General features: G+C 41.5%; 3 protein-coding genes and 1 non-coding gene across 4 annotated transcripts in view; 1 reads left to right on the forward strand and 3 right to left on the reverse strand.

Annotated features, from left to right (window-relative positions):
• The window catches only part of La (La autoantigen-like), a 20,451-nt gene extending 20,421 nt beyond the window's left edge, over positions 1–30 (reverse strand). The window contains exon 1 of the mRNA XM_069337127.1: positions 1–30. This exon is cut by the window's left edge and continues 110 nt beyond it. The gene's annotated coding sequence lies outside the window, so the exon portion shown is untranslated.
• An 8,104-nt stretch (positions 31–8,134) lies between these two features.
• On the reverse strand, positions 8,135–63,084 carry LOC123771834 (uncharacterized). Its single transcript, XR_011230674.1, has 9 exons — positions 63,004–63,084; positions 61,788–61,852; positions 57,205–57,408; positions 50,996–51,170; positions 48,613–48,696; positions 41,094–41,238; positions 28,017–38,751; positions 20,648–20,805; positions 8,135–13,954 (listed from the first exon to the last, which is right to left on the reverse strand). It is a non-coding gene; the product is annotated as an uncharacterized protein (transcript).
• Positions 63,085–64,987: 1,903 nt separating this feature from the next.
• Positions 64,988–115,962, reverse strand: LOC123772069 (uncharacterized). Its single transcript, XM_045765009.2, is given in 28 exon segments — positions 64,988–65,413; positions 67,204–67,311; positions 69,721–69,817; positions 70,665–70,772; positions 70,774–70,827; positions 72,002–72,092; positions 73,094–73,239; positions 73,464–73,592; positions 76,729–76,893; positions 77,893–78,119; positions 79,002–79,197; positions 82,679–82,862; positions 84,248–84,437; positions 85,226–85,451; positions 86,877–86,966; positions 87,883–87,998; positions 89,701–89,866; positions 92,750–92,917; positions 96,645–96,788; positions 96,999–97,217; positions 97,498–97,721; positions 100,095–100,167; positions 101,433–101,594; positions 105,832–105,991; positions 108,383–108,543; positions 110,909–111,081; positions 113,321–113,454; positions 115,828–115,962. Coding segments are annotated over 27 exon segments (4,023 nt in total). The 5' UTR covers positions 113,409–113,454; positions 115,828–115,962; the 3' UTR covers positions 64,988–65,255.
• A 19,290-nt stretch (positions 115,963–135,252) lies between these two features.
• LOC138363065 (oviduct-specific glycoprotein-like) lies at positions 135,253–135,708 on the forward strand. Its single transcript, XM_069321939.1, has one exon. It carries the CDS (start codon positions 135,253–135,255, stop codon positions 135,706–135,708), a length of 456 nt encoding a protein of 151 aa, XP_069178040.1.
• The last annotated feature ends 8,471 nt before the right edge of the window (positions 135,709–144,179 follow it).

Genomic DNA, 144,179 nt, shown 5'->3' on the forward strand with positions numbered 1-144,179 from the left:
GCGGCGAGTAGGTGGAAGTGCGTGGATTTGCTTGTGAAGCGGGCGGCGACTGGAGGTGAACAGAGGTCGTGACCTCCCCGCACGCGTTTAAGTATCCCCCACTTGCTGCGCGCGCGGCCGCGGCGCATGCCGCAAAGCGTTGTTCGTATGTAACCCCTACCCCCCAGAAACTCCACCGTTTTTAATCAAGCAGCGTCCATATCTCAATCATAGCATTTCTTGAGCATCCTAAGATAATTTTCATGGCTTCATTTTGTACCTTCTCCAACTTGACCATCCTATCTTTACCAAAACAAGAAATGACAGGTAATAAGGGATTACCTGGCAGCATAATGTTAGGGATTTTACAGTACTCAAGTACTTATAAAAGCTTTTCGTAGCACAGGGACTACCACTCCCTTTCCACGGCATGCCAAGGCCTTCAGAGGTTGTAATCTCTTCCGACATTGATCCAACAGTTTGTTCATCTCAGCTTCCAAACTCTCATGGGTATATCAGACATTATAAATATTTATATATATTAACTCTCTCTATATTCTTACCGTTTATTTTCAATATAATGGGCCTCCGAATTCTACATTCAAACTTAGTTTTGTCTTCATTAACCACCAGTCCCATATGGTGACACAGATTTCCGAAATTATCCAACACCGTTTCAATCTTTGCCCTGAAACAAAATATCATCGGCATATATGATCGGAGTTACCCCATTTGAGTATCTCTCAGATGCTATCTTATTCATTAGTATATTAAACAGGATGGGACTCAACACTCCTCTCAGAGGTGTCCCGAGTTCAAAAGATCTCACACCTGACATACAACCTTGATACCACACCCGAGCCTTCCTTTCGTGAAGATAATCTATCCAGCTCAATAATCTTCCTTTAACACTAAGACCAGCTAGTTCATATAATATAACTTCTTTGTTAGCTTTATCAAAAGCTCCTTGTAAATCAATAAAGTAAAGTAAAGTAAATTTTATTCAGGAAGGTACATACATAGTTGATTTACAAACATAATGTTGGATTTATAGATAGAGCTAGTACATACAATACCTAAAGCTACTAGTACGCATAGCGTTTCGGGAAAGGTGATGATTGATTGATGAAGATTAAGCCACCCAAGAGGTGGCACGGGCATGAATAGCCCGTAACGGGAAAGGTGAGGTGGGGAAAAAACACTTAGACTAAAACTTAATAGTAATTGAGCTTAAAGTATAAATTGCGTTGAAAAAAAAGATAAAAAAGGGGGGAACGTGGTAGAAAATAGCCAATATACAAGTTGGTCAACAAACAGCATTGTTTAAAAATAGTAAGACATGGGTTGACATTTAGGGGTAAGGTAGATTACATGGAGTTAATTAGGTAGTACTTGGTTTTCATCTTAAACTGGTTGAGAGAGGTACAGCCTTTGACATGATTGGGAAGGTCATTCCACATTCTGGGTCCCTTGATTTGTAGACCATTTCTAGTTTGATTAAGTCGTGCTCTTGGAATATCAAATAGGTATTTGTTTCTGGTGTGGTGCCCATGGGTTCTGTTACAACCTTCCATGAAGCTTTTAAGGTCAGGATTGACATTACAGTTCAGTGTTTTAAATATATAGAGTACACATGAGAGGATGTGCAGTGACTTAATATCTAACATATTCAGAGATTTGAGTAAGGGTACCGAGTGCTATCTGGGGCCAGAGTTAGATATTGTTCTAATAGCAGCTTTGTGTTGGGTAATTAGAGGACGTAAATGATTTTGTGTAGTAGAACCCCAAGCACAAATACTATAGTTGAAAAAATAAAAATAAAATAATCTAAATAAAACATAAAAAATCTATAGTGATCATTATTATTAGTTAGACCTTTAATAATACAGTCAGAGGTACTTTTGCCTCTGAGGAACCCGAACAAATTACTAGACAGCTGATCACCTATTATATATAAAAGTCTGTTTAAAATTATCCTCTCCGTCATTTTACAAAAACACGAGGTCTGTGTTTAAGGTCTGTACTCTCCATTGGTTTTAGGGATAGGGATGATAATAGCTTTTTTTCCATTTACTAGGAATACTGCCCTCTTTATAACTAATATTAAAGAGGTCTACCAGTGGACTTTTCTTCATAATGGCAATTTCATTAAGTATTTCATAAGTTACTCCATTCTCCCCAGGGGCGATAGATTTCTCAACTTTAATCGCCGTTATTAGTTCATCTTTGGTAATGCCTGTGCAAGTGACATCACCACTGTTACCTGCTGTAAGTATAAAATCCTTTCTTAGATCTTTCCAAGAAACTAATGACTCTCTCTTTATAGCGGGTAATGAACTAAGTTTGGCAGCTTCCGCCCATTTATCTACAAGACTTTGCATTTCCTTGCGGGTCAGGATGTGCAACAAAATTATGCTTTTTACCCCTTACTTTATTTACGTCTTGCCAGATTTCCTTCAAGTTTCTGTTACTCCCAACTTTCTCTGCAAACTCCTGCCAATACTTGCTCCTAATTTCGTTTCTCATCTCCCCCACACAGCCTAGCAACTGCCAGTAAAGCATTCTTCCCTTCCTCAGTCCTTCCATTCCTATTCCAATCCCTGTGAGCTCTCCTCATTGTTAATGTCCACCCCTTAAGCATCTTGTCCTGTGTATAATTTTTCTTTTCTGGGGGGGGGGGGATTTTTTTTATAATAATAATATTTACAATAATAATAATAATAATAATAATATTTTATTCAGGAAAAGTACATACTTAGATGCAGAGTTACAAACGTTCTGTCGGATTAATAGATAGAGCTAGTACATACAAACCCTAAAGCCACTAATACGCATAGCGTTTCGGGCAAGGTGTCGGGGGAAAAACACTTAGACTAAAACTTAATAGTAATTGGGAGTAAATTATAAATTGTGTTGAAGAAAAGGAATAAATACAAAAAAGGGGAGGGAACATGGCAAAAATCAGCAATTGTACAAGTTGGTCAACAAACAGCATTGTTTAGAATAGCAAGACATGGGTTGACATTTAGGGGGTAAGGTGAGGTGAAGGTGTATTGAGCTTTTTCAGAGAAAGGTAGACCAAACAGCTCATATATGTGTTAGGTATTCCTGATTCCACCTGGGGAAACATTCTACGACCTCCGTTGGAGGGGAAAAGAATTTCTCCAGGCCTAAGAGTGTCTCAGGCATGAGGTAGGGCTGTGGATCGGTTCTCACTACGTGGAGAGTCATGGGGAAGTCAAAGAGAAAGAGGCAATGGAGGTAGCGTTCAGACGAGGAGGGACAGCTGTGGGGCTAGGTGCAGCAGGCACCGAAGAAAACTGCTATCGAGGCTTCACCACGCGCTTCTACCAGCAAGACAGCAGACGTAATGGACCTAGCGAGGGCAGCATCAGTCTCACACCAGCCAGGGTCAGACAATGCTTCTCTGTCCACAACCCAGCCACAAGACGATAGTATGAGACAGGAGAGGACACCACCAGTCACACACCAGCCAGTGTCAGACAATGTAAAACGCCCAAAACGTTTCGGGCGTTTTTTGCCCGAAACGCTACGCGTACTAGTGGCTGTACAAGAATGTAACAACTCTTGTATATATCTCAAAAAAAAAAAATGTACCTCTCTCCACAGCCCAGCCACAGGACAACAGTATGAGACAGGAGAGGACACCACCAGTCTCACACCAGACATCGCCAGACTCTGCACATGTTCCAAAATTCAAGATAATGCAGACAGACCACTTTCCTACAGCATATGGAGTAGTAACGGCAATGGAAAAGGAACAACCAGAGTTCATAATTTCCATCACAGTCAACCTGAAAGAGGAAATACTAATGACACCACGAGACCAACAAACTTCAAATTACTTAGAAAAAGTAAGAGTCCTGCAAGGGAAACCTGTATGCTTGGAAAAGCTGGACCCTTCAGAAAGACGCACACGAGTCGTGCTTTTGTGATACCCAATCGACTTTCCCCTGGATCCAGTACTAGAACACAAGATCCAGTAGTGCCTATTAATCTTGTTTAAATTACCAATCAAGCTGTCAATGTAATCAATCAGAGCTTTAATATACCAATGTGCCTTAATATACTTACTAATCTCTCTCATCTCATCTTTTTCTTGCAATGTATCTGTTATCATTTTATTAATTCTGCTAGAATTTACCTACGTAAAATTATCTGTTAAATTAAGGACCTGCCCGAAACGCTGCGCGTACTAGTGGCTTTACAAGATTGTAAATACTATGCTATGTATTCTCACAATCCCAATGTACCTACTTGTATATAAATAAATAAATAAATAAATAAATAAATAAATAAATAAATAAATAAGTAAACCCTGAATGCGGAACGATTCCGCATAAAAGTAGACAAGGCAGCGACACGTCAGGTTCTGGTGACCGTCATGGGACATGTGCCAGAAACATTCAGCCTTGGAAATTGGGGAACATACCGACAGAGACCATACGTCCGGGAACCCCTGCGCTGCTTCAGGTGTCAGAAATATGGCCACCATCAATCACGCTGCACCGGACAGGGAAGATGCGGAGTGTGCAGCCTGAGACATCCAACCAAAGACTATAGAGCCAAGCACATGGCAAACTAGACCACAACAGCCAAATGTCCAAATTGTGGAGGCAAACATCATGCCTGGAGCACAACCTGCTCTGCACGGAAGAAAAGGGGCAGACAGCTCAGGCCAGGATAAACACACAGATCGTTATTAGCTACATACACCAACACCAACGTCTGGAACACTCGTGCACAGCCACATCAGAGACCCACTCACAGAATAAAATTTCCCAAATCTATCAACTCCAAATCAGAAAATACACAAAAATGCTGCAGAAATATACCAGAAAAAAAATTACTTTCGGAAACAACGCAACAAATTTACAGTTTTACCGAGGTCCAGCTGAAAAACATTGTGAAGATCATGGCAGAGACGTCAAGGCCTTCGGGTACTTATCAACTGGGTGCCAAGTCATGTGGGAATAATAGAAATTGACATTGCAGACAAAGCTGCAAAACTTGCAACTAAGAGAAGAAATGTAGATATTTACATACCACAGAGTCTATCACAAATTAAGAAAGTACTGTAATTAGAAACAACAATGCAAAAGATGTACAGTGACCACAACACAGCAGTTGCAACATCAGGATCAGCGGGTTGGTACAAGACAACCAACTACGAACCACTTAGTTTGATGAAAGGGAGCAGTAGAACAACAGAAATACACTTACATCGCATCAGGCTTGGATACCCATGTGCATGGAAAATAGGCTTACAGGTTCCGGAAGATGAGAGGAAATGTCAGCACTGTGGAGAAATACCCGATAGACCACTGGAACATTATCTAACACAGTGCACTGTTACAAACCCATTAAGATTTCAACTTAAGATTCAACAGAGCAGAAGACGTTGTTAAAAACATGGGGCATAAACTAACTGAAGCGACCATACGAGTCATAAATACTCATACTCCGCCCAAGTAAAACAGAAACAATCAACACTTAGTGGGCCAGCCAGAGGCTTAGGGCCCGCACAGGAATATCCAGGCAAAAAAAAAAAAAAAAAAAAGTTAAAGGCGATTTGGGTAGGATCATTGATGCATATTTGTCTCACTAATACCGTGCTAATATCAACTATCTTATATAGAACTGATGAGTTGGCCAAGACTTTTGCTCGTAAAGAGGGAATTGATTACCAACTTAGAGTGCCTTTGAGCAGCCTGAGGGCAGTAATATTCCGGGAACATTAACTAAATTTCGGAGACTTGAGGCAAAGTGAAATTCACACCAGTTACTCCATCTATCATCATTCTATTATGCAGTAAGTACCGCACGTCTATGGGTCATCCAATAAGGTTAGCAGACTTCTATATGTTACCACTGTTAGGCTTAGGCTCGGCTACAAGTACCTCTGGGAATTTGTAACATCTGCTGATGTAGATTTGACTAAATGTAAACCCTGTCAGCAGAACTATTCGCATACTTTGCGTCATTATATAATGGAATGTGAAAAAATACCGGAATTTAAAGATAACACCATCAATACTGTCCAAGAAATGTGTAAGTACTTCATTCATAATGATGTGCTGCCCGAAATCTTAGCGAAGTATCCAAAATTTGCTTACAGTAAGTAATGCATGCACATGACAGTAAAGCAGCCGCCCAGTTGGGTGGGTGTGCAGCGAAACTAGTAACTGTCCACTCATCATAGATGTAAAGTGCCTTGTATAGTGACTGTTGTGAGCCTCTTGTTGAATCACTTGTGACACAAAAGATTATTGATGTGTATTTGTGTGGGTGATTAAATATGTACAGTATGTGTATGTATATATGTATATGTACATGTATGCATGAGTATGTGTACATGTATATATAACATTAATAATTTTGTAACTAGCGTCAAAAAGATTGTAATTTGCTTAGCTAAACGAACTAGAGGGTTCAGTTCCTGAACCGATTATGTGCCTCTGTAATCCTTTACACCACCGCCCACGGGATGGGTATGGGGTGAAAATAAAGAAAGAAATTGAAAAATTATGTTATGAATATCAACGTATGGGCCTATTGGCCCTTATTAAGATGAAACTCCTATTTATATCACCCAATCCCATTCATATATTTATCATTGTACCTCACTTCACATCTCTCCTGCCTATATATATCCAAATCTACATACTTGTAACTCACCCTTCTGAAGATGTATTATAAAATACTTAAGTACTTAAGGAACTTAAGGAAATTCCTGTTTCAGTTCTTCCTTTGTTGTTTGACACTGCCATATTATATTATATTATATATATATATATATATATATATATATATATATATATATATATATATATATATATATATATATATATATATATATATATATATATATATATTTATTATATATATATATATATATATAGTATATATATCTATCTCTACCATGACGCATAGTGATGAGTTTCATAAGGTCTCACCTCACATTCTCAAAGACAAATTCTGTTGTTGTTGTTTTAGATTTAGCTACTCAGAACTAAATGTCCATATAGCACGGGCTATAGCAAGCCTGTAATTGAGTTTGATTATTCACGATAACCTTGTTACTGTGATATTTGGGACAAAGTTTAAAATGGAGGGGGGTTTCCTCCTTTTACATTGTTTTTGTTTTTTGCTTCTGTTTTAATGCACTGGTTTTAGTCTTGTTTTAATAACATTATCTTGGTGGCGGATATAGATGCACAGTGTTCACTAGTGTGTCCCATTCTTCAACTGCTTTTCTAATCATTTTTAGTCGCTGGGGAATTTACATCTAAAGCAGCTGCTGGCGTTGGATTAATGTTGAGTTTGATGTGTAGCTTCAGTTGCTTCACATTCCAGTAAGTAATGCAATAGTGGCGCCTCTGCATCTGTTCCACATATATGACACTCTGTAACTATTGGGTTTATTACCGCCCAGCAGCACTTGTAGCCAAGTCTGAATCTGTACTCACCTAGTTGTGCTTGTGGGGGTTGAGCTTTGTCTCTGGTCCCACCTCTCAACCGTCAATCAACTGGTGTACAGATTCCTGAGCCTACTGGGCTCTATTATACCTACATTTGAAACTGTGTATAGAGTCTGCCTCCGCTACATCACTTCCTAGTGCATTCCACTTGTTAACTACTCTGACACTGAAAAAAATCTTTCTAATGTCTCTGTGGCTTATTTGGTTACTAAGTTTCCACCTGTGTCCCCTTGTTCGTGTTCCACCCGTGCTGAAGAGTTTGTTTTTGTCAACCCTGTCAATTCCCCTGAGATTTTTGTAGGTGATTATCATGTCAACCCTTGCTCTTCTGTTTTCCAGGGACATGAGGTTCAGCTCATTCAGCCTTTCCTTGTAGCTCATACCTCTCAGTTCCGGGACAAATCTGTTGGCATACCACTGAATCTTTTCTACCTTTGTCTTGTGTTTAACTAGGTATGGACCTGCATATTCCAGGATTGGTCTGACATAAGTGGTATATAGGGTCATAAATATATAATAAAGTGTTTTATATTTTCTGATGTGCCTCAGGATTTAAAGTATCAATGACAGCAAGTTCTTGAGTGAACCATTAAATTAGGTCATCTGTAGAATAAGTTAAAGTTATAAAGGAAAAGGTAAATCAAAACATCAACAAAGCTTCACAGGTCAATTTAATATACAACCAACAACCTGCAATTCAGGTGACATACCTAAATACAGTTCCAGACCTCAGGCGCATACAGCCTGTCTCACACACACAGCTTAGAAAAAAACAATTTACAGTATTGCACAGATTAGAATAAATGTTGCATAAATTGCCTATCCTTGTAATATTTATAATACTGACCATTTGCACATTATTCACATGCCCATCTTTAAATTCAAGTTTAACATGGAACAATGTGGTGACACCAAGAATAAACAGCTCCAGTTACTTCACTATTATATTTAATAAAGATATTGTATTATATTTAGTAAAGGTACAACCGTTTGCACCAAATGTGTTTTATTTACCTGCATCTTCTCAGTATGAGATATACGAAAGTACTCTACAGTACTCTACTGTCATCTCCAGTATAGTACTTTACTGTATAGTATGGTACAGTGTTTTACAGTACTTAGCCTCATCTACATGTTGCATCTATGCAGCTACATGATTGATTTTTGTATTTTGAGTGATTGTCAATGATCTTTTAGAAAATTACATAATAAATATGACCAAAATGTCTGGGAAGAATACTAATAGAATTAAAAAGAAATAAATTCTAACAAACTTCATATAATAAAAATTAGGCATTCCAAACATCGAAACAGAATAACTATTCCGACAAAATATTTTGAAATACCAATCTAAATTAAAGATTATCTGATAAATTACAGATTGATCTTATGACAGTTTTAGAAAAAGAATTGCATTTATTTAATCATTCATCACCTCACACTGATTGCTATATACAGTGGTTGTATTAGTATAATAATGGTGTCACCTTCCACTATATACAAAAATCACACACCAGGCTGCTGAAACCCAAATGCTGCCTTGCAAGGACCAGAATCTGTCTCATTATGAGGCAATGGGAGCAGGGGATCAGATATCAACCTCTCAACTGGGGAAACTCCACCAGAAAGCACAGGTGCAACAAAACAAGTGACTGCTTGAAGGAAATTAGGCCCTAGTAAGTAAACAATGCAAGCAATTGTTGCCATGGGATAAATTCCAAGAATGAGACAAACCTGACTGCCACCAGATGGCAGTACAGGTCACCCAAGTCACAGTCAGTCTGCCTTCTGACTCTTCCAATCAAACCTTGAACTTAGAAAGAAAGAGAATGTGCCAAATGACACCATGGAAGCCAGCCTATCACATATGCTGGCTCCATACAGTCATAATGGTTTATTGCTTTCTTCGAATAACTCCCTTACTTTACCCTGGGATGGGAAGAGATGGCAGAAACCATCCAGGAAGTCCAGGACTTTGTGATCCAAAAGGTACCCAAGTAACTCCCCACTATGCTGACAGGGAAGTAACATGAAGGGGCTGGTTTCTAGACTGGGTAGGGTGAGTACTGAAAATGATCACATGGTGTTGCTGCCTGGCTGAGAACCTACAGTACCTCAACCAGGAGTGAGAGAAATGTACTAGAACCAGCCCAAAAGTAATAATTGTAGCCATGAATCATAGCCAAAACATCTGGCAAAGTAGCTAAAGAAAACCCACCACTGCCAGAGCCCACAAAAAAAAAAAAAAAAACACCCTCTACAAAAGGCTGAGGCTGCAAACAATGAGAGCATCCAAGTAGACTTCTGCAGAGAAACTAAAATGGCTGGCATGAAAAGCAACAAAGAAGCTGGTGACTTGCAGGAAAGGCACAACCAACTTGGGAATATCAACCAAGTCACAACAACAGACATGGTAAAAAATGTGGAAACCCAGAAAGAGAGATTTAGGCTTGAGTGTAACTAGTGGTATGGCAGAAATGGTGCACTTCATGCAAACTGCACCTACTATCAAGAAGAAGAGTGTAACTACTTGAAGAAAACTCCTTGCACTGCACAAGAACAGAGAATCTCTGCCAAGTGGGTGCAAGACCTCTAATCCAGCACCCTTCAAGCTGAAGGCAAAGGAGGCATTAAAGGAATTTTGTGAGGCAAATGAAATTGAAGCTGACAAGCCTCACCATGCTGGGGCAGAGCGGGAGCAAACAGGGCACTCAAGAAAGACCTGAATAACTGGGTAGCCTCAATTCAGGCCGGAAAGCAGAAGAGGGGAGATGAACTTAGGCTATGAGCCAATAACCAGAAATGCACACACTGCAGAGTGAAGGAGGAATCCAGCTTGTACTGGGACAGGGAATAAAAAAGATTTGAACAGAACAAGAAACTTTCAGGACCAGGAACAATACTTGTTCAGGGCCTCAACAGAGGATACATACAGGGGTGTCATCCAGGTAAATTGAAACCTTAGGCATTTCCCAAAAGAAAAATTAAAATGTCAGGGAGGGTAGTCCCCTAGCCTATGTCACATCTCCAGAGGTAACAGACCCCAATACCACCTTAGAAAGCCTAGCAGCTGTCAGAGTCAGTAATCCAACCTTAGACCAGCCATCCTCAATGGCATATGCACAAATTACACATGTAGGGTCTCCTAGTATGTACAGCTGACTTTGTTCTCGACTTACAATTAGGGATGCCAGGTTCTATTCTTGGGTGGAACAGAAGTGGTTGGGCACCTTTCCTTTCACTTAATGCCTCTGTTCACCTAGTAGTACTGTAAATAGGTACTGTACCTGGGAATTTGGCAACCGATGAGGTTGCACCATGGGGAAGATCAGTAGTCTGACAACAGGGGAATTTTGATACAAGCCTAAATTATATATCTATGTACACAAGCTTCCTGTCCCTGGTGAAATGAATTAATTGTAGAGTAATTTCAATTATTAATAATTAAAGTGCATCTGGCATTTAGTAAAGATACATCAGTACTTGGAGGTAGCAGAGATATTGATGGATGTGCAATGGAAACACACAGTCATGAATTGCATGAAAGCAGTTCCAGTGTATAAAGAGTTTTACAGCAGATGTCTGAATGACCAATAATTACAAAAATTACCACATGGAAAGGGTGACACCAGTAGGCCTGCAGCTTGAAACAGATGAGCCTGAACCAACAAAGGAAAAGGAAATGATGAGCAAATTGAAACCTGCTTAACTAGTCAAAGGCAGAAGTGGTAGAGGAAGCTTACTTATATGAGGAACAAATATCGAAGACCAGACTCTTATGAATTCCCCCAGAAAAAAACAGTGAGAGGTTGGGATCAATGCTGCATGTTGAAGACAGACTAGGAAAATCAACTCTAAATCCTGGCCCACTGTGGCCATAGCCCAAGAGGGAGCTGCCAGTGTAAGAAGCCTGGCCAAACCTGATGTACAGCACCAACCAACAGCACCCATACGTGGATGATGAGAACCCTGGATAAAGCAGGCAGCATGATGGAAACATTACAAATGGCCCCCAGGGTTCAAGAATCATAAGGCACATTAAAGAAAACTGTAACCAGCAGCATAAGGTAATGAATTAGTTGGTGAGGCCATAACGACCCAACAGAAAAGACAAACTAGGCATACCCCATAAGGACAATAAAGGACTGTAGAGACACAAGCCATCACAGACAGGTAGGCAGACTGGCCACAAGAAAAGTGTCTGGGCAAAGCAAATACTGAAACCCAAACTTGAGCAATTAGCTTGGGAAGTTGTGAGTAGCAATGGATAATAGGTTCATGTATGTGGTCCCAAGCGAACCCTTGGCTAAAGTGCAAATCCCATAAGACACACAGGAACAGGTCTAACAAATATGTAGGTTATTAATATGAACACGCATACATTCTGAAAAGGAGAATAATTATTTTACACTGCCCAGAAGTGAGGCGACTCGAGAAGAATTAGCTCGGAGAGGAATTGGCCCACAACGCTTCAGAGCAGGTATCTCTGGTAGGGAAAAGGAAAAGGCAAACAAAACACCAAGGAAGGCAACCCTGGCCATAGTCAGAACAAAATGGAATGCTAAAGGCACACACAGAGTGGGTGGCATAAATACAGTTATGAAGTATACATAAAAAGAAGCAACGAAATAGCCCCTGGTGGAAGCAAAGTTTCAGAGAAAGCCAGCACCACTTAGCTGAAAGCAAGATGCTGGTGATGAGCTTCTGCCAGTGACATCAGGGAGAAGAGAAGGCATGCTGGCTACTACTTCAAGTGACATGAGCCATTTGAGTGACATTTGAGTGACATTTGTGAGTGACATTTGGTAGGCAGTTAGGCACATCAAAGTCAGGATATTTACACTATGGTAATGATTGTGTCTTGTTTAACCTAGGGTTGCTTAATCTTCAAGCAATTACTCGCTTTGTAATACCAATGTTTTCTGGAGGATTTTCTCCAGCTGTGATTAATCTCATATTCCCTACTTCCCTCACCACATTGTGTGAACCAGATTTTGGTTATGTCTCCTGATGACAGATTGGTCTCTTGAGTTCAGGTGTGTTGGTCCAAGGTGGGACCAGTTAAGTGCTGAGAGCCACTCTGGAGTACCTCTCAGAAATTAAACTAAATCTTGAGAAATTATTTAAAATTTGTTTCTAACTTTGGTAAAAGGTACATAAACAAAACAATATTTCTGATAAAAATAGATGCTTGTTTTCATCATGATAATAAAAATACAATTATGCTATGTCAATATCAAAGATATGTGCACACTTAATTTATCCACTATACAGTTAAGAAAAACTTAATTTTGTCAAAAAACCAGCGTGAATATAATGAAATGCCATTTTCTTGGTGAGCCCCTGGAGGCTTCCTGAAGCTATCTGAACTGATATGTGCTATATTAGTTTGGGGTCATCAGTCACAGGAGTTCTTATGCCTACTGGGAACCACGAGCCAGAACCTGGTTCCCTGAGAGAGGCACAGGAAACAATGGCCTATGAGCACTTTAAATTTAAAGTACTGTATGTCATAATTGCCATCAACCGGGGAAAGACCCAGAAAGGTAGGCGAATCAAAACAGACCACTGTCTGCTTAAACTGTGCAATCTACATCCCAAAAGATCAAATAACTTCTCGTACTTCCAATACAATTCCAATTGGATTGACTTATCGTAATAGCTGTACCTGTGCATCGCCTAGGTAACTATATTTAGGAATGATGGTAGAGGCCGTTTAATCTCCTCATGAAAAAAATAGTAGGAGAAGGAAGGGAGTCTTTTAATCTCCCTTTGGACAAAATATACATTACGGAAGGGAGCAGTCGACAAGTCGATATTATTAGGAGAATACGGATTACATACTGTACTCCAAGTGTTCGAAAAAATGTGGACTACGACTGTGTGTCGACAAGGTTGATGGAAATAAAAAATGCGGATTACGACCGTGCATCGCCGAGGTTGACAAAAAAAAAAAAAAGCAAACGGAACCCATGCATCAAGAAAAGCATAACGTATGGTCGTTGTCCTGGTTTATACCAGTGTGTACTTATAAATTATACTATGGTCCTTAAACCATGGACCGGGGAAAGAAATACAGTACCTGTACAGTACAGGAACCCCCCCCCCCTCGACCAGTCATACCAAAAATTATCTACCTCATATCTATATCTATTTATCTATATCTACCTCTACCTATATTCTCTAGCTTCAGTCAGAGAATGGCGCCACGTCCAATGGGAGACGCCGAGACCATGCTGAGAAGTCCACCTCTGGGCGCCCGTACGTCAGGCTAAACCAAAGGAAGGAGGAGAATTACACTTAGGTAATTACACTAGGCCCAGCCAAACCCGAACCCAGGTCTTCCGTAAAGTTACCAGGAACCCGAATCTGGCAACCTGGGAAAGAACCAGAACCCAGGCAAGCAGACAAGCGGATCAGCAGGGAGCCCACACCAAACAGTCGTCGAGGCAGACTGCCAGCCAGGAAGATACCTGAAATATAACTGATATCAACACGAGCATACTAGACTTTGAAAGAGAAATTGAAAACATGCCCATGCACTCGGTTCCGGGACCAGATTCATAGAATTCAATATTTATAAAGAAATGCAAAGTGCACTCAGCACAGGCACTCAGTATAGTGTGGAGGAAGAGCTTGGACACTGTGGAGATACCAGATGCACTTAAAGTAGCAGACATAGCCCCTCTACACAAGGGAGGAAGCAAAGCATTGGCAAAGAATTATAGACCAGTTGCACTAACGTCCCACATAATAAAAGTATTTGAGAGAGTGATTAGGAGTCAGGTCACCAATTTCATGGAGACCAATGACCTTCACAACCCAGGCCAACATGGATTTCGAGTGGGAAGATCGTGCCTCTCACAGCTACTTGATCACTACGACAAAGTCACCGAGGCATTAGAAGAAAAACAGAATGCTGATGTGGTATACACGGACTTCGCAAAGGCTTTCGATAAATGTGACAATGGAGTGATAGCACACAAAATGAGGTCAATGGGAATAACCGGTAAAGTAGGACACTGGATACTCAGTTTTCTGTGAAACAAGACTCAACAAGTAACAGTCAATTATATAAAATCGAGTCCAAGCGCAGTTAAAAGCTCTGTACCTCAGGGTACAGTCCTTGCACCACTGCTTTTCCTTATTCTTATATCAGATATAGACAAAAATACAAGTCACAGCTTTGTATTATCCTTTACAGATGATACAAAAATCAGCATGAAAATTACCTCGGCTGAAGACATTGAAAAACTTCAAGCAGATATTAATAGTTTTCAACTGGGCAACAGAAAATATCATGATGTTTAACAGCGATAAATTCCAGGTACTCAGGTACAGGTATGGGAAAAATGAAGACCTTAAACATAATACAGGGTACAAAACACAATCAAATGTGCCCATAGTAGGAAAACAGCATGTAAAGGATTTGGGAATAATGATGTCTGACGACCTAATGTTTAGGGAGCATAACCAAGCAAATATTGTGTCAGCCAGAAAAATGATCGGATGGATTACGAGAACTTTCAAATCCAGGGATCCCATCACAATGGTTGTACTCTTCAAGACACATGTGTTGTCCCATTTCGAGTACTGCTCAGTGCTCACTTCCCCCTTCAGAGCAGGAGAGATTGCTGAAATAGAGGGAATACAGAGAACATATACGGCACGCATAGACGCGATAAAGCACCTAAATTATTGGGATTGTCTCAAAGCCCTCCAAATATACTCACTAGAACGAAGACGAGAGATATTAAATAATATACACATGGAAGATACTGGAGGGCCAAGTACCAAATCTACACAGTAAAATAACAACGTACTGGAGTGAACGGCATGGAAGAAAATGCAGAATAGAACCAGTGAAGAGCAGGGGTGCCATAGGCACAATCAGAGAACACTGTATAAACATCAGAGGTCCGCGGTTGTTCAACACCCTCCCAGTGAGCTTAAGAAATATTGCCAGAACAACTGTGGATATCTTCAAGAGAAAACTAGATTCTTTCCTCCAAGGAGTGCCGGACCAACTGGGCTGTGGTGGATATGTGGGCCTGCGGGCCGCTCCAAGCAACACCCTAGTGGACCAAACTCTCACAAGTCAAGCCTGTCCTCGGGCCGGGCTTGGGGAGTAGAAGAACTCCCAGAATCCCATCAACCAGGTATCAACCAGGTAACCTTGAAATGCACCCGATCAGTGTAAGAAGAACCAAACTCAAATAAAACCCTTATCCAACACAGAGGTGTTAACCAGGTCTCACAAGAGGTGTGCACCAAGAGCCTCCCAAACCTCTGCAAGGGGAAGCTGAGAGAAAAAAAAACTCTGAAAAGACGAATCTGAGAAATCCTAGGGCACCCGGAAACGAACTTGTGGGAGCTCCATCTACCACATTTGCCGGCGGATAAGACGCACAATGTTAATGATTTTTTTTTTTGGATTAAAAAATGAGCCCCATGGCTAAAACAGCTGTAATATAGACAGGCTATTGAGGGCTGCAGGCTTGGGAGCTGGACGAGCATACAAGGCAAGGTCGCCAGGCACAAAATCGGTGCCCATAATAAAATAAAGAAAACAAGCCAATGACCACAGTCTGTAAACACAAGACTCAGGTAATAATATACAGAAGTACCACAGTCATGTACACAGGACAAGACTGCCCGGGAACACATGACCAGGAGATATGACCACCACCCACAATTTCCCAGGATTGAACAGTGTAGGAAAAATGGATGAAACAATATGATTAGTACACCCATAATGGAACAGAGGAGGTAACCGAGTACCCAAAGGAGCCACAGAGGCATGAAAAGCACAAGGCAAAAGCGGGTTCGAAAGAAGTAGCCATTGTACAACCGAGCCCACGGGTTTTCCAGTGCCCATAGGGTGAATTAGTCCTACGGGAAGCCCAGGCACTGGGGCTAGCCAGTAGAGCCATGTCAGGTAGCAGGCAAACTAACCACCCGTTGCAGCTATGAAACCTTGGGGGAAACAGAGGACTACCAACACAACCTAGGCTTACATAATAAAAAGCTAAGCAAACTTCCTCCGTCTAAACAAGGCAAGAACGCCAGTGAACGAAAAGAAAATTAAAACAAAACCCCTTGAAGACACACAACAAACAAACTGACAGTCAGTTTGCTGAAATGCCATTGCTCCCTGAGCCTCTCTGAGGGGACCCAGGTTCTGGCTTGTGGTTCCTGGTAGACATAAGGACTCCTGACTGATGACCCTAAACTAATATAGCACATATCAATTCGGATGGCTTCAGGGAGCCGACGGGCCTCCCAGCAGTAAGTGTTTCAGTAACATAATTATGTATATTTTACCTGATGCATCAACAACGATTTTTGTTCTTTAGGTTACAATTTTTACTACATAATAACTCGACATAAAAGTGGCCACAAGAGGCGTATAATAATAAGCTTCTTGTCCAGGAGAATGTGGGCCTAATTTAGTTGTACTGTAGAAAACAGGTAGACAGTAATGTAAAAAGCAAATGAACCACAATCTCCTGAATCACAAATAGCTTCTTACACATGCAAAAAACCTCAATAAGCCATTTTCATAAGAGATTATTATAATAAATATAAAGGTCAGACTAATCAGTGATTTGAACTGTTTGAACTGCAACACAAATTACTAACTTGTATTCCTAACTTGACTCCTCTCTCTTGTGTGTTACTGTTTCTAGCCAATCAAACACACTTATGCAAATTTTATAAATCACATTTGTACACAGTAAACTATCTATGTTCTGGGTCCTAAATGACAATGGCCAATACCGCCTGAAGAACAAACTTGGGATGGTGTAGTGAACATATCATGGACATCTAATCCTCTCTCAACAATGCTCCAAGGAAAAATCCTCACCTAACTAATTTTCTATTTATTAAACCAACCAGCCAGATAACTTTGTGAGTTATGTATGACTAAGATTTACAATATTGTACTTTTAAAAACAAATCACAGGACAGCAGCCCGACTGGCCAAGCTCAATCTCGTTGTCAGTCTCATTTATGATTTACAGCACAAAATTTTAAGAAAACACTTTTGATTGAAGTGTGCATTCTACAAGTCTTTTTTTAGTTCAAGGAAAATCTATTTCTAAATTTGTCATAAATATGTAAAATACCTAAACTATGGTGGATACACTTGTAATTCTCTATGCACATTAAAAATATACATTACCCATATTACTCTTTTAAACAAATTTAAAAAAGATTAAAAAGTTACCTCGTATTGTATTCTTAAGCAAATTATGGATAAGGGATAGGTACTAAAGAGCACAAAGTGCTAATAAGAATGTTGAAAAACTATCAATAGGTAGACTTTCCACGTAGATAACATTATACCTGCTAGGGCTTTATTAAATTTAACAGATATATACAGTGCCAGTGTTTATAGAGACCAAACAGGGCATGGGTAAGGTCAGGCAGGTTTATGTCAATGAGGTGAAGATGAGACATGTGGGATAATGTATAATTTATGAAGTGTTAACTTAGCAAGAGTGGCAGCCAGCTATGTTGTAGTGTTTGATATGCTGCAAACTTCTATATACTGCTCGAGGAGCTTTAACTCTAGCACCTAGGCTCTGCTTCTATACCATTGACTAAAATGTTACATTTACATTTGGGTTCATGTACAGTGTTACTGTCACCACTTTGTCTCCCAGGGTGTGTTTCACTCACTACTCTCGTGCTTAAGGTATGCTTTTATGTATATTGGGCTCATCTGAATATTCACCTTTGTCAATTTACTTCCATTCCTTTCAAATAGACTATCTTTATCCACCCTTTGATTTCTTTAATCTTGTATGCTGTAACTTATGTACATTTGGGTATGTGTAATTACCCAAATATAGTTACAGGATGAGAGCTATGCTCATGCTGTAGTCTCTTTCCTATAACATACATCATATAACATTTTATTTGTGTGTGTGTGTGTGTGTGTGTGTAATTACCTAAGTGTAATTACCTAAGTGTAGTTACAGGATGAGAGCTACGCTCGTGGTGTCCCGTCTTCCCAGCACCAACACACTAACACACTAACAGCACAGTGTGTGTGTGTATGTATGTCTATATGCATGTATATGTATATATGAACATATGTGTGTGTATTGTATGCATATAATGTACGTGTACTTATGTATTGGTGTATATTGGCAGCAAATTTTCATTTAGACACATTTCATTGAATATGGCTGCATAGTGTTGATTATTTTCTTGTTTAGGGTTTCTATCCCTCTAACTAGTGCTTTTGCATCTTGGTTTAATTGGAAGAGAATTTCTCTGAATGTCATATTTGTTCAAGGTTGACGAAAAGAGCAAAAACTAGCTGTATATTATAATTACTAGCTGTACCCGGCCACGCGTTGCTGTGGCTCAGCAACGCATGTGCGTTGCTGAGCCACAGCAACCTTTCCCCCGTCTCCCAGTCCTCCCCACCATTCCCCCCCTCCTCCGTCACCTCGTCCTCCCAGCCATTCCTCACACCTGCATCCCCTCGTCCTGCAAACCATTCCCCACTCCACCGTCCCCTCGTCCTCCCCACTATCTCCCACTCCCCCCTCCCCTTGTCCTCCTCACCATTCTCCATTCCCCTGTCCCGTCGTCCCCACCATCCCAAACTCCCCTGTCATCTCATCCCTCCCACCATTACCCCCTCCCCTGGTCAGTCGTCTGATGATCAAATGATCTGATGTTCCCATCAGAAAACTGGGAACATCAAATAATCTTTGGCTACATTCACAAAGAAGTTACACAAACACTCACGAACCTGAATATCTTTTCTCAATCTTTGGCGGCTTTGTTTACAATTATTAAACACTTAATGAGCTCCGAAGCACCAGGAGGCTGTTTATAACAATAACAACAGTTGATTGGCAAGTTTTCATGCCTGTAAACTGTTTAATACTGTAAATGTAATGAAAGCCTTCAAAGATTGAGGAAAGATGTACACGTTTGTAAGTTCTTGCATAACTGCTTCGTGAATCTGGCAACAGATTTTCCCACCACTGAAATATAAGAAAAAAAGTTCAAAAAACGAAATGAAAAAAATATATACTCACGAAATGAATGGTATGGTAAATGACACAGCTCAATTCCAATGCAATGACACAAAATAGTTCAATCAAAATGAAAACAGATCGAAATCTGTGAAAATTCAATTTATCAATGAAATCAGAAACATTGAAATGGAATCGTAACTTAATTAGTATAGCGTGTGTTGGTCTTATGTGAAACAGATGGTGCTGTTTTTCAAAAACATGTTTTTACCTGTCATGGAATATGTAGTTATATTTAATTAAATGTATTATGTACAGTGTGTATGTGTATATATATATATATATATATATATATATATATATATATATATATATATATATATATACACACACACACACACACACACACACACAGTATGTATGTACTTACCTATTTGTGCTTGCGGGGTTGAGCTCTGGCTCTTTGGTCCCGCCTCTCAACTGTCAATCAACTGGTGTACAGGTTCCTGAGCCTATTGGGCTCTATCATATCTACACTTGAAACTGTGTATGGAGTCAGCCTCCACCACATCACTGCCTAATGCATTCCATTTGTCAACCACTCTGACACTAAAAAAATTCTTTCTAATATCTCTGGCTCATTTGGGCACTCAATTTCCACCTGTGTCCCCTAGTGTGTGTGCCCCTTGTGTTAAATAGCCTGTCTTCATCTACCCTGTCAATTCCTCTGAGAATCTTGTATGTGGTGATCATGTCCCCCCCTAAATCTTCTGTCTTCCAGCAACATGAGGTTTAATTCCCATAGTCTCTCCTCGTAGGTCATACCTCGCAGCCCGGGTACTAATGTACCCAGGTATGTATGTATTATGTAGATTTGCATGCGTGTGTGTAAACCCCATACCAGTACATAAATTAAAAATATATATATAAATACAGTACTCTATAGGACGTGGAAATTTGTATACACTACAGACTAAACATTGGGCACATACTGTCCAGGCATCTGAACAAGTCATATAAATAACTTTTTCACTATATTACATAAACAAAACCTATAAGTGGCTAAACAAATTAATGAGTTTCTATTCATGACAAAAAATTCTTATTAATGCATATTATTAAAAAATATATATAATTTAATGCAAAACATTGGCATTTATTTACCACTTAAATACGAACAACACCATGCAGCATCACAATGCACTGTACGTGATATTTATGCATCAGGCCAATTGGTTTGTTCCAGTTACCCAGAAGGAGGCTGCATTCACAATCTGTGCCGAGCATCTAATCTCCATGGAGCTCATCAGTCTCTATTAGACCTAACAATGAGAAAAATAGTGCAATTAAAGTAATCACAAAGTTTTCATGTGTGACAATTTCAGGATATTAATTGTCAAATGGCATTATTGTGCATGAAAATAGTGAAGATAGCAATAACAATGAAAGGCAAAAAGAAAGTGCTCAAGTGCATAAATAGTAAAATAAGAGAAATTACTGTATTATTAATTTAAAAAAAAAAAAAAAAAAAAAAAAAAAAAAAAAAAAAAAGACATTACAGTACACCTCTATCTTGTAAGTTATATATACCAGCTAATCATGCAACTCAAAACCAAAACAACACAACATTATTACTTTGTTGTCTAGAAACTTAGTATACAGATCAAACATGATAAATGTACAGTATGTGATAAGGAATAGAAAAACTATTGGCAAAATATAAACTGAAAACTGCAAATAATACCTTCACACATCTCTCATGCCAAGAATCCCCTTACAATAGCTGCTAAAAATCTCCATAATGTGTTAAATAATTCAGCAAAGGTGAAAAAAAAAAGGAGATGCAAGCCATAGGTCATCAGACATTTATCATCGTCAGTAATTGTCATAGGAGTGGGTTTCATGCTGCAAAAACATAACAAATCAAAAAGCACCTTGCAGTTATATATCTTATGCATCAATACATTATTTGGACATACAAAGATTTTTCAGGTGGCCAGTAAGTAAGTGAACGTAAAGTGCAAAGAAAGCCATGCTATGAGTTGCTCTACAGCTGTCAGGAGATTCAGGAAGCATTAGTTGTAAAGTTACTCGCCATCATTACCTGAACTCAATTACAGTAATGTCACAATCCATTATAATCTCTGTCACCTTCAAAATAAATACAGTACAATTACAACCTATTAGTGAGTTTAATAATGTTTATTAATCAACTTGAATATTTTAGGAATTGTGCAATCTGTAAACCGCTAGAGGACTATTGAAACCATACTGGAATATTTAACAGTGTACTATAGTTCTGTCTAAGTTATAAAATTGAAAAGCATTCACTTTACAGATGCTCCTACCATTAAAGCACTGGTTAATATTTTTTACAAAATCATTGCAAATATTAAAAAATAAATAAAAAAAAAATGAAATCTGCCATGATTTGTCATTTATGAAATACAGTAGATATAAACTCTATTGTTTAATAAATCGACTTTTTTTTTTTTTTGCTCTTGCATGGAAAATTGTGCTTAAATTTTCCGTCATACTGCTTCAATGTAAATGACAATGACATTTGATGTCAAAATTACATAGAAGAAAGATCCAGTTGTTGCCAACAAGAATGGTGCTCCAATAACACTAATTGACTTTGCAAAATAATAATCATAATAATCTATTATGTTGGAGGACAGGCAGCCAGAGTGTATTCATACACGTTAGGCTTGTGTCAAGGTCCCCCCCCCCCCGCAAGTCATATTATTGATCCCGTCCAGGATACAACCCCACAACAAGCCGACTAGCTCCCGAGTAACTACTTACTGCTTGGTAAACGGGCATTATGGCGATATGAAATGAGCCCAACCATTGCTGTCCTGCCCGTGATTCGAAATGCTCAATTGTGAGTCGAGAATGAATCCAACTGTATTATTGGGACCCTCTGTAGGCTAAAGTGACCATTTGTAGGCAAAGAGTTACAAACTTAACTTGAATTACTGTATAATTAAACTGTACTAACCACACTATGGCTTTAGTAACTATTAATATACAGTACTACTTCAAAGAGCAAAATATAAGTTTAATTTTGATACCCAATGAAATATTGAAATTGAAGTTACATGTATTTTAGAGTTACATGTTTGTAGAGCACATGGGGGTAGGTGTAAATTGTTTGTAGAGCACATGGGGAGGGGTGTAGCATGTTTGTAGAGCACATGGGGGGGGGGGTAGGTGTAGCATGCTTGTAGAGCACACAGGGGTAGGTGTGGCATGTTTGTAGAGCACACAGGGGTAGGTGTAGCATGTTTGTAGAGCACACAGGGGTAGGTGTGACATGTTTGTAGAGCACACAGGGGTAGGTGTATCATGTTTTAAAGCACACTGGGGTAGGTGTAGTATGGTCGTAGGAGCAGATGCCGAAGAAATATAAGAAATCACTTTCGCAAACAGAATGGTAGACGGTTGGAACAAGTTGAGGGGGAGAAGGTGGTAGAGGCCAAAACCATCAGTCATTTCAAAGTGTTATATGACAAAGAGTGCTGGGAAGACAGGACACTATGAGCATAGCTCTCATCCTGTAACTACACTTAGGTAATTACTACTTTTCTCACATAGTGACATTCAAACCTTCCTCACATAGTGACATTCAAACCTTCCTCACATAGTGACATTCAAACCTTCCTCACATAGTGACATTCAAACCTTCCATACTGACGTACCTTACACACACTCAAAATATAAATTTAAATCCTTAAATACACACGAAAATCTTTAGATTTAAAGCAATGCACACGATAAATGCCCTTCTTGTTTCTTCCACGCATCCCTTACAAACAATGATCAGTCAAAATATACAGGGGGATCTTTGGCGCTGACAAATATTTAAACAAGTACAAATAACTGATATATACAGTTTATAGTACTATAGAAATATTATTATTTTGCAATATCTAAAGCTATACAAGGAAAGGAAAACATTATAGAAAAATAACTGCTGTTTTATAGTAGTCACTGCTTATTTTACAATAATTATTAAATTTTAAATATTTTTGTTTAAATTAATACATATCCTAAAATTCATTCTTCTACAAAATAATAAGTATTCACGACACAATATACAGTATTTGAATATAAATCAAGCATTGAATGTAATAAAATGTCCTCTGATTGGTCCCAATTGGTCTCCTTAGCTCAGCTAAGGTAACGCCAAGCCTTAGCGCAGCATGTCACGCCTCGCAGTGCAAGCCAGAAACTGCTGAAGCATAGGGTAACAATCAAACCCCAATTCAATGTAACCCTGATCATGGTTGGAGCAAAATGCAATGCTGTATGTGCAATGTGGGTGGCATAAACATAATCATGAGGAGAAAATGAAAAGACACACACATTAGTTCCACCACACTTGGTGGAACTAATGTTCAAGGTAAAACTGGCAACAACTAGCTGGAACTAAGATGCCAGTGAAGAGCTCTTTAGTGGCTAATAAGTGTTGAGCTGGTGACCTGGGCTGCAATTTTGTAGGCAGTCTAGCATGTCACAATGAGGGTCTTTACCATGCTACAATGATCATTTGCATTGTTTACCTAGTTGTGTCTAATTGCCTTCAAAATCACTAATTTTATTGCATCTATTCTTCATTGTGGGTTTCCCAAGTTTTGTGGTTTGGTCTCTGATCCCCCATTTCCCTCACCTCATAGTGAGCCAGATTTTGTTCCTGGCTCCCTTTTAAGGAATAGATGGGCTTTGGAGTCCTGGTGTGTTGGGGTAAGGCTTGGTGGTACCAGCTAAGCTCAAGGAGCCACTAAGGAAGACTACTAAAAGCAAATTACTAGCTTAGAAGTCATGTTAAAATGGAACTTATAAGCTTTTGGACACAAAGCTCAAGACCTACCTAAATATAAAGTGTCTCTAAACCCTACATGAAGAGATACACCATATAATACTGATGACTTTTACATAGACTTTTATAGAAATTCCCACCTGATACAGACGAATGGATGTACTTTTACCAAGCTAATAGTTCCCAGGGTTAGATAAAAACAAAGTAATGGAATAATATGCAATTTGCAATTCTAATCACACTGTTTTGAACTTCAATTCCCTGATATTTTCTGTCACTGAACAGTATTGACAAATTATCTGTTCCTTCATATATAATATTAACATAGGAACTTGAAAAGATTCTTCACTGTAGGGTACTTCATTCTCCACAATCCAGTATCTGAATAGAATGGGATGACAGTATCTCATTTCTACACAGATACATGAAATGCCTTTATATTTTCAAAACAAAATAAGAGATATTAAAATGCATTTTTAACTACTAAAATACATACTATATAACACACTCTTGTTAGGATAACATGGTACTAACAGGACTGTAACATCATAGGATTTTCTGGGAACCAAATGACAATAATCTAAGATCAATTGAAATGTGTTTCATGTCAAGTAGTTCAGGATGTTTCTCCCTAATATGTAGAATTATAGACTTTTTGCATGCTACACTAGTACAGCTTATTCTCTTAAGTACAAGTGAATCACATGTACAGTATTCTTTTATCTACCAACTGATTCACTGACTTTTGTTCCAACTTCTCCCAGTATGTATGTATGTAATGTATATGTGTGTATGTATGTATGTGTAAATGTGTGTATGTATGTATGTGTAAATGTGTGTATGTATGTATGTATGTGTGTGTGTGTATGTATGTATGTGTGTGTATATATATACACATGTTGTTAAATATGACCAAAAAAGTAAGATTAATAATTCTAACACGAATATTCTCAATATTTCTTATGTTTCTTTTTACTGTCGATGGTAATTGAAAAATCAATTCTCCAAAATTCATTTTTTTTTCTAGTCTGACACGATGCCTGAACGCGTTTCGTAATTACCTATTACATTTTCAAAGACTTTAGTTTACACACACAACTGTAACCTGTAAACACGCCATTTGCTTCCATATTTATATTCGCATTTAGGTGAGGTGATATGGCACAACAGTTTTGGATGAGGTGAACAAACTTTTGACAAACACAAGACAGAGCACGGAACAATGGGCATTAATTGGATATGAGAGCATAAGAATGGAAGTAACTGCATAGGACCTATTGGCCCATACTTCCTCTTGATGCTTCTATATTGGTACGGAGTCTTGAAGTGGGTAGAATATCAAGACTCCGTACCAATACAGAAGCATCAAGAGGAACTGTAAGAAGAACTGTAAACTTTTGCTGAAACGACTCGCCCAAATCAAGCTGCAGTAGGCCGTTGCCTTAACCTTTTCAATGACACTGTGATGCATCACTACAGACAAATGTTAAAATGAAGGGAAACCAAGTATTGCTAGACAAACTAGCAGTGAACCACAACCAGGTCCTAGTACTGTAGTATGCAGGCAAAACATAGGAGAGAGTGTACCCCACAGAAATCATCACTACCTGATGTTATAATGGAAGGAGACTCCCCTTCCAAACAGTAACACCTTTTCTCCTCCTCCCCTCTTCACCATCTTCCATATGCAACAGGAGTCATCAGGAAAGGTAAGTAATAACTTGTACATACTTTTGTTGTGAAGATTTGGGTGAATTAGGTATAAAATTTACTTTGAAGTTATTTTTTTGCGGGAGTCAGGAACAGATTAATTCCTTTCCCTATATTTATTATGGGAAAAATCGTTTCGACCTACAATATTGCGACGTATGATACATCTCTGGGAACGGATTACCATCGTAAATCGAGGCCCCACTGTGTATATATGTGTGTGTGTGTGTGTGTGTGTGTGTGTGTGTGTGTGTATATATATATATAAAAGAGCTGGAAGAACCCCTAATAAAAACTACTGTACTTAAATTATTGTTCAATGTACTGTTGCAGCCAGACCAGGCGGTCGAGTACATAAGGAAATTTGAAATTTAAACTGGGAACTAATTCTAGTTATGAATAACAAGAGCCATCAAGCCTATAACCACCTTCATTCCTAGGTAATAAGAAATACACTTGAATGACAATCTTGAAGGCCACCAAAAGCAAGCACTGTGATAAAGCTGCTGCGTATTTACTGACAAACTACACTAATCTCAAAATACTGTACAACCATTAAATGAGCAAAACTGTGAGCATGATGCAAAACCTCAAGAAATATTAGCACCACATGGTGCACTGCATTCATATATACACAGTATATTTACATGTTGCTATTGCTAGTGCCACATCTGCAATCCAGCATGGATAGAAAAAAAAAAAAAAAAAAAGAGTACCAGTATAACAAACTTGATTTGTGTTGTCTGACATCATTGAGGCTTGAATAGCTTTCATCAAAGGGCCTTGAAATAACTATTAAATAGCTATGTAACTAACTTATGGGTATGTTAAATATGAATTCATGATCTAGCTGTTGGGAGACTGCCTCAAAGCTAATGTACCTCATATCATCATTAATCATCCTGTGTGTCAAAATAAATTTTTAATTAATTAATTTATTTATATATGTACAGTATGTACTGTACATTATATATATTATATATATACAGGTTCTGTATAATCATTTTGTAATCATGTAATCTTGTACAATAAATTTCTCTATATATATATAAATATATAAGGGGGTGGTAGGATGAAGACTATATGCCAGTGCACGAGAGAGCCCAACAAGGCTCTCCTGGGTGCTGCATATGAACCTTTAAAAGAACTGGAAGTCGGGTGGCTATTCCACGACCCATTCCCGACACTAGCTAATGGTGACAGATCAGAGATATGTTCTCTTTAACTCATTGTACAAGTGTATTGGTTAGTGTACTGGCTTGCCACTTGGTTAGCCTGAGTTCAATTTCCTCATAGGGAAAGAGTTTGCGTGTTAAATATTCCTTGCGTGTTTCTGCACATTTGTGGTACAGTATATATGGGCTCAAGTTTTCCCTAGTAAATATGATCGAGTTGGGAGAACATATCTCTGATCTGTCACCATTAGTTAGTGTCGTTGGGAACCGGGGTCGTGGAATACCCGCCCGACTTCCAGTTCTTTTAACGATCCGCGTTATGCATTAGTTAGTGTACTGGCTTACCACTTGGTTAGCCCGAGTTCAAGTCTCTCATAGGGGAAGAGTTTGCGTGTTATAGAGAAGAAAGAGAGGTACTAAACTAGTTCCAAACCTCTGAACTTCATAAGGTCTGAGTTCCATGCTGGAATTGTATATTCAAGTATTTAATGGCCAAATGGGGTGTTAGTGCTATTGTTACGACTATCTTGTAGGTAAATAATGTACTTACTATCTAACGTCATTTAACGTCAGGATTAACATCCTGTAAACTGTGACTTTGAAATGATGTTAAGTTGAAATAAAAAAAAACTTGTACACCTAGTGTTATAAATAAGGGGTTATGTTCCTAGGGTATGGGGAGAGTTGATTTTTGGTAATTTTTCTCACCTAAACATTCTGGTATTCAAGAAATAATTAAATGAATCTAAGGCAAGATTAAATGGTAAAGTTTAATTATAATATGTTACATAAGAGACGCAGTACAGAACTTGACACAAATTACCGTTTCTCTGCCGAGTGGTGAAGCCATTGTAGAATTATTCATCCAATTCAATTGTGACCATCATCATCCTTTTCTTTATGTTCATCTTCCTTGCCTTTTTTGTCTTTATGATCCTCATCATCGCTGATGTCTTTCTTCTTCTTCTTCCTTCATCTCTCATTAACATTTTTCTTCTTCTGATGAAGCTGAAGTATGTTGAACTGATGCTTTTCTCTTCAGTTTAAAAATTGCTCTGTAACGGTTAACACTAGAATACAAATTCTTGCATTTGGTACAGCTATGTTCTGTCATGATCATAATCAGTTAAGGTAGCTGTGAGTTTGTAAAGTGCCTGGAAATCTTGATAAAAATTGTTGTTAACATTCATATTGGCTCAGGTTGAATGTCTTCCTCTTCTACCATTCATATTTCATCCAGCAGAAACAGCTCTTCATTGGAGGCTGTGTATTCATTTTTATACTAAATACAGTATTTGTACAAAAAATTTAAACTAGCCCTCATAAGTAATAATCAAAAGAAGGCACCAAGCCGGGAAGACTATGTAGCACCATCTAGCCCTCATAAACTGTACTTCATTTTATACAAGTACCACAGGCTTCCACATCGTTTTCTCTATCCTTCAATGGGGAACTTTAAAAAATATAGGACTGTTAGTTTGACGTGAAAATTTACATACTTACTGTATTTACTTACATTCCTAACAATGTAAAAACTAAACGATGTTAATTGGGCTAATGTTAAATGAGATTCCCCTGTAATTTTATTTAAACTAAGTTATACAGTAATGTAGACATTTATGAATGAAGTTTCTTAATTTGAATTGAGTGTTATGATGCAGCAACATCGTGATTTTGAGCGAGGAGCCATTTTCTCTTGTGGTAAGAACAACGTTCAGCACAATTATTACTCTTGGTGTTAAGTGTTCGACCTTCAAGGATCTAAGGAGAATTATTCTCATATAAAGTATGAGAAAAGTCCCCTCACTTATAAATTATTTTAATTTTATCTTTTGATGACTTCATAATTTATGATTGAAATTATTAAGATTACTAGCAGTTAGTATAACTAAAGTATTAAATGTAAGCTGTTGTCCAGTGATGAGAGGGGATCTCTCTGTTGATATGCAGGTGATGGCGTGGTCATGTGGTCATCTAGGTACTGGGTAGCGAGAGTATTTGGAAGTGAAGTGCCTTGTACTGTATAGTAGAGGTATGATTCTTTGCAAAGTTCTTATGCTCATGGTGCGATGATGAAGGTACATACTGGGGTACATTAGTTTATCTTAATTTAATTGATATACCGACAATTTATTATGCTTTTGGTTTTTCTATCTGTTATGAAGCTCAACAGCTCTGCCACTGAGTGACTCATCTTCCCAACAAAGATGAGTACAGGTATAGTGTAAGAGCTTGGTAATCCGAATTCCAGAAACCCAAATGAATTTGTGTTTATAGTTTGAGTATATAGAGAGGTAAGCTGGTAAATTATTGGAATATATGGTGAAAATGGTAGGAGTAACTGGTTTAAAAAACTGCTATAAATGCAATGAAATTCATCTTTTTAATTGGGCCTCAGTGGTTCCGCAAAGATAGTTCACTGGGATAGCTCCACACATGTCATATAAGTCCTAGGCTAGGAGTATTGCTTATTGAAGATCAGAGCCTGAACCTGTATCGATGCTGAATGCCAACAAAAGCAGCTACACCAGGGCTGAATGATAAGATCAAACAACCAGGACAAGAAAGACAAAACCAAAAGAACAGAAACAGATGAAAATAGCAGAGAAATAAAGAAAAAAGGAATGTCAAGAAACTTCATCCTGTCACTGCAACATAAGATGTGGGTGGGATAACAAGAACTCAGCCACCTGTATACCATACATATGGTGACAGACCTACATCAAAATGTCCAGCCGCAAACATTGGAGGAAAAAGTCAAATCAGTACATCTTTGGACTGATCTGCCGAAAGAGGCAGAGCCTTGAAAAAATGCCCAGGTTTGGACTATGGGTGAAAAGAGCCAGATATCAAGGCCAAGACAGCCACAAAGGAACCAGAAAGATCACCCTGCCTGTGTAAGTCTCCAATCTGGAAAACATCTGGAGGAAGAGCTGGATTGCACAGAAGAGATGAAGGAAATCCCACCTCAACCAGTCTGGCCAAAAGGCAAACACTGCAAAACCCTCAAGGTTGGCAATGGAGCCATATAAGAGGGAAGTCCCCTGTTTCACACTAACAAAATGGTCCACCTAAGGCCAACAATGTCCGGAGTGCCACCAAAAGGATGTGTTGCCAATGGTTCATGTTATGGAAATGGAATGAAAATGAGAGAGACTATCCATCAGAATATTTCACACACCCTGTATGTGATATGCATGGGAAAATCAAACCTTAAGAATCCAGAGCTACTAGCAGAGTACAGATCCAAATTGAGAATGACCAAAGTGACCCACTCTATGATTCAGAAAATAAATCACCGAAGAGCGGTCAGAATGGAGTCAGAGAACAGAGCTAGGACAAAGACTGACCCTCCAAAGGGCTTGCCTCACTGCAGCAAGCTCGCACACCATACTGTGTACCTGACAGAGAGAATCCACTCATGACCCCTGAGTCGTCTGGGTAGCACTCGTCACAAAACCCCAACCTAGGACCAAGGCATCCATAAACAAACTTTGAAAGTTTGGGGAGGGGATGGGGGAAGGCACCGTAGAACTGAATCCCAAAAAGCTTGAAAAAGAAACCAGCTTTGTTACAATTCAACCACTTCAGAGTTCAACTTAGTTGCAATGATCGCATGGAACTGAGGGAAGGACTCCTGACCCAAGACCCCAGAAGCTAAAACGTAGGAGCAGGCAAACTCCACCATAGAACCTGGGAAACTACCTGGAAGATCTACGAATTGTGGGACCAGAAATTGACAAACCAGGTCAGACTCCCACCCCCATTAGTACCATCAATGGGGTTGTGAGAGTATGGTCTCTCAAGATTCTCCCACTGCTGACTTGAATGACTCGCTACAGTGCACCTAACCGTGCACAAGGCCCTAACTCTGTTAACCCTGGATGGAAACTGTCATGTCGGGTGTCCCCAGGATGCCCACATATTCAGGAATACTTGTATCATGCAGAGGCCATCGTATGCCCAAGGGAAAATTAAATAAAGAGGAATTAAGCATTCATGTCATAGAATCAGGAAGTACACAGCTTGAAGATACCAAGGTGTGAGAGACGGGATGCCAGCAAGGCGAGAGATAAGCTCTGACCTCTGGAGTCACTCTCAACTGTTTAGTTCTAAAATTTTAGACTTTTCTTTTTCTTCCTATTATCAATTATGATTAAAGGTTCCAGAAAAAATTAAATTAAAGCACAATATGTCCAAAACTTATGAAATGAAAAGGGTGGCTTACAGTACTAATACAATACACTTGGACTTACTAGAGACAGCAGTGGAGTGTGTGCTGAAGCTTGGAGAAGGGTGAATGTTACAGGAAGAGTTACTTAAGACAAATATGCAGAACTGGTCATGTTGATCTTCTCTGATAATGTATGTTCTTGTTGACATTTGTTTCAAGTTTAAGCCCAATTCATCAACACTGTAAACTAGTTTGGGAGTGTAACCACCTCCTTCAATGGTTTATTTTGATATTAGAGGATATTGTTTGGCTGCTTCATTCTCTGCACTTGCCACCTCACCAACCATCTTTATGTGCAGGCTGCAATGGTGGTTAAAGCACTCAAAACCACCCACTGCTTACTTCAAAATTTAATGCTATTTAACTCTCACCATGTTCTTCCTATAAGTCCTCAAACAATGATAGTACTTTCTGATTTATCAAGATGTTCATGGGTCACTTAATTTCTCAAATCAAACAGATTTGACACTTGCATTTTCACCTCTAAACTGTTGATTTTCAAGACTCTCACTGGTCTGAGACGCCACTACTACTGTACTTAAAGGACGCTGTCCACTTATATTTGCATGGGTTGCTTAAGGTCTAAAGCTGTAAATGTACAATAAATTTGCATGATATAAGTAGGTATATCAACATTGGTTACATGTTTTGTAGGTCCCAATGTTATGAAAAAAAAAAAAAAGCATTGAATGTAATGAAACGCCATTTTTTGGGCGAGCCCTGGAGCTATCGTACTGATATGTGATATCTTAGTCTAGGGCATTAGTCAATGGAGTTCTGCCTACCGGGGACCACGAGCCAGAATCTGGCTCCCCTCAGAGAGGCACAGGGAGTAATGGTCTCTGGAAAAACCCTGTGGTTGAAGGTATTCCTTGTCTGCCATCGACCAGGGTTAGGCACTCAGAAGGGTAGGCATAAAAAAAGTTCTCAATATCCGGCCAAAATGGGGATGGAAGCTGGATAAAAGCTGGTTTAGCCAGATAAAATATCGGAGCAGGTTAACTTGCTGCCGATGTTACACTATCTGGACAGTCAGCTGGATAATCATTGAATTGTCCGGATATGAAAGCCATGGGGCGGGCCGTACCGTATTAATCGCGTCTGCCTGTGGCTCGAGGTGGAGGAGGGGGTGGGGTGGGTGGGTGGGTGGTGGGAGGGACCACCTGGGGGAATAAGGGAGATGTGGAGCGGCCTATACACTACAGTACAGGAATTACCATTAATTTTAGAACAATTCATCATAGCCAAAATCAAAAGAAATACTAGTAATTATGTAATAAAAAATACCATACAAGTTTCCTAAAAACAATTTGCACAGGCTGAAGTTTCCTTAAAAAATATTATTTTTTTTCTGCTAGTGGCCTACGTAACGTGCCTCCGTGCCCAGACTGGACCCGTCTATGCCTGGTCAAGCCATGTGCTCTCAACCCTCATGTTATACCACAGTGCCGTGCCATTAGCGAAATATTTTTTTAAATAACTTATTTATTTTCATAGTAACCTTGAACATTTTTGGCCAAGACTATGTCTGGTAGCAGCATCAATCGTTCTGGAGGAGTTAAGAGGAAGAAGTTAAGGTTGTCCTAACAATTAAGGTCAAGTTACGTGTTATACAACTTTGCGAAAATGGCCTGTCGACTTCAAGTGGCCAGTCGACTTCACCACCAGTCTCCGTGGCATAGTGGTAAGACACTCGCCTGGCGTTCTGCGAGCACTTTGTCATGGGTTCGTATCCTGGCCGGGGAGGATTTACTGGGCGCAAATTCTTAATTGTAGCCTCTGTTTAACTCAACAGTAAAATGAGTACTTGGTTGTACAAGCGATTCTTCGCGGCGGGAATCATATTCCAGGAACCTGCCCGAAACGTTACGCGTACTAGTGGCTGTACAAGGATGTAACAACTCTTGTATATATCTCAAAAAAATAAAGTGTTGCCAAGGAATTTAATATAGGCACTAGTACTGTTTCTGATATAAGGAAACAAAAAAGAGGAAATTCTGAAATACACTTCAACCTGTGAAAGTGCAAGCACTAGCAGAGGGAGTGGTAGAAAGACTATGAAAACTTCGACGCACATGTAGTTGGATGAGGCTGTGTACAAGTGGTTTGCTCAGCACCGCACAGCTGGCGTGACAATTCGCGGCCCAGAAATATAAAATGCTGTAAGCAGGTTTGCAGCAAGCCTTGGAATAAAGGATTTCAAAGCCAGTGAAGGGTGGGTTGCAAGGTTCAAAGGTAGGCACAATATTGTGAAGAGGAAAATTGTCGATGAAAAACTGAATGCAGATGAAAGCAGTGTAGAACCATTTAAACAGAAATTAAAAGCATACGTTTTGTCAAATAATTTATATTCTTAACAAATTTATAATGCTAATGAAACTGGGCTGTATTGGAGGAGTTTACCAGAAAAAACTCTAGCAATGAGGAGTGAGGGTTGTGCCAGGCCGTAAGGTCAACAAGGACAGGCTGTCGGCCATGATGTGCGCGAATGCCGACAGCACAGACAGAATCACATGTGCAATTGTTGGCAAATCAAAGAAACCAAGAGCCTTGCTACATTGCATGGACAGACTGCCAATCAAATATTATAACTCACAAAATGCATGGCTTACACAGATCTTTCTTTCCTGGTTTCATGATGTGTTCTGCAGGGAAGTTCGTGCCTATCAAGTTAAGAAACTCAAAGTAAGACCATGCGAAGTTCGGGCTTTGCTGCTGCTGCGCCTGCCCACTCCAAAATTGACACGTTAACCTCACATGATGGCAAGATAACGTGTATGGCACTTCCTCCTAACACAACCTCTCTCATCCAGCCTATGGATCAGGGAGCTATCTGTGCCACGAAGAGGTTGTACACCAAAAAGATGCTGAACGAAGTTTTGGTGGGTTTGCCTCTTCCGGAAGATATTGAACTTTGTGTGGATAACAGGGCTAAAAAAAAAACTTGAGAATTTGAACTGTACAATCAAGGAAGCCATCTATAACTGGACCAAGGTGTGAAGTAAAGGAATCGACTGAAAAATTCCTGGAAAAAACTCCTCACGTCTACGGTCAGAAAGGAGGAGGATGAAGAAATTTATTTTGAAGGATTTACAGATGAAACCCATGGAATGTTCAGAAATGCCGGCAAAAACTTAGAAAGACAGGATGTGGTCGATTGGCTTGAAAAAGATGCCAATGAGCCAGGATATGGTGTGACGAGTAAAGACGAGATTCTCCAGTCTATTACTGTGAGGTTGACGTAGAGATGGAGGATGAAGAAGGCAGTGAAGAACCAACACCAATGACCACAAAATACAGTGTACTCATGACCTATGTTGACGGATTAATAAATTTTTCATCCAACTGTGCTCATCCAGAAGTTGGAAACATGTATCAGTACCTGAGGCGAACAAAAGAGCTGATCATACAACTGGCCAGTGAACACAGAAGGCAAGCTACACTTGATTCTTGTATGGTACGAAAGTCAAGCCAAGCGCGTTCAACAAGTGAGGCGTCACAGCTGGCAGTCAAAACTAACTTTGCCTAATGAACTGTACAGTAATTTTAAGTTTTAATTTTAGTGTTGTGTTAGTATAGGTTATGTAAATTGTCAAGAATTTTTAACTTCAAGATGTGTGGCATCAATCAAGAAGACGAACACCAACAAGGTAAGGTGAGGTTTCTAGTTTAATATTTAATAATTATATGTGGCAAGGCAATTCAAATTATGTTTGTAGTATAAAAAAAAAAGAAGTTGGAAATGGTTAGTTCTGGACTCGTAGGTGAAAAAGTACCATTATCTGGAACACGTGATTATCCGGCTGGGGGTCCTTCCCATATAGTCCGGATAATCGAGTGGAGACAGTATATGAAATATTTAATATTACAGAACAGAATATTGTACAGTGTTCTTAACAAAAAGGCTTCTAGCAAAAGCTCTTAAAATGACAGATGTTGTCCTGTCTCAATTTAATCAGTTTCTTATTATTGAGAACTTTTTAAATTAAACACAAGAAGTCATAGATTTAAACTAACTAAACAAAGTTGCCAAAGAAATACAAGAAAATTCACTTTCGCAAACAGAGTGGTAGACGGTTGGAACAAGTTTGGTGAGAAGGTGATGGAGGCCAAAACAGTCAGTAATTTCAAAGTGTTATATGACAAGAGTGCTGGGAAGACGGGACACCACGAGCATAGCTCTCATCCTGTAACTACACTTAGGTACTGTATTATAAAATTCATTGTTATTACCGGTATACTGATTAAAAAAAACTGAAAAAAAGCCTATATACATATAAAACTAAATAAAGTATAACGAAGACAGAAAAATCTAACTAAAAATTACTAAAGCTCACTAGTGTATACAGATGAAGATGATAAATCACAACAACATGACTAAACAGTGTACATTAATAATATATGCTTCAAAAAAGAAATCTAGTACACAAAAAAAACACCAGCAATTTTTTGTCATTTTCCCATTATTGTTACATTATGTATTTCATTACATGTGCACACATTTTTGTCCAGCACACATACGCGCGCGCGCACACACATACGAATAGAAACCTTCATTTTCTATTATGAAATGAATATTTATTTATTCAGTTCCAATTATTGTATTGACTGGTAAACTTTTTATTTTCAATGCAATTCTTTTACCATTTTCTAGGGTCACCCACATTTTTATTTCTTCAGATATGTTTAAACATTTCTGGCTCCCAAGATGCTACTTCCGAAAAGCCTACAGTTTACCTTAAAGGCAGACCAAATACAGTATACATAAACACACGTTCCAAGGTTCAGAATCCACCAGCTAAATTATTTGTTAAGATTGATAGCCATTATAAGATTGCATATATTGTACTAGCTGTCATATATAGTATCCGAGGAATTCAGGTTTTTATTAACCAAAGTATCACAGTATATATACAATATTAACTAATGTACATAATTTTAGTGTTGGATAAAGGGAAATATTTTGGTGTATAATTTAGAAATAAGACCACAGTCTTTAACTATTTTATGCTCCTTAAACCACGCAATAATATTTTGACTAATTAGGAAAAGGAACCTAACCAACAATGTTGGACACAAAGCACCAAATTACATTATTTACATTAAAAATTAACACACTGAGGCACAAACTATTGGTCAGAAATAGTCGCCTAAAAAAGTCAACATTAGTGTTCATATGGTTCATCAATGATAAGAGCAATCTGTCTGTGGAATAAACAGCAAATAAGCCATTTGCAGCGAAGTCACTTTCGATATATTTCTAAACTAGTGCTAACTTTTTACCAAAACATTGCTGCAAGATACTATATTCTAAGTTGGCTAACATGACAGTGAATTAGAGACTTCTGCTTACATAGTAAGAAATGAAGCCACTAATATGTGAACAAATATTGAGGATACCTCAACTGGATGGAGTTGTCTACTGAAGGAAGGTGAAGAGGATAAAGGAACAAAAGGAAAAATAACAATATAAAATTATTTAAAAGTTGCATTCAGTTTCAAGATGTTTGATATAAATCATTAACCAAGACTGACACATCAATGTTGTAGTTAAAGAATATGAACCATGGACGAGCACAGACAAGACATAAAAATGCCAATTCCAATTTAACAAGTGTGTGTGTTTTCCTCACTCAGGTAGTGCAGCAATGGTAACTAAAGCCACTGCCAGGTTTTCAAGGTGCACTGACTATTAATAATGTTACCTTCCACCTTCCCCATGGGCCCTACCTGAAAAAACTAATGATTCAAGGAAATATATGGGGCACTAGTATTTTACATGACATACATTAGTTATGATTTGAATACTGCCACTGTCAGTCTATTCTGAAAATGCAAAACAGTACAGTATCTACTTTGTATTTTCTGGATGTTATTTAATAACTTTTAATAATATTTACCTGATTGACCATTATATACACATATATATACATATATATACATACATACACACATATACATATATACATACATATATATATACTGTATATTATATTATATTAAGATTCATGAATATTGATAATTTCCTAATTGAACCAAGTGATATACTTGCATTGCCAAGCCACGTCACACATCTTCACTAAAATATGCTAAGTGGTTAGATACTTAAGACATCTACTAATTCACAAGGTTGTTTCAGTACTAGAGGCTGTGGTAGTGCTGGAAGCTACAATATCTGTGGCTGAATCTCTCCTACCCCTTGACACTCTCTGAGGAGGGGACCGGTGAATCGATGGAGTGAACACTTCTTGGTGTGGAGATCGTGTATTAAATGACATTTTTTGAGTAGCCACAGAAGTAGGAGAAAAATAGTGGTTTGTTCGGTCATACACTTTGCTTGAGGTAGCAGGAACAGGAGACGAGTGATTAATGTGACGTCGTGATAAATGACTCTGAGGAGGAAAACTACTGGGCGTTACTGATGGTATGTGGCTAGAAGAATTGGCAGTGGAAGTGTGTTGAGATGAGTATCCTATGATGTTGTAATCAGTAGTGTGGCATGGTGATGCTGGCACACTCACCTCTCCCGTTTGCCTCGATGTTTGTGAACTATTATTCACATTTCCATCCGGGTTGTCTGTGTTACTGCTTTTTGTTGGTTTAGTTATTAAAGATCTTGGTGGAATTTGGGATAATCTACCAGGTGAATCTTGTGGTGATGTCACATTACTTGTTTCACTCTCATAGCTTAAGGAAGCACTAATTAGAGATGAAGGAGTGGAAGGGGTCCCTGAATCATGCCCTTCAGCTGCCCAGTCCCAAGCACTTCCTGAGTGGGTGCCAAAGATGAAGCTCTTTACTGTTGGACTCTTCAACACACTGTCAGGAGATATTGGATCACTAGTTTTTATTACAGAATGATTTTCATCCATCTGCAATGATACTTGATTTATTGGCTGACTTTTGGATCTCGAGTGATGAGATAGATTCATTGCCTTACTAGAAACCGGTTCAAGTGAAGTGAATTTTTCAGAGGACGTATTTTTACAAGACTGACAATAAATGCAGGTGGACTGTACCTTGCCTGTTTCACCAATATATGAAGGTAGCACCTGTGTTCCAACATCCACTATATTTACCTTGAACATTGGATTAATATTCCTACTGAATTCCTCCTCTTGATGAAATACATAGTTACTTGGACTATTTCCATTGAGCTCTCTGTCTTCTGTTTGAAGAACATCATTCTCAGTGTCAGTTCTTGGCGAACCACAGGAACATGTAGAACAATGACGCTTGGCTCTCTCACGCTGCCTTTCCTCTAAAACAGCAGCCATAATGGCTGCAGATACAGCATCAACTGGCTCTTCCTTCTCATTTTCCTCTGAAAAAGAAAAAAAAGCAATAAGGTAAATTGCAGGTACTACATACAGTCCATCTATAATTACAGTACTAGCACCAGTCTATGGATACAAATTTCCTCACTAACACTATAGCTTTAATATTTTCCTATACATAACATAAAACTGATTTAGAACAATATATATGCAGTTACAGTACTGTACTTAACTATTTCCTACTTTCAAATGCAACATTGATACTAAAGTATAAATCGAACACTAGAGAAGTGATACAGTCTATAATCCAATTACGGTACCTCACAGCATTATTCTGTAAAACCTGATTTTATAGTCATATTCTGCACAATCTGATTTTGCATAGTAAAAGCATTGATAGCACATAGTATTGTATTCAATTTTACAGTTACTGTATTTGATTCCACACAGTTGTGAAGATAATCAGAAATTACAAAAAACCAGTGTTGTCCAGTGTACTGTAATAAAATGTCTCTCTAGTGGGTCTCCTTAAACCAAGCTGAACTACTCATTCATACCACTCGCTCACAAACAGACGGCAGCCCGAGCTACTCAGGGACTCGAGAGACAAATCACACACCATCCCCATGCATGACCCCAGGCACATAATGATGGACAGCCAGAAATGGATACAACAAAGATGCACTCCCAGCCGAACAAACCGAGAATCAATAACCAACAGATCCCACAAGAAGCCTTTACCTTTTACTATTTAATAATACAGTACCTTTAATATGACTATTTGCATAACTAAATATGTAATAACCTAAAATATGGAAACACTGTAAATGCTTGTACCTGGATGGGGTTCTGGGATTTCTTATATTTGCCAAGCCTGGCCTTGACTTGTGAGAGCTTTTTCCAACAGGCTGTTGCTTGGAGCAGCCCTCAGGCCCACATATCCACCACAGTCCGGTTGGTCTAGTACTTTTGGAAGAAAACTATCCAGTTTTCAATTGAAGACTCCACGTTTGTTCCGGCAATATTTCTTATGCTCTCTGGAAGTGTATTGAACAACTGTGGACCTCTGGTGTTTACAGTGTTCTCTGATTATGCCTATGGCACCTCTGCTCTTCACTGGTTCTATTCTACATTTCCTTGTATGTGTATGAACCTTCACTTGTAAGAATAGGTCCAATACTGACAGTGGCTTTTGCATTTAATTTTACAAATGTGAAGAAATATTTTGGGATTATACAAGAAATAAAACAAGAAATATTCTTGTAATAAGATGAATATTACTATGTCATAACATATCATAGGTTTGTTAATGTTGTTCATGTGTTGTGCAAAAAATTAAATTGAGCTCGGCTCAGAAAATAAAAATTCTGAGCTGCTTGGATACTCTGCAAAAAGGGTTCCTGATCCAATCAAACTCTTCTGATGACAAAGAAGGGAAGTACTTAGCAAGCTTTTCACCCAGATTTCATATGGATGGAAATTACAAAGAAAGGGCAGGAAGTTGTACTTTTTTCTATATGCTTTTACAAATTCTTGCAGAATGCCAGACATGGGCTCATAGAACCCCAGTGTTCCACAACCCTCGGAGAGAATCGTTGCTCTTAATAGTGAACCAGGTTATCTTCCCGTCCCCTGGTAGGATATCATGACTCATAAAAAGCCTGGTGGGGCATGATAGTTCTAAAGCTATTCAACTCCAGGGAGCCACTGAGGGGTCAGACCAGAAATATTTGTGAAACCATGTTCTAATGGTTTAGCAGAAACAAAATAATGCATGATATAAAAAAGTGCCCTCCCTCCAGGTCATCAGGGAATTTGCATCTTTGTTGAACCGAGGGTGGAGCAGCTGGCTGACCCTTGCCTGTCTTCCTCCTCCCACAAACAAGAAAAAAAGGCATGGCAAGCAAACCAGTGCTAGTTTCATGAAATTTTGATCGTTTGTCTACATTGTTGGAGGCGGGGGGGAGGTTCTATAACTTTCTGGAGGATGAAGTCTTGTTTAAAGTCAGCAGTAAGTCATTTTGTTTTGTTGACTTCCTGGGTACCTTCCTCGGTGATGGCATAAATGAATAACTTATTGTATAAATGCCACTGCTCCCTTTACCTCTAAGGGGGGTCGTTCAGATTCTAGCTCTTAGTTCCTAGTAGGCCACAGAACTTCGTGACTGATGAGACCTAGTAGTATGACACACTATCAGAGATAGTAGCTTCAGGGAGCCACAAGGGGTTCCACACAGAAAATTGTAAATTTAAGATGTAGCAGGAGGGAGTTTGCTACAAATCTATTCATTCATGTAAGAATACACTACCATATACAGTACGTACACTTTCACATCTAAAATATTACAAAATATACGTTAAATATCTCATATTAATCTCATCAACATACCTGAATATTTATTAACTGAATAAACCATTGCAGTTGGTGGGAAAGTTGGGATTGGAACTTTGATCACTTTAATTTCTGGCTTAGGGTTGTCCCGAGGTTCCCTTGCAAGACGAAATTTGGCCTTCTTTTGGACATCTGATGGAAGCTAAAATGAAAGAAAGGCAATGTTTATTCCTAAGATTACATTCATCAGCACAATAAAAACCAGCACTGAATATAATGAAACCCCTCCTGGGGGATCTTTGGTATCTCCCTGTTAGCAACCTGCAAGGGCTGCATACTGCACCCAATTCAAACCACAGATCGTTCTTGTAAGTCTTTGTAAGCCTACAAAGAACCAGAGATCAAAACCTGGCCCCCCTCTATACAGGTGCAGAAAGCCGAGGATAAGAAATCCCTCGGACCAACAAAAGGCCACCAGAAAGGTAGAGCAAAACAAAATGCACAACAGCAAAGTAAACACAACACAAAATGAGACCCTGAAGTGATCCACGCAGTCATGAGGCAGTTCACCTCTATTACTGACTATGCACCATCAGGTGGCCACAAATGCAGATACTAGATCCACCCAAGCATCTTGCCAGTCACTGAGCCCGGAAGACTAAAAATGAAGCCCCCCCTGAAAAGGGAAGGGAAGGTCCAGGGAGCTTCAAGCGACCCACCAGAAAGAGGCATTTCATTACATTCAATGCTGGTTTTCTAGGACAACTCCATTATGGCACCCTGTTGCTATGTCACCATGGAGAACAAAACACAAGAAGGAACTCACCAGGGGTGGAGGAGCCACACAAGCTCGGCACGGACCAAGACATCCAAAAGGTGCTAGTACTTTGTTGGACCACCAAAACCCATGAGCATAAACATCAGCCTAAGACATATTAAACAACACTGCAGACAGAGCTGCAAACTTGCGAACATCACAGGCCTGAGGGTACATCACAGGCTGGTGGGTAAACTTGATGACACTGCAAATGACCTGAAACAATCAAGTGCTGGAACAAGGAACTGGGCAGTCTACAAACAAAGCATCCCCCCCTACACACCACTAGCGGTGCTACCAGATACCACAAATGATGCACTTCCAGCCAAACCAACATCAAAGGATTCCTAAAAAAAACAGTGAAATCATTCTTAGTAGGAAAGGGGGGGGGGGGGATGGAAGGGCCTTCAAACAAAGAAAATGACCAAGAGGACCAAAGCAGCAAATTATTTATTATTAGCATCTTTATTGACAAAATTAATTACCATTTTGCCTAATCTGAGGATTTCAATTAAGCCTTATTAAAGTGAGGATAGTGCTAGTATTCAGTCACGCAGAACAGAGGGTCATACACAAGACAATAGGTCTAAACTGTAGGCTGAAGCACATGTATATCATGGTTACAATCAATGTTTTAATGTATGAATATGTGAAAACAACTTTCTATTATGCACTGCCACACAAGGGCAGGGATGGGTTCATAAGTGATGCAGCTTAGAAGTAATATAAATAAAATTGAAAGAAGCAAAACCCAACTTTCAGCGAACATGAAGCTCGTGAACCTTACAACTGGAAGCGAGTGCCAACAAAATCAGTCCGTGACCAAAGGAGCAACAGAGAACTGAGAAAGGAAAAGGCTAGCATTGAATGTAATGAAATGCCTCTTTCTGGAAGAGCCTGGTGGCTCCCTTAAGTTATCTAGCTGAGATTTCTCCATACTAAGGAGTCCCATCAGTCATGGAAATTCTGCTTTGCCTACCAAGGACCAGAGCCGGAATCTGTCAGAAGCACAGGGAGCGAGTTACAATCTGGCACCTCACAAAAAAATAAAAAATAAAATGCTTGAGGGTTTACAGTTTCAGGTTTCACCCTCTTTCTTTGATCTTATAGTTTCGGCATGTTTAACGCCTCCAGTCTCTCCTCATAACTACAGTATTTGTTTTTCCGTTCTGGAAGCCATTTTGTAGCATGCCATTGCACCTCTTCCAGTTTATTTATATGCTTCTTGAGATTTGGGTACCATACAACTGCTGCATATTCCAGTTTTGGTCTCACAAAAGTCATGAACAGTTTCTTTAGTATTTCACCATCCATATAAAGTAATTAAAAGCAAGTCTGAAGTGGGAAAGCAACGCATACTCTTACAATGTTCTTTGTGTGTTCCTCTGGCGACAGCTTACTATCAAAACCACCACTAGGTCTCGTTATTTATTAGATTTCTGTAATTCCTTTCCACATCATTTGTAAATTGTGTGTGGTCTATTTTCATTGATTCCACCATTCCATGACATTACATTTATTCACAATGAATTTTGCCAGATGTTGCACCAAGCACATATTTTATCTAGATCAATTTGAAGGGCACTACAATCATTCATGTCTCCTATCTTCTCCAGTATCTTAGCATCATCTGCAAACATGTTCACATAATTCTCAATTCCCTCTGGTAGATCGTTTATGTAGATGATGAACAATACTGGTGCAAGAACTGAACCCTGTGGTACTCTGCTAGTAACACTCCTCCTGTCAGATACATTGTCTCTGATTACTGCCCTCATCTGCTTGTCAGTTAGAAAAATGTTCACCCATGTCATAAGTTTCCCTGTCACCCCTTCAGCATGTTCTAATTTCCAGAACAGCTTCTTGTGTGGGACTCTGTCAAAAACCTTTTTTGGGTTCAGATAGACCCAGTCAACCAACCATCTTTTTCCTATAGTATCTCTGTGGCTCTATCATAAAAGCTAAGTACTGTAGATTTGTTACATGGGCTCTTTCTGTTCGAAAACCATACTGTCTGTCCGTTATTATGTCATTACTCTCTAGGTGTTCAAACCATTTGGCTTTAACTATTATTCTAGTGTCTTGACTACCACACTCGTTAATGACACTGGTCTATAATTTAGAGGTTCCTCTTGACTACCATTTTTACAAATTGGTACTATGTTTGCCTTTTTCCATATATCTGCTAAGATTCCTGTGCACAAAGATGTCTGGAATATTAATTGGAGTGGAATGCACTGCTCAGTTGCACATTCTCGCAGCACCCAAGGTGAAACTCCATCAGATCCAACAACTTTATTTCTTCCTAGCCCCACGAGTAATTTTTCCGCTTTGTCTTGAGATAAAGACAATTATGTATTCTATGGTATGTTCTGGAATTGGTGTTTGGTCCAGCTCTCTGAAATTCTCATTTTGTACAAACACACTTTGGGACTGTTCATTTAGCATTTTATACATTTCTTTTTCTTTCTCGGTAGTCATGATCCCCATTCTCAATCTCAGTATTTCATCTTTTACATGCAGCCTGCTTTCAATGAATTTAAAGAAAAGGCCTGGATCTGTTTTACATTTGTCCACTATACCTTTCTCAAAGTTCCTTTCTGCTTCTCTTCTCACTGCTGTGTAACTGTTTCTTGCTGGTTTGTAATGTTGGTATGTTTGTGGGCTAGGCCCCTTCCTATATTGAACCCATTTTCTTATCTTTTTCTCTCTGGCCCTCTCAATTTCTGTTGAACCAATCCTGTTTTCTGGTCCTGCATCTGTTTGGTAAGAATGTTTGTGTGCCTTCAACATATATTTTGCAAAATTTGGCATACACTCTCTTTTACTTCCTTGCCTAGCAACAAGTCTGTCCAATTAAACTCATTAAAGAATTTTCTAAGTGCCCCATAGTGTCTCTCTCTCTTGAAATTGAGTTTATCAACTGTTTCAATGCCCCCATTCTCTTCTAGATCATACTACAAAGCATATTTCATTTCCAACAGGACATAATCACTCTTTCCCAAGGGAGAAAGGTACTGGATGTCAAATCTCTCTCTTTCTTTCCTGGTGAATATTAGATCCTGGAGAATATTAGTGTACTCACCTAATTGTGCTTGTGGGGGTTGACTTCAGGCTTTTTGGTCTCGCCTTTCAACTGTCAATCAACTGATGTACAGATTCCTGCACCTACTGGGCTCTATCATATCTACATTTGAAACTGTGTATGGAGTCTGCCTCCACCACATCACTGCCTACTGCATTCCATCTGTTAACTACTCTGACACTGAAAAAGTTCTTTCTAACATCCGTGTGGCTCATTTGGATACTCGGTTTCCACCTGTGTCCCTTTGTTCGAGTACATCTTATCTTTCAGCGACGTTAGGTGGAAGAATGTAAGGCTGCATTTCATGCAGCCTTTCCCCGTAACTCATGCCTCTTAGTTCTGGGACTAGCCTAGTGGCATACCTTTGCACTTTTTCTAGCCTAGTCCTGTGCTTGACAAAGTACGGGCTCCATGCTGGGGTTGCATACTCCAGGATTGATCTTACATATGTGGTATATAAGGTTCTGAAAGATTTCTTACATAGGTTCTTGAAGGCAGTCCTGATGTTAGCCAGCCTCGCATATGCCGCCAATGTTATTATTTTTATGTGGGCTTCATGAGTCAGGTTTGGTGTGATATCAACTCCTAGATCTTTCTCTCTGTCCGTTTCATGGAGGATTTCATCTCCCATTCAGTATTCTGTTTCTGGCCTCCTGTTTCCACTGCCTAGTTACATTACCTTACATTTGCTTGGGTTGAACTGGAGTAGCCACTTGTTGGATCATTCATTCAGTTTGTCTACATCATTTTGTAACCTCATACTATCTTCCTCTGACTTAATCCTCCTCATAATTTTTACATCACCAGCAAACATTGAGAGGAACGAGTCTATTTATTAAATTTAAATTTATCATTTATTTAAATTTATATAAATAGATTATGTGTGTGTGTACTCACCTAGTAATATGTCTCTATGTCTGTGGAATTGTTGTCGTATGTTATTGTGCTATCTTTTCCCAGGAGTTGATATATTATTGCTGTGTACCTTGATCTTTTACAATTCTGTGTTAAGATATTATCATCACTAGTGCAAAGTGCCTGCATTTTTTACTGACAAGTGTTATCAGTGTGCCATTGTACACCAGTCGATTACCCCAGTATTTGCTAGTGCTAAAAAGTTATATCACGAGTAATGTATTCAGGTAGAATCCTTCTGTAGCCTTTACAAGTGGCAAGAGATAAGTTTTCTGTTTGTTTAGCTGTGTGGCTGCAAGAGACTGGTAATATAATGAACCCATGTGTATTAGTGTTAATTTCCTTTAATAAAGTGTTAAGCTACATACACTTTTAATTAAACCCTTTTCCCCATACTATACATAAGACTGCTGTATGTCTCCCTTATTCACTTGGATAATTATTCTTGGCACATCTCAAGGGTAAGGCTAATTCACAGCCTTTTATCTTTTTATAAATTTTGATGTATTGAATCCCTAGCGTCTTATGCCTTCTAGCAAACTTTGCTTGGGCAAGAGGATATGGCATGTCGATATCTTGTGGTTGGCTCTTTGGGTACTCAAATTGGGCTACTGCAATTGCAGCAGCAGCTGCTGCAGGTCCTCTATGAGAGCTCAGGTATTACAATGCACCTTCACCTAAATCAGTCCAGTTAAAATACATCCAACGCAAAAGCCTCGCAACCGGGGAAACGGAGCCATATAGGACGGAAGGAGCCAGTTTCAGGCAGATGCAAAGAGGTCCACTTCAGGGCAACCATGTCTTGCAAAACCAACTCAAGGATGGGGTGTCATCCACGTCCACTCCGTGGAAATGGGACAGAGGTGAGATAACCCGTCTGCGAGAATGTTGGGCACACCCAACATGTGAACCATGTAGAGAACCAATCCTCAAAAACCCAGAAGATTTTTGGGGATCAACTCAAAAGACAAAGTGACAGAAAGAGAGGGGAGGGAAAATTGGAAGTGAGAGGAGGAGAGTGGAACAGAGAGGGGTAAGATCTGTGCACCACCAGGTACCCCCATCTAGTTCCTTACATAAAAGAAAAGACCACAGATTACTGTAAGAGGATGGGTGATCTAATATGAGCCTTTAACCACCACCATCTATATGTCCATCTTTTATCTAATGCCTCCCCCTCCCTGTGACAGTGGGTTGCAGTAATAATGACTATTATAAGGGTTCGTTCTCGATTCACAATTTGGTATTTAAATATAATTTTTTTTTTTTAAATATATTCAAGAGTTTTTACATTCTTGTACAGCCACTAGCATGTGTAGCGTTTCGGGCAAGTCCTTAATCCTATTTTCCCCGGAATACGACCCGCCAAATTGTTTAACAACCAAGTACCCATTTAAAATGTTGGGTAAACAGAGGCTACAGTTAAGGATTGATGCCTAGTAAATCCTACCCGGCCAGGATATGAACCCAGGAGAAAGCGCTCGCGAAATGCCAGGCGAGTGTCTGACCACTTTACCTGTTAAAAATGGTTAAATGCATTTCCCATCACCTAATGCACCTGTTCACCTAGCAGTAAATAGGTACCCAAGAGTTAGTCAGCTCGTTGTGGGGTTTCATCCTGGAAGGGTCAGTAATTCAATCTTTGGGGGGAGGGGGGACCACAATATAAGCCTAACATGTATATGTACACTGGCTGCTTGTTCCCTGACACTGACTATTATTATTTATTAAATCACCATTCACAATAAATTTCAAGGCCTCACACTGTTTGTTTAATAAAACATGAAAATTAACACTGCTCAGGTGACTTGGTCTCGAGTCACTCATTACAATATTTGTTAAAAATTAAAATTTTATCCGATCATGTGAGTGGTTTCAAAATGGGCGCCTTTAGATTGCATACAATTTGATACCAAAATGAAAGATGTAACACAAAAATTGGTGTCAAAACACTGGAAATATATAAATAATTTTGTGGTGATGAGCCTCCAAAACTTAAAATATTTGTTAAAATTCCATTTATTGTTCTATTATTATGGGACTAGTTTTAAAATATGCGCATTTATTTTGTGAACAATTTAATGCCAAAATTAAACACCCAACACAAAAATTTATGCCATCAAACTGAACGAGTATATACATTACTCTGCAGGTGTGCCAATTGGTGCTCGTTCACGGGTAACTTGGCCGACTTTAGGCTTTGCTGTGGGGAGTCACGCCGGTTTTTTAGACCTTGTATGCATATACCCCCTGTAGAGAATTCTATTGTGAACACAATGATACCAAAGCGAACGACATAACACGAAAAATAAGGTAAGAAAACTGAAACGAGTATACACATTTTACTGATTTTGCGCGCTCACAGGAAGCTTTGCCGACTTTAGGCTTCGCTGTGGGGAGTCACGGTGAGCTTTTGGACCTTATATACATATACCCCTATAGGGAATTCTATTGCGAACACACTGATACCAAAACGAACGACGTAGCACGAGAATTAAGGTGGGAAAACTGAAACGAGCATACACATTTCGGTGTCGCCACACGCTCGCCCGCACCGTCAGGAGCATGACGTCCAAGTCTGCGGCGCGCCTGCACCACGTGTGATAGTATTAAGATCAGTAACAGGAATGAATAACATCTATGACTTGGACCAGTTAAAAAATACATGAAACAGGTGATAAGGCACAGGATTTTCTTAACTGTTAATTAAGGCAGAGGTTATTACATGGAGAACATTGATCCTTAAGAATTGTACTTACAGAATCCAGTTTGTGAGAAGCATACTTTGATGGATTACACTGAAGTAACTGGATAGCCAGATTAAGATCATTTTTGTACCGGTCCTGAAATTTAAAATAAAATGCAGAATTAGCAGCTTCACCCACATAACAGGCAGAGCTTACAATAATATCATACCTCTCACATCATCTCTCTAAAAAATTTTCAAAGAGTACTGTACTTCAATTTTACTTTGTATTGGCCACAAGTTGTAGTAAAAATTTGGCCTACTTTGATTTCTAAAACAATTTACAAGGCCACAAAGGCTAGCAACAGCATCAAGCATTCTAATAGGAACATACATTGTTTTTTGTAAATAAAAGTACAAACACTGAATGTAATGAAATGCCAATTTCTCGTTGAGCCCCAGTGGCTCCCTGAAGTTATCATTCCCGATGTATCTGCCATCCAGTAGGTGTCATCAGATGCAGAGAACCTGGTCCCCTCACAGAGGTGCAGGGAGCCGAGGTAGTAAGTTATTCATATATGCCACCACTGAGGAAGGCACCCAGAAAGTCAGCGAGTCAAAACAGACCACAGCTGGCTGCCTCCAAGACCTGCAGACTCAAAAACAGCCATACAACTCCCCAAACAATGTAAACAAATGATTGACAATGCTATAAATCTAGCGCCCACTCGTTCGCCTCATGGCCATGGGGCGAACGAGTGGGCTCAGGCCATGGCTCACAGGCTCTTACCAGGGAGAAGGGAGCACAGTAGGTATAACAAAAACAGCTGAGAAAGCCGACCCAAGGCCACACAGGGGTGTTAACCTCTGAGAGAGAAAGGTGTACTCTCATCTAGTCTTGTACCCCCCCCATGGCTGCTGTGCTGAGCAATGCCGTGCAGTCCTGTGCCTGCTGTACACTGAGCATTGGTATTCACCTATATCCAAGGGCACAAGTTCCTTGTGTCAAGTGTCCATGGATCGGAAACTGTATCAGCAGTTCAGAAATCATGTGTATGATGACATACGATGCCTGGTTACACTAGTGGAGAGCAGTTTTTATAATGAGCCTGTATAATCATAGATGGGGGTCTTACCCCAAAGTTAGCTGTAGTGTGTCAGGTATCCCTGACCTGACCTGACCTGACCTGACCCAGCCATCAGTTCTAATCACCCCATTCCTACTGCTCCCATCCTCATCAGCAGAGACAAGAGTTCAGCCAGTCAGATGCATGTATGGTTGAAATGGCATTCTGACGGGTGCTCTGTCAGAAGCCTTTAATGTAAGTGATGTGAGGAGCTCGGTTGATCTGCCCTTGGCTCCCTCCTCCTCATTCTCGTGGAAGCTGTCAAATGGAAAAGACGAGTGCTCCCTTGAGCTGCAGAGCACTGTCACCCTAGACAGCTACCTGTACTCATTCCAATCACACTCTGGTTGAGACATCTCCCCATTCAACACTGGCTACAGAACAAGAGTGCTCGTATGTGAAGTGAGTGAAGAGCGAGTAAAATGTATTTATCTTGTGTACACAATTGACTTGCATTTTATGTGCTTAAATGAGACCCAGCGAGTTTAGTGGACGAGTTTGACCCGGTTTGGTGTGCCCATTCACAGCGAAACATCCTATGGATTGCTGGTCTTGACAGTGCACGTGTTTATGATTGTATTCCAAACACATGTTAGTCTTTTATTGTGCATGCAATTTAATTTCCCGAGTATCATTTTGAGCTCCAATTTGTCGTTTGATGTATGGCAGTGGTGTTAGGTAGCCGTTATTGTTAAGGTGGTCAGTATTACCAGTGTTAAGGTTAGGTTGCATTATGTCACCCGAGTATCATCACCAGGAGTATGTACTGTGCGTACAGTTTGCCTATGACACCTTATAAAGACAATTATGCCATTTCCATGTGTAAATACATCTTTGTTTTGTATTCTAATTTTAGTGAATAAATTCGTATGTTAAGCCCATGGTATTTCAGAAAATCCTCTCTCTCTCTCCCTCATATTGCAGACTTTTGCTGATTTGGTCCCATAAACAGATCCTCCACCTATACTAGCCCAATAAAAAACATACTTTTTGATATATGAATTAAGTACAGTACTCTGATTTCCCCGCACCAGCAGGTAGAGATTAGACATGATCTACATCTGGCAGGATCTCCTCAGGATCTTTTGCTACTGATAATTACTGAGAGTGGCTTGCACACAGGTCCTAGCTTAGCTGAACACAGTTGTGGTCCAACATTAATCTGGGACAACCTCTCATATGTTAACAAAAATATATAAATCTGTAAACAGTACAGTATACAAACATTAAAATGGTTAAGTGGTACTCAAAGAATTTTATGACAAAACAAAAAATAGAACAATGTCTTTGTGAGAAAATGTCTGTCTGAACTCCTATCACTGAACTTACATTTTCCTGTTTAAGTCTGTTAATAGCCTGTGCAGCTGTGGTGAGGGCTGTGGTGAGGCTGGCAGTGTCAGCAGCCAAACTAGACTTCTCACTCTCGGTGCGGTCCACCAAACGCAATAGCTTATCTTCAAGACCTTGGTTCACCTTCTGTAGTCGTTTGTGAGCCTCAAGAAGCCTGTGAATTAAGGAAGGTAAGACAGTAATACAAGTATATTTGCTCTACAAAAACCTCATGATCTAAATACAGTACATCTTGGTGAGCTCAAGCAATTGCAAAAGTTCACTCTGATATCTCTATCATATCTACACATTAGATTTATAATAAAACTAATTCTGAAATTCAAATATCATATCTAATAAAAAAAAAAAAAAACATTAACCATGCAACATGTAGTTGCCATGCCTGTGTGTGCATTTAGTAATTAAAGATTCTAACTAAATGCAAGTCCACGTAATACTGATCTTCTCTGATACTTGTACCAACATCCATCACTGATAAAAATATGTTTTCAAAAGTTTTGTCAGTTGTTTTAAATTAATAACCGATTGAGGGAAAAAATACAAACTGCTGGTTTGTTATTGGTAGTTGGAAAGTGTGTTGTAGAGATTATCAATGAAGCCATCAAGGCATGAGAATATACTGGAACGTGATGACCAGACTGCGTGTACTAGATAAAGAGATGACGCAGTAAAGATATAAAATAGCAAAGGAATTGACAATAGACAAGGAATGAGTATGTAGTTTGATGACACAATGAATATGAGAAGGGCTTCTTAGGAGAGGTAAGGTATGTAGCAAGTGAGTAGGTGGACAAGTATGTACTTGCTTATGAAGCTAACCAATACTAGGGTAGCTCAATGCTGTATTGGAGTACATGGGAGGGAAGTATGTAAGTATGGAGGAATCTGCCACATACAAAAACTAACTTGTAAATTACATTTGCCAAAGTTTATCCTACATTTTTGCTCTGGGGAAATTGCTTCTTCAGATAAAAATAAAAGTAGGAAAAATATTTGTCAAGACCAGGGCTTTAGCTAGTATACAAAAATCTAAGGCACATTTGGCCTCCAATTTGAAAAAAGGTAAGGGTCAGAGAAAAATTTTGTCTACTTAATATCTATCAAAATCCTAATTGAGAAAAATGGGAAAAAATACAAGCCTTAAACTTAAATAAGAGAAAGTAGGTAATATAAAACCTTACCTTTAAAGTCCTGTTAACCTGGTGACATAATCATTATTTATTAATTTGAAATCTATGAATATGTGGTTGAAGAACAAGATTACTTTTGCAAAGACATTTTTATTATTATTATTAATTAAACATCCACAAACACCAATTATTTTTGCAGGGCCAAGGCTGATATTAGTATAACCGAGACCTGGAAACTTGTGTCAAGCCCTGGTCATGACTGGCTACATATAAGCTTTGAACATAAATGCTAAAGATCCTGCCCCCCAATGGAACACCTAGTCTCATCAAGAGTTAAGCCACACTTAGAAGGAGAAAAGATTTGTTTTTCTTTAAAAAAAATCCAAAGCAATCCAAAGTTGCTCAAGTGTCAATTAACATCAACTGTGATTATATCGTTAAATAAATCGGTAAGAAAATATCATCCTAAGCTACAGTAATTGAAAGTAATTTTGTTTGGTATAACATAGCAATTTTAACCAGCATTGAAAAGGATATAAAGGACAAAGATTTTACTTACTAATAATTTTACTATATAGTACTATCAAAATACTATACTGGTAAACGTTGATTAAACAAATTCCTTACAATCACAGCAAGTTGGTTATGCAAAAACTATCACTTTTCAATCATCAATAAATCAAGGTCTGCTAATACTAAAAAAAATGTAAATGAATCCAATAGACCAAAAGGAAAAGTACTTTAAGTTATATATCATGTCACCCGATATTTAAAGTACCGTACAACAAATGAAACAGCATCATGACAAAAGTTAATCTCAACAAATGATATGTTGACAATGAAGATAAGTTACATTTAAATCCAACTATTGTATTTGCCGGCATACACGACACTTTTTATTTTTAAATGTATCAATAAAGTGCGCTGCATCTAATGTGGCCGTATTATGGATGGGAGACTAAGAGGCATAGGCTAGGGATCCGGATGAGCATACTGGGTAAATTCGCTAAGCACAAAAGTATGTTGCTAATAATAAAATATTGAAAGCAAGCCGAGTTATCACAGTCTGTAATCACAAACTTACGATAGGTCGGCAGTTATGAAGGAAACTCGCATCATCTTAACCAGTACACATAACCCACACCTGATATGTCATACATTATTATGACTGTTACCTTCAACACACGTTTAATCATTATCTAAATGAAAAATTATCCTAGAAATTTGAAAGGAATGTTCAACTTTCATCCGCCTGTCAGCCCATTTGCAATGCATGAATGACAACACCAGAGCGCTGTGATGGGGCGCCACCACCGTCGGGTGCGCTGTGATGGGGCACCACCACCACCAGGGTGCGCTGTGATGGTGCACCACCACCGCCGAATGCACCTGCCCTAGTGGCCTGATGCAACAACAAAACATCACATGCAGAAATACAAGTTTCACATCCTGTATAGCAATTCTCTTGCCCAAAATATAAACAACTACACCACAGCTGATCTTGAAGGATGGTAAGAGCTGTGGTACAAAATCAACTTTTTTTTTTCCACAAAATATCCTTGTAAAATAGGAGTGTGTCTTTTATGCCAGGCAAATACGGAATATCATAATTCCCATCAACCAGTAAAGGACCCAGAAAGGTAGGCGAATCAAAACAGATCACTCTCTGCTTACACAATTTCTCCCCATCCTTTATGAGATCTCCTTTCTCTCGGGTACCTCCTGCAGCAGCTCGGGAGGTTCTTCTTGCATACATCCATCTAGACCCGGAATTTTGCTTCACTGATGGACCTTCCTGTTTTGAGTTGGGTCTTCTTCTTATTGGGTGCATTATGGGGTTCTCGAGTCTTCCTGGCTGGCAGACAATCCCTAGTTATTATTTGGTGATTGGCACAGTTTTTGTCTTATCTGCATGCTGAATTGGCGTGAGGTGTGATAACTGTACTGCAAGTGTTTCTGAGGGACCTGTCATTTGTGCCTCTCAATGACTGCCTGTGTGCTCCTGCTCTTTCTCAAGACTGTGGGTCCCGTGCATCTCCATGGCCAGGTTCCCCTGTTATCGGCAGTACTTATGGTGGATGATCCTTCATGTTAGCCTGTATTTGGGTTCCAATTTGTGGGTATCCTGGCCCTCCTCAGGGCCAGGACCTTCCCGCCAAAGGCAAGGGAGATCATGGCCTTCGTTGTTGTTGCGCCAGCTGCATTTCCTAAGCTGTATTCTCCCAGTGCTCTGGAAGGCGATGACCATGTTCTCTGCTGCCTGACTCTTGTGTTGGCAAGCTGTCTTGGCCCATTCTTTGAATTCATCATCAGCCCTTGCTCTTCTTCTCTCCCTTTTCTCCTCTCCTCTTTGTCCAAGATGTTATTGAGTAGTTCCTCTTTTCAGCATTTGTAGCTTGTCAATCTGTTTTTTGGATTTTGTTCTTGTTCAAGGCAGTTGGGAAGAGCTGGGGCATCACATGCTGTTGGTCGAAGAATGGCCATCTGTGCAGTCAGGTGCCAGGACTTGTGTGGTTCCCTTGGCCAGTCTTTCTCCATCCATGCTCTCTGGTTTTGGAAGCTGGTTTCTCATGGTTTGACTGGCTCTTTCACGGTTCAGCGCAAGAATTGGCACAATCCCTTTCTGCTGGCCCTCTCCGTTTTTTCCTTTTCCCTTTCCGAGCTATTTTCTCCAATATGGTGCTGGGGGGGGGGTGGAGTGGGGGAGGCACCCAGGTTTGCCAACTCCTGATCCCACGATTCATGGTCTTTTTAAATCATTTCCTCACTGTCGAGTTTGTCAGTTCCTCCCTATCCCATGGATTTAAGTCTTTCCGGACAGGCTCTCTCTACTCTGCAACAATATTCAACGAGATTTTGTGGCTCTCCTTTTACCACTTCCTTTCCTTTCATCATTGCTCTTCCGCTTCTATCTACGTTGTACTCGCCTTTCTTTCTTGGCTTTTTCTCGATCAGTATCCCATGCTGAATATCGTTGCCTCGTATTGTGTAGTGCTGGCAGAGCTGTTGCTGCATTACATTCGGGGTTAATACTATCTCTGCTCCATTTCCCAAGCTGTAAGACATTACAACCTTGTTTTACCTCTGGCCTGCTCATGCATCACCTGAGCCTGCTTGGTGTCTGGACTGTGTTCTAGCATTTCTTTCTTGCTCTCAGTTGACGGTGTCCCTTTCTGTCCGTGATGGTTTCTTTAACCACTGTATTGCACACACACTGATATCATGGAGAAATGGGGTGCACCCACCAACATATAATGTTTGTTAGTATATCATAAGATTCAAAACTTGCAAGCAGTAGGTTGGGTACCAGACGGAGGCCCTGAGATCTCCAGTGAGCGTCCGCTAGTTTTGTAAAAAAACTCCCAGGATACCCCACGGCCGCAGGTAGGCTCAGTATCAACTGAGACAACCATGGCCGACGCACATGCTTTGAGCTCCAATTTGTCACCCCCGAGTCGCGTGGTTGAAAAATCACTATTTGAAGATGAAATTCAGGACATACTCTTTGAAGAGAAACATGACTGATGTTGATGAACCAAAGCGTGATAAAGACCTTACACAAAGTATCGGATACAGGTGATACCGACACCGAAGATGAGGATTCAGAGAACATGTACTGAATACGACTCTCACCAGCCCTGTCCCTGTCATGCTGTCTGAGGTCAACACCACTGACATTTTTATCACCTGTACTATCTGCCACTCCTGAACAATGTGATAATGTAGGAGATAAGTCATTTCCTGGGTTCAATGACATTGTTTCTGATATAAGTAGCATAGATGAACCAAGTGTCAGTGGCTCTTGTGGTGGTATTACTAGGCAAAGATTTGCCGTCTCAACAGCACAACCTGCCAAGTGCCATGTCACCAGCCATGTGGATACTAACAACAGTGAGGCTTCCACTTCAGCTTTTCGTGGTTGACCTATTGTAGTGTAGAAGCGCATTCATCTCCTGGCCAACGGAGCTTTATTACAAGAAAACAGTGCAATGGTGTTGATGCTTGTGCTGGTGGCAGCGATGTGGTGACTCATGTGTAGGTGACAGAGCAAGCAGCGGTGTTACACCCGCTTTCCCATATACTGGTGACAATATGAGTGAAAGCAAATATTTTATGGCTTATTTTGATGAGCCATACATGAACCATTTTGTTGATGAAGTCAACAGAAACAGTACAACTCACTGCATGTGGCTTATTTGCAGCTTCACCTATGATACAATGGAAAGAGACAACTGTGGCTGAAGTGTGTGTGTGTTTCTTGCATTGTGTAAGATGATGATACATGCTGTGAAACAAAACATATTATTGCAACAAAGACTACACTGTTCCAACCTCAGTTTTCAACAAGTACATGTCACAAGATAGGTTCTTGCTACTTCTAAAGTGCTTACACTTTGAAAACAATGATAATATGGATTGAAATTATAAGACTTTGGTAAGTGAAAAAAGTGCTCAGTGATATGAGAGGATTACTTTTTACCAGACCAGAATGTAATGATTGATGAATCGCTAGTTCTCTTTCAAGGAATGTCAAAGGATTGGACTGTAGAGGATGAGTATGTTGGGCTAAGGCATGGTGGATCCAGAATTAGGTTCAAGGAGCTATGGACGGTCAATTGCAGGAACAAACATACTGTATACAGTAATGTATAACACCAAAATTCACATAAATCACCATATATTAAGTCCAGTATCTGTCCTACAATCATCAAATCCTTCTCATTCATATTAATGTCTAGATTTTATGAGTAGAGACCTCATAAAATCCCTAAATTGTAAACTTTTTCCAAGAATATACCATCAGCACAGAAAATATTAAAATTATTCTTAATCTAAAAATATATGAAGCCTATACCTGTACTTAGGCTCTTAATTCTCTGTCTTCTTAATGAAACCTTTATTGTTATAGTTTAGTGTTGACAATAACATCCCAATGAACTAGCTGTAAATTCACATTGCAGCACTGAGAAATGCAAATTAACACAAGACAAAAAATCATAGCTCTTGCTTCCATTTACGGGTTTTCCCTTCAATTTATCAAGCAAGGGTTATTCTCACCTGTCATATTTATCCTGCCAGTGATCACACTGTGCTCTCAGGACAGCCACCTGACCTTGTGGGTAGTGATCAGGCCTGTCCTGTGCCATCTGTGCTTCCAGCTGTACTATGGCCTACGTCACGATCCAGCAGGCGTCGCTTCAACACTTCCAATTCACTACGTAGGGCAGATGTGCTAACTCCACAGTTTACACAATCACCCCCCTGCAAAATAAAGAAAAGTATCCAAATTATTTCACGTAATATAGTCTAATCTCCTGCATCTGGTCAGTCATTGGTACCAAAACACCAGCGTTCGTTAAATACAATGAAACTATTTGTTCTGGCAGATCCTCGGTGGCTCCCTGTTGCTAGCCAACTAGGTAGATCTTACACATTATGTCACACCAAACCCTTATTATTCTCCAAAAAGGAAAATTAAACAACTTTGAAAATGAGGCACAATATAGCTGGGACTTTCACCTGCAAATAACAGCTTACAACTGCCAGGTGGCAGCATTGGTAACTACTGGACCACTAAGTGCTATCCTTCAGTCATGAGTAAATCAGAGGCAAAACCACCAATACACACACACCTAAAAAAGGAAAGGAAGGGTCCAGAAAGTGTCAAGTGAACCACCAGAAAGAGACATTTCATTAAATTCAAAACCGATGCTCTGGGAGGACTCCATGATAGTGCCCTGTTATCATCTCACTACGGAGAACAAAAAGGGAAACTTGCCAGAGGCAGGAGAACAGAAGCCAAAAACTCCTGAAAAAGAGGTAATCAATGCTGGGTAACCTTATCCTGATGCCACAAACCTGATGTGACCCCAACACACAAACAAGATATTGTGCTGCCAAATGCCCTGAGCCCGAAGAATTAAACAAAACAATACACACATCAGCAAACTTTTGCACAAAATGAACTCGAGGGAAAACTGTAGGCTGGCTAAATGACACTGCAGATGACCTAAAACATGGGTCTTAAAATTGGGCCTAGGACACCAGGTCAAGAAACATGTCACCTAGCGCACAAAAATAATGAAGGACCACTGCAACCGGACACAAATTTAATGAACCCTTGGCCGAACGAACCAAGAATCAACAATCACAGGACCTCTTCAAAAGCCGGCGATCTATTTCTGAGCCAGAAAAGGAGTAGGTTGCAGATGAAGAAAATGCCTACCTCCTACCAGCATCAAATGAACATAACCGTCCTTTCTTCTAAAGATGATACAAAGTTCCCTTTCCTGGCAACCAGAATGAAAGCCAACAAGAACAGGCTGGTAGACCAGGCCGTGGGGCCTTTGATTCCTGGAACCTCCACAAGGTATATACAAGATAGGTATATAGGGGTTTGTATATAGCAAAGTTATAGGGGGAAGGGCCTGTGGCCGAGTGGAGAGCGCTTGGGACTCATAATCCTAGGGTCCAGGTTTGATCCCCGGCGATGGCAGAAAACAAATGGGCAGTTTCTTTCACCCTGATGCACCTGTTACTTAGCAGTAAATAAGAGTCTGGGAGTAAGACAGCTGTTATGGCCTGCTTTTTGTGGGCATGTGTGTGGCAGGGGGGGAAATTGATTTATTGACAGTCAAGAGACTTGCAAAATGCTGCCAACATTGTATAAAAAACAAATGCCAACAAAAAAAAAGCTCCACCTGTTCTAAATTATATGGAAAATGGTACTGGATGCTGAACAACAAACGACTAGGACAAAAAGAATAGGCCTACAGGAACTGAAATTGAAGACAAACAATGAAGAGACAGGAAAAAAAAAGTAGCACTAGACTTCACATTCAGAAAAACATGAAGGTTCAGACAATGGGCCAGAAGGGCTGGAAATCATGGCTGAGCCAGCCACCAAGGAGCCAGAAGGACCACCCTACCAGCAAACATCTCTAGATTGGAAAGCACCAGAAGCAGCAGCAACTCCAGTTCAGCTGAAAAGTACCCACTGCCAGAGCCTCTCGATCAAGTAATGCATCTGATGGTCCATGGTAAATAAGATGAAATTTTGGGAAACTGGTATAAAGACTAGAGCCAAACTTTGCCCAGGACATAAAGCATGTAGGCAAAGTTAAGACTCTCACACAGTCACTCGATTATTGACCAAGTAACTCTGCATCTCCCCAACACCATCCGGAGCCGTGCACTCAAGTGTAGCAGGGCCGGATGTGAAAGATAGGGAAGCTGACCAAGAATCCCAGACCAGGCCCAACAAAGTCCAAACCTGTGATGGAACCAACTGCGATTTCCACCATTTGGCCAGGAACACAAACCTAGCCAGCTGGGAGCCCAAACCAACCATTTGTTGAGGTAAACTTTGATGTGGACCCCAGCAAATGAAGATGAGAAACCACAACCCAGGTCAATTTGGTGAAAGTCTGCGGATCTAGATTCAAGCCAAACGGGATAATGCAAATTGATGATGATAATGCCTCACCATGAACCTTAAGCAATCTCTGAACCTGGGATGAAATGAAATGTGTTAATAGGCATCCTTCAGGTCCATGAACACCAAGCAGACCTGACAACGGGATTAAGTAAAAGTTATTAAAATCCGAAAGATCAAGAATGTCTAGTAGGTCCAGCAAGTCTTATTTGGGGATTGAGAACAGATAAAACACCCACTGCAAGGCAAGGAATAACTTAGCCACTTCAGAGTGAAACACCTCTGCAGAGACCAAAAGAAGCTTTAGGGTAGATGACTAGCCCAGAAACTCCCCCCGTGACACCAAATGATGGGTTGACAGCCACCCTCCACTGTAGGACCTGAGGCACACCATGAAGGCCCAGCATCACAAGCCCAAAAGCTGGCAAAACAAGGCAGACATTCTTTCATAGCAGTATCAAAGGGGCAAGCCACAAAAGTGCTTGCACAAAACACTAGGAGTTGATGGCCGCTTTTACAACATCTGAGAATGGTAATGACCACAGGAAGCAAAATCTGGAGGAGGTACCAAGGCCTGGAACTTCAGGATGCCTAATTAAACTATCAGTAGGTAGGTCTGAAGCTAGGAAAACTGCCTTCAAGAAGCAGGGACTGAACTCTGGTTTAACTAAACCTAACTGGAAGGCTGGAAAGCAATGGCATTAGTCAACATGATGGAATAGACAGCTGCCTAATGGAATAGAAGAAGATAGAAAGAGGAGGTGGAGGATAGGGAAAAGATTCAAGCAGAATCTAAAATGGCTTGGAGAGAAGTGAGCAGCTTGGGGAAAGCCTTGGGGAGTAGCTGCTAAGTGGGCAAACTAACAATTTGCAGGAAAATACTGTGGTTTCTCTTGGAGGCGAGGCTGAAGGTCATTTCAGGCTGGATAGAGAGAAATCTCCAGTCTTCCTTCAATGCCAAATAGCAGGGGCATTTGGAAAGATCCTTGGTGTGCTGTGGAGTAATTGTCAACTTTGCTATGCTGTTTAGTCATATACAGGGGTACCTCGGTTTAAGAATTTAATCTGTTCCTGAAGACAGCTCGTAACCCGAAAACTCGTAAACCGAAGCTAATTTCCCCATAAGAAATAATGGGAAATGAATCTGTTCCTGACTACCCATAAACCTCACTTCAAACTAAATTTTATACCTAATTCATCCAAATCTACACTACAAAAGTATGTTCAAGTTATTACTGTACTTACCCTTGCTGATGACTCCTGTTGGCATATGGAAGATGGTGAGGAGGGGGGGAGGAGGAGAGGTGTTACTGTTTGGAAGGGGAGTCCCCTTTCATTATAACATCAGGCAGTGAAGATTTTTCTGGAGTGCACTCTCTGGCACGTTTTGCCTGCATACTACTAGGTCCTGGTTGTGGCTCACTTCTTTATTTTCTCACTTTTCTCTTGAGGAAATGTTCCATTGTAGATTGTTTTTCCCTTCTTTACAACATTTGTCTGTAGTAAGGCATCACATTGTCATTAAAAAGATCAATGCAACGGCCTACTACAGCTTTATCTGGGCGATTCTTTTCAGCAAAACTTTGCAGTCCTTCCCATACTGCACACATTTTCTTAATTAATGAGAAAGGAACATTCTCTACTGCCTCCTCTTCCTCCCCCGAAGATTTGTTGTACTGCCTAGCTAGTTCAACAACACGCATATCATTTTCATGCTTTCAAATAATCTCTTGTTTTTCCTCTATTGTCATCCTCACATGCAATTTCTTGCCTTGATCCTTACCACTGGCTTTCTTGGGACCCATAGCAAGATATATAATAACTTTTATGCTCAAATGGCCAAATATCTGACAAAAAACTGTAAATCCTTGTGAAGAATTTGGGTGGGATAGTCACTGGGCGCGAGGCACTGGTAAACTGAGGCGCGATCGCCGTGCCACCACACGTTAGGTTGGCCCGTACGCTTATCAACAAACTCATTATCCGATGCAATGCTCGTATCCCAATGCAAATTTTCCGAACAAATCGGGCTCGTAACCCGAAAAACTCGTAAACAGGGACGGTCGTAACCCGGGGTTCTACTGTACTTGGGAGAGCAGGATATTGCCTAAAGAAACAAACTGGTGGTATAAAAATAAATAAAATGAAAGTAAATACAAAAAGTACCCAACTACAGATTTTATACGTTGAATATCATAAAACTCACCTGCTGGCCATAACTTTTGTTCATCTCTCTGGGTGTCCCTTGTACACCCTGATCTCTGACAGCATCTGCAAAAATGAAAAAAATCTCAACCCCTTTGCATTTGTAACATCTTACAGTTACACAAAGAAATCACACCAGCATGATATAACTCAGAGTGAATGGGAGTTACATGCAAAACTTGGACTGGCTTCAGTAGAGGCCTCTAGACTTCCTGTGGATTTAGTTGAATCATAGGTTTTATAACTTATACCATGTTGTGGTACAGGGGTAAGGTGCGTGCCTGGCAGTACCTAGATTGCTGCTTTGAGTCACCTCCTTGCTCAAATTTATTTTCTCATAACTTATACAGTAGTGTTAAAAATGTTAACAATTCACCAAAACTCATGAAATATTAATGAGTCACATCTTCATTCCTGGCTTGTGTGCCCCAAGATTGCCTTACTGTGGAACCCTGCAATGTTCAATATCATTGCAACACTCGACCTCTGACCTTGCAGACGATGAATCACAATAACGTGGCTGAAAATATTATGTCCAAACCACACATCAGAAAATGAAGATACATTATTTTTGCCCATACTGGGCCATTGTCATGACTTGATAATGTCCAGGATGGACCAAAGCATCGTAATTGCTAAATTTTTTGACGAGTGGTTTGGACATCTCTTGACCTCCTTATCCCTGACAGTTACAGGCACAATACACTCAAGCTATATTTCAAGTCACATACTTATAATATAATAATATATTATAGTTCCTGTGGGACCACTGTGCTGGACCCCCACAGCAGGACCACTGTGCTGGACCCCCACAGCAGGACCACTGTGCTGGACCCCCACAGCAGGACCACTGTGCTGGACCCCCACAGCAGGACCATTGTGCTGGACCCCCACAGCAGGACCACTGTGCTGGACCCCCACAGCAGGACCACTGTGCTGGACCCCCACAGCAGGACCACTGTGCTGGACCCCCACAGCAGGACCACTGTGCTGGACCCCACAGCAGGGGCCCTCTTGGGCAGAGCTGGACCCCCTAATGAGCCCCACTGAAACTCCACATAGGATTCCTAGCGACACTACACTTCACATCCGTTGGGCTAAATGCTGAACCCACTGAAGGGTATATTGGACACCCAATGGGTCCCTCATGACCCTACATTGGGCACACATTGGACCCAACGCTGGGCCCCCCTGTTCATCCCACACTGGAAACCCACTTGGCCCCTTTGGTGAACCTGTTGTCCTTGCCCACACTAGTAGCCCCTTAGACCCCATGCTGGACTTCCCCCTGCAACTCACTCTTGGAACCCACTGAACTGCTCGACACGTAAACACTCCAGTCGTCACCCTTGACCCACAAACTCCCACGTCATTTCCTATTTGAGTGGCTGGCGGTGGCCTGGCTGAGGCCCAGGGTTACCAGGATGTGGAGGTGTGGGGTTTACTCACCAGTGTGGAGGATGGGGGAAGGCGTCGAGGGTGAATACGGTGGAGTGGGAGTGAGGGAGGTGAGTAAGGTTGACAACACAGCTGGCGGCGCCGCCTCGCGCCACCAGTAGGGTCCAAGACCTGGGTAAATTTTTCACCCTACCCACGTCATCGCTGCTCTCTAAGTAAACCTAACTCAACCCGACCCAGTCTAGTCTAGTTTATCCTATTCTAACCTAACCTAACCCAAATATGAGATAAACTGTTGTTTCATATATGGTATACACACACACACACGGGTGCGTGACGTCACTTTGACGTCATAATTTTATCCCGGCTCAGGTTTTAGGTTCATGAAGAGTTACTCGCGCCTCTACAACTACACCATCCCCCCTACCCCCACAAGAACCACAAGAACCATCCCCCCACCAGGACCTCGCCCCCTCTATCCCTCCCAATCACCAAGACTTCCCTCATTTGCATTTCCCACACTTGCTCCTCCCGCTCCCCAACCATAATTTCCCACCACCACCAGCCTCCCATCCTGCAACAACTTCCCCACACAATCTTTCCCCATCACCACCGCGTCCCCACTAGCAACTACCCAAACCATTGACATATTCCCATTAATCTTTAATATCCATCTTGAATTTTTTTTATCAGGAATCAACACAAATGGGGGGACCTTTTACTTTTTTTTATTAAGCTTAAGTACGCAAAGCAGTGTGCTGCTACCCTATTATATGTGAAAGATTACATAGTGTAGATAAAAAACTAGCTATAAGTTCATCTTATAACTTATAGGATGGTTAGTCATACATGAAATTAGGAGAGAACATGAAATGTAAGGCTGATCTATGAGCCTCCACTAGCGTGCTGGGTGCAGCACATTATTCCTGAGTGTATGAAGTAATTACAGAGCTAAAAGTACCTCAAACCATTTGGTCTGGTCCCCTCAGGATTATTACTTTTTTATTTTTTATTTATACATGAGTTCTTACATTCGTGTAAAGCCACTAGCACGCATAGCGCTTCGGGCAGGTCCTTAATCCTATTTAACTCTAGAGTATGACCCGCTATATCGTTTAATAACCAGGTACCCATTCGCTGCTGGGTGAACAGAGGCTACACTTAAGGATTGGCACCTGGTCAATCCTCCACGGCCAGAAGGATACGAACCTTGGCGAAAGCGCTTGCGTCGAAGCGCCGGGTAAGTGTCTTTAATTACCACTGCGCCACGGGGGACATAAATATCCAGGCATGGAGATCTCATCTTCAGAAAGACATAGCTGCTTTGGAGAAGGTGCAACACCGGGCAACAAAAATCATTCCACAACTGTCACCTCTCGTATCAGGATGGGTTTAGGGCCACAGGGCTAACAACACTGCAAACCAGGTATGACAGGGCGGATCTCATTGAGACTTGAAATACTAAATAATTTAGATGATGTTGATCCGGACAATTTTTTCATAAGGTCAGATGTAACACAAACAAGGAGCAATGAATTTGAGCTCAACAAGCCACAATGTAGGACTGAGAACAGATGCTTTTCACCCAAAGGGATATAAACTAAGGGAACCGTTTACCCGCTGAAGCTGTAAAAGCCAAAACTCTGTTGGGTTTTAAAATACAACTGAAAAAGATCATCAGGGCAAATGGAGGGACCTTTGACAAGCCGCCGGCTTCCTGTACTTTAGGCCACTAGTATTAGTGGCCCTCAGGTAAAAAAAATTCAGGTGATAGTGTACTACCAACAAGAAGAAAAATTCCAATTTATTTTTATTATTTATTTGATTAAGCTTAATTTCAGGCATAAAGTTACATATTATTATAAGCTTCATGCTGTAAAGATTAATCTTAAAATCTTATAAAATAATTACATTAAATGATTTTGTAATACTACATTAGTTTACAATCCCAATGAGACATTAATATTAGCTGTATGTATGTATATACAATACTGACGCATCGCGTTACATGTCGATAATTCATTATCACTATTTGATATTAAGACAGTTTAACTTCAGCTTTTCTCTACTCTTAATTAATAGGGCAGAAGGTGGCAGCTTCTGTTGGAAGTTGGTCCTTGGTGACAAGACAGAAGTCATCGAAGGACTCGTGCAGGGAGCTGACGAGTGTGAACTGCTCTGGTCTCACTCCACACAGTTGGTGCACCTTCTCCACGGTTATTGGCGTGTCTAGGATTAAACACAAAAATGCAAAATGAATATATCTCTGATATTGAAGATCTAAATATATATAAGAAATTTAAGGAGGGTTTACTACGGTAAATGTAACTTAAAGAAATTATCGGTTTAGATTCGGTTACAAGTATCTCTAGGAATTCTCATTATCTGCTGATGTAGACCTGACCAAATGTAAACTGTGTCAACAAAATTATTCGCACACCCTCCGTCACTATGTGATGGAGTGCGAAAAAGATACGTGAATTCAGAGACAATTCTATAACAAATGTTTCAAACATGTGTAAATATTTCATTCAAAATGATCTGCTACCAGAAACTTTAGCCAAATATCCTCAGTTTGCTAATTGTAGGTAGTAACTAAGTGATTGTAACCTATGCACCGCTGCCCACTGGATGGGGGAGGGGGGGGGGGCGGTGTGCAGGACAAACATATCAATTGTGACACTAGCTCTCCACATATGTCAATTGCTAAATTTAGAAACTGTACTTGTGGTCGATCTCGAACCCATTGATGACGTGACGACTTATACTGAATTTTGTAACTAGCTCATCAAGATTGTAACTTGCTTAGCTAAATGAATTGTGGGGTTCAGTCCCTGAGCCCATTATGTGCCTCTGTAACCCTTTCCACTACCGCCCACAAGATGGTTATGGGGTGCATAATAAATGAACTAAACTAAACTATTGATTATAACAGTTCTATTACGTTTTTACATTCACATATTTTCTAAGATACTGTACTTACTTTTCTGTACACTAAACCAGGGTACATGATTTTGTCTACAACAAAAACTTCTTTAATTCATATTTTACCAACACACACACACACACCTAAGTGGCTCCCAGAACCAACTTTATATAGGTATAGGTTAAGTAATAATTGTAATTACGAAGCAATAAGATGCTTATCTTAACATACTAAGAAAGTTAGGTAAGGTCGGTGTTTTCTATGAAGCTTTTCAAGGTAAATTAAAATATTCACAATAAATTAGTATGTCACATATGCACTTATTTAATAAGTCAATATTGACTAAGAAAGTGCGAGAACGGGTTGCCCAGAACTGAAGGGCAAGAGCTATGAGGAGAGGTTAGAAGCATTAAATATGCCAAAACTAGAAGACAAGAAAAAGAGGTGATATGATCACTACATACAAAATAGTAACATGAATTGATAAAATCGATAGAGAAGATTTCCCGAGACCTGGAACTTTAAGAACAAGAGGTCATAGATTCAAACTAGATAAACACAGATGCCGAAGAAATATAAGAAAATTCACTTTCGCAAACAGAGTGGTAGACGGTTGGAACAAGCTAGGTGAGAAGGTGGTGGAGGCCAAGACCGTCAGTAGTTTCAAAGCGTTATATGACAAAGTGCTGGGAAGACGGGGCACCACGAGCGTAGCTCTCATCCTGTAACTACACTTAGGTAATTACACACACACACACACACACACACACACACACACACACACACACACACACACACACACACACACACACACACACACACACACACACACACACACAGGTGACACAGGTGGAAACACAGGTGGGACACACACTTAGGTAATTACACACACAATGCACGCAACACACCCAAACCCCAATAAAACACGAAACAATTACTACAAACTGGATAAGCATATATTCACAAAAGATCTGGGTAGATGTTGATTTGGAAACAGGGTTCTTCAGTTATAGGACTGATTACCGGGTAACATAATAGACTTGGAATAATTAGGGGTCAGTATGTGTTACCCTTGCATTAATCTGACACTCACCCATGTTAAACCAGTCATCGTCTCCATTTGCAGCTCTGAATGCAGTTATGGCGGCGCGGAGAGCCGTGACTGTAGCGTAGGAGAGGCACAGCGCCGGCTCCCCAGTTGCTGAGTGGACACACAAATAATAATAATAATAATAATAATAATAATAATAATAATAAAGAAAATTTTATTTACAAAAAGGTACAATGGGTTTGTGAGATTATATATGATTGGTATTTTTACATTCTTGCGAAGCCACTTCATACTGTATGTCAGGGTATACATCATCTCTTGCTCATTAACTGCATAGATTTTGTGAGATACTTGTCACCGTCAACAATATTGCACATGAACGTAAATTTAAACAAAAGTGTTTTGTTTAAAAGCGCTTTTTACAATTTATATCATATGGTTCATCCTGAAATGTATAAAAGCAAGATTTTTTCCTGGAATGCTGCATAATTGATTGTAATATGAATTTAGATGATACGCTGAAATTCCAGCTCCTTGTCTTCATAGCTTTTCCAAATGCTATAGTCAACCTGGGTTTGCGCTTTATCCTGATCTTTACTTCAGGCCAGACTGGTGAATGATCTCTGAATCATTACCTGACATTTGACCAATTAATTATTAAGATGATCCCTTTCTTTCAAGTGTGTTGTGATTCCTCTAGATATTCCTTCGGCTCGTGCTGGAATTGAAAGCAATGAACAGGCTAATGAGCATGTGGATCTTATGGTGTTCATTGCGTGATAATACGGAGGTTATTGAATTAATATCTCTTATTATTTATTGCTCAGGCCCTATTCTCCGAAATGTGTTACCGTAACCTGCATAAATGCGGACTCAAGAGGGCACCTTTAGAAGGGTTCAGACAGCCTCAACCCGTCTAAAAGGCCTCCCTTTATATACCGTTCACAGGCGTTATTGGCTGTTATTAGGCTATTTACAGTTTCTGTGATGTAAAGAAAGCTTCTAATCCTATGAAAATTGTCACACAAATACAAGTCCATAAATCTGGTTGCAGTGATCGATCGAGGGTTTCATAATATTCCGAATCCTTATATATGAGTGCTGCCGCCAGAGACGGTTATTTTATTGTGCACCCCATACTCATCCTGTGAGCGGCAGTTTGTGCACCCTATACTCATCCCGTGAGCGGTAGTTTGTACACCTCATACTCATCCTGTGAGCGGCAGTTTGTGCACCCCAAACTCATCCTATGAGCGGCAGTTTGTACACCCCATACTCATCCTGAGAGCAGCAGTTTGTGCATCCCATACTCTTTTTAATATTCTACCATTTATTCGGTGTGCTTGTAATTTGCCAGTCTTTCATGTGGTACCTCATCAAAAGCTTTAGCGACCGCGAGCTCCGTCATCGCCCACCCGTTCTCTTAAAAATAACGTAGCTTTCCGCTCGTATAAAAAATGGCCAAAAATGAACGTAATTTGAAATGAAATCGGCACACAAAAGTGATGTCCTGTCCCGTTTTCTGTTGTAAGTCCTCCAGCTTAATCGGTTAGGTTAGGAGAGGAAACTTTCAATTAACGTTTTTCATTACGCTTTGAACCTTTAGGAGAATTTCCTGCCACCCTAACCTACCAGAGGACCCTTAACTTGCTGTTTTGGAAAAAAAAAAATCCAAAATATATTTTCAATTTTTTTTCATTTTCATATTACGCCCATTTTCGGCCATACGGGCAAACGGCCAAATTTAGACATAATTTGTAAGAGGACAGGTAACTTAGGCAGAGAGGGAGCCCCGATGGACCAAATCACCATACTTGCAACCACTCAAAACCGTTATATCATCCATTATTTCCACAAGGTCATTCAGGGAGGCACTATTGTCTTCACAAATAGTTTAAAAGTATCATGTCTGGGGAGTCACCGGATTAGTGTAATAATGCAGACACAACTGCCCTTCACTTTCCAGAGGCTGGGTGTGGTACTGACGACTTAAATGATTTGTCATAACATTTCTATACTCTATTTCTAGAGACCTCTGTCGCTCGGAGGCCGTACATTCCATCCAATGAAATGCTTTAGTTTCTCCACAGTATTTCACTTGCTGGGATGGCAACCGTTTCCGAGACAGAATTAAGAAGAATAAATGAAAAGAACAAGTTCTCTCTAAGGATAGTTACTTTTGGGATAATTTCTGAGCATCAAGGCATGAGTGTAGAGATTTTGTTGCAGCCATATGTAATCATTTTCCTGATGTCACTCAATGTTAAGAAATGGTTCTGAATTTTGTCAGTAGAGGGGACTACGCGTCCTAATCCCAAAAGTGATCTACCAAGTACCATAATGTTGAAAGCTCGAAGCTTTCACACGAGTGTATTCTGCAAATATCGCACAGAAATAACAAAAAATAATAATATTAAAACTTTAAGATAAAAACCTTATTGGACACAAGAACTTTTGAAATAAATAATTTAAATATTCCTCTGAAACTTTTATGCATGCATAATAATAGGTCTTAATATAATTTTTCAATTAGGCTTTTTGTAACACAAATCTGCTTACCTTTAGAGCCAAGGACGCCGTGAGCGTTTGACGTATTAGATAAGAGACTAATCCTCATGTCAACCGGGATGTCCAGAGCTGTTGGTGGTTTGTATTCCTGCGGATAATAGAACGTTCATGTTGAAATTAATGATCTATTAGTCAACTAGCCCTTATTAATTGGCACTAACCTTTTAATAATGAGTGTGATAATTCAGTTTTTAATTAATATCAGTATATAAATCATAGTTTCTCTTAACTTAAATGATCAGGAACAGGGGCACATATATTTACAAAAAGTTAACTGCTAATAATCCTTTACATTTGTTACATTTGCTCAATATTTTCATACACCAAATATACTTGTAATTACAAATCTATTTCACTAATTATCCCTTGATTATTTCTCCATTAATATAACATCCAACTTATTTTCTAATACTGCATGACATTGCCAGGTAGTCTGAGATGCCATATTGTATGGCAAGTCATATTTGTATACAACGAGTGTATGGCATGCCTGGCTTGTATACAACCAGTGTATGGCATGCTTGGCTTGTATACAACCAGTGTATGGCATACCTGGCTTGTATACAACCAGTGTATGGCATACCTGGCTTGTATACAACCAGTATACAAGGGATACCAAGGGTACACGCTGGTCAGAAACCAGAGTATACCCTTCCACAACGTAATCAGTCTCGTCCCGAGGCTGGCTGCACCATTTTCTACAACTGAGAAATAAGCACAAGCTATACAAGCGTCTCCAACTTGCTCCGAAAAATACGCGAAATTTTCTAACTGTGAAACAAAATTTGTTGCGTTCCCTTGATTGTCTCCAGTTAGCCAATTCCCTTAAAGGAACGAATTAACTTTTATATAAACGACGCATAACTACATATTTCACATGAGGCAATTCTAATCTCCCAAAATGTAAACAATAAATATAAAGTATCCATTCTTACCCAAGTGCTATTTGACAGCTTTTGGCCGGTACTGGTATCGTATTTCACCATTTCTGATGTGTAGAGCCCCATGCCCATGACAAAGGCTCCTTCCACTTGACCAATGTCCTACATACGGATTCAGACTCCTCCCGCAGTCTTCAATTATATCTGCACGGCGGAACTGTCCAACAAACCAATTAACATTAACTCAGGAGACGTATATACAGCGTTGATTTTTGATAGAATAATGACAAAAAAGATTTAAATAAAATTAAGTATGAGTCAGACATTAAAAATATAATATTGGTCTTTGACATGTTAGCGAGAACAACAGCAGTTTGAGACGAGACACAAGTTCAGGGAAGCTGTAAGTGATAGCAGTGAAACCTGCTAACATTAACACACAACCTCTTCTACAATAATATGCTGGTTAGCATTGTAAATGTGTGGCCACGTTTGTGGTAGAAAAAAATAAGAAATAAAATAATTGGGAAATGTGAATAAAAGAGGTACTTTTGAAGAAAAGTTGTGAAATCAATAATATATGAGTTGAGCAATGCTGAAATGCGAACAAGTTTAGTCATATTTAATATGGATCTTAAACTAAAAATAAAATGCATAAATGTACAAATGAAGGAAAAGGATACTGAGATTTATATCTTTAAGTATTAGCAATAAGACCTCTAATGTTATTTTTCCACTTCGGTCTCTGTACTGTAGAATGGATATAAATTGCTTTATACTCGTGCAGAGAAGGATGACAAGTGACTTCAGACCAAATGGTATGAGGTACTTTGAGCTCTGTAATTACTTTATACACTCAGGAATACTGGAAGATATTTTCGTGCTGTGCCCAGATTTTGCTGGTGCGAGTTAATAGATCATTTACATTTCAGGTTCTACGGATTTTTAGTCAGAGTTGATCTGTTTTTGTATTGAGGCAGGTATTTTCTTCCCCGATTCCATGTACGACTAACCATCCTGTGAGATGGGCATATTAGATGAACTTATAGCTAGTTTTTGATCTACACTATGTAATTTTTTTTGTTTAATTTTGCCCCGAGGAGCGAGTTTATTGGACAGCGCCACTCATCCTGTGAGTGGTCATACCGCCATAGCAGCATGTACAACACTCCCCAATAGGAAGAAAACCCGCTGGGTTGTTCATCACAAGTGACAACATCCTGTCACTTGTACCCAGACACAGTTGGGACTTGCTTAACTGTAATCTTTCATATAGAATAGGCTGGCAGCACATTCCTGTGTATACCTAAGCTTGTTAATAATAATAAAAAATTCCAGGAATTAGAAATTGTCAATAAGAACGACAATTTATTGATTAAATATTTATTTACCAGATACTGTCCGGTTAAGACGTCAATCTCCACCTCGAGACAACAGGCGGCCCAGATGTCGTAGCGCTCGGGGTGCTCCCGTCCGGCAGTCCTGAGGACGTCAATATATATTTACCAGGACGTCTGTTACCTTCAGGTAAATACTGTCAATATAATTACAAAATATTAGTTTAATAAAAGACCAAAGTAATGATTTAAAATTTAAAATAAAGAATAGAGGTCTTGAGACAAAAATTTGTAGACGAATAAATTTATAAGTCATGACTGGTGAGCAAATACATTTAACAGTTATAACCTGGTGCTAGACATTAAGACTTGCTAGAAGGTAGAAACTAATCCCAAGACCTTCTTGAAGTCATCGTTCCATAATTAAGGTAAACAGACCACCGGTGAGAAACACCTGGATAATAATGAGAAAGGGAAAGTATTGGGGTCAGAACCTCCAATCTTCCCTACCACAAGTCACTCATGATTATGGGTTTTCATGGTCGAGGACAGGCATCCTGTCAGGCTTACTGAGGTGACCTCTAGGTCAACTGCTGACCTTAAGGCAACGACTGATCTTCGTTCAGGTCGATAGATCTACTGGGGAAACTAGTGAACTTTTCTGCAGTATTGCCGACTTGTTTTTTTCGATTGCCGAAAGAAGTGTTTGGTCTTTTTGTATTTTAAGTGAAGCAAAACAAAATGAGAGAGTGAATTTTTGCGAATTCAAAACATGTTTGCTATCAAAAATTGTTAAGCATATTTCTTTCAATATGTATTTCAACATTGTCTCTCAATTCTCAGTGACCATGAGGAGTATAGTTGATGGCGATTAACTAAACCAGGTACCGTAAGTGAGTGATGGAGGAGTGAGTGGAGGGACACACTGAGGGGTGTCCACATACTCACCAGTACCGTAAGTGAGTGATGGAGGAGTGAGTGGAGGGACACACTGAGGGGTGTCCACATACTCACCAGTACCGTAGGTGAGTGATGGAGGAGTGAGTGGAGGGACACACTGAGGGGTGTCCACATACTCACCAGTACCGTAGGTGAGTGATGGAGGAGTGAGTGGAGGGACACACTGAGGGGTGTCCACATACTCACCAGTACCGTTCAGAGATGTCAATGTCTTCAGCGTGACAGTTCTTAATGAGCTCCACCCAAGACGGGTCATCACCAGTGTCCTTCTTCATCTTCTCCCTGACCACGTCTATACGTTTACGTAAGGCCTCACACGCTACTTTCGCTCCCTGCAAATATCAAACTTTAAACCCAACTCCTTGGTAATAATTTCGTATTGCTACTGATACTAAGAGAGAGATAGGTGGGAGGAGGGAGGGACTTAAATATTTTATAGTAATCTGCAATTAGAGGTTTTCGTCCTATGGATGCTGGAATGATCAGCAATATTAGCAAGTCAGTACTTACATGAGCATGCTGCAGTGCAGGAGCCGGTGGCAGAGCCAATACTTACATGAGCACACAAGTCTGAGCCAAAAGACCCGCCCGTGACAATAGAGTTGGAGCCAATCATGGTGTCAGATGCCTTCAGTATAACAGAGCTCAGTGGGATGCCAAGTTCATACGCAACAACTTGGGCCACCTGCAAAATTTAGCATTATATTATTTAAAAAATAACAACACAAATAAATTTTAACAATAATCACCGATAGTTCATATGGACAATGATAGCGAATAAACCAATACATTTTCGAGGTACAGAAAAGGAGAGCGAGATAAATTTAACAGCACTATATACCAGGTACAGGTCATTATCACAAGGGCGAGTGTATCAAGATACATAGGGCCAGGCCTCAAGATAAGCCAACTGGTTGTCGAAGTTACCCGGACTGTCCCGGGGGCAAGCTCACACGTGTAAGGTAGTACAATGCGGTGATGTAGACAATAGACCTCTATGTCTGCAAACAACACACACACACGGGATGACTGTCAGCGCCAGGCTCTATCTTTGAAAGACTCAGGACCAATTGCAGTACACAATTATCTCAGTTCTGGGTTTCCACTATGTGTTATTTTCTCTTCCCCCATTTTTTATGTTTTGTCTTTTAAAATGAGCAGAAAAAAATGGAATACTGTATATACACCTTACTAGCTCAAGATAACAAATAATCGTCAACTTTCTCTGATGAATAACACATGATCGTGATCCCTCCATTGCTCCCCTAACTTAATGGCTGCTCCATACTTTCAGTGTTGATCCTCAGTACTAACTCTTCCAATATTGTTTCCTGCGCCACTAATACAAGGGACGGGGCAATAATGTGAGCCACACTGCCGACAACATCCTCAGGGACAGCCAGCCCTCGACCTGTGTAATTACCTAAGTGTAGTTACAGGATGAGAGCTACGCTCGTGGTGTCCCGTCTTCCCAGCACTCTTTGTCATATAATGCTTTGAAATTACTGACGGTTTTGGCCTCCACCACCTTCTCACTTAACTTGTTCCAACCGTCTACCACTCTGTTTACAAAAGTGAATTTTCGTATATTTCTCCGGCAGCTTTGTTTCGTTAGTTTAAATCTATGACCTCCTGTTCTTGAAGTTCCAGGTCTCAGGAATTCTTCCCTATCAATTTTATCGATTCCTGTTACTATTTTGAACGTAGTGATCATAATGTTGTGTGTTGAGTCCCTGGCACCAGGAGGCGCGCCGGATTGTTTACTCTGGTCTAAGAGTGGACGGAATTGCTTGCGAGGAGGTTAAGGGTATTATTTGATAAGAAAAATGTACCTTATGGATCAAGAGTAAACGAAGTAAAAAACGCAGAATGAGGAGAGAAACAAGTCATCGAAACTAATATTTAAGCAGGAAAAACAAAGAGGGGACGAGGAGATAAAGAAAAATGAAAGAGGGTTATTTAGAAACCGAAAAGCTCTGCTAATGTGAATAGTTATAACTTCAAAGTAATGTGAACACACACACACACTTGGTTGGTACCCGGCTGTGTCCGGGTCTGTCTCCCTTCCTGGCTACTTCCCCCGTTTCCTACTCTCCTCTCTTATCTTTGTTATCTCTCTTTTCCTATCCTCTCCTCTCTTCTCATTTCCCCCCTCTAACTTTTTCCCCTCTCCCCTTGTACTTCCCTCACTCCGCCTTTCTCTCCTCTCACTTCTCGGGCCTCACTACACTCCATTCATCTGGGCTATATATATATCACCTGGGCTATATATATCACCTGGGTTTTATATATCACCTGGGCTTTATACATCACCTGGGCTTATATAATCGATAAAAGCCTAACATGTACGAATACACTCTAATTTCCTGTTCCCCACAATGAATGAATTTGAATTATCTGTTTTATGCTACAATGACCAACATGTAAATAGTAGAAAATATGTTAATTTTCCTAAAATCAGTTGCTAATAGTTACTATAAGAATTTTTGTTTTAACTAGGTGCAGGTGGCGAACATCGTTGTGGGGGTTCAGAATGTGACCCTGGCACGCTGCTCTCTCTTAATACAGGCCACCCCGACCAGCCTATGTCTATCCCGTACCCCAGACCATTCACCCTCTGCAATGCTGGGTGAAGCTAGTCCCCATGTGTCTGGGCCTTGCACAGACAGAGATTCTCTTTTACAGATATAGACAGGGAGGGGTGAGTATATCAGTGAAAAAGACGAATTGTAGCAAAGCTTAGGTGTTGATTGGTACATGGAGAATTCATTAAATGTTATGTATAAAAAGAATGAATTGGGTATAGAGAATATGGAACATGACTGGAAAAAAGTGAGCAGCGATTGTACCACTGTATGGAAAACAGAACGTAACGAACATAGGAATAAGAGAGACATTAGTTTACTAGGTACAGTAGCAACAGTGCATAGCAATTGCAAGGGTCCACGACGTTGTTGAGAAATTGATCACTACTGAACAAGTTTGATTCCTCAGGGCAAAAGGAGGTGTAGATCAAATATCTGCATTAAAACAGCTAATGGATAATATATGTTTAAATATAAATGTTAAAGTGTGTATGGGATTTATGTACATATACAAACATTTGACAAAATTGATCAAAAATGCCTTTGAGAGTAATGAACATTTATGGTCCTCACAGGATGTTGTTAAATGCTGTGATTTTGTTTATGTAGGAAGTATTGCATGTGTAGGAGTTAACTTGGTGCAATGAGCCACAGGTCTGATATTTATGTCGGTGGTCGCCAGGGGTGTGTGGGTCTCCTTGGCTACTCATTATATTACATACATGAATGGAGTCATGAGGGAGGTTATGGCATGAATATTAAGTAACAGGTGTAAACTAATGTATAGGCCAAATGTGAGTAATTGGTGCACGTCAAATTAACGTATGAAGATGACAAGAATGAGATGATAGCAAATGAATGATATGAAGTTATGAAGACAAATTGAGACTTGAAGACTGTTAGAACGAAAGCCTATCCTAACCGAACCTTAGGAGTAGTTTGAGCAATATTTGTCATGCCCTGCCCCATCTCGCCTTAGTATTGATGCCCTGCCCCATCTCACCTTAGTATTGATGCCCTGCTCCATCTCACCTTAGTATTGATGCCCTGCCCCATCTCACCTTAGTATTGATGCCCTGCCCCATCTCACCTTAGTATTGATGCCCCTGCCCCGTCTCACCATAGTATTGATGCCCTGCCCCATCTCACCTTAGTATTGATGCCCTGCCCCATCTCACCTTAGTATTGATGCCCTGCCCCATCTCACCTTAGTATTGATGCCCTGCCCCATCTCACCTTAGTATTGATGCCCTGCCCCATCTCGATGCCTCCGTGAGAGACAGCAACGGTGCCATCGTGCTCGTAGATGGACACTTGGATGCCGTACCGGAACACTGAAGGATAGTTGAGGGCGTACCACAGAGGGACAATAGACATGCCTCTCTTCCTCCACTTGTTTTCCTGGTAATGCAACACAAGGGACCGACATGTTAACAAGAAAGAGGCAGCACATATATGTTTAGCTTAGCATGCGTGTTCATTCCTCCTAAATTGTAAGCCTTCTTCTAATTGTTTTAGAGTGCTATAAGCCTGTTTCAAATTATAAGAATTATAAAACATTCTTAAAGATATTTTTCTGCTGTTTAGGCTGCCACTATATAACATTTTTATCAACGGTCCCACAAAAACGTACTTGGATATAGTGAATAATTAAACTAAGTTCTTTTGGTCAATTTCCCTCATAGAAATTTCCATCTTTCCTTTCTACTTAAAATTATTAGTATACATGATTAATTAAACGGATGCTTTTGAACATGTTCACTATAAAAAAGCTTTAAAATTGTCTTTTTTTTTTTTTTTTACTCAACCACTTATCCTAGTGGGTAGAGTGATCATCTTGCTTCTTGCAGGGTCGGCGTTCGATCCCTCCCTCCCCTTCCCATGGTCCAAGAGATATGTACTCATAATGGGCCAGCTCTTACTTTGCCATAGGTGCTCTTACTTTCTTGAGAAACACATGGAAGATATTTTTATTTTTTAGCAATCAGAAGGTAGATACTTTTTTTTTGTAGGAACCAGTTGGAAGAAGCTTTGTATCAACAATAATACATTCTTTAAAAATACGTAGACACCACCAAGAACGAAATTACTTGAATAAGCTGTTGTGGTGACAGGGAGACGGGGTGACAGGGAGATAGGGTGACGGGGCGACAGAACCGCCAGAAGATCAATGAACCAAATACATGGCATTAATGTGATTGCTCTGGTGCTTGGACAGGTCGGCGGAGGGTCGACCTGGCTTCTTGTCACGTGATCATTCGATCCCCGATGGTCCAAACCTCTTGGCCACTTTGTTTTATTTCGGTTCACATCACTGTAAAGGCTGCCACGACTAGTCCCGATAAGCATAGTGTACCTGGTTAAGTTAGGTCAGGTTAGGTTATGTTAGGTAGAGGTTACCTGGTTGAATATCTGGATCTCCTCCTGCCTCTGCTCGTACATAGACTTCTGCATCAACTGTGGCAAGATATCATCCTTGACCACATTTCTCACATGAGGTGGAGTCATAAGTCGAGCCACATCTGGAGCCACCATGTTGACAAGTCGCACTTCAAGTGGGTCCTTCTTCAGATAGCTAGCCACGTGTTCAATGATATTCTCCATGGTCGCAATAGCCTCCACAGTACCTATGGAAAGCAAAATCACATCCTCAATATATCAGTAAATTTGCAATAAATCAGGATTATTGTCGTAATTTTTTTAAAGAATCAGGTAATATAAACAAATTGATTGGATTAATTAAATAAGATATATTCTATGATATACGACTCAAGTCAGAATAAAACAAACATTAATCAATAAAATAACTCAAGAGTTTTAGTTGATGAGTCTTTCCCACTACGGCAAACGCAACTTTCTTATTATTTAAAACTCCCCAAACCTGTAATGGAAGGGAACCACATTCATATAGGAAGTGAGGCATACTTATCCATTTTATAACCCACAACAATATAACACCAGAGAAAACAACATATAAACCCAGGCACTTAATCCTTTAATAACTAGTAACGGATCCCGGTACAATAGTGGTATCGTATTTTTTAAGATTTATGATGAATAATTATCATGAGGTAAAAGGTCTGGGAATGTTAGGCTACGTTGCCAGAGCTGATGGTGTAACAGAGATGTGTCCTGGCAACTGTGGCAGTTACAGCATGACTTGTAAAAAAAATGACTACTACCGTGACACCGTACCCTGTACCGTGTGTCGTCCTGAAGCACAGTTTGTCCGACTCAATAGTTCAGATTTATACTTTCTAATTTCGTTGTACGTCGGTATATATACTATGGTCCTCATATAGTTACTATAAGTACTACCACAACAGGAGGCTGGGCTGCTAAATGTGGTGTCACATGACACCACCGCTATACAAAATGGCAGAATTACCAGACAAACATTTTATTTCTGGCAACACTTGTCTGTCCTGAGTGGCGCATGAGAAGCCAGAGAGCCATAACCTACCCACACGAAACATGCCCACCCATCATGGTCAAGAAGACTGTCCTACCTGGCGTCCTGCACCAGGTGTTGGCGGCCGTGTTGGTGCGGACAATGACGGGGCGAAACAAGACGTTGGGAAGGTAGTAGGTGTTGTGGAGCCGACTGGCTAGGGAGCCCACGGAGGCCTCGTTGCCCACGTGGCCCACGTCGGAGATCATGTCCACCTTCACCGCCTCCAGTCTGCCCGCGTCGTCAAACCCAACCTGCCAGCGCCGCGTAATTACTATATCTTATATACTTTACTCATTTAGAATCTTCAATTAGATGCTTTAATATATATATATATATATATATATATATATATATATATATATATATATATATATATATATATCCCTCTAATGCGTTATGCGTGGTTTCCTCCGAGGCTATGGGTCCCCCTTCTTCCAGCTAGAGGTGGTACTCCCTATATATATATATATTATATATATATATATATATATATATATATATATATATATATATATATATATATATATATATATTATATATATATATATATATATGTCGTACCTAGTAGCCAGAACGCACTTCTCAGCCTACTATGCAAGGCCCAATTTGCCTAATAAGCCAAGTTTTCCTGAATTAATATATTTTCTCTAATTTTCTTCTTATGAAATGATAAAGCTACCCATTTCATTGTATATGAGGTCAATTTTTTTTTATTGGAGTTAAAATTTACGTAGATATATGACCAAACCTAACCAACCCTACCTAACCTAACCTAACCTATCTTTATAGGTTAGGTTACGTTATGTAGCAGAAAAAGTTAGGTTAGGTTAGGTAGGTTAGGTAGTCGAAAAACAATTAATTCATGAAAACTTGGCTTATTAGGCAAATCGGGCCTTGCATAGTAGGCTGAGAAGTGCGTTCTGGCTACTAGGTACGACATATATATATATATATATATATATATATATATATATATATATATATATATATATATATATATATATATATATATATACATATACATATATATATATATATATATATATATATATATATATATATATATATATATATATATATATATATATTAATCACGTGTTTATTTTCGTGATATACACACATATATATATATATATATATATATATATATATATATATATATATATATATATATATATATATATATATATATATAAAATATAAACTATTGTATTACTATACATTTTTTTAGATAGATTTGAAAATACACCCAAACAAAAATGAAAAATACACGTGAATATAAAAAAAATATAAAATTTACGTGCAAAAAGACAGATGTAACTAGATCGATGCATGAGTGGATGTATACACGTTCAGAGGGTGGCACTCTTGTATTTCCCCAGGCTATCATCCCGGGTTATCATTCCGAGCGGGGCCAGGTGCTGAAGTCAGGAAGGGGGGTGGAGGTTGTTGGGGGGGGGGGCTGTGCGCGCATGAAACACGCGCCATGACACATACAGAATCATTGTAGCCTCATATATTTTTATTTTATGTTTAAAAAAAGGAAGATACAGTTTTGAAGGAAATACATAATTGTTATTTTGTTTTTAAATTTTTTACAGTAAGCCCATAAATCCGAAAACACAATAAAACCATGTGTGTGAATTTTAAACGTAAAAATAAAACAAAAAGCAGCAAGGGGAGAGCTGTATGAAAGAATTACATTAGTCTCTTGCGTCTAGGCTTCATTCTCGCAAATTGATCTATTACTTCAGTATAGTTCACCTTAGAAGTCAACTCTCTTTCAGTGGCGAGGCCCAGACACACTTCATGATGTTACATGACCAAGGACCTTTTTATAGATTCAGTTACTCGGAACCGAAGTTCCATGTAGCACGGGCTATGGTGAACCCGTAATCCAAAGATCACAGTCACTCCAAACATCTACCACCTTTGTACGGACTACACGCTCTTGTGGTGGCTTAATCTTCATCAATCAATTAACTCTTTCAATGATGATCAAAGCTAACCCAGACAATGTATCCGCGTCCGTGTAGTGTACCTTAACCACTGTATGTACTTTTACAAACCACTGTACTTTCTCGCACATAAATAAATAAATAAATAAATAAATACATAGATAAAGAAGTACGACTTTATGGGAAAATGCACTTAAAACAATAAGGAGCAGGGCTTTATTATGAGTTAAAGCGAGTATGGTCACTAAGTAACCTAGCGATAGCCGTTTCTCACCGCCTATTACGATGGTAGGAGAAAGGCCACGAGAATATACTACATTCAACAGCAGGCAGTTTATCACAAAAATGGTTGTCTTCGGAGAAGGGCGTCATATACCAGCCCGTTCTCGCGGGTGTTCCCAACGTCAAAAACTGTTGTACTAAGGTGCATTAACCTAACCAACCAGAGGACCCACTAGACCCGGAAAACGGGACATTTCGCGAGTAACCAAATCTGTAGGCAGATTTCAACCTTTCCGTAATCAAAGCAGTAGCACATGACTATCAATAAATGTTAAGGCGAAGGCGTTTTCTGCGGCTGGAAGAAAATGCGCTCAGATTGGGGACTTGTTTATTTTATAATAGTAAATAATAAATTAATAATAAATAATAAATTAGTAATAAATAATAAATTAGTAATAAATAATAAATTATTATATAATAATAAATAATATAATAATAATAAATAGTATAATGATAAGCAATTATTTTTAATGAATCAAATAGCTAATTAGGGTGAATGATAAATAATTAGTGACTAATGCATAACAAAGTATTAAAGAATAATTATAATGAATAATCATTATAATGATAAAGTATTAAATCAATTACAATTAATAGTTACATCTATAGTTAGTAATTGAAAGTTGCATTATTTGAATTTACACTAATTACAATTCATGGTAATATTTCTTAGCTATCTGCAGGCTTATCACTTTGGGGGTTCCGGCGGAGCACCCCCAAAGATACAGCAAATGCTTAGCTTAGCTCGTTGCGCGCGCAACTTGGGTGGTTAGACTCAGCTCCCAGACACACGTTTTCTTCCCTCAAAAAACCCACCGCTTTTTTTTTTTTGGGGGGGGGGGGAAGCAGTGTTCTTTTCATATCAGTCGGAGGGGTATACGCCTTCACTCTGGGGTTCAGGGCCTTATCAAAATTTCAAAGTCGAATCCTCCATGGCGGGCGAGGTGGGAACAATACCAGCGGGAAATGCTGTAAACGTGTACCGAGAGAGAATCCTGCGAACACTTTTTCATTGCAGTAAAAGGAAGGAAAGAAGAAGGCTCACCAGTATGGCACTAGCGGGAATGAAGGTGGTGGACAGTACCGACGGCAATACCGATTGCGACGATCCTGTAGTGACAGAGCGCTGGTTTCAGCATATATGCTTCAAGAAAAAGACGGGTTGAAGGCGAAGCCGAGGAATAGGCTATAGTTTAATTTAGACAGCACAAGGGAGGAGTGCAAATAATATAGAGTACTCCCAGAAAGTATGGGAGAATGTCTTTGGAGCGCCGGCAGTGACCCAGGACGCTGCTTCGATCCCCCTCTCATGCTCCATATCATATGTACATGTGTGTAATGACAAATTTTAACATAACTTTGTCTTTGAGAAAATCCACCTACACTAGAGTGTGTACGGGTAACATGTCAACACCAGAGTGTGTGTACGGGTGTAAGTGTGTACAGAAAAACACACACACTTACATACTTATAGATCGTAGCTTCGCCTTACCTCATACTTAGACATGTATGGCTCTCGCCAGCCCACTAAGGTCATGTGGGTGGCGAGGTCGAGGACGACCCGGACAGGTCGTGTGAGCTTGTGGGCGGCCACGGCGGCGGCCGACACCACCAGCTGCTGCCTGCTGATCTTCCCGCCAAACCCGCCACCGATGCGACGCACCGACACATTGATGCTATAAATGGAATTATCTTAATATTTAACAAATATTTAATTATTACATATATATATATATATATATATATATATATATATATATATATATATATATATATATATATATATATATATATATATATATATATATATTTAGACATATATTGGAGAAACTTGCTACAGTGCCGTAGTGCTTGAATGAAGGTGAATGAAAGGCCCAATATATGTATAAATGTATAAAGAACAAATTTTCGGATGTAACCTACATACTTTCTCAAGGTACTTTATACAATGAACAATGAACATTGTATATAGTACCTCGAGAAAGAATGTATCCGAAAATTTGTTTTTTAATACATTTACACATATATTGGGTCTTTCTTTCACCTGAACATATATTATTAAATTTATGTTAAAACTAGACCCATAAAGTAAAGTGGCCTGTTCTAGGTCACTGACAACACAAGTGTGACCCGCCGGGAAGGGTTCCGCTGCCTACCAGTATAGACTGAGCTTATGTGCTCAGTTTCCACAGAGGAAGTGACCATTGCATGAGAGTATAAATAGCTATTATTTCCGCTAAATATTTCCTTGGTGCCTAGGGATGATTTCTAGCTTAGGTACACGAGTCTGATATAGGGAGATGTTTCCAATATGGCCGCCAGGCCCACTTCGTCTAGTATCAGAGAATGTTCTGTAACTCGAGAAAAACTGTTTCTGCCTAAAAATTACGGAGAACCTCAATTGTTCAGAATTGTTCATGATCTCTGACAAAGCTTGGGGGAGGGGTGGCACTTGAGGCACAGTGAAATTCACGAAATCATATTAAGCTTTACCATAGCTGGATGTCCAGTTGAAAGAGAGCCCCATTACCTAATGCCCCATAGCGCTGATATTCCCGTTGGTTACACAGATAGGATTACAGTGAACCTCTGGAAGAACGGCAAGCAGTTGGTGTGGGACTATACGTGCGTATCAATGAGGAATGACCTGGAAAAGGTTGGGAATCTTTGATCATTCATTTATTTTTCTTGTAATATCTGTCTGAATACATAATAGCTCTTGGACCCCACTTTTCTAACCATCAGTTGCTTAATGCACTGACTCCCGACTTACATATCTACTACATATTTCTCTCTTACACTCACATCCCCAGAATACAACCCTTAGCAGCTGTTTAACTCTCGGGTACTTATTTACTGCTAGGTAATCTGAGGCATCAGGTGAAAGTGAAACTACCCATTTGTTTCTGCCTCGACCAAGAATCGAACTCGGGCCCCTAGTACTACGACCCCAGAGCACTATCCACTGGGCTGTGAGGACCTGTGTAATGGTGTGTGTGTGAACTTTAACCCCATTAATAAAGATCCAGTAATAAGCCCATAAGCCTCCAGAGTGCATCACCTGTGGGCTGGAACATTGAGCACCTGAGCCACTGTGGCCTGAGTCTCGGTGGGCCACTGGGACGTGCTCAGCACATCGTAGCCGTCTTCTGTGGGGGTCACCCGTCCAGCCAGAGCTTCCAGGGTGAAGTGGAACTGAGATCCTTGTTGTAGCTCCCCAATCACTTTGTGCTTAGCGGCATCTAAAGCATCTGATAAGATTATACCATAAGGATAACAAATTTACATACACACCTGAGGACAGCACCCCTATTATATGCTGCCCCAGCCACCTATATTTATTTATTTATTTGTTTATATATACATGAGTTCTTACATTCGCGTAAAGCCACTAGCACGCAGAGCGTTTCGGGCAGGTCCTTAATCCTAATTTTTCCCTGGAGTACGACACGTCAAATCGTATAACAACCAGGTACCCATTCACTGCTGGGTGAACAGAGGCTACAGTTAAGAACTGGCTCCCAGTCAATCCTCCCCGACCAGGATACGAATCCAGGCCAAAGCGCTTGCGAAGCTCCGTAGTGCTTCATCACTGCGCCACGGGGACTGCTAAACATAAGAGATGGGTCGGCTGCAGTGTGCGTATTGGCCAGTACCACGCTTGACTTCACCTCGTTCTCCCAGTTTTATATTCTATTGCTCCAGCTAAACTGTACTCACTTCTAATCTGCCTTTGAATATATATCTAAAAATTAGAATTAAATTAGATTAAATTAAATTAATATAAATTGTAATTAAATTAAATTAGCCTGTTTATTAAAAGTTGGAGGCCAGGAACAGTCTCTAAATGTCTTTATATATTCATTATTTGTCGAGAACAGGTCTTTTATTTCAATTATAATCTATCTCAAAATGTATTTTGGTAAACATTTTGTCATGACTTTATGAAATTGACAGTAGGAATATTGACCTGTTCAGGATCATACAGTCTCTCCGTATCTAATTAAACGTTCATTACAAAAATAGTGCAGGTACTAACCTTCGGGACTCCCTAGAATATAGGGCTCATTCTTGCCGGTAATATCATTCATTACTGTTTCATTTCGTCCTTGCTCTAATGCTTCTTCTATGGTGAGAATAGGCTTCTTAATGTCCTCATATTCCAGCTTGACCAGTGTGGCAGCTCGCACGGCTGTGTCCCGGTCCTCAGCCACCACCAGACCCACCGCCTGGCCAGCGTATTTCACACGATTCTTTACAAACACCTAAACAAATGCAATATATATAAGTGCCGTTCAATGAGTTCTAAGCATAGAGAATCTAAATCAGGAATGTCATATGGCCCGCGGGCCGCATACGGCCCTTTGCAGCATGTCTACGGCCCGCACAAAGGATACTGTAATTTGGTCATTTAATGGCCAAAATTGTAGTTTTTATAATTTAAACTATCACCTTTTAATAAATTTCAAAATCACAAAAGAAACACGAATGCAGCTGTGAGACAAGCAAGTTAAGACTTCTAAAACAGTCTCCACGTTAACTGTTAAGCTGGCCTAAATTGTGTGAACCTGGCCTAAATCTACCTATGTGAGTGAATAGTTATTTTCCTTTGGGAAATCAACAAAAATTTATCAGAGAACAAGGCTGACTAATCAACACTTGCCATTTCTGATCAAAAAGGAAACTACACAGACATTTCAGCCAGACATAAAACAAATTGTCACTAAAAAGTGGTGTCAAGCCTCAGGGAAAAACACTAAAAAAAGATTGATTAGTCGTAAATAAATGTTAATTTTGAACTGTTGTAATTTTTGTACAATGTATTTGTTACTGTTGCATAGAAGTCAATGTTGCCGTTTAAAATTTATTTTTTCTTTTTCTTTAGTTAAAATACTTCATTACTTTACATTGATGAACGTGATCAGTCACTAAGCCATTTGTATGCACAGTGTATGTTTCTAAGTTTAAGTAATAAAAATATTCTGCAATAATTTGTATTAAATAACTCCAATTAGTTATGGTGTGTGGCCCTCATGTTGTGGTGTGTGGCCCTCATGTTGTGGTGTGTGGCCCTCATGTTGTGGTGTGTGGCCCTCATGTTGTGGTGTGTGGCCCTCATGACAACACAAACGTGGCCCATATGGCCCTCGGGGTGGACCCTCAGTTTGACCTGCCTGATCTAAATTATTATATTTATTATTATATTTAGATCACTTATTAAATACGATAGAAAAATATTTAGGATAAGATTGTTTACATCCAGTGCTACTGTTTAAATGGTGGTCATACCACAGTGCCTCTACAAGTACCAAATAAGTACAAGTACATTGTTGGTTGGCCTCTACAAGTACCAAACTAACACTTGTCGAGTTTCCGGGAAATCAATTTTGAAACCACTAATAAATATAAATATGAGAAGACAGACACTGGGGCATGACCCATGTAATTGACACAGACTCTGACACTACAACTTAATTAACGATGACATCATTTTTTGAGAAATTTATTAAAAATACAATTCTATTTTTTATACAGATGTTTGATGATGTAAACTGTAAAAATTATATGGATATACAAGAGCATGAAAATCTAAACAATGAGGAAAATACAAATTTTAAGATTCCGGAAATGCATAATTTACGTTATACATAATTTATAAAACATAGTTGTTCATTTGGTGTGTGACTCACGGGGTCGGGCCGTCCGCCTGCGTTAACTACGAAATTGTTGCGTCCAGGGATGTCGGCCGCCCCGACGTAGCCTACAACTCCTGCCACTTTCTGGGGGAGTAGAAAATTTTTGAGGCCCCCGAAAGTGATCCTAAAAACCAACTTAAATATACATGAAATAGGTTTTTTGTTAGTAGGTTCGTACAATTTATGTCACTCTCTAATATAGGCGAAAGTTTTTTTCGGAAAGAAAAATTTGATGTGCTAGAGTTATGTAAAATAAAGATAAAACAAATTATGACGAAGAGTGGAATAAAACCAATATTATAAGGACAGGTGTGAAATAACATGAAAGAAGGAAGGTTTACGCTAGTTAATGAACAAAAAGAGGAAAAGGACATTAAATAACTGCTTTCATTATACTTCCAGTGATTGTGCTTGAATTTCAAGTTTTGTAAGAGATGAGGCTGCGACTGGTGGTGTATATATACTATGTGATGACGAAAGTGCAGCCCGTTCTCAGGGTAAAGTGATTATATCGAATAGCCACCCTTCCTGGTTCAACACCTGGATATTTACCTACATATTTGTGATGACTTAATAAGGTTCCCAAAATATTATAATTGTAAGCTGGTAAATGAATCTTTGTTTTAAACTGAATATTCTTAAATTATAACTATTGTATTATAAATCAAGGGTTTAAAAAAGAAAGTGTATTAAGTATAATCTTAATAAGTATATTAAGCAAAACTTAAGCTTATTTTCAAATTATAGGGGATACTCAAATAGTTTTGAAGTACTATATATAGAGAGAGTGATCCAAGTACACAGAGGAACCCCGTCGCTCCCCTTGTCTATGTGCCATCTCCTCCCACCCCTTGGCAGTAGGAATCGAACTATTGACACTACATGCAATATACATACTCATTTGTTAATATGAAACTTGAGTTTATGTTCCTGTTTTTTAGTAACAAAATTCTGCAGATAATACTTATGCTTATCACCAGTATACACAAATTCTACTTACCAAGGCTTCAGAAGTATCGATGGACTTAACTTTGGCATTAGCAACAGTTGACTGAACAAATGCGCCATGAAGTTCATTATGAAGAAGAGGCACATCATCAAGGTACACAGCCTCACCTGCAAGTTAACTAAGGTTAAGGTTAACTAAAGAGTTATCATCGCTACTCTACTCATTCATTACTTTCAGCCTTACTACAGGAATTACAGCCTCTTCTCAACATAGTAAAATATGACTTTTATGCTAGGGAAAGCAGGAAGGAATAGGATAAAAAGATTCACACATAACTGTTTGATATAGTCATACAAAGGGTGATAACAACAATAACTCACCTGGGTTACAGAATGGTTTACATTGATTCTCAATTATACATACTTAATAAATTATAGGGAATAACATATTACAAATTAAAGGGTGTTAAGGGAAGTAAATGTTCAGGGAACTTTTTTAGAAAATTGCTTAGTAGAAAAGTATATCATGTCATCACTATATATTTAAAAATTTCATATCAGGTACGCAAATTAGCTGTGAAATGGAGTAATGTCCTCTCTGAAAATTTCTCCCTAAAAAAAAGGTTAAACAAAATTCTGCTCTTAGTACAATTCTGTTTTCCATCTATCTTAATCTATTGTTAAGATTTATGAGCCAGTCACCTGTCACGCAGGCAGTTCTAAGGCCAATGTTTTCTGTTATGCTGATGATCTACTTCCACTTGCAACGACCTAAGTAGGAATGGAAAATTTGACTAGAAATGTGAAAGATATAGAATACAACATAACGTCTAAACCCGCAAAGTGTGCTCTGGTTGCTTGTAACTCACAGGACTCGTTTTATCGTGATCCTAATCTAAAATCACTAGGCAGAGATACTCCAGTAACTGAAAAACATTTGGGGCATTTTATACCTTCGAAGAGCCTGCTTGTCAATTTTTCTAATGCACTTAAAGACTAAAGGTCAGAACAAATGTCATCATTAGCGAATTTGGTCACCTTGATACCTGGTCGAAAGTAAAGTTAGTTAACAGTCAGTGTTTAAGCTTGTATGGATGTGAACTATGGGATATACAAAATGCTGATCTTGGTAAGCTTAAATGTGGATGGAGGAGATGTTCCAGACGTATCTTGGATGCCCATTCTCGCACTCATTGCACTCTCCTCCCTGGCCTGATGGCCACACCCACTCTTGGGGAAATAAGTCACAAACGAATGATAAAATGTTGTCTGAAAGGAATTGCTCATCCAGTGAACTCAATCAACTCTTATTTTCATGCATCCACTTATCACTGGCCACTCCTACTTCTCCCGAAATATACACTTAATTGTTAGGAAATACAATTTAAGAATGAGTTGTGTTATCCTGTCTTGTAGAACCTATTCAAAATAGGGTCTACAAGACAGGACAACACAACTCATCAACAGGGAAAGCAAAGACTCCCAGCTGGATATATGGAATTATTAAGGAACTAATGTCAGAAAGATTGATTACTGGCAGGCATTTTGAGTCCAACTGAAGTCAGATCTTCCGTCTGTCAGGATAAGATGAAATGAGGAGAGGGAGATAGGGGAGGGTGGTGAGGGAGAAGAGAGGGATGAGTGAAATATGTTGAGTTGTATGCAGAGGGATATTCATACACATCAGTCAAGGTGACATTATATATAATAAGTATGATGAACTTAGGTGAGTACTGGTAATGGCTTCAAACAGCCTTCACTTACCCATGCCACCTCTAGGGTGGCTTAATCTGTATCAATCATTCAATCAACTTTGATGAGGTGTTAGTAAGCTCTTAACTACTTAACAGCGAAGAAGTCAAAACTTTACCTGATATTTGTGTTGCAGATTCAACTTTAGGAATGCCTTTGCCAACTGGCCACGTGTCTTCATTCAAGTCAAAGTCCTGCTGGCTGGATGAGAGAGGTCGCTCCAGGACAGTGGCGGCACTGCGCACGTCAACACTCACTTTCTCTCCCAGGAACCCAACTACAGCCTAATCATACAGATAAATAACAATGTAATAAAGTTTTCAGCGTTTTGGAAAAACAAAACATATAATATATTATATTTGAGTTGCAGCCATCATGGCAAATCTATCAGCTACAGTTTAAGATGATGAAAGTTGTATGCTACTCCCTCCAAATTAGGATCAATCTTCTTTTCAAAAGTACAGAACAAGTTTTAATCTGCTTCAAAATAGTTTGACAATCTACTTTAATAAGAATATATCCACCAACTTCACTTACTTCTGTGGTACTTATTATGCTTAGCAAGTGTCACTGCATACATACTGTCGAATGCAGCATAATGCTATACAGAATGAAATGTTTATCGCATCAATATCTCAACAGGCTGTATTTGTTTGGTTTCATGCAAGGACTGTGAGTTCACGTATATTGGTCAAACAGGAAAAAATTGACCAAATTGTGTTTGACAATACAAGTGTGCAATTAGCCTTAGGCAAGAGTACAATGCAATATACCTTTATGTTAGCCTAGTTAATCATGCCATTGACTGGAACTCTCCGAAAAGTTTGACCTGCCCGAAACGTTGCACGTACTAGTGGCTTTACAAGAATGTAAATATCATGCCATGTATCCTCACAAACCCAATGTACCTTCTTGTATATAAATAAATAAATAAATAAATAAATAAATAAATAAATAAATAAATAAATAAATAAATAAACAAACAATGTGTTATCAGCCCATCCTCCTGAGGTTTCAAAGCGTCAAGAAAACGGTCAATTTTAAGTGTCTTCTACTAACCTACAAGACTAATCCAGGAACTCAAAACAGAAGACGAGACGGTATGTCACTTTTGCGAGCAGCTTCCATTTTCTAGTATGACAATTTTTGGCCTTAGTAATGTATACGAGCTTAAAGCGATGTTCTTTGTAGGCAGACTGGTTCTATGTATGGCAGAGGGTTTGTTGAAAGATATTTGATTGAGTCTGCCGCATTAGTCATGGCCCCAATGCTCTCAATATTAGCCAACGTTTGGTTAATGTGACTGAAATAACTATATTTTAATTCTCGTGAAACTCACCTTGATAGTAACAAAATTATAAGAGTGTAACTAAGACGGAGGACAAGAACGAAACTCGGTAACTATTTTCGCATCTGAAATAACTATGTCTTAAATTTCAGGAAAATTGAGTTCATAGTAGTGAAACTACAAGAGACAACTAAGGCGGAGAATCGGAAGCAAAATTCAGTAATTATTTCATTTGTTCTTAATGTGACTGAAATAACAATATTTTAAATATCGTGAAAATCACGTTGATAGTAACAAAATTAAGAGTGAACTAAGGCGGAGGACAAGAACTAAAACTCGGTAACTAACGAATTTGTTCTTCATGTGTCAGAAATAACTATATTTTAAATCTCGTGAAAATTGGGCCAAAAGTAGCGAAACTACGAGAGCAAACTAAGGCAGGAGGACAGGAGCTAAAACTCGGTAACTATTTTCTTTTCGTAATGCGTCAGAAATATGTCTGTTTATAAATCTCGGGGAAATTTAACTATTAATAACGAACTTACATGAGCAACCTACGGCGGAGGACAGGAGCTGAAACGCAGTAACTAACTTTATCTCGTTTTCTTCGTTTGCAATACAGCGGTTTTAAATTTTAAGAAAATCTGAATAATAGTCACAGAACTACACCTATAAACTTTAAGAGGCGGGGCCAAGAACTAACGTCTGACATTATTAATTACTTCAAATACTGCTAATTAACATATTCTCTGAAAATGGATAACCTCAGACTTTAATTTTACTCGTAAACAGGTACAGTTTAACGACGATATTTTCTCCATAACAATTCCTTAAGACTACAGCAAGGAATTTTCGCCATAAGAATTCCTTATGACTTGCAGCGAGTACTTTCTCTATAACTATAATCTATACACCTACCTCTGACGCAAAATCCACCATAAAACAGAGTACTGCATAGTTTAAACTTTTTCCAAAACAAAATGTTTAAGCTATGCAGTCTATCCACCTACTCCCAAGTACCTATTTACTGATAGGTGAACAGGACATCAGGTGAAAGAAACTCTGCCCAGTTGCAACTATGTTTACCATGGAGAGAAAGACAGTCCTAAGAAAAATGCATTATACAAAATAAGAGTTCCATTAGAAAGAGAACTTTGTTGTCCATGGGCAACAAAGTTCAGCATTATATACAAGCAAGCAAACAAGACCGAACACCACCCCGGGTATTATCGGGTACTAAGCTTTACATAACATGTAAACATTAAGTGTAAAGCTTGTCCCAGTCAGGGCACCGACAACTAGCATATTGAGACACATTCTCAAGCTTGTTCCACTTGTGTAGGCTTATGAGTAACAAAATAGTAGATTCTTTTATAATTACCAAAATAATTATGATTATAACAAAAACTTCCCCACATGATTTTTTATTATTAACAAGCTTAGGTAGACACATCAATGTGCTGCTACCCTATTCTGTATAAAAGATTACAGCAGTGTAGATGAAAATCTAGCTATAGGTGCATCTAATATCCCCATCTCACAGGATGGTTAGTCATACGAGATGAACTTATAGTTAGTTTTATAGATATTAGATGAACTTACAGCTAGATTTTGATCTACACTCTGTAATCTTTCATATAGAAAAGGGATCACATAACATCACATTGCTGTATATACCAAAGCTTGTTAATAAAAATAAATTCTGTGGGGAAATTTTTGTCACAATCAAAATTATTTTGGTATAATTTGTTGCTTTAAATAATAAAAATAAAAGAATTTACTTCTTTTTTCACTAATAATAGCCTATTCAAATAGAACAAGCATGGGAATGTGCCTTAATATGCTAGTTGTCAATGCACTGATGCACTAATTAACGTACCTTGTAAAACAAGCTTTGTGCAAGGGATTTGCGATACTGCGGAGACGCATCTTGGGGTTTAGCGTCAGGAGTCATCTCATTGCCTAGCATCTTCGCAGCTTCCACAACTGTCACTACGTCTGTCAGCTGCTTGTCGACCAAGTAAGATTCTGTCTGCTCGGCGTGGATCTGTTGATCTTCACATTATTACTCTCATTTTGTGGCGCAAGAATTATGATACATTCGCCGACCAAAAAGAGGATGAGCCGCCTCTCTTAATTAAGCTAATATGCCCAACTAGTTGGAAAGGTAGTTTAAAAGTACTGTATAAAAAAGGCTCTATAGATATATTCAATTTAAACTTCATACTCATAATTTGTAAGACATGAAAACATTAGCCTATTAAATTAGAGGAACCATATTATAGAATAGGGGAAAGAAAAAATACGTGTGAACTGTCTTATGGGCAGTTATATAATTTATGGAAGGCACACAAAATGGAGAATGTTAATAAATAATAAGTAAAGCACGTAAGAAGCGCTGAAGAAAAATATGCATTCCATCCAGCAAAATACGTACTTGATGTAAAAAAGAGATTATATGAAGCACAAGACAATAACAAATAACGTGAGCAATAGAGAATTATGTTTAAACAACAAATTTAAAACAAACCACAAAGAAAAGAGCGGTTCTTGGAGACCGCGCCGTGCGCACGTCACATGTTCAGGCAGCTGTGGCGTCTCCACAAGAGGTGGGGACTGGTGGAGATAGACTCAAGTGTCGTTAAACACTATCGAGGCGGGAGTGATGGTGGAACCGCTCTCATGATCTTCAAGGCATAGATGCATATTGTTTCTTTACTATGCAGAAGACGGGTCTGTGCATCTAATAAATTAACTATGTGCCCCTGGCCAGGTGGGACGCCTGCCAAAACAAGAGTTGTAAGGAGACTATTTCTGTGTCTACTAAAGAACTTGCATAATTTTCATTACATTGTCACTGTTCCCCAAAACATCTAATGAATGAAGACAGAAACCAAAGATCAGCTAACTTTGTTGACCAGACATACTCAAGTCGATTGTCACAATCGACTTGAGAATGGTCCAGGACGGACCGAAACGTCGTCGTCCCTTCACCTTCCAGTGTGTGGTCTGGTCAACATATTTTAGCCACGTTATTGTGACTCATCGCCTGCATCAGCTAACTTTTTCTCCATGAAAAATACTATACAATTTTACTGCACATTTAAGCTTAGAGTTACTAAGAGTTAGGTACTGTACTTTGGCTGTGGTAGGCCTAGTACGGTAGAATTTTCCTCAGAGTCCCCGACGATATAATCTATATAAATAAAAGTGGAAATGTTCGTTTGCTCAAAATCGCTAATCTCCAAAAGTTCTTCACCGATTGCTTTGAAATTTTCACACAACGTTCCATTCGCATCCGGCCAGGTTTTTACTATACATACTATATAGATGTCACGTCTGTGACGGTAAAAAAACATGCTTTTTCTGAAAAACTGTATTTTTCATGCGAGGAAAATCTTCGAAACCTCTTTACCGATTGCTTTGAAATTTTGACACAACGTTGCATTCGAATAGGCGCGTCTTTTTATATACCTACTATATAGATGCCACCCCTGTGACAGGTAAAAACATGCGTTTTAGAAAAACAGCGCCAGTCTGTTGCACATAATAGCAACATGCATGCTATACTAAATATGTCCCAAATTCCATTTCAATGTTTCCGATTGCATTGATAAATTTTATTTTCATAGGTTTCGATTTATTATATTTTTTTATTGAATTATTTTGTGACACTGTGCTGGAATTGAGCTGTGTTGTTTACCATACCGTTCATTTTGTAAGTACAAGTATAGATGCCACACCTGTGACAGGTAAAACTATGCTTTTCTTGATAAACAGCACCATCTGTTGCATGTTAAGAGCAACTCACAAGCTATACTAAATATGTTACAATTCCATTTCAATGTTTCTGATTGCATTGATAAATTGAATTTTCATAGATTTTGATTGATTTTCATTTTGATTTAAATATTTTGTGTGAATTACATTGGAATTGAGCTGTGTTGTTTACCATACCGTTCATTTCATGAGTATAGTTTATTTTTTTATTTTTTCTTATTTTTATTTAATTTTTTAACTGTTTTTCGTATATTTCAGTAATGGGAACATCAGATCACTTGATGTTCTCAATTTTCTGATGGGAACATCAGACCATTTGGGAAGGCATCGGACGAAGGAGTGGGGAATGGTGGGGATGACGAGGGGATGGAAGTGAGAGATGGTGGGGAGGACGAGGGGACAAGGGAGGGGGTAATGGTGGGGAAGGATGAGGGGGACAGGGGATTTTCGGATGGTGGGGGACGCAACCCGTTCTCGCACTTTCTTATAGTCAATATTGACTTATTAAATACGTGCATATGTGACATACTAGTTTATTGTGAATATTTTAGTTTACCTTGAAAAGCTTCATAGAAAACACCGACCTTACCTAACCTTCTTAGTATGTTAAGATAAGCATCTTATTGCTTCGTAATTACAATTATTACTTAACCTATACCTATAATTGGTTAAGTAATAATTGTAATTATGAAGCAATGAGATGCTTATCTTAACATACTAAGAAGGTTAGGTAAGGTCGGTGTTTTCTATGAAGCTTTTCAAGGTAAACTAAAATAGTCACAATAAATTAGTATGTCACATACGCACGTATTTAATAAGTCAATATTGACTATAAGAAAGTGCGAGAACGGGTTGGGGGACGAGGGGATGGGGGAAAGGAAAATGGTGGGGAAGACAAAGGGACAGGGGAGTGGTGCATGGCGGGAAGGAAGAGGGGATGGTGGAGTGGGGAATGGTTGGGACGCCGAGGAGACGGGTGAGAGGGGAATGGTGGGGGAGGACTGGGGGGAAAGGGAAGGTTGCTGTGGCTGAACATAGCCACAGCAACGCGTGGCCGGGTATTACTAGTAACAAATATTTAGAATGCTAAAAATATAATATATGAAGTTATGATGAAACAACAAACAATTACGATAAAATAACGTAAAAGGATGCCATAATGTGTATGGAGGGCTGAAAATGGGGCATGGAAGACGCCTCTATCGCTTCCTGGCGTCCCACTAAACTCCTCAGGGATGATCTATATATACTACCTCTCAAGGTCAAACATCCCGAGCGTGTTGATGGCCACGTATGTCACCTTCTATGACTGGTAATGAAAAAATTACTGGCTCCACAACCTACCTTTATGAGCGTACTTCACGCAATTTATTCCAGTCTCTTGCATGTCTGACTGGTTTGAATCCTGTTGTCTCTTTTGATATTTTCTTTCCTAAAACCGCTTCTACAACTGTTGAGTATCATTCACCATCAACAGTTACTGCAGAAATGCATATACTTTCCAGATACATTAACATGACCAAACAGGATATGCTCACACGAAAGTAGGACAGATCCGACACCGGCCACATTACGTTAAATTCCAGTACCACGGCATTAACTTACATATTTAGGCTGCACACTCTGGCGAAATATTTTAACCTTTCGACCTCCAATAGATTTTCATTGATAACGGTGTGAAGCTCCTTCTCAAACTGATCCATTCAGTGGGAATTAATATATAATTATGCAACCAACACAGTGGTATAAGGGGTCATTGCGGTGTAAACCGAGACGCAAACCACACTGTCATTATTTTCTTTCAAATTAGTAGTGCCCTTTTCGAGTTCACTAACAATGATTTCTTAAATAAACAGTTCGCTTCATAGTTAAGAAGCAATTTAGTGCTTAATAGCTAAGGATAAAATTTTATATAGTCCTCATAGCTAATGATTTACAAGTATAATGCTTCTATACTAGTATTATCTGTTCACTAACTATATCTTTCAACTTACAAAATCTGCATTTATTCCAGCAAACAGCAGACTAGGCTTCTCTTTTATTCTGAAATCATCTGTGGGATCCAGCTTCATCTTGAAGCAAGCACTGACATAGGCGTGGGAATTGACTGCTCGGTTAGATATCTTGAACGTGCGAATCTGAAATAAAAAGTCAGAATTTCAGTTTAACTCTAATTTTGTTTCATAATTTCACTCACAGTCGCTTCCTCGCTAGGCACTTGGCATGCTTGGTAATAGATATAGATATAATGAGTTGGGCCTCTATAATAGATATAATGAGTTGGGCCTCACGAAAGTTATCGATGAGCGACTAATCCTTCCCAGACAACCAACACAGCCAAGACTAACCTGTTCGTCTTGAGCCATGGGATGCAGCGTCATGGAGAGAATGATACTGCTTGACATGTCGGTCTGAAGGAACTGCTCCAGGTTGACTTGTGTTGTCGTCGAGCTGTCTGCCTGACACAGAGTCAGCTGTGCGTCTGCCACCAGCAACGTCAGGAAGATGTCAGATGGAAACTCTCGATGCTTGTGCTTTAGCATTAAATTACCTGCCCAACTTCCAATCTGAAATCAAAATAATGTGTGTTTTTGGGGTTTATTTTTTGCTTTTGTCTTGTGGTTTAAGTTAAAGTTTACAGTTACATACGAAACATGAAAAAGCTACTCCTTAAATTATGCTTTATTCATATTAAAAATAATTATATAATATATATATTAATATATATATTGAATTGAATATGAATGCACATTGTGTTGATTATTTTCTTGTTTAGGGCTTCTATCCCTCTGACTAGTGCTCTAGCATCTTGGTTTAATTGGAACACTATGGGGAGAGTGTACCTACGTTTCTGACTGCCACGTTAGCCACCAGTTTCCAGTGAGAGCGGAGGACAGTCAGGTACTGGTAACCTTGGTGGCTACTGGCAACACGCTCAAATACTTCCATCACTCTGTTGAGGCTGACATTGGCTCCCATGGTGAGAGGCGGCTCAGTGGTAACGCTGTACAGTTCCTTCACGTTATTAGTGCTAATGTAAGTGGTGTAGGGCCCGTCCTCTTTGTACACGCCTGTAACACAACGACTCTCGGTTAGAACAACACGTTATGACTGGTTTACAAGTATCTTTCTTCAGCAATATTTACATTTCTAGTGTGTACACTCCAATTATTTTTCCCTTCTACAGATTACAACTTTTTCACATTATGTAAATTGTATTTTATTCGAATTATTGCCGAATTCTTTATTAAAGGTTTTGACTTAATGTTTCTGACGAATTTAAAAATTATTTTTACGAACAAAAAATACAGAAATTAAATCTTTAATTGCGCAATTTGCTTTGGTTCAATCTCGCAAGTTTATACACTGTCCTCTTAAAAATAACGTCGCTTTTGGCCGTTTACCAGTATGGCCGAAAGTGGACATATTTTGAAAATGAAAAAAAAGGAAAATAAATTTGGGATTTTTTTTTTCAACAACAGTTAGTTAAGGGTCCTCTGGTAGGTTAGGTGGGCAGGAAATTCTCATAAAGTATCAAAACGTTATAACAAACGTTAATTGAAATTTTCTCTCCTAACCTTTCCGTGTACGCCGGGCGACTCAAACAGAAAACGGGACAGTACGTCACTTTCGTGAGCCGATTTCACTTCAAATTAAGTCCACTTTTGGCCCAAAGTGCGCATACGAGCCAAAAAAGCTACGTTACTTTCTAAGAGGACGGGTTGGGGTACATGACTTTGTCCTCAAAGGCTGAGTTTACTGAGCAGGTCAAGTTTGTCAGCAGGAGAGGAAAAGGGCTGCAACCTGTCCTCTTACAAAGAACGTCGCATTCTCGCTCGTATACGTTGCACAAGGCCAAAAATTGTCGTACTAGAAAATGGAAGTGGCTCGCGAGTGACGTACTGTCCCGTTTTCTGTTTTGGGTCCTCTGGTAGGTTAGGAGAGGACACATTAAATTGCCCATTTTCTTGACGTTGGGAAACCTTTGGAGGACAATGCTAGGAGATGAGCAGTTTGTTCACTCCTAATTGTGACTTCTACTGGTTGAGATTCAGTTCTTTGATCTCGCCACTCATCCTTCAGCCAACTAATGTGTTGTTTCCTGAGCCATTTGAATTCTCTCATATACCTAAGGCTGTGTGTGTGTGTGTGTGTGTGTGTGGAGTCTTTCCAGGCCATTTAGTAACGCCAAATAATATATGTATTAATTTTTTTTAAATAACACACATTATACACAGAAATCACAATAACGTGATATATCAAATGACCAAATCCACAAATGATTTGTGAATCACTTGTGGATTTGTTCATATGGTATATCACGTTATTGTGACTCCTGTGTGTATTGAAGTACACAAGCTTCTCAAAGATTTTCTGGTGAGAGTTCTACCTCTGAAGTCAAAGGTAGAACTATTTGGTTGACAGAGCCCGAGTGCATGGGGGACTTGTGTGTAACCCCGGTTAGGCTTCAGAGGAAGCCTCGGGATCCTCGTGGGAACAATAGCACTCCAGGTTACAATTCTTTTACCATGTCGTGGTACAGTTGACTAGAGCACGTCTGGGAACATGCAGCTCATAGGTTCGAACCCTCATCAAGGCCCTTGTGGATTTGTTCATAATACACATTCAGATGCGCATGTTCAGAATAAAAGAGAGAAAATGAAAAGGAGTTTTTGCTCCTTTTTCTTCTGTGTGGTTCTGTGTGGTACACAGAACACTGAGTGTGGCACACAGAACACTGGGTGTGGTACACAGACCACTGGGTGTGGTACACAGACCACTGAGTGTGGTACACAGAGCACTGGGTGTGGTACACAGACTACTGAGTGTGGCACACAGAACACTGGGTGTGGTACACAGAACACTGGGTGTGGTACACAGACCACTGGGTGTGGTACACAGACCACTGGGTGTGGTACACAGACCACTGAGTGTGGTACACAGACCACTGAGTGTGGTACACAGAACACTGAGTGTGGTACACAGACCACTGAGTGTGGTACACAGACCACTGAGTGTGGTACACAGACCACTGAGTGTGGTACACAGAACGCACAGCGAAGTTCTCGTAAAACCAGACGCTGCACAGACAGCGTTGATGAGGTGCACAGAACACAGAGCGTCGTCCAAGGAACCAAAGGCGTGGTGAACATTGTGTAGCACAGTTGGCTTCATTTTCGACTCGCAATCGAGGGATCCCGGGTTAGTTTTCCGGGAGGGACAGACATGTTAGCCACGTTACCTTTCACCTAATTCCCCTATCCATCTAGCAGTAAATTGGTACCTGAGAGTTAGGCATTGCACCCTACGGATGGTAAGTAGTTTCATCTTAGGGGAGAAGGGGACTTCGATGCAACCTTAAAATACATATACACAGGCTGCTTGTCCCCGATGACGGGAATTATATCATACACGTTACTTAATGTTATAGATAATACAAATACCTTGTCCAGTGTTGCCAACCACGATGCACACCTTCTCAGTCTGGTCCAGGTTCTTCAGAATATTCTTTATTCCCTGGAAAGTAAATTATATCTAAATAATCTGAATTGGGAATAGAAAACAGCTGAAGTATAATTATTGCAATGTTCAGCTTACTAATTACCTTTAATAATTATGCCGTGTTCTGGGAACTAATGCCTTGATTTGTTCCATATTCTATAACCTTCGAATGTTAATATTTTGTTTTGTTTTTAAATATTTGAGACGCTACCGACGATTATGTACTGCTTAATCGTAGGTCGAGGTGAACACTCACTTATAAATGTCTATGTTCTTGCAGGTAAACTTGGTACACCTGTGTCCTTAGTGTCAAGTGTATATCCTTGAAGATGTCATATTGTTAACATGTTACTGAATATGATAGAAAGGGTTAGATTGATCATTCTAACACGATTTTTTATATTACTTGCCTTAAGAAGGAAGTTAACAAAATTACTCCTTAAAGTTAACTTTTCAGTTTTATATTGCCCGGTGTTAAAAAAAACGGGATTCGTTCATCCAGCCAACATCTTCAGAGTCAGAAAGGAACTGGATGTCAATTAGCATGATCATCGGAATGTGGAGCCAAGAAGGGTGAGGTGGTACCTAGGAGACGGGGGCCAGCATGGCCACACTTCACACTGCCTCTGTCTTGCGCACGTTAGAATGTAGTCGTGTGTGAGATCGTCATATTCATCAAATGTATATTACGAGAGCTGAATGTTTATATCAATGCACAGTAGAAAGTAATAAAAGCTAATAATTAGAGAATTTGATTTCCTAAGCTAGTATGCCTGATAAGTATGGCATTAAGTATTTTAAATTAATATATCATGCAACAACGATCACACAAACACTGATCCAAGTATGCGGAAAAACCACATGTGAAAAATAGAGAATTCTAGAACTTGTTTTGTACCTCTATTAAAACCAAATTGTTCCTTCTTGTATTAAAAAAAACTATATTTTGTTCGGTAATAAATCCTCCGATCAAATTAATCTAAGAATTAACAATATCCATATTAGTACAACAAGGTAGATAGTAAATTCCTTGGTGTTCTTATTGATAAGCTGAATTTCCAGTGCCACATTCAAAATTATAGCTAAAAAAGTTTCTAGAACAGTGGGCATTCTTTAATATATCATACATACTACATTTTCTTAAATTTATGATTTACAATTTTCAAGTTAAAAAACCGTCATCTTTCATATTATACAAAAAAGGAACTAATCATATGAGGAATAAAACTTTGATATCAATAAAGAAACACAACTGGAAGGAAGAGCAGATATAGTGGTACCAGTATAGTGAGGGGGCGGTACCACTGTATGGCGCCGACCCTCAGGTGATGAGGCTCCAGCGGGGACCAAGCCTCACCACAAGCCTCTTCCCCGGGCTTGTGGTCGGTGCATGACCCCTTACAAGCACTGCCGGTCCTCGGGCACCGTGATTTATGCACCTCCTGGAAGTATAGTAAACAAATACCTATAAGTTCCAATATATAGTTTTTTCTGAGTTATCCTACTTTTGCCCGAAACGTTTTGCAGGCTTATTTAACATACAACCTTTGTACATTCAAGTATACCTCTATTATACTCTTAGGTGTGCATATTTTATGAATAAAATACCATTACTATTATTATTATTATTATTGGAAGGAAGATTCCCAGTTACCTCTCAAATGAGGTAAAGTCCAGTAAAATTAGATGGCAGAGTTCATGATAGGAGTATGTACTGTACTAGGCTTATTATAATGTGTGTTCGCTTCTGTGTACTCACCTAGTTGTGCTTGTGGGGGGGGGGGTTGAGCTTTGGCTCTTTGGTCCCGCCTCTCAACCGTCAATCAACTAATCTGTATTGGTGTACAGATTCCTGAGCCTATTGGGCTCTATCATATCTAAATTTGAAATTGTGTATGGAGTCTGTCTCCACCACATCACTTCCTAATGCATTCCATCTGTTAACTACCCTGACACTGAAAAAGTGTGTGTGTGTGAGTGTGTGTGTGTGTGTGTGTGTGTGTGTGTGTGTGTGTGTGTGTGTGTGTGTGTGTGTGTAATTACCTAAGTGTAATTACCTAAGTGTAGTTACAGGATGAGAGCTACGCTCGTGGTGTCCCGTCTTCCCAGCACTCTGTCATATAACGCTTTGAAACTACTGACGGTCTTGGCCTCCACCACCTTCTCACTTAACTTGTTCCAACCGTCTACCACTCTATTTGCGAAGGTGAATTTTCTTATATTTCTTCGGCATCTGTGTTTAGCTAGTTTAAATCTATGACCTCTTGTTCTTGAAATTCCAGGTCTCAGGAAGTCTTCCCTGTCGATTTTATCAATTCCTGTAACTATTTTGTATGTAGTGATCATATCACCTCTTTTTCTTCTGTCTTCTAGTTTTGGCATATTTAATGCTTCTAACCTCTCCTCGTAGCTCTTGCCCTTCAGTTCTGGGAGCCACTTAGTAGCATGTCTTTGCACCTTTTCCAGTTTGTTGATGTGCTTCTTAAGATATGGGCACCACACAACAGCTGCATATTCTAGCTTTGGCCTAACAAAAGTCATGAACAATTTCTTTAGTATATCGCCATCCATGTATTTAAATGCAATTCTGAAGTTAGAAAGCATGGCATAGGCTCCTTGCACAATATTCTTTATGTGGTCCTCAGGTGATAGTTTTCTATCTAGAACCACTCCTAGATCTCTTTCTTTATCAGAATTCTTTAAAGATTTCTCACATAATATATAGGTTGTGTGGGGTCTATGTTCTCCTATTCCACATTCCATAACATGACATTTATTAACATTAAATTCCATTTGCCAAGTGGTGCTCCATATACTTATTTTGTCCAGGTCTTCTTGAAGGGCATGACAGTCATCTAAATTTCTTATCCTTCCTATTATCTTAGCATCATCAGCAAACATGTTCATATAATTCTGTATACCAACTGGTAGATCATTTATGTACACAATAAACATCACTGGTGCAAGAACTGAACCCTGTGGTACTCCACTTGTGACATTTCTCCATTCTGATACATTGCCTCTGATTACTGCCCTCATTTTTCTATCAGTCAGAAAATTTTTCATCCATGATAGAAGCTTACCTGTCACCCCTCCAATATTTTCCAGTTTCCAGAACAACCTCTTATGTGGAACTCTGTCGAAAGCCTTTTTTAGGTCCAGATAGATGCAGTCAACCCAACCATCTCTTTCCTGTAATATCTCTGTGGCTCGATCATAGAAACTGAGTAAATTCGATACACAGGATCTTCCAGATCGAAAACCATACTGTCTGTCTGATATTATATCATTTCTCTCTAGGATTCTCTCTACCCATTTAGTTTTGATTAGTTTTTCCAATACTTTCACTATTACACTTGTCAATGATACAGGTCTATAATTGAGGGGGTCTTCCCTGCTGCCACTTTTGTAGATTGGAACTATGTTAGCCTGTTTCCACCCGTCTGCTACGATTCCTGTACACAGGGATGCCTGAAAGATCAGGTGAAGTGGAATGCTGAGCTCAGATGCACATTCTCTCAGAACCCATGGTGAAACGCCATCTGGGCCAGCTGCTTTGTTCTTACCGAGCTCCTTGAGCATTTTTTCCACTTCGTCTCTAGACACCTCTATGTGTTCTATGTTGTTCTCTGGAATTCTTATTGTATCTGGTTCCCTAAAGATTTCATTTTGTACAAACACACTTTGGAACTTTTCGTTTAGTGTTTCACACATTTCCTTTTCATCTTCCGTGAATCTATTTCCCATTTTCAACCTCTGAATATTATCCTTTACCTGCAATTTGTTGTTTATGAATTTATAGAATAGACCTGGTTCTGTTTTACATTTGTCCGCAATCCCTTTTTCAAAATTTCTTTCTGCCTCTCTCCTCACTGCCGTGTAGTTGTTTCTCGCATCTTTGTATCGCTGGTATGTTTGGGGGTTCGGCCTCTTCCTGTATTGATTCCATTTTTGTGTCTTTCGGTCTCTAGCCCTCTCGCAATTTCTATTGAACCAATCCTGTTTCCTAGTTCTGCATCTCTGTTTTGGTATAAATTTTTTTGTGCCTTTATCATATATTTCACAAAACTTGCCATACATCTCATTCACTTCCTTGCCTAGCATCAAGTCTGTCCAATTATACTCACTAAAAAAATTTCTAAGGTTGCCATAATGTCCTCTCCTGAAGTCTGGTTTTTCAACTGCTTCAACCTCCTTATTTTCTTCCAGCTTATAACGCATTGCATACTTTATTCCCAAAAAGACATGGTCACTTTTACCCAAGGGAGGAAGGTACTGAATGTCAAATATCTCTTCCTCCTTCCTGGTAAATATCAAATCTAGCATGGAGGGAACGTCCCCTTCCCTCATCCTCGTGGCTTGTTTAACATGTTGATACAAGAATGTTTCCAGGATGAGGTCTACAAATTTACAGGTCCAAAAATCTTCTGTTTTAGCTTCATATGCTTCCCAGTCTATGGATTTCAAGTTGAAGTCACCGACTATCAACAGTCGTGATCTATCGTTATCCGCTCTCGCTATAATCTCTCTCATTATTGTTATAAGACCTTCACGTTTACTATCTAGCTCCTCCTTTGACCATGTGCTGCTTGGCGGTGGACTATATGCATTTATCATCATTAGTTTATCATCCTCATAGCAGATCTCTAGTGCTATTATGTCAACTTCTTGTGGATTGGCAGTCATTATTTCCTTCACCTTTAGGTGTTCTTTTACCAGCACAGCAACGCCACCGCCTTTCCTAATTTTTCTGTCCCGTCTCCAAATTGAGTAGCCCCTTGGGAATATGACCTCATTTAAAATTACATCTTCAAGTTTTGTCTCCGTGAGTGCAACAGTGTCTGGTGTCTGCAGCTGTATTACATCACTTAACTCCAGTATCTTCGATCTCACTCCATCTATGTTGGTGTATGCAATCTTCAGGAACTTGTTCCCCCTCTCCTTATTCTTCACTCCCCCTCTCTCTATTGATTTTGTTGGTTTGCCTTTATGTACCACTTTACTGGTTTGCCTACCCCTATCACTTTGTAGAAAAAAGAATTTATTTCTTCTTCATTCCTGCTCTCATTTAAATGTTTTGCCTCGGCGAGGTTCAGTTTCAGCTTCTCTCTATCTTCTTTTGAAAGATCTCGTCTTAACGACCACCCTTTCCCATCCTCATCCCTTTGCAATTTTCTAGCATTCCTTAGTACTTCTTCCATCTGTTTGGCACCGTTTAGGGTGATCCTCAAAGGTCGATCTTTCCCTTTTACGTACCTGCCTATTCTCCTGTAGTCGCACACATTCTCTATGGTTGTAAGACCTTCCACGAGGCCAACAATTTTATCTACTACTTTAGCTTCTTCTACAGCTCTTTCTGACCTAGATGTTATCGCCTTTTCTTTGCAGCCAAAAATGATCAGGGACTTACTCCGATCAACTGTGTGTGTGTGTGTGTGTGTGTGCGCGCACACGCGCGCGCGTTACGGCAAACGTCAGTAATTTTTGTTAAGAAATGCAATGCTGCAATTTCTGAGACTGATAAGTTAATTAATATTGATTATAGATCTCAAGACGCCATGCATGTTTCTTATCCACTCTTCAACGCATTGAAGATAAAAAAAAATCCCACATCTCTTACCATAAACAGTCCTCCCCCCCCCTCCCACCTGAGACACGCAATAACAACACATTCCAAACCTCTATATCTGCAAGTCTGTCCTTGAGACGCTGACGTCCGTCCAAGGTGAGGGACTTGAAGGCCTCCAGTATGGGACGGTAGCCCGTACACCGGCACAAGTTGCCGTCCAGCGCCTCCTCCACCTGCGACGACCTCAGGCTTCCTGACGCCTTCAGTTGTCTGTAAAGGTTCCAATCTTAACCTAATGCTCGGCTCCAGACTTTACACCATTACTGAAGTGTATTCAGTTATTTACTTAAGTATTGCTTCGTTATACACACACACACACACACACACGCTCGAAAGGCGGAATCCAAGAGTCAATGCTCGATCCTGCAGACACAACTAGGTGAGTACAACTAGGTGAGTACACACACACACACACACACACACACACACACACACACACACACACACACACACACACACACACACACACACACACACACACACACACACACACACACACATACAGGTTGAATTCCCAGCCGAGGCAGAAATGGGAAAAGTTTACATCACCTGATGCTGTTCACCTAGCAGTAAATAGGTGTCTGAAAGTTACTCAGCTGTTGCGGTCTTCATCCTTGGAATGTATTCATTTAGTTGTGCTTGCGGGGGTTGAGCTCTGCTCTTTCAGTCTGCCTGTCAACTGTCAATCGATCAACTGCTACTAATTACTAACTATTTTTTCACACACACACACACACACACACACACACACACACACACACACACACACACACACACACACACACACACACACACACACACACACACACACAGGAAGAAGCCCGCAACAGCTGTCTAACTCCCAGGTACGTATTTACTGCTAGGTAACAGGAGGCATCAGGGTGAAAGAAACTCTGCTTATTTCGTTTCTGCCATCACTGGGGATGACAGATGTGTGTGTGTGTGTGTGTGTGTGTGTGTGTGTGTGTGTGTGTGTGTGTGTGTGTGTGTGTGTGTGTGTGTGTGTGTGTGTGTGTAAGAAAAATATATGTAGTAGGCATAATTGAGAAAATCAGGTCAGGAGTGAATACATTAGCCAACCGACGGTTAGAAAGACGGTCCAAGAACTAACAAGTCGATGCTGGAGCTACAAATATAAAATATAGAGTATATGTACACTGAGTACCAGGCTGTGGTGGATATGTGGGATATGTTGGCCATCGGGCCGCTCCAAGCAACAGCCTGTTGGACCAAGCTCTCACAAGTCAAGCTTGGCGCCGAGTCGGGCTTGGGGAGTAGAAGAACTTCCAAAACCCCATCATAGGTATCCAGCCGTACATATGTATTTGCAACAAGGTGGAAGCCGAGGAATAAGGCTTGCATGATGTGCACGACGGCATCAGTGGCATGCATGACTTATCAAGGTTAACGACGCATCTAAATCAAGCAAGTAGCTTGCTAAATCAAGTAGCTAAAGCAGCTAATCAAGACGTTAACCAAGGTTAACGTCTGGCCAAGTCAAGAGAGCAGAGATCTTCGATTTCTTCTAGACAAAATTCGTGACAGTCTTGGGCATCTTCCAGAGAATATCACAATATATCCCTTTGGAGAATTTGCAAGAGTTTATGTGGAACTACACAGTGGTGTAGTCCCATCCCGGCTGCTGCTTGTATCTCCTTCAATGTTGGTCTGGTATGTGGCGCCAACAGCCATAGAAAAGTCCAACAAATATACACCAACTGTTACACTAGTACACATTTTCTACACAGTATCTAAGACCCTTGGTCTGAGACAAGTGTTTCATGAGCTTTCTCACAGGACCGAATTCTCGGCTGATTGAAACTGCCAGAGAGCCAAGGGTTTCCAGGTCTCTGTTTCAGAGCCTGAGTGAAGCGGCCCTGAGTGTCCGCTTCTACGGTTCCTGCTCGGACTCTGAGGCGCTCCAAGTTATTCACAACTTTTGATCATTGTAATCACAAGCTTATAACTCTCATGAATAACAAATGACACCCCCTTAAAATAAGCGGAAGGGAGGGGGCGGGGGAGGGCAATTGGGAGAAAAGAACATAATCCTGCATTGCTTGCATGAAATGGCAAAATTACACTAATTTCCAATCTTGCTAAATGGGTAGTTAAGGGTAGGGAAGATTGTGTAAAAGGAAGTGTAGTGAGGGGGAGATGGAGGGGTTGTGTAGTGAGGGGGAGATGGAGGGGTTGTGTAGTGAGGGGGAGATGGAAGGATTGTGTAGTGAGGGGGAGATGGAGGGGTTGTGTAGTGAGGGGGAGATGGAAGGATTGTGTAGTGAGGGGGAGATGGAAGGGATTGTGTAGTGAGGGGGAGATGGAGGGATTGTGTAGTGAGGGCTCACTCTCTGTGAGACCCTAATAACCCATCACAATCCGGAACAAGAAAATGTCATAATCACTCAAATCAAACAACAAACCAATACGGACATCCATCACAAAACAAGCAACACAGCCGTCATATAATACCAATGAAATAATCCCTACAGTTACCGACCAAACAAAAATAAATAACTTTAAATGTCTTAATATGTTTACACCAGATAACTTTGAATATTGTAACCAATAAGAGAGGAGTGAGGCCGCCGCGCATCTTACCCATACATAGTCATGATCATCCCGGGGGAGCAGAACCCGCACTGCGTCCCGTAGAAGCCACTCAGAGCGGTCTGGAGTGAATGGTATCCTGAGTGGCGAGTACCCAGGTGCTCTATCGTCTCAATACTCCAGCCCGCGCAGGCATACGTCAGAATTTGACACTACGGAGAAATAATATACAATTTAGTGCATACATACATACACAAATACACACACACACATTATTGTATATATATATGAGAGTACAATCGCGCACTAATCAACGAAATAATAACTCATGTTTGTTGGAAAACAGAAGGAACGTTAACTGGTTATTTCAGGGCAGGTTAAGGCCACTCTGATGCCCTAAAAACTGCCCCAATATTGCTGTTCTCTCGGCACCATTATTGAGCTGACACGACACTGAGACTTAATAAGCTGACACGACACTGAAACTTAATAAACTGACACGACACTGAGACTTAATAAACTGACCAACCATTAAGACTAAATCAGTACTGAAGGTGAAATAGGACATTAACTCCTGTGTCCCTCAATACCATTCCCGCACGTCTAAAAATACTTCATCTCTGAACTATTATATAAAATACATATTTTTCAATAAAACTGTAAAATAAGGGAAAATACACACATGTAACAATTTATTAAAACTAAGTTCAGTCACCCTCTGAAAGATCAAAAGAGAAAAATAAAATCTAATATTATCTCTACTGAAATTATTATTATATTTATTATATTTAATAAATCCAACTATTTAATAAATATAAATATAAATATGGATTAAATAATTAAATATATAAATTCTTACATTTCTCTTGAGAGTATTATACCGGAGAAAACCGTGAAGCATCATACTCACAGCCTCACCAGGGTACTCACAGCATCACCAGGGGTACTCACAGCATCACCAGAGTACTCACAGCATCACCAGGGTACTCACAGCATCACCATGATACTCACAGCATCACCAGGGGTACTCACAGCATCACCGGGGTACTCACAGCATCACCGGGGTACTCACAGCATCACCATGATACTCACAGCATCACCAGGGTACTCACAGCATCACCGGGGTACTCACAGCATCACCGGGGTACTCACAGCATCACCAGGTGTACCCACAGTATCACCAGGAGTACTCACAGCACCACCAGGGTACTCACAGTATCACCAGGGTACTCACAGCATCACCGGGGTACTCACAGCATCACCAGGGTACTCACAGCATCACTAGGGTACTCATAGCATCACTAGGGTACTCACAGCATCACCAGGGTACTCACAGCATCACCAGGGTACTCATAGCATCACCAGGGTACTCATAGCATCACTAGGGTACTCACAGCATCACTAGGGTACTCACAGCATCACCAGGGTACTCACAGCATCACCAGGGTACTCATAGCATCACCAGGGTACTCACAGCATCACCAGGGTACTCACAGCATCACCGGGTACTCACAGCATCACCAGGGTACTCACAGCATCACCGGGGTACTCACAGCATCACCAGGGTACTCACAGCATCACCAGGCTACTCACAGCATCACTAGGGTACTCACAGCATCACTAGGGTACTCACAGCATCACCAGGCTACTCACAGCATCACTAGGGTACTCACAGCATCACTAGGGTACTCACAGCATCACCAGGCTACTCACAGCATCACTAGGGTACTCATAGCATCACTAGGGTACTCACAGCATCACCAGGGTACTCACAGCATCACCAGGGTACTCATAGCATCACCAGGCTACTCACAGCATCACTAGGGTACTCACAGCATCACCAGGGTACTCACAGCATCACCAGGCTACTCACAGCATCACTAGGGTACTCACAGCATCACTAGGGTACTCACAGCATCACCAGGGTACTCACAGCATCACCGGGTACTCACAGCATCACCAGGGTACTCACAGCATCACCGGGGTACTCACAGCATCACCAGGGTACTCACAGCATCACCAGGCTACTCACAGCATCACTAGGGTACTCACAGCATCACTAGGGTACTCACAGCATCACCAGGGGTACTCACAGCATCACCAGGCTACTCACAGCATCACTAGGGTACTCACAGCATCACTAGGGTACTCACAGCATCACCAGGCTACTCACAGCATCACTAGGGTACTCACAGCATCACTAGGGTACTCACAGCATCACCAGGCTACTCACAGCATCACCAGGGGTACTCACAGCATCACCAGGCTACTCACAGCATCACTAGGGTACTCACAGCATCACTAGGGTACTCACAGCATCACCAGGCTACTCACAGCATCACCAGGGGTACTCACAGCATCACTAGGGTACTCACAGCATCACTAGGGTACTCACAGCATCACCGGGGTGCTCACAGCATCACTAGGGTACTCACAGCATCACCAGGCTACTCACAGCATCACCAGGGGTACTCACAGCATCACTAGGGTACTCACAGCATCACTAGGGTACTCACAGCATCACCGGGGTGCTCACAGCATCACTAGGGTACTCACAGCATCACCAGGGGTACTCACAGCATTAACACTGAAGGTGCTGGAGGCGCCGGGGTGCTGGAGGTCAGGTACCGTGGCCACCACGGTGCAGGCGCCACACCCACCGTCGCGACACAGTACCTTGGTCCCCACGGCCTTCACCGTCGTCCGCAGGAAGTCGACGAGCGTCGTCCAGGGCGGCACCTCGGGTCCCACTACACGACACCCGTCCATCGTTAATCATACACGTATATATGTGTCTATACAACCATACGCACATATATACAGATGTGTATATATCAAAATATATATATTTTAAGTTTGTAACACATTGGAAACATAAATTAATAAATGCTTATGTAAAATGTAAAGGTATTTACATTTTTACAATCAGGTATTTACGCAGTTAACAATTTATGGATAATTAATATGATTGTTGCTTCCAACATAGCGAGAAAAATCTGTAAATTATTATTTTTTTTGTTTCAGTTATTGTATTTTGTTATTCACTTACAAAATGTTCTTTGTTTGTTTGTTATAAGAAGTTCGCAACTAGAGAGTACTGTAAATATTTACTGTCTCCTTGTAACTTAAGGGAATAATTAGCCCTATTGCAACTTATCAGAGAGCTCCTCTTTTTGCAGTTATGAAACATCGATCTCTTGCCACTCTGAAGAGCTTGGTCTATTGCAACTCAGGGGAGCTTGGTCTATTGCAACTCAGGAGAACTGGGTATATTGCAACTCAGGAGAGCTTGGTCTATTGCAACTCAGGAGAGCTTGGTCCATTGCAACTCAGGAGAGTTTGGTCTGTTATATCTCGTGAGAGCTTGGTCTATTATATCTCTGACGAGCTTTGTCTATTGCAACTAAGGAAAGCTTGGTCTATTGCAACTCAGGAGAGCTTGGTCTATTGCAACTCAGGAGAGCTTGGTCCATTGCAACTCAGGAGAGCTTGGTCTATTGCAACTGAGGAGAACTGGGTATATTGCAACTCAGGAGAGCTTGGTCTATTATATCTCGTGAGAGCTTGGTCTATTATATCTCTGACGAGCTTTGTCTATTGCAACTAAGGAAAGCTTGGTCTATTGCAACTCAGGAGAGCTTGGTCTATTGCAACTCAGGAGAGCTTGGTCCATTGCAACTCGGGAGAGCTTGGTCCATTGCAACTCAGGAGAGCCTGGTCTATTGCAACTCAGGAGAGCTTGGTCTATTGCAACTCAGGAGAGCTTGGTCTATTGCAACTCAGGAGAGCTTGGTCTATTGCAACTCAGGAGAGCTTGGTCTATTGCAACTCAGGAGAGCTTGGTCTATTGCAACTCAGGAGAGCTTGGTCTATTGCAACTCAGGAGAGCTTGGTCTATTGCAACTCAGGAGAGCTTGGTCTATTGCAACTCAGGAGAGCTTGGTCTATTGCAACTCAGGAGAGCTTGGTCCATTGCAACTCGGGAGAGCTTGGTCCATTGCAACTCAGGAGAGCCTGGTCTATTGCAACTCAGGAGAGCTTGGTCTATTGCAACTCAGGAGAGCTTGGTCTATTGCAACTCAGGAGAGCTTGGTCTATTGCAACTCAGGAGAGCTTGGTCTATTGCAACTCAGGAGAGCTTGGTCTATTGCAACTCAGGAGAGCTTGGTCTATTGCAACTCAGGAGAGCTTGGTCTATTGCAACTCAGGAGAGCTTGGTCTATTGCAACTCAGGAGAGCTTGGTCAATTGCAACTCAGGAGAGCTTGGTCTATTGCAACTCAGGAGAGCCTGGTCTATTGCAACTCAGGAGAGCTTGGTCTATTGCAACTCAGGAGAGCTTGGTCTATTGCAACTCAGGAGAGCTTGGTCTATTGCAACTCAGGAGAGCTTGGTCTATTGCAACTCAGGAGAGCTTGGTCTATTGCAACTCAGGAGAGCTTGGTCTATTGCAACTCAGGAGAGCTTGGTCTATTGCAACTCAGGAGAGCTTGGTCTATTGCAACTCAGGAGAGCTTGGTCTATTGCAACTCAGGAGAGCTTGGTCTATTGCAACTCAGGAGAGCTTGGTCTATTGCAACTCAGGAGAGCTTGGTCTATTGCAACTCAGGAGAGCTTGGTCTATTGCAACTCAGGAGAGCTTGGTCAATTGCAACTCAGGAGAGCTTGGTCTATTGCAACTCAGGAGAGCCTGGTCTATTGCAACTCAGGAGAGCTTGGTCTATTGCAACTCAGGAGAGCTTGGTCTATTGCAACTCAGGAGAGCTTGGTCTATTGCAACTCAGGAGAGCTTGGTCTATTGCAACTCAGGAGAGCTTGGTCTATTGCAACTCAGGAGAGCTTGGTCTATTGCAACTCAGGAGAGCTTGGTCTATTGCAACTCAGGAGAGCTTGGTCTATTGCAACACATGGAAGCTCTCGACCACTTGCCACTCAGACAGAGCACATTACCTAAAATAATTAAAAATTATAAAAGAGAAATGATGCTTACCAGAATAATTGACCCCATTAACCTTAAGGCGGATGCGTCGAGGAGGAAGGTCCCCTCCACCATCTGACGAGTCCCGGCTGGAGGCCATTTATGGGTGCTGCTGGTGGCGCCGGGTCACACTAGATCACCCTCACCTGTGATGGTAAGTTATATAAACTGAAATATAAACTCACGTATTTATATGGTAGAACATTATTGCCTTCGTTCTTCAAAACCTGTTGGTGTTCTGATTTGAGAATGGTCCAGGACGGACCGAAACGTCGTCGTCCCTTCACTTTCTAGTGTGTGGTCTGGTCAACATATTTCAGCCACGTTATTGTGACTCCATACACAGTTTCAAGTGTAGATATGATAGAGCCCAATAGGCTCAGGAACCTGTACACCTGTTGATTGACAGTTGAGAGGCGGGACCAAAGAGCCAGAGCTCAACCCCCGCAAAAACACAACTAGTAAACACAACTAGTAAACACAGAAAATCCGTTGAATCTGAAATGTGGGTTTACTTGTCCATAGAATGCTTCAGAGATTTTAAAGTCGTTAACGACGCTGAATAAAAGTACAGTAAATCGTCTCCAGCTACGAATCGAACCCAGATCAAATCGCTCACTGTGCTGAAAAAGTACATATTTGCTTTATTGGTTTACTGACAGGAATAACACAAACTTGTAGAACATTACTATGAACCAAATCTGACCTGTAACTGGTCTTAACAACCAATTTTATCCATAATGTTCAGTGTATACCTTAACCTGGCTGATATGTTCCAAAACAGCGGTAAAGCACTCGCCCGGCGCTTCGCGAGCACTTTGGTCCGGGTTCGTATTCTGGCCGGGGAGGATTGACCGGGCGCCAACCCTTAACTGTAGTCTCTGTTCACCCAGCAGTGAATGGGTACCTGGTTGTTAAACGATTTGGCGGGTCGTATTTCGGGGAAAATAATGGGATTAAGGACCTGCCCAAAACGCTATGCGTGCTAGTGGCTTTACAAGAATGTAAGAACTCTTGTATATATAAATAATAATAATAATAATAATAATAATAATAGTAGGCATCCTTCAGTCTCGGGAGACTATGGAGTTTATAATTATAATAATTAGAGTATTATTATTAATTGGAGTTAATAATAATAATAATAATAATAATAATAAAAACTATACTTTAGCGTAGCTGATGATCCACTTGTGTCAAGGACATAATTCCTTTTGTTTGGGATGGACACCTCTGTATACTTTAGGCTTGTATCAAGGATAAGATCGAACTACTGATTATTAAAAGGATGCAGCTCTACAACAGCTGACAAACTTTCCGGTGCCTATTTAGAGCTAGGGAATAGACGCATGAGGTGAAAGGAAACGTGCCCTACCATTTGTGAGTAGAGAAGGTAGCCACTGTTGCTGCACTAGAACCTGGGTCCTCAGACCGCTACTGTTCCTAATTAATGTCAATGATCTACCCGAAGGAGTGAGTTCGTACAAGTCAATGTCGGCAAACGATGGAAAGATAAGAAGGAAAGTACAAATAGAGGAGGACTGTAGCATGTTACAGAAAGACCTTAACACACTCCAGGAGAAGGCAAACAAATGTAGTTTAATCTTAAGTGTAAGGTAATAAAGTTGGGGAATGGAGAAGATAACCAGAACAAGCAAGAGAGAGAGAGAGAGAGAGAGAGAGAGAGAGAGAGAGAGAGAGAGAGAGAGAGAGAGAAAGAGAAAGAGAAAGAGAAAGAGAAAGAGAAAGAGAGAGAGAGAGAGAGAGAGAGAGAGAGAGAGAGAGAGAGAGAAAGAGAAAGAGAAAGAGAAAGAGAGAGAGAGAGAGAGAGAGAGAGAGAGAGAGAGAGAGAGAGAGAAAGAGAAAGAGAAAGAGAAAGAGAGAGAGAGAGAGAGAGAGAGAGAGAGAGAGAGAGAGAGAGAGAGAGAGAGAGAGAGAGAGAGAGAGAGAGAGAGAGAGAGAGAGAGAGAGAGAGAGAGAGAGAGAGAGAGAGAGAGAGAGAGAGAGAGAGAGAGAGAGAGAGAGAGAGAGAGAGAGAGAGAGAGAGAGAGAGAGAGAGAGAGAGAGAGAGAGAGAGAGAGAGAGAGAGAGAGAGAGAGAGAGAGAGCGCGCGCGCAGTAGGCGGGGCAGGAAGAGCTAGACCTCACTTTCCTGTAGTCACCCGTAGGTAAGCACGGAATACAAGAATTCTTGCCCTGTAGTACGCCTGTAGACATGCAAGTTACAGCGGATATAGATTTATCGCTTTAAAAACCCTTAAAGGCAACAGAAAGGATGAGTGACGCTGCCCAATAAACTCGCCCCTCGGGGCAACATTAACAAAATAAAAGCAAGAAGGCATGTAGTAAGATCATGGGCCTCACAGACCAGCCCAGAAACACCCACAGCGCCTCCCGCCAGCACAGCAACACGCTCCTATATATATATATATACAACAACAACAAACAAAAGAGCTTCTACTTACGAACGATAAACAACCCATATATTACATAGTATCAATATAGAAATATAGTTCTTACCGGAGTGAAGTGACTGGGAGTGTGGAGGGAGAGTGGAGGGCGAGTGCGAGTGTCGCCCTTGAGTGAGTCTTAACAAGACCTTGTTGTGTTGCTGCTCGCCACACTCTTGCCACACGCTGCTCCTCTATTATAGCCTCATATCATACATGATATGTAGTAATTATATCTATATATATTATTTTTTATATTTATATATTAATAATAATACTAATTATTATTATTATACTTCGCTTTATGGAGGGTAGACAGGCAGCACGTGTATATATATTTTTGTATTAATAAGCTTGAGAATCCACAGCAATATGCTGGTAGCCCTATTTTATATAATTATAATTAATTACAATATACGAAGGAGTACAGTATAGATAAAAAAACTAGATATAAGTTCATCTTATATCCCCATCTTACAGGATGGTTATAGTCAGAGTATACATATATGCTTAGGCTTATATCAAGGTCCCAGCCCGTCCTCCAAAAATGGGGAGGTAAATGTAACAGCACAAATATGTGCAATAATGTACTATTCATAGCAGTCAGGCATTGTGCATATTTTCACTTTTAAACCGTACTGTCAAATATATTGTGAATATTTGAATTTACCTGAAAAGCTGAAGAGAAAACCACGACCTAACCTAACCTTCTTAGTGTTTGAAGATAAGCATTTTATTGCTTCTTAATAACAATTAATTACTTAACCTATAGCTACATTGATATTACAGATTTATTAAACTAATAAAACAAAACTAAAATTTATCAATAAATTGTAAAGTAACTCAGGATATTTTCAAATTTTGTATAAAATCTCTATTGTTTAATCAAACTGAAAAATAAATCCTGATATTTAAAACTTGTGGATAGTGAGTTGAACTTTAAAACTTCATCCTAAAATTCTGAGTGTCTTAATAGAAAACGAGGAGAATAAATGGGTAGGTAAATGTAACAGCTCCATAAGTGCAATTATGTACTATGTATGGCAGTCAGGAAATGTACTTATTATACTTAGTATTAAACCGTACTGTCAATTCGTAGGATGGGTTCCCTGGAAACACAAACCGAAACTGTCTCTATTTTCCACTTGTTACAACTTGTAATAAAGTTGTTACATCTTGGCTTAACGTGTTTATGACGTATTAGAACGTTGTTACAACTTGCTATATTGGTTGTTATAACTTGTTTAGGTGTTAAAACTTGTTCGAACGTTGTACCAACGGCCAGGTGGAGGTACTGACCCTCCCCAGGATGCAACCCCACAACAGCTGACTCGCTCCCGTGTACCTATTTACTGCAAGGTGAACAGTAGTATTAGGTGACAAGAAACGTTACCACCCATTTTGCCCGACCGGATTCGACCCCGGGATTCCTGATTGTGAGTCGAGAACATACCAACATACAGCATCAGTCAGCACACAAGGGTCCCGGTTGTGCAGTCGGGTTTGTTCTCGACACACAATCGAGAATGCCGGGTTCGAATTCCGGGCGGGACAGAATGTGGTTGGGCACATTTCCTTTCACCTAATGCCTCTGTTCACCTAGCAGTAAGTAGGTACTCACGGAGTTACGTCAGCTTGTTGAGGGGTTGCATCCTGGGGACGGGGTCAGTAATTCGGACCTTAGGGGGAGGGGGGGTGACCTCGATATAAGCCTAACCTGTATGACTACTACTCTGGCTTCCTGTCCCTCGACACAATGAATTATTATTATTATTATTATTTGTATTTTTATTAAGAGAGGTGAGTACATAAGAACATAAAAACCAAAGGTAACTGCAGAAGGCCTATTGGCCCATACGAGGCAGCTCCTATTTATAACCCCCCAATCCTACTCATATACATGTCCAATCCACACTTGAAACAATCAAGGGACCCCACCTCCACCACGTTACGCGGTAATTGGCTCCACAAATCAACAAGCCTGATATTGAACCAGGTATTAACCATGGTATTTAAATTACACGGGCGTAGTACTCACAAGCGAGGCACTGTGAGTACCTGGCCTGTGAGTACCTGGCCTGAGAGTACCACGGTGGAGAGCCATCCACTGATGGGTTCTCCACCGTTATCTTGAGATGATTTCGGGGCTTTTAGTGTCCCCGCGGCCCGGTCCTCGACCAGGCCTCCACCCCCAGGAAGCAGCCCGTGACAGCTGACTAACACCCAGGTACCTATATTACTGCTAGGTGACAGGGGCATAGGATGAAAGAAACTCTGCCCATTGTTTCTCGCCGGCGCCTGGGATCGAACCCAGGACCACAGGATCACAAGTGCAGCGTGCTGTCCGCTCGGCTCCTTTCACCGTGGACGAAACCCCAGTATCGTCCCTCTTGTTTTGCTTGACTTACCAGCGTTCACCTTTATCCTTCGCTGGCCAGTCTCGTGTTACCAGGTGGTGTGGCCGGCGACGGCTAGAGGGGGACACATGACCGGCATTATTTGGTTATTGTCTCTAATGATCCTTATACTGGCACATGAGCAGCGCCGCGCGCCTCCCCACAGGTCTCTTTGTTTACATATGAAACGCAGCTGCGAAGAAAAGCGAGCATCATCTAGTCTGCCTACGACTATTGTATGTCCGGTAGCCATTGTGTCGACTGTATATCTGCTCACCTAGTTGTGTTTTGCGAGAGTTGAGCTTCGGCTCTTTGGTCCCACCTTCTCGACTCTCAATATCTGGGAGTCTTAGGGAGCGCTACGGCGTGTTGTGGTTAGGCTACTCTGTGTAATCTACAGTTTGATGAGTAATGTTTTGTCATCTAGAATGATCGTAATTGGGACAACATTTCGTGTATACATGTGTTGCTGGTATAACCGAGAGCTGTGGTTATCGGCATTAGTGTAAAGTAACCGTCGTGAGAGCCCATCGGATTGGAGTTCAATGTTTTCATTTGTTTGCAAGAAACCATAAATTTAGTTTCGTAATTAAGTCGTGGAGGTGTGACTTCAATGGACTCCTTATTCCTGACATATATTGTGTTTGTGTGAATGTTGTCGATATAGCACATGTGTATATGACAAAAAGAGTCTTGTCTTTCTAACGTTTTATATATGACAATCACTCAAATCCGTCGACGAAGTCTCTCACCAGGAGTCTGTCATAGACCCTTGTCTTGTGTGTTCTTCCGCACAATACGGGAGTCATATAAGAAATTTTCTCAAGTATCCTAAAATTTTGGTGGTTCAGAACCGCTTGTTGGGTTCATGTTGGGAAGACTAGATCCTACGGGACGTCGACTACGTTATCCTGAAGGAGTAAAATTTTTGCTGTATGTTTATATTGATTTATATTGTCTATTGTCTGTTTATATTGTATAATGTTTGTTAAATATTTAACAATTACATGAAAATTACTATTTTTTATGTGTTTTATCAAGTTGTGTAAAGGATTTAGAATGCGAAGAAAAGATTATCCACAGTCCAGAGTCTCTGTATCCAACTCCCGCTAATTCCAATGATGTTAATGAGATAATCCTTTCTCTTAAAACAAAGTCAAGTGCCCGTGCTGAGATACCATCTCTAATTTACAAAAAAATTCCAGATTTCTATGTCCTGCCATTGCATTGCTTTTCAACAAATCACTTGAACTCCAAACCTTTACGGATATTAAAAAAAAAAAGCGAGAGTAACCTCTGTCTACAGATGTGGTGATCTCACTGATGTCAACAGTTTCAGACCTATATAAATTTTGCCAGCCTTATCAAAAATATTCAAAAAGCTAATCTACAAGCAGCTGTACTCTTCTCTAGCTAAACACAATATACTTAGCTCTTGTCAATATGGCTTCATACCCCCAAAAAGCACTAACGATGCACTGATTAGTATGATTAACTTGATACATGCAGCTCTTGATAAAAATGAGTTCCCTGTTGGGTTATTTGTTGACCTACATAAGGCTTTTGACACTGTCAACCACCAAAACCTTCTTCTTAAATTACATCATTATGGAGTCAGAGGTCACTCCCTGCAATACCCTCAGTCTTACCTTAATGACAGGCTCCAGTATGTTTCTGTGAATTTCCAGATCTCCCACCCTACCCGTCAACATTGGTGTTCCACAGAGCAGCATACTTGGCCCTCTCCTCTTTCTCATCTACATTAATGACCTTTCACATGCCTCCCAACACCTCATGCTAATTTTATTTGCTGATGACAACCTTCATTTTCTCCAGTCCGGACCCTCTTGCTCTAAGTGTCACAGTGAATACTGAGCTAAATAAAGTCCATCACTGGCTCACTGCTAACAAACTCACCCTTAATATTGACAAAACTTTCTACATTTTGTTTGGTAATAAATCCTCAGTTCAAATTAATCTAAAAGTAAACAATATCCAAATTAGTAACAAAGTAGATGGTAAATTCCTTGGTGTCCTCATCGATAACAAGCAGAATTTCCAAGGTCACATTCTAAACAGCAAAAAAAGCTCCTAAAACTGTTGGCATTCTTTCTAAGATCATATATTATGTACCTCGCCCTGCCCTGGTGACGCTCTATAACTCTCTCATCTATCCTTATCTCAATTATGGTATTTGTGCTTGGGGTTCTACTACGCAAAATCATCTACGTCTTCTAATTACTGAACACACAGCTGCTATTAGAATAATATCAAACTCTGGCCCCAGACAGCACTCGGTACCCTTACTTAAATCTTTTAATATGTTGGATATTAAGTACCTCTTTACGAGCAAAAGTGCGTATTAGTGGCTTTAGGTGTTGTATGTACTAGATCTGTTTATAAATCCGACATTATGTTGTAACTCATCTTCTATGTATGTACTTTTACCTGAATAAACATTTTGATTTTGATTACATTCATGTTGTTCACGAGGAAAGGTTTTCTTTAGCGTTATATTCTGCCATCACTGAAAACGAAGATTTTATGGGGTAACTAGACAAAGTTATGAATATTTCTGGACTTTTGAGACAATTCTTGCCAGATAACTATCAGTTCTTTGTTTTGTCTGTTCTTTGAGTACCTGGAGTTAGTTTCTGACACAGGTATATGAAATGCCGCATGTAGAACACGGCACTGGGTTTCCCTTTGTTGAGGACAGGTATGCGATTCGGCTTGTCGAGGTCCACTAAGGCTAACAACTGATCTTACTCACGCAGCATCCGACAATAGTTTCCTATCTCCCCAGTAACTATTAGTAAGTGAAGAGAGAGAGCAGATGAAAGGAAAAAAATGATTAAAACGTTTCTATCCTGCGCGGGACTTGAGCCCGGGACCATTCCATTGTGAACCAACTGCGCTGATCACTGCACTTCCCTGCCGGTATTATATATTTATTATACATTATTTTGATTTATTTACTTATTTATCCACCACCATTCTTTACGAGTGTAGTAAATATAATGATGCAGCTTCAAGCTGACTCCAAAGTGTTTGTGTTTCGCTGGAGTCAGCTTGATGAGGATAGCTAAAGTATTGTCGGGCTTTGGGGGACTTTTGCACTGTGCTTCCATCAGACGCTTTTTGGTTTGATTAGAATGTTTGGATTGTAAGACGTAATCTCTGTCCAAGGAAGACTCTGTTCTTAGAGTAAATGTCAATAGGGAATGCCAGAGGGGGTTTGTTATGGGTAGTAGAGTCAGTGATAATAGAACCAATAATTACACAGTTCATAACTCGTGACCAGTGTGTAGTGGATTGTTAACTCTTCACAGGTTAATTTGGTGTTACATTCTCTGGGATCTTGCCTAATCCGCCTCAGCTGGAGGGAGTGTTAACATGTATGTTGTAAGTATACTATCAGTTGACCAGACCACACACTAGAGAGTGAAGGGACGACGTTTCGGTCCGTCCTGGACCATTCTCAAGTCGCTTGTTGAGAATCGACTCACAATCGACTTGAGAATGGTCCAGGACGGACCGAAAAGTCGTCGTCCCTTTACTTTCTAGTGTGTGGTCTGGGCAACATATTTCAGCCACGTTATTGTGACTCATCGCCTGCATATACTATCAGCCACTATGATACACAACAGTGGTTGGGTGACTTATTGTAGATCACAAACTATTATTATTATTATAGATGGAATATATAATATTTACATTTACCACCACAGACTTGTAACAACTTGTTTGACATCTCTTGTTATAAGGTTCTTATTATCTATCCTGTCGTTTTTTCTTGCAGTTGTAACTGCTTCTTTACGATGTTATATAAAAGTTAGATATTCCGACCTGATTACTCCCAAACCTTTTATGTTGCTTTTTCTTTATACAATATGATTTGACTGCGTTTTATGTTTGGTTTCCCTTTATATATTTTCGCTTTTACCATAGTTGAGAATCTTTATCTTGTTTTCATTGAACATCATGTTTTAAAAACTCATTCAAACCCCAAGATATTTATTATTTAAACGAACTATTGACATCATTAGGAAAATTATTATCCATCTGACTGTACCATGCCAACAGAACTGACAAGATCAACAACGGAATCATCAATTGTAGTCAGATGAAACCTGTCACACAAAATCCTAAATAATTTCTAGGAAAACCTTCTGGATACCGACTTAAGATACAATCTTTATTGGAACGTTACCAACGATGACCAAGGCGCTGTTACCTTGCCTATGACCAGCACCGTGAAGCTCACCAGATGAAGCAGCCCTGCCTATTTTCCACGAGATCTGAATTCCAAACACGGAAGAAACAATCACACAGAGGTGACGTTTGGATTAGCCATGGGGACTTCTCGGCCTCCAGTGAAGAGGACATTGTTGGCTGGTCTGGCATTTACGGTGCCGGTGGACCATCCGTTGGTTGGTGTCGCCCTGCTGGACGGGCTCCATGTGCAGCTGTTGGACTTAGTGGGCGTCCAGCTGCTTCAGGGCAACCGTGCTGTGGTCAAGTTCCACCACAAAGCTGCCTTTCAGGCGTTTCTCGGTCGGTGTGAGGGGCGTGTTTACCCCTCTCCCTGATACTGCCGGTTCTGTTAAAGTGGTGAATCTTAGTGTCACCTTGACGTCTGTGGCGGTGCATGGTGCCCCCTTCGAATTTCAGGACGTTCTTTTCACCTCCTGTTTTGAACGGTTTGGGACTGTATTAAGTGTTCGTTGGAACAAGGTCCATGCCGGGCACTGTGCTGGTATGCTTGACGGCTCCCGCACCCGACGATGTCTCTGAGTGTAGTGTACCGTCGTCGGTGTCCGTGTTGGGTTACACGCTCCGCTGCCTGTATCGGGGTCAACCGCGCACCTGTTATTGGTGTGGTCACGAGGGTCATCTGGCTGCGGCGTGCGCCGTGGGAGCAACTGGTAGGGTGCATGTTTTTCGTGCGGAGGATTTTCCGCCCCTGTTGCATTCGGACGGTTCTGAGGACGGTGTGGGTCCTGTGCCTGAGGCGCCTGATTGCCTGTCTGCTGCTCCGCCTGTTGCGGCGAGTTCTACGGCTTGTGCGACACGTCTGGTAACTGCCGTGGCCCCTGGGGTTGTTGAGCCGGTGTGTGGGGGTGTCGGGCCGTCGCCTGCGCTGCGTGTAGTGGAGGATGTCCCAATGGAGGTCCATATCCCGCCCCCGCCTGTGGGTGTGGTCCCAGCTCCTGGTGACGCGATGTCTTCTGTTTTGGAGAGGGTGTTTCAGCAGGGGAGGTGCCTATCGTGCCTGTGTGTCTCGACGGCTGTCGTTCTGATGCTTCCATCCCTTTGCAGAAACGTGCGCGGCGGTGTTCCGAAGCTGTTTCTTTAGATGACGTCGACAGTGTGGACGATGTGGCCTCTGTGGATTCTTCGGACGGTGTGGATGTGGACCGTGTGGATGCGGTGATGGTGGAGGTGCCTGCGGAGGGGCCTGGTGGGAGTGGTGTGGTGCGGCCTGTCTCGAAGTGATCGCGGCGGGCTCGGAGTGTGTCTCCCCTTCGTGGTGTGCCATGGGAGGAGGTGGAGGAGTATGGTGCGCGAGAGTCCCCCGCTGTCGGTGGTGAGGCTGTGAGGGGCTCCAAGTTGCTTCCTGTGTGTCCCCCCACTCCCCCTTGCGCCTCCTGCTGTTAGATCCCCGAGGTGGGGGGGGGGGGAGGGGGTTGTTGTTCCCCCTGGTGATCGAGACCAAGTCATGGTTCTGAAGAAGGATGTGCGCCGGGGGGACCTGGGCTCCTATGCCCAGTGGCGGGACAATGCCGCGCCCGCGTCCCCTGTGGTTTCCCTTCCTACGTTGCCCGGGGTCTGGGGGGAGCCTAATCCAGACTGCCGAGGTCGTGACCCGTGAGGCTCAGGTGTTGGGCTTTTCTCGAGATGCCCGGGTGCTTCCGGTCCCGTGGTGCTCTTCCACAATCTGGGTGCCGCGGGTGAAGGAGTTTGTTTATGGGGTGCCGGATAGGATGCCTCCGCCAACGGCGCCGCCTGGTGGCCGGGCGTCCTCTGCCCACATACTGCTGTGGGAAGCGTACTGCTTGCGCTTTCCGATGCAGGAGTTCCCTGGTAAATATTAGTCGACGTCATGGACAGAACGTGCCGCCCTCCGGTGCGGCATGTTTCCCTCTCCCATCCACCTCTGTTTTCGTCGCCGCTGCTGTGTCTACGGCTCCTCGAGACTTTTGACCCTGATCATTATCCACATACGCGCGTCTCCTAACATCTGTCCTGGTGCAGTCATCGGGAGGATACGCACTTCATACAAACTACACCTACTATCAAGAAGAAGAGAACCACACAGAAGAAGCCTTCTATATCTATAAAACACAATGTTTGCTTGCCTGTCCGAGGTTAGAGGCCAAACGCCAGGGGCTAGCCTCTTCCAACTATCCATGATGAATCATGGGGGGGGGGGTTAAGGGGGTGTCAAATGCCAGTTCAAGTCGGCCTTGGTGGTACAATTTTAAGGGTTATCAAAACCTATAGCGACCCACCCGGCAATTTCCATAAAGTCTGAAATCGGCGATGTGTTATCAATAGGGTTGAGCAGTTTGTAAGTGCTTCATTATATAAGGATTACATTTTCTAAGAGAGAAAGAGAGAGATGAAAAAGGTGGGAGGAGAGGTGTAGATGTTGGTAAAGAAAGGTGGAGAGGGGAAAAGAGGGGTAGAAAGGAAGACAGATGAGAGAGGGAGGAGAGTGAGATAGGGGTGAGAGGGGAAGACAGAGAGAGAGTGGGGAGGGGGAGGAAGAAGAGAGACGCCGGCCGCAGCTGGATAAACCATGTAGTATACAATATGTTAAAGAACATACATTTAATCCATCACGACCCTAACTTCCCAACTCACCTGAAACATGACCTTACTGGCAAACCCAACATTATAATAACCAACAACTACCACTTCCTAAACGGCTGCAGGGAAGGAGGCCCAGGAAGCACAAGTGACCACCTGCCCATAAATATTGACTAGTGTTTATTGACCAATAAATACTTACATCGAAGACGTCTTAAGAGACACCTGACATCAAAGGCGCTTTTGGAAATCAATTTAATGAAGACAAAAAAAGAACAAAAATTCATGAATTTTTGGAATATATATTTTGTTTAAACACAACCAGTGGGCTGCCTCACGGACCACGAGTGGGCTGCCTCACGGACCACGAGTGGGCTGCCTCACGGACCACGAGTGGGCTGCCTCACGGACCACGAGTGGGCTGCCTCACGGACCACAACCAGTGGGCTGCCTCACGGACCACGAGTGGGCTGCCTCACGGACCACAACCAGTGGGCTGCCTCACGGACCACGAGTGGGCTGTCTCACGGACCGCACAACATTCGAAGAGCTCCAAAAAAATATTTCCAGGTTTTAAGGCCTTGGGCATTAGCAAATTAAACAAATTGGTATTGATAAACCTTCCAGTGACGTCACTCCATCAAAATACACGAATATTAATTGCAGCTCTTGCATCCGAACTATTCTCCACCGACCTCAAAAATGCCATTGCAGATTAATTCCAAAGCCAAGTAAACTTCAGACACAAACACGAAATTGCAGACCAATTTCCTTACTGGAGATACCAGGCAAAACATTCGACAAAATCATCAACCACATATTGATGAAACACGAGGAAGAGGAACACAAGTATAGCATCAGACAACATGGAATCAGAAACCACAGAAGGGTCCATATTCCTGATCTATGAGCATGTAGCCTATACGTGATGAGAAAAACAGAGCAATGTAATATAGTTCTCAGAGATGTATCAAAAGATTCCAACAGTCTGGCACACAGGTCTTTTAAATAAATAAATAAATAAATGTTTATTTAGGTAAGGTACATACATACAAGAGATTTTACAAAGTTTGTTGGATTAATAGATAGAGCTAGTACATACAATGCCTAAAGCCACTATTACACAAAGCGTTTCGGGCAGTGAAACGCAGTGAAACTTTTAATGCAAGACTCTAAACGAAGGCTTCCACAGAGATTTACTGACTCACTATGCAGCTGTGAAGACAGCAGAACAGCTTTTTTGACAACTGCTGAACAGCCGAAGGCAACATTTGCGGCTACTTGGATGATGTTATCGAACTGAAAAGTGCCTCAGCGAAGCTGCCCATCACCCAACCTTTTCATAATATACACAGACGACGTGCTCCCGTCCCAACATGGAGAATACGTCACTAATGCGGATGACGTAACTCAAATAATCTGCCCCTTTCCCTCAGGGCGAGCAAGGACGTTTCGGGTCAACAAAACCAAAGCAGCCATAGAATTCATAAACGACCTTGAAAAACAATGAAAAATAAGTGCCAATAAACAGAAGTTCCAAAATACGTTTGTAAAACGTATTGTAAAATGAAATCCAGAGCCCATTATCCTTGACAACCATCGAATCTGGTATTCAGTTGTAGGCAGAATACTAAGACTCAAGATTAATAGAACAAGAATCAAAATTCACTTAAATGACAGAATGATTAAATCGGAAACAGCCCTTAGGTAAACTGAGAAGTTTCCATAACCTCTGCACGAACACAGCTACAAAACTACTCTAGGGTGGTTGTGTGGATAACACGCTGGACACGTAATCCTGTGGCCCGGGTTCGACTCCCGGCGCCGGCGAGAAACAAAAATGGGCAGAGTTTCTTTCACCCTGATGCCCCTGTTACCTAGCAGTAAATAGGTACCTGGGAGTTAGACAGCTGTTACGGGCTGCTTCCTGTGTGTGTGTGTGTGTGTGTGTGTGTGTGTGTGTGTGTGTGTGTGTGTGTGTGTGTGTGTGTGTGTGTGTGAAAAATAATAGTTAGTGACAGTTGATTGATTGACAGTTGAGAGGCGGGCCGAAAGAGCAGAGCTCAACCCCCGCAAGCACAACTAGGTGAATACACCTATGCAAGGCTCTAGTCTGGCCGCATCTCCAGTACCACTATATTCCTTAAACAAAACTAACACGCAACAGCTACAAGCAGTGGAAAACAAGGCACTAAGAAGAGCAGCAAAATCCCGTCCAACGTATGACCAAACAATGCAGGAACGTCTTGAAATCGCGAACATACAACCACAGAACATCAGACTACAACAGCTAGCCACCAATGTGGCTTGTTGTTGTAGTCTGATGTAGTAGTAGTAGTAGGTTTGTAGTCTGAAATTAATATAAAAATGCTAGAAAAACTACTCCCAGTGAGTCGTGCCACTCCCAAAGGTGGTGGCCCAAGAGCTTGCATCTACTCGATGGCAATCAAGCACCGCAATACATACTTCAAAGACTACTACAGAAGCCTACGAGAGGAAAAAATCCCACCCTGAAACATGACGCCAAAACAGATATATATATAGGCAGTTGAGTGTGTGTGGGGGTGACTGGAACACAACATTCATGTATGGACGCCCGGACGTGTTGATATACATGACAAACCCCACAACACTCGCAGCTCCCTGACAAAAGAGCAAGATTAGCTTAGCTATTACACAGGAAACTACCTTCCTGTGACGATTCGAGAAATGGACCTGGGAGTGGACGTAACACCATATCTAACTCCTGAGGCACATATAAATCGGATAACGACAGCAGCATACTCTACGCTAGCAAAAGTTAGAACGTCATTCAGAAACGTAAGTAAAGAGGCATTTAGAGCGCTTTACACTGCCTACGTGAGACCAGTCTTAGAGTAAGCAGCCCCATCATGGAGCCTCCCACCTAAAGCAGCACATTAGGAAAGTGGAAAAGGTCCAGAAATTTGCGACGAGGCTTGTCCCAGAGTTACGAGGGATGGAATATGAAGAGCGACTGAAGGAACTGAACCTGAAGACGTTAGGAAAAAGGAGGGGAGCGGGGAGATATGATAGTAGCATACAAAATACTTAGGGTGATTGACAGACTGGAAATAGGCAAAATGTTCACACGGAATACCAACAGAACAAGGGGACATGGGTGGAAGCTGGAAACTCAGATGAGTCATAGAGATGTTAGGAAGTTTTCTCTTAGCGTGAGCGTAGTGCGGAAATGGAACAAACTAAATTTAGAAAGGACTAAATTCGAAAGGAGCACATTGTGGAAGCAAACACTATTCACAGCTTTAAAACTAGGTATGGCGGTGTTTCTAGCCGCTTTAAACAACCGGCGGCTAGAAAGGCGGGATCCAAGAGCCAACGGTTGATCCTGCAGGCACAAACAGGCGAGCACACACGCTCACACATGCACCGTGTCAGCAAGGCGGCCAGCACATCATAACTCAGTCTACATTTCAAATGTCTGAACTTTTTAATTCATCTCATTCATCTGCACCTCTCCATCACCTTTACTTCCCGCCCCATTCCCCCCCCCCCACCTTACCCCCCCCAAAAAAAACCTCCCACCAGTCCCTCTCTCAATTTACCCTCTTTTTTTTTGGGGGGGGGGGCGGAGGGGTTACGCAAGTGAAAACATTTGGAAATATAGAATATATAGAATATAGAGAGTTATGAGAGCGGGCGTGGTGTCCGCCACACAACACACCAGCCACCACCACATCAACCACCTTCCTCCCCGCCGGCAAATCCTTCCCCCACCAACAAACAAAAGAACACAACCACCCCTTCCCAAGCACCAACACCCCCCCCCCCCCACCGCCCCTCCCGAGATGAGGTGGTTATCTCGACGATAACTACCTCATCCCCCCCACCAGACACACTATCCCCTAGACCCCCACCCACCTATTCCCCACCATAACCCCTTCCATATTATAACACCTACTCTCCCTCCCCAAAGATAACGGCTCAAAAGTGAGTTTAAATATTTTCTAACTGCGAGCAGGAGGGTATACCCCCCCCCCCCCCCAGGGCCAGGCCAGGGCCTCTTTATTACCTCCTGAGGGACCCTGCTCTTCCCTCCCGCCCTCCATACCGCCTCATAGTATTATTATTATTATTATTATTATCTGCAATAACAATGTTATTATTATTAGTATTATTATGAATAATTATAATCTATATGAATAACAATGGAAATGTTCGTTTGTGAATAACCGCTAATCTCCGAAAGTTCACCGATTAATTTGAAATTTTCACACAACGTTCCACTCGCATCCGAGCAGGTTTTTATATACATACTATATAGATGTCACGTCTGTGACGGTAAAAAAACATGATTTTTCTAAAAATCTGTTTTTCATGTGTTTTTCATGTGAGGGAAATCTTCGAAACCTCTTCACCGATTGCTTTGAAATTTTGACACAACGTTGCATTCAAATAAACGCGTCTTTTTATATACCTACTATATAGATGCCACTCCTGTGACAGGGGGTGGCAAAAAAAACTCATGTTTTTCAAAAACATGCGTTTTTGAAAAAGCAGCGCCATCTGTTGCACATAAGACCAACACACGCTATACTAAATATGTTACGATTCCATTTCAATGTTTCCGATTTCATTGATATATTGATTTTTCATACATTTCGATTTATTTTAATTTTGATTTAATTATTTTGTTTGACATTGCCTTGGAATTGAGTTGTGTTGTTTACCATACCGTTTATTTCGTGAGTACAGTTTATTTTTTTATGTTTTCATTATTTTTCAATTCGTTTTTTGAACTGTTTTTCTTGTATTTCAGTGATGGGAACATCTAAGGCCAGATTAACGAAGCAGTTACGCAAGTACTTACGAACGTGTACATCGTTCCTCAATCTTTGACGGCTTTGTTACATTTATTAAACAGTTTACAAGCATGAAAACTTGCCAATCAACTGTTGTTATTGTTATAAACAGCCTCCTGGTGCTTCGGGGCTCGTTAACTGTTTAATAATTGTAAACAAAGCTGCCAAAGATTGAGAAAAGATGTACAGGTTCGTAAGTGTTTGCCTATCTTCTTCGTGAATCTAGCCCCAGATCATTTGATGTTCTAAATTTTCTGATGGGATCAGATCATTTGATCATCAGACGAGGGAGTGGGGAATGGTGGGAAGGACGAGGGGACATAGGAGATGGGGATGGTGGGGACGAGGGGAATACAGAATGGTTGGGAAGACAAGGGGATAGGGGAGTGGGGGATAGTGGGGAGGACGAGGGGACGGGGGAGGGAAAGAATAGTGGGGAGGACTGGGAGACCGGGGAAGGTTGCTGTGGCTCAGTGACGCTGAGCCACAGCAACGCGTGGCCAGGTACAGCTAGTAATAATAATAATAATACTAATAATAAAGTGAAGAAAAGACACACTACACATGTAAAGTGTATTATTTAACCGATTTTTTTTAATGAACTTACATCCTTTATTAATGTGTCGTGAACACTGTTAGTACAGAACACTTCCTTCCTGTCTCCCACCTGGGCACGATGATAGAGCCCCACCTGGGCACGATGATAGAGCCCCACCTGGGCACGATGATAGAGCCCCACCTGGGCACGATGATAGAGCCCCACCTGGGCACGATGATAGAGCCCCACCTGGGCACGATGATAGAGCCCCACCTGGACACGATGATAGAGCCCCACCTGGGCACGATGATAGAGCCCCACCTGGGCACGATGATAGAGCCCCACCTGGGCACGATGATAGAGCCCCACCTGGGCACGATGATAGAGCCCCACCTGGACACGATGATAGAGCTCCACCTGGGCACGATGATAGAGCCCCACCTGGGCACGATGATAGAGCCCCACCTGGGCACGATGATAGAGCCCCACCTGGGCACGATGATAGAGCCCCACCTGGGCACGATGACAGAGCCCCACCTGGGCACGATGATAGAGCCCCACCTGGGCACGATGATAGAGCCCCACCTGGGCACGATGATAGAGCCCCACCTGGGCACGATGATAGAGCCCCACCTGGGCACGATGATAGAGCCCCACCTGGGCACGATATCAACCTCTGGAGGGTCGTTAAGGTCTATCAACCTCTGGAGGGTCGTTAAGGCCTATCAACCTCTGGAGGGTCGTTAAGGCCTATCAACCTCTGGAGGGTCGTTAAGGCCTATCAACCTCTGGAGGGTCGTTAAGGCCTATCAACCTCTAGAGGGTCGTTAAGGCCTATCAACCTCTGGACGGTCGTTAAGGCCAATCAACCTCTGGAGGGTCGTTAAGGCCAATCAACCTCTGGAGGGTCGTTAAGGCCAATCAACCTCTGGAGGGTCGTTAAGGCCAATCAACCTCTGGGGGGTCGTTAAGGCCAATCAACCTCTGGAGGGTCGTTAAGGCCAATCAGCCTCTGGGGGGTCGTTAAGGCCAATCAACCTCTGGGGGGTCGTTAAGGCCAATCAACCTCTGGGGGGTCGTTAAGGCCTATCAATCTCTGGGGGGTCGTTAAGGCCTATCAACCTCTGGGGGGTCGTTAAGGCCTATCAACCTCTGGAGGGTCGTTAAGGCCTAGCAACCTCTGGAGGGTCGTTAAGGCCTATCAACCTCTGGAGGGTCGTTAAGGCCTATCAACCTCTGGAGGGTCGTTAAGGCCTATCAACCTCTGGAGGGTCGTTAAAGCCCATCAACCTCTGGAGGGTCGTTAAAGCCCATCAACCTCTGGAGGGTCGTTAAAGCCCATCAACCTCTGGAGGGTCGTTAAGGTCTATCAACCTCTGGAGGGTCGTTAAGGCCTATCAACCTCTGGAGGGTCGTTAAGGCCTATTAACCTCTGGAGGGTCGTTAAGGCCTATCAACCTCTGGAGGGTCGTTAAGGCCTATCAACCTCTGGAGGGTCGTTAAGGCCTATCAACCTCTGGAGGGTCGTTAAGGCCTATCAACCTCTGGAGGGTCGTTAAGACACCCACCAACAACAAGTATACTCTACTTCTGAATATAATTGTGGACTATAGTAAACTCCCCGTCAATGTAAACCGAATAGCTAGGTACACCTTGGACCCGTCCACTAGGGCTGGACGGTAAACCGACGGCCTCGCTTCGTGCAGGTCGGCGTTGAATCCCCGACCGTCCACAAGTGGTTGGGCACCATTCCTTCCCCCCCCCCCCCGACCCATCCCAAATCCTTATCCTGACCCCCTTCCCAGTCTTATATATAGCCGTAATGACTTGGCGCTTTCTCCTGATAGTTCCTTCCCCTATGTATACCATGCTTCGTGTTATTCCTAGTGTTCTTAAATTGTTCTTTGTTATGCGCATGGCTAATTTGTAGTATACATAGCGGCTCGTTACTGTTACTTCGTGAAGTAATTCCCTTTTTTGCATATTTTGATTACTACAAAATGTACGTCATTCAGTTGGACAACATCCGTGTCTCCGTGGTGTAGTGGTAAGACACTCGCCTGCCGTCCCGCGAGCGCTTTGTCATGGGTTCGTATCCTGGCCGGGGAGGATATACCGGGCGCAATTCCTTAACTGTAGCCTCTGTTTAACACAACAGTAAAATGTGTACTTTGTTGTAACAACGATTCTTCGCGGCGGGGATCGTATTCCAGGGACCTGCCCGAAACGTCACGCGTACTAGTGGCTGTACAAGAATGTAACAACTCTTGTATATATCTCAAAAAAGAAAAAAACATATTGGAGCAGGAACAACCACTCATGACACGCGTTAATTTAAACAATCATTTAGCGATGACTGAGAACATCTATCACTGTCTAGTCGGGCAAATAAATTGATTTGTGTAACGAATGACACAACATTAATCAGCACATGTTAATGAGATTAAAAGTCTTCGTGTCTATTGGAGCGTGGAATACCGCTGCGGGCACTCACATGAGTAGCCCCGTCATATGGCACTCACATGTGAGTGCCATGTGAGGGGCCACCTAATTCAAAATGATCTACTACCAGATACTTTTAACCAAATATCTCAAACTTACAAACTGTGGGCAAAATATAAATGTGGGTGATTGTACACCTGTCCATCGCTGCCCACTGGATGGGGGGCGGGGGCAGGAGTAGGCAGGATAAGCAAATCAAATTATGCAGCTAACTCCCCATCCTCATGTAAGTTGCTTACTTCAAGAGACTGTACTTTTGGTCGTCCTCGAAGCCATTACATTAAACTGTAACTCGCTTATCATGACTAATTCTAAATGAACTACAGGGTTCAGTCCCCGAGCCCATTATGTGCCTCTGTATCCCTTTCCACTACCGCCTCAGGATGGGTATGGGGTGCACTACCACCCACGGGATGGGTATGGGTTCCACTACCACCCACGGGAGGGGTATGGGGTCCACTACCGCCCACGGGATGGGTATGGGTCCACTACCGCCCACGGGATGGGTATGGGGTCCACTACAGCTCACGGGATGGGTATGGGGTCCACTACCGCCCACGGGATGGGTATGGGGTCCACTACCACCCACGGAAGGGGTATGGGGTCCACTACCACCCACGGAAGGGGTATGGGGTCCACTACCGCCCACGGGATGGGTATGGGGTCCATAACCGCCCACGGGATGGGTATGGGGTCTACTACCACCCACGGGAGGGGTATGGGGTCCACTACCGCCCACGGGATGGGTATGGGGTCCACTACCGCCCACGGGATGGGTATGGGGTCCACTACCGCCCACGGGATGGGTATGGGGTCCACTACCGCCCACGGGAGGGGTATGGGGTCCACTACCGCCCACGGGATGGGTATGGGGTCCACTACCGCCCACGGGATGGGTATGGGGTCCACTACCGCCCACGGGATGGGTATGGGGTCCACTACCGCCCACGGGTAGTGGTAGTCCAGTCCCCCGTTCTCTTCATTTGCCACAACATACAAAATACAAAGTGCTAAACTAACCATAAACGTACAAACCCAAACAACCCACCCAACCTAACCAGCCGATGCATAGAAAACTGAAGGCTTCCTCCAAACAGTGGCCCTCGCTAGGGCTCCGGCGGCCTTGTCAAGGGAGGTAAACTTCGCCCGCCATCGACCAATATACGACATGTATTCTGCGAATTGAGCAATGTGTTCGGAAAGCCATAAACAGAGAGAGAGAATCCTGTCTTCACAGTTAATGCATCCAAATTTAGACACTATCGACGCGATCGTCCAAATTTGGATGCATTGGACGGAATTATAAACATCTCAAAAATTGGACGCTTAACATCATAAGTCACGACAGGTTTGGAAGGGTTGGTTCTACTAGTTCGTAGGCTTGTGATAAGGCAGAAGCACTTTAAATTTGACGCTTGACAAATCGTGAGAATAGGCTGAAAAGAAAAGGATTGAAGGTGATATCATTTCAATTAATAATAAATAGTTATGATATTCAGAGCCTGTGCTGCCCTCTTGCAGCCACAGTGAGAAACACTCGCCCACAATGTAAAAACACAGCTGATGACCCAGCCCGTCCTCCTAAAGGTTTCCCAACACAATTGACTTTTTTTTTATTTTTTTGTCCCGAAGGGCGAGTTTATTGGGCAGCGCCACTCATCCTGTGAGTGAGAACACCGCCATACTGACAGTATTGAGCAGCGCCACTCATCCTGTGAGTGGACACACCGCCATAGCAGCATGTACAACACTCCCAATAGGAAGAAAACCCGCTAGGGTTGTTCATCCTGTCACTTGTACCCAGACACAGCTGGGATTTGCTTAACTGTCTCAAGTGAACAGCTTATCAAACTAGAAGATTAACATCTGTCAACCCTTAAAAGCTTACGTTATCTTGCGGGTTCAAAATGGGGAAATCTTTTAATAACAGTATTTATATTTGACAAATAGTGTTTTGCTAACTCAGTGTGGAGTTAATTATTCTACACATATTTCTAATGTCTATCAGGTGTCCACATTCTCTCAGGTAGTGGTCAAGGCGGTGTCCGTCACTCTCACCACAGATTCTGCAACTCCGCTGCTCAACTGTTGTTTCCATCCCGAATCTCCATGGATATTTGTATCCAAGACGGATTCTTGCTATTACTGATTCTCTCCCGCGGCTTCCTCCTCTTCCTCCATAATTGGGATTGCCAGCTGCAACCATGTTGTACCAACGTACAGACTCACCGATTTGTTTTTCTGTCCTCCTTTCCTCAGTTACCTTGTCAATAAATTGTACTTAAGTGCCCTTACCCTAACCTACCAGAGGACCCAAAACAGAAAACGGGAATATCAAATTCGTGTACCGCCACCATTTTCTGGTACGAGGATTTTTGGCCTTAGGGAGAGTATACGTCAAAATGTACCGTTCTGTTAGGAGGTCGCTGGGGCATCACAAGGTCGCTGGGGCATCACAAAGGTCGCTGGGGGCATCACAAAGGTCGCTGGGGGCATCACAAAGGTCGCTGGGGGCATCACAAAGGTCGCTGGGGGCATCACAAAGGTCGCTGGGGGCATCACAAAGGTCGCTGGGGGCATCACAAAGGTTGCTGGGGGCATCACAAAGGTTTCTGGGGCATCACAAGGTCGCTGGGGGCATCACAAAGGTCGCTGGGGGCATCACAAAGGTTGCTGGGGCATCACAAGGTCGCTGGGGGCATCACAAAGGTTGCTGGGGGCATCACAAGGTCGCTGGGGGCATCACAAAGGTTGCTGGGGGCATCACAAAAGGTTGCTGGGGCATCACAAGGTCGCTGGGGCATGTGTTCTCAGCCCTCACCGTTACTGTGTACATGGCCTTCACAGTGGGAATATAACTTGGGTATTCGTCACCATTCCACCTTCCCCCCCCCCCAACCCGCGAGTAAATATTATTGGGTGTGTTTGATAAGATTGGATTCCATTACCCCCACATCACCTTCCCTGCCACGCCCCCACACCGTCTCCCCCTCCACGCCCACCCACTGTCTCCCCCTCCACGCCCACCCACTGTCTCCCCCTCCACGCCCACCCACTGTCTCCCCCTCCACGCCCACCCACTGTCTCCCCCTCCACGCCCACCCACTGTCTCCCCCTCCACGCCCACCCACTGTCTCCCCCTCCACGCCCCCACACCGTCTTCCCCTCCACGATTGGTCAATGAGGCCGATTGACCAATCGTGGTTTTCCAAGACCAAGGGGTGACCAGCACTAGTGTGCAACCAACAACAGCTCCTTTGCTCCCCGGCACTTATTTACTACTGGGAACATGAGCCGTCAGATGTAAGGAGACGTAACAAGAACACACGTGGGCACCAGACGCACACAGAAGCAACCCCAACAACAAGCGCCCATTATACTACACAACCACCCACAATCACACACTCGCGTGACAGCACGTGAACCCCGCACTCAACCCACATATACCACCGCCGAGCACGCACACGGGGGGGGGGGGGGGGGAACAAACACCCACCAGACGAAGCGGCGAACCCACATCCCCACACGACCCACAAACACCTATTATTATTAACATCTTTATTGACAAAATTAATTACAATTTTGCCTGATCTGAGGATTTCAATTAAGTCTTATTAAAGTGAGGATAATGCTGGTTTTCACTGTCACGCAGGACAGAGGGTCATACACAAGACAATAGGTCTAAACTGGCACATGTATATATCATGGTTACAATCAATGTTTTAATGTATGGATATGTGAAAACAACTTTCTACTGTGCACTGCCACACAAGGGCAGGGATGGGCTTCATAAGTGATGCAGCTTGGAAGTAATTTAAATAAAATTGTTCTTCATTCTTTAAAATGGACAAGCAAATTTTGGATAAATTTGTTAGGATGTCGTCCAGAACACCTGAGTCAATGAAATAGTTACACAGTTGGTGATACAATGGGCCAGGAGGTCCAAAATCTTTTACGGTTTCACATTCAACAATATAGTGTTCTAGTGAATGCATTAAAGGTTTATCACAGAGTTTACAATCTGAATATTCTGGTAGTGGCTCAGCCTCACTAACCTGCCAGATGTGTCTATAGCCAAGGCGAATTCGCTCAATGACTATTGAGCGACATTGCCTGATCCGGTTACTGTGCTGACCATACAAATACCCACAAACACCACCACCTACACCAAGGCAGCACTCCTCACATACGCACTCATGAACCAAGAACCGAAATCCGGTGGAAAGGCCCGCCGCAGCCACCACATGGTATATCACAAACACCCCTCGCACAAAACTCAAAATACGACCAACCCAGTATCCCTCTAAAGGCCCAATCCATAAGCAGAACACGTAATAACACTTAAAATAACCCGTTATTATTTCCCATCACCATTATAATATATATATATATATACAAGTCATTGCGAGATCAACCGGAACGGTGTTGCTAGCCCTTACCCTAGCCTGCTTCACGGATGACGGACACAATGTTCCTCTAATGAGGTCGTGGATGCTCCACGTCCGTTGCACACTCACTGGGATGCTCAATCATCAAGGTCAGCTACACTCAAATAGCCCCACTGGCTAGCACCTCCAGGAAGTGAAGTCTACAGCGCTCAACCACAGCGCTCACCTAGCCTCACTGGCTAGCACCTCCAGGAAGTGAAGTCTACAGCGCTCAACCACAGCGCTCACCTAGCCTCACTGGCTAGCACCTCCAGGAGTGAAGTCTACAGCGCTCAACCACAGCGCTCACCTAGCCTCACTGGCTAGCACCTCCAGGAGTGAAGTCTACAGCGCTCAACAGCAGCATTCAACTAGCCCACTTAGCTAGCACCTTCAGGTCGACCCAAGTCTTCCACTGTCCTGGCTTCACTAACTTCCCTCTCTCGTCCGTGGTTGATCGTCACCTTCCAGCACAAAGTACTAAAAGATGGGAAACTGCGATTAATGGGAGGGTCAACAGTTATAGTTCGGCACCTGGATCGTGGATGGCGCCGAGGTCCGTGGTGATGCATTGCGAATCACAGACGCTCCAGATACAGTCGCGCTCCTGTGCCAGGTAAGTCCATTACGGGTTCACCATAGCCCGTGCTACTTACAACTTTTTGTTCCTGGTACCTGAATCTAAAACAACAACAAAACGGACGCTGACATTTCTGCCGTGCACAAGTGGTGGACTGGGCAAGACATGCCCAGCACCAGGTCAATTAACAGCACCATCACCACACCATAAACACCATCACCTGCAACTGCAGGACCATACCATCACGCCCACACACAGGGCCCTTCCACTCCACATCCACCCCACCCACAACCCTCCTCCACCCCTCCCACAACCCTCCTCCACCCCACCCACAACACCACATCACCAACCTCCCTCCCTCCCTCCAACAAGAACCACTGTAGAGGCCCCACCCACAAAAAGCATCATCCCCCCCAGACCCGCAAGACCATTACACATGAACAGTTTTAATGACACGAACATCATCCTCGTCACTATCATTGTTGTCATCGTTGACGTAATCGCGTCAATATGCAGCTGTCAGTCATCACATTTCTGCCACTCCCTCCTCACTTACATCACGCAGATATTTATATAACTTATATCCTGCATATATTTATCTGAAATCATTTCATACATTAAAGAGTAAACGAAACTGTATAAAGGCCAATTTATCCTTCGAGAAAATGGAGGTAACTGTCAGGAAACAAATGTTCGAGAAATGCTTGTCTGAAATATATGCAATAGTGAGTATTGAGGTGGTGCAGGCATGAGGTACCCATACACAAAGTGCTCAAGACCGTGTCTATAGCAAGGGTTGCAACACGGCCAGACAATGGCAACTGAGCCCATGAGGCAGTGTGGCAGGAAATGCATGTGTCGAATGCAGTTGAAGAAACGTGATAATATAATATTTTACCGGCAGGAAGTGTCAGTTAACTCTTAAAGGTTACTTGAGTTTGAGTCAGTTGTCCTTCCGTGCTGCTGAGTGCGCGTTGGACGCACTCGCAAGTTGCTAGCAAGTTGGCAAGTGCATCAGTGAGGAATATTTTACAACAGTAAAAGCAGAGAGACGATACAGTAGATAAGAGACCAACCATACGATACTTGCCGTCCCTTCCTCCCACTTCTCCCCATATTTAAATTACTATATTATTCCTACCAATATATTATACCTTGGGCCAAGCTTTTGTTACAGAATGCAAATATCTGTGTATAATTGTATTATAGAATCTGTAAATTTGTATTATCTGTCATGTATTTGGAAGCGCAGTTACTTTAGCGAGACAGACCTTTCCTCTTACAAATTACGTCTGAATTTGGCTGTTTGTCCGTATGGGCGAAAATGGACGTAATTTAAAAAAAAAAAAAAATGATTTTTTCCCAGACAGTAAGTTAAGGGTCCTCTGGTAGGTTAGGAGGACAGGAAATTCTTCTAAAGTTTCAAGACGTCTTGAAAAATGTTAATTGAATGTTTCCTCTCCTTACCTTTCCGAGTAAGCCAGAGGACTCAAACAGAAAACGGGACAATACGTCCAATGAATCGCCTCATTGGTGAGCCGATTTCATTTTAAATTACATTCTTTTTTTTTGGCTATAGCGCGCATAGGAGCGAAAAGCGACGTTATTTTTAAGAGGACGGGTTGCTGTGTGACCACTGCGGGTTCTCTTGGCGGGTGCCAGCATGGTGGGCGCGCCTCACGCCCTGCGTGTGCTCGCCGAGCGTCCAGACCCATAATTCCCCAGTTCATTTCATCTGGACACCGACAAGCGGGCAGTGTGGCGTCCGTACACCTATTGGTCCATGAGGTGCCACACGTCTTCTCAATGGTGACCTGCATATATATTCTCCCCTACTGGGGGCTCGTGCTGCTGCCTGCCCTTATGTACCTTCCCTCTTGATGAGTTGTTATGGTGGGTGAGGCGCGTCGCTGTCTATTCATCTGGCATGATATTGTCCGACTCAAAAATTACTTTGTCTTCCAGGCTGGTGAGGCTCGGGACCAGGGCCTCGAATCTTGCCTTTCTAAAATATCTGCTCTTAAGAAAATCAGTAAGACCCATGAGGAGGACAGGAACCTGCACACACTGGGTACTGCCAAGCACTCGCCTTAAACTACTTAACCACAACATGCTACAAAAGTATTGCAACATGGGATTCAACTGAATTTTCTAGGGGTCTTGAGGCATCCAGCTAACACACTGAAATTACATTAACGTGATCAATGAGGATAACCAGTGGGAGCAACGAGGAGGATTGGGACCAGCACACTGGATAGGATATCATGGTTCAATGGTTTATAAGGCGTGTACTTGGGAGTACCCAGTGTGCGGCTTCGAATCCTTCACGTGGGACAGGGATGGGGGGATCATAGCGCCATAAAGAATAGTTTATAAAACTAGGGGGAGCAATCCATTGTCCAATAGGACACTGACATCTCCCATCATCATGAGTATGCCAGCCACCTTCGTATTATTGTAATTAGGATAGACAACCACGCCCTCCCATCCTCAGCTGTCCTCAGGAGAGGGTAGTTGGAAATGAAATTGAAACCGAAATAATATTACCAAACCACACATCAGAAGACGGAGAAACGACGACGTTTCGGTCCATCCCGGACCATTATCGAGTCGTGTGTATCATATCTTCAGCCACGTTATTGTGACTCATCGTCTGAAATCGATATAAGTTTATTGAGGTATAATACAAAGTTATGATTCAGGTCAAGCTATTCTCGCCCCGTTCACCACAACCTCACTTTGCTGTTCACAGACGGGTCGAAGTCTGCGGATTACCATAGCTTCTCGGTTACTTTTCCTGCGGTCATACCTTCATGTGCTACTTTCCTCAGAAGAGGAATAGATTAACTGTTCATTAATGACGCTTTGAAGGTCAGAATCACTACGGACCTCCACCAGACTTTTCTCTGGCTTCATCCTGGCCAGGCATAGTTCACCATCCTGGCCAGGCATAGTTCACCATCCTGGCCAGGCATAGTTCACCATCCTGGCCAGGCATAGTTCACCATCCTGGCCAGGCATAGTTCACCATCCTGGCCAGGCATAGTTCACCATCCTGGCCAGGCATAGTTCACTATTCTGGCCAGGCATAGTTCACCATCCTGGCCAGGCATAGTTCACCATCCTGGCCAGGCATAGTTCACCATTCTGGCCAGGCATAGTTCACCATCCTGGCCAGGCATAGTTCACCATCCTGGCCAGGCATAGTTCACCATCCTGGCCAGGCATAGTTCACCATCCTGGCCAGGCATAGTTCACCATCCTGGCCAGGCATAGTTCACCATCCTGGCCAGGCATAGTTCACCATCCTGGCCAGGCATAGTTCACCATCACCATCCACACTAAAACGGCCAAGAACACCCTCTGATCCCAAGGCTTGGTGGTGAATGCAACAGTTACTCCCAAGCATCTCCATTACCTGCTGCTTTTACTATTCCTTTTAACACCATTATATCTTCCATTCCCATTTGCAGTGAAACCAGTTGTAATTCATTTACAATTAGACCAGTCCAATCTCTGTACCCCAACAACGCAACTATTCACCGCTCAGTGTATGTCGGTCACTGTGTTGAACACTAAGAACAAAGACGGATGGGAGGGCTAGGGGGGGGGGCTTGGGGGTGACGAGAGAGGGGAAGATGGGTAAGGCCTGGAAGATGGGTAAGGCCTGGAAGATGGGTAAGGCCTGGAAGATGGGTAAGGTCTGGAAGATGGGTAAGGTCTGGAAGATGGGTAAGGCCTGGAAGATGGGTAAGGTCTGGAAGATGGGTAAGGTCTGGAAGATGGGCAAGGCCTGGAAGATGGGTAAGGCCTGGAAGAAGGGTAAGGCCTGGAAGATGGGTAAGGTCTGGAAGATGGGCAAGGCCTGGAAGATGGGTAAGGCCTGGAAGATGGGTAAGGCCTGGAAGGGGATTGTAAGAAGGCTATATGACAGCAAGAGGGAGGGAGAATTGGTGGTGAGTGAGGATGGGGGGAGTGCTGAAATAATTGTTTTATGAACCACATTCTTCCGAATTAATGCAGTTTCAATAAATTACACAATCTCTCAGGATGGCGAGTCTCAGAGTGGCAGGACGTCTACTGGCCAGCATGACCTAACTTTCCGTGGATTATGTGGCTAGCTTCAAGGGAATGCATAAAGCAATTGCAAAGGTCTATAGGTACCTCTTACCACTAGGTCAAATGGGTCTCATTTCTCGAAATTCAATCGCGTAACGTTTAAGTGAATGACCGAGTTTCTGTCCCAGTTTACGCCTGGAGTGGCTCAGGAATGTGAGACTTGTTACTAGTAGCCACCTGCCACAGGTAACGCCAGCAGCCACCTGCCACAGGTAACACTAACAGCCACCTGCCACAGGTAACACCAACAGCCACCTGCCACAAGTAACGCTAGCTGCCACCTGCCACAGGTAACGCCAGCAGCCACCTGCCACAGGTAACGCCAACAGCCACCTGCCACAGGTAACGCCAACAGCCACCTGCCACAGGTAACGCCAACAGCCACCTGCCACAGGTAACGCCAGCAGCCACCTGCCACAGGTAACTCCAACAGCCACCTGCCACAGGTAACACCAACAGCCACAGGTAACACCAACAGCCACCTGCCACAGGTAACGCCAGCAGCCACCTGCCACAGGTAACGCCAGCAGCCACCTGCCACAGGTAACACCAACAGCCACCTGCCACAGGTAACGCCAACAGCCACCTGCCACAGGTAACGCCAGCAGCCACCTGCCACAGGTAACACCAACAGCCACCTGCCACAGGTAACGCAACAGCCACCTGCCACAGGTAACGCCAGCAGCCACCTGCCACAGGTAACGCCAGCAGCCACCTGCCACAGGTAACGCCAGCAGCCACCTGCCACAGGTAACGCCAGCAGCCACCTGCCACAGGTAACGCCAACAGCCACCTGCCACAGGTAACGCCAGCAGCCACCTGCCACAGGTAACACCAACAGCCACCTGCCACAGGTAACGCCAGCAGCCACCTGCCACAGGTAACACCAACAGCCACCTGCCACAGGTAACGCCAGCAGCCACCTGCCACAGGTAACGCCAGCAGCCACCTGCCACAGGTAACACCAACAGCCACCTGCCACAGGTAACGCCAGCAGCCACCTGCCACAGGTAACGCCAACAGCCACCTGCCACAGGTAACGCCAGCAGCCACCTGCCACAGGTAACACCAACAGCCACCTGCCACAGGTAACGCCAGCAGCCACCTGCCACAGGTAACGCCAGCAGCCACCTGCCACAGGTAACACCAACAGCCACCTGCCACAGGTAACGCCAACAGCCACCTGCCACAGGTAACGCCAGCAGCCACCTGCCACAGGTAACACCAACAGCCACCTGCCACAGGTAACGCCAACAGCCACCTGCCACAGGTAACGCCAGCAGCCACCTGCCACAGGTAACACCAACAGCCACCTGCCACAGGTAACGCCAACAGCCACCTGCCACAGGTAACGCCAGCAGCCACCTGCCACAGGTAACACCAACAGCCACCTGCCACAGGTAACGCCAACAGCCACCTGCCACAGGTAACGCCAGCAGCCACCTGCCACAGGTAACGCCAGCAGCCACGTGCCACAGGTAACGCCAGCAGCCACCTGCCACAGGTAACGCCAGCAGCCACCTGCCACAGGTAACGCCAGCAGCCACCTGCCACAGGTAACGCCAGCAGCCACCTGCCACAGGTAACGCCAACAGCCACCTGCCACAGGTAACTCTGGCCCAACCGGATCCTGGTTAGTACTGTGTCGCACTGTGTCTTAGACGTTTTAAACTGCCCAGATATACTAGTGTCATCATATACATATATCTGCATGCTTTCCAGCGTGCATGCCTTTGTGAAATGCAATGCAGCATGGCAGTGTGTGCGCATGCTTGTCATCTTGCCTGGCCAACACGGTCCATGAACGCATCGATTTCATGTCACAATGTCTCGTCCGTCACGGCGTTATCTTGCGTCGTTGCGACGTCTCCCTCGCAGCTCTCCTGTTTATCTCCGTTTCCCCTCCTAGACGAGCTCTTAATACGTCACGATAGGCTATCTTTACGCTAGTTAACCCTCCAATTACCTTAATGGTCACTGTGTTAATAATAATCGCTGCCACGATCGTCTTGTACGAGGAAAAGATGTGGATTCCCGGTGACGCAACAAGCCTTTGTTCTGCTATTATTTATATTTTTGTGTTACACTGAATGTTTTTCACCCACAAGTTTTTCTCTGAATGCTCAGTGTTCCCTTCTCCGAGGCTATGGGTCCCTACAATTGCACCACAGGTGGTACCCTTTATCTACATAAATAAAAAATA

The sequence above is a fragment of the Procambarus clarkii genome, chromosome 1 (genome assembly GCF_040958095.1).
Source record: "Procambarus clarkii isolate CNS0578487 chromosome 1, FALCON_Pclarkii_2.0, whole genome shotgun sequence".
Classification (NCBI taxonomy): domain Eukaryota; kingdom Metazoa; phylum Arthropoda; class Malacostraca; order Decapoda; family Cambaridae; genus Procambarus; species Procambarus clarkii.

Bases quoted from the DNA above. Each gene is read 5' to 3' on its own strand.
- LOC138363065 (XM_069321939.1), top strand. From the start codon at position 135,253: ATGTACCGTTCTGTTAGGAGGTCGCTGGGGCATCACAAGGTCGCTGGG.